The following is a 144179-nucleotide window of genomic DNA, read 5'->3' on the forward strand; positions in this document are numbered from 1 at the left end:
TCACAAGTTCATTGGCACAAGCCAAGGTCGTCTCAGCGTCAGCCCAAATACTGGCCCCCACCTTCTCTTTACCCTTCTCGCACGTCTTATGCTTCTTATGACAAGGAGCTATCTCCTTAACTGATAGGGCTGAAGAAGCAACCAGACCCTCATCCAAGGCAGGGGTGGAGGAACCCTTTTCTATCACTTCTTTTTCCTTTTCTTTCTCAACAACCCTCAACCTACTCTAGCTAATGCTGGAGAGCGGTTTGTTTTTCTTTGCCTTGATCCGGGCGTAAAACTCCTGATTAAACTTAGTTATCATTTCTGAAAAAAGAAAAGAGAAACAACAATGAAGTTAAGAAGAGAGGAGAAAAAGATAAAAAGAAGGGAAAGGATAGATGATCTATTTTCATCCTATAACTTACTTTTTTCTTTGCAGTGAATGGCACGAAGGACGTAATGGAAAGGCTCTGGTCCCAAGTAGTGACGAGCTAAGGTTTGGGGATCCACTAGATCGTCAAAGTCGTCGATAATGCTCGCGTACTCAACAGCCGCACGAACATGCTCTTTAAACCTGCTCTTCAACTCTGGACGATCTTTGACTGTGAAATAGGAGCAAAAGCACACAAGGTCAGAATGGATGATTCAAATAAAAAGACAAACCAAAGAAAAAAAAATGCAAGGTAAACGCATCAAGTTGAGGGGTCTCCCACCGATGTAGCAGCCTAGGGACATCCCCCCAAAAGTCATCAGAGAAGGTCTCCCAACCGTCACCTGACACAAAGAAGTACCTAGACTTCCAGTAACGGAAGGACGAAGGCAGATCGACGATGAGTCGAGACCTTCTATTCCAAGGCACGAGCTCATAATAACCAAATTCCTTGGACTCTTTTAGATGGTAGAGATGGACAAACTCGTTTAATGTGATCATATCACTGTCAGCTATGATCGTCCAGATTACCATATAACTTATGACGATTCTCCACAAATTCGGCATAAGTTGTCCTGGGGCTATGTTTAGATAATGAAGAAGCTTCATTATGAACGGATGGACGGGGAACCTAAGGCCACACAGGAAGGGAGCCTCATAGAAACAAACCTCCCCAAGGGCAAAAGCACAGAATTTCTCGCCTTTCCTAGGAAGACGAACCCTAGTCTCCTCAGGGAATTGAAACCTATCCTTGAATCTAAGGAAGGTATCCTCCCTCAGGGAACACTCTTCCTAAAGGGCGTGAAAGGACTGGGGTGAAGCAGAGACAGAAAGACGGGAAGACAAAGGCATGGAAACGGCTATGTCCGTCTCAACCCCACCCGTACCAGCATTAGAAGACAGGTTGGCCTTTAAGCCACTAGATCTAACTTCAGAACTCATTTTTTTCCTCTTTACAACCTCTCGCATCGAGTCAAACCAACCCAAGGACTGACATAACAATGGGTATAGATCACCCAATGCTAGACTTAAACTACTATCACCTAAGGCAAAATCCCCAATATGTGGGTAATGACAACTAGAACAACATATAAGCACACCCAAACGAGCGAAAAAGAAGGCAATTGAGGGGGAAGTGCGCCTAATATCAATATAGTCCATAAAAAAGGAAACAAAAAAAGCAAAGTTCAAAAAGGGAACCAAGCACAGAAAAAGGAAGCAAATAAAACTTCAAAAGGAAAGAACAAGAAAGGCAAAGGGATGTACCTGAAAAAGAGAGTGAAACTGAAGAATCAAGGGGATAAGCACAAAAATTGCAGTAGTAAAGCACAGAGGAAGCTAATGGATTCGGAGCAATGAACACAAAAGACTAAAATTTCGAAAAAGTAAGCACAGAGAAGAAGCATAAGGGGTTTAAAAAGGAAGCGCCTCAAAAAATGTGAGAAAGTTGAAAAGTTTCACCGGAATTGAGAACCCCTCAACCAATCCCGGCGTGTGTGGCGTGACATGTGGCCACGAAACACGCCACGCTGCCATTAGGTAATAACTGCAGAAAGGGAAACCCCAAGCTCCATAACCGCCAAAAAAGGGGGGGGGGGGGGCATCATATTCCCATGGCCGTCTCCAAATTGAATGACCTCGAAATAGGGGGTAGCTGATGGACGACCAGAAGAGGAACCAACAAACGAAGGAATCGTTCTACTTCGTCATTACCCGAATCCATTGGATGAAGGAAGGGCCGTCAGCTCATAAATGATAGCAATACGTTACGAGGACACAATAAGTTTCTTTACTGCTGGGGAGACAACGATCCTCTCATTAACACCTCAAGGAAGTGTTACAGATGCCACATTTAGACCCCTATTAAGAGCACCCCCAAGGGCTAGGAAAAGGAAGCAGGTATATATACAATCTCAAGATCTAAAAAGGTACACAATTCTATGACAAAAAACTCTGATATTTTGATATAGAAACTCTCCTCCCTCTCTCAATTATCTGACTTAACCATCGGAGGCTCTGTGACAAACACCACACCAGCGTTCCCTCTTTCCACTTGTTCTTGCAGGGCTTCCAGACGGTCTTAGTCAACAATCCTGCTGGACGATCTCGGCATCATCAAGAGCTGTTTCCCAAACACCCCCCCCCCCCCCCCCCCCACACAAAGAACAGACTACAACTAGCTCATGGATTATACTTGATACTCCTTGAGAACAAAATAGTAGAAACAAACTCTCATTCGAAGAAGGAACAAAACTTCTACAGCCTAGGCGAAGTAGGAGACCCTACATTCCTTGTGACTGAAAGACTCGTACATATGTAAGTTGATATGCTAATTTAAGTTTATAAACTAAATTATGATATAATCAAACCACGCCAAAAATTCAATTTATTAAGTGGGGATAATACATGTTATAAAACTATATTGACATTGCAAATTTAATAAATAACGATAATAATTAGAATGAGCCTCCTCATTCAATGCTTTGTAGAATGCTATTTAAAATTTTGAATTTAGTGATAACTGATAACAAATTGTGTCTAAGTATTAGAAGCACTATTTCACAATTCCAGCTTTGATGAAAAAAAAAAAAAAAATTAATATTGGCTGCACCTGGCGCTCCCATGTTTATCAAAATCAAGCTATTAATCATTAAGTCATCATTAATTAATTTTTTATTAAAAATAAATGTATAATGAGACTAATTTTGGCAAAACATAAAAAGTAATGTTACAATCACAAATTATTTTACAATATTTTTACAAAATATTGATGTGATCAATTTCTTATTGGTTTTCATCTAAGCCCATTATGAACATCATTTTTTCATTTACCAATCACATTAGCAGTTTGTAAAAAAATTTATAAAATTTTTTTGTATGTCTAGCATTACTCAACATAAAATGAACACATAAATCCTATTCCTATTATTATTATTATTATTATTATAAGCAAGACTTAGGTACAATACTTAGATTCTGTTACTTAGATTCCCCTCTTAAGATTCTGCTATGTGGAATTTTTCTCATGAGATAGAAGTTTATTTTTGAGTTAAGTAGTCACATGGCTGAATCCTAAGCCCATTATGAACATCATTTTTTCATTTACCAATCACATCAGCAGTTTGTAAAAAAATTTATAAAATTTTTTTGTATGTCTAGCATTACTCAACATAAAATGAACACATAAATCCTATTCCTATTATTATTATTATTATTATTATGAGTAAGACTTAGGTACAATACTTAGATTCTGTTACTTATGTTCCCCTCTTAAGATTCTGCTATGTTGAATTTTTTTCATGAGATAGAAATTTATTTTTGAGTTAAATAGTCAAATGGTTGAATCCTAAATGAGGAACTTAAAGAACAGCACCTAAGATGTTGTACCTAAGTTTTGTTCTATTATTATTATTATTATTATTATTATTATTATTATTATTATTATACATTGCACTTTTTCTTATATCAATAAAACTATCTTCTTATCATAAAAAATAAAAATAAAAATAAAACTACTTTCTTTATTAAAAAAGCAAAACAAAACAAAAAAGACACATCACTATAATAATACCAATATGCTTGCAACTAGCTGGCATCAAGTGTTCCTCTAAAAAAATTATTATTAAAAAAAAAAAATTGGCATAAGTTGTTGTGATTGGACTCAACCCCTCACATACTTAGATACAGTACTTAGATAATGTTACTTAGGCTCCCCTCTTAAGATTCTGCTATGTGAAATTTTTCTCATGAGATAGAAGTCTATTTTTGAGTTAAGTAGTCACATGGCTGAATCCTAATAGAGAAACCTAAGGAACAGCACCTAAGATGCTGTACTTAAGTTTTGTCCTATTATTATTATACATTGCACTTTTTCTTATATCAATAAAATAAACTTCTTCTCATAAAAAATAAAAATAAAAATAAAACTACTTTCTTTATTAAAAAAGCAAAACAAAACAAAAAAGACACATCACTATAATAATGCCAATATGCTTGCAACTAGCTGGCATCAAGTGTTCCTCTAAAAAAAATTATTTAAAAAAAAAAAAAAAAAAAAAAAAACTGGCATAAGTTGTTATGATTGGACTCGAATCCCTCACATACTAGTATAGTACTTGTAACTAAAGTGATCATAGTTACTTGGTATAAGGCAAGTAGATTGAAAATTTTAATTATACTAAGTAGAAATTGTTTTTGTCAAGAACTTTGTAACTCAATCAGTACTTCGAAATTTTTTTAACAAGATGATTAGGGTTCAATCCCTCCTTCCCCATTAAACTCCAACTTAACTTCTTAAATTGAATTTATTTTCATAATCCTATTAAATAACAATTAACTACGTAATCCATAAAATTGTTAAATTTGGTTATACTACATAGAATTTAGTCTTAAATGATTTGATTTTTTAATAGGGAGCCTCAAGCAAAATTTCGTAATAATTGATGTTGTTTGGTCAAGAAGAAAGCAAATCTTGCTTTATTTAGTAGTTCTCCCTCAATAAAATTCCAACCCCCCCTCACCACCTCTTTTTTGATGGGTAGATGGTAAGGAAGGGGGGAGGAGTGAAGCCACAAACACAATGGTAGAGCAAAAAAAATTTCAAGTAGAACCAATCTAACTATATTAATAATTTTTAAATCCATGAAATAACACTTATGTATATAAAAAAAAAATTACATTTAGTTGGTTTTATATTATTCAAAACCAATATTTTTTCTTTCATTTTTCCATCATCTCTTAAAAGTTACCATGACTTTTGAGCAGAGTTTGTGGTGTGTCTTTGTGTTAGAACCCATTTTTCTCTTTCTTATACGTGTGTGCGTGTGTTTGTTTCTCAAAATATATATATATATATATATATATTTTTTTTCTTTCATTAAACATATATTTTTTGAAAAGTATCAATTAAAAATTTTAAATCAAGGGTTTTCTCTTAAATAAATTGATGATTACAAATTAGATCACAACAATGATTTTTGTAAATATAAAATATGTACACATCAATTGATTTATAATAAATAAATAATAAATGTCACTTTTATAATAATGACACAAACTAAATAGATTTTTTTTTTTATTTTTATGGATGAAAATCTATGACGTGTCCCTAAATTTTAACATGAATATTATAAAATCTTTTCTTCTGGTGAAAAAAGAAATCATGCATATCTCCCTAACTCTCTAATGCTCTGTTTGTTTCGATGGAAAATCTTGTGTGAAGACAGTTTTCCGTATTTTCTAGTATTTGGTAGTATTAAAAAAAAGAGTCAAAGTAAAACTATTTTTAGTCAATATAAAAAAGTATGGTTTATTTTTAAAGATTGTTTTCCAATAAATTTTTTTTTGAAAAACAACTCTATACCACATGATTTTTTTTTTGGTTTAGAGAGTTTCAACATATGATGTTTGCTTTTAATAATAGTTCTTTATTATCAGGTCAAGAAACCAATCAGTTTTTGGTGTAGGCAGGGATTGAATCCCATATCTCTTATTCAACAATCAGAAACGTTACCAATTGAACTAAATGAAACCTACCACAAGAAGCAAAATAAGAGAGATTAGAAGATTATTTTTCAACTTATTTAAGGTTTCTACCAAACATAGGAAAATGAAATAGTTTTATAGAAAATGCTGTTTGGAAAATGACTCATTTACTAAATAGATTTACTTTTTTTAAAAAAATGAATATATGCTTTAAATTCTCCTAAAGTTGAAGAGTAATATATGGTAAAAATGTGGATATTAAAAGAAAAAAAGAAGAAGCTAACCTATCATAATTTACAATTTGAATTTTTTTTTAATGGCCCATGTGTTAGGAGTAGGCTAATTTGGAAATGTTATGAAATTTTGTTGTGTCCCTAGAAGAGAGAGAGAGATATGAAGGTTTGTATAATTTAATTTATTTATTTATAGAATGAAAAGGGCATTGTATAAAACTTTGACATATATTTTTTTGTTCTTAATAAATAAAGGGGGAGGGGGAGAATATCCCTTCAAATCACCAATGCAAAAAAATGCATTGGTGATTTTACACTGCATTTGAAAATGGATAAAAAAAAGAAAGAAAGGAAAGTTAGAGGGGAAAATTAGGTCTCTATCGTTTGGTCATAGGAGAGGAGAAATAAGAAGGAAAATAATACAACCTGGTGCACATTTTAATTTCCACCCAAGTTGGGCAGAAATGGAAACATGCAGACGCAAAGTTTGACATACAATGATTATAAAATTACATATTTTGCCCATCAATTTTCATTCCACTTTCCATTTTATCACGGTAAAAAGAAAAAAGAAAAAAAGAAGAATATTTTTCATTCCACTTTCCTTTCGCTTGCAAACCAAACAATGGAAAGAGAAATAATTTTTCTCCTTTTCTTTTCTTCTTCCCTTCCTATTTCCAACTACATATAATAAAAGAATATTTTATTTTCCTATACTCTTTTCTTTTCCTTTTTTGTCCCTCAGTTTCCACCAAACAAGTGGGTTCTAGACTTCCAGTTAACTTAATTGGTAAATTGGTAAAGTCTTGAATAAGAAATTTGAAATTCAGTCCCCACTTACATCAAAAATTGATTGATGTCTTGTTTTGATGATCATCATAAGCAGACGTAAGGAAAAAAATAAATAAATAAAAAATTCAACCAAACAAACTATTAAAGATTGCCATGACAAATTGCCAAATCCAGTAAGTTTGACAGAATTAATAATAGGTAAGGAAGTATGTGCTGCGAAGGAATATTCCCAGTATTGTTTATTCGAAAGCAATCAGCCAGTAAAAACTAATTGAGGCACATGCTTCGTTCTTTTTTTTTTTTTTTTTTTTTGCTAAACTATGCTTTGTTCTTATTTCTACATGTGATTGAATCCCCAGCCATATAGGCTTCTTTTTTGAACCACAAGCCAAGGTATGGCATGTCCTAGAGTTCAGTGTAACTTGTCTTAGAGTTCAGTGCATTTCTATGATATTTTCGAATGCTTCTTTCTTACGTCAACAAAATATGCATTATAATAACTAGTAAAAGTAGGAAACTAGTGAGTAGTTATACTAGTATACAACTGGAGTGAGATATTTCTAATTTTCTAGTAACTTTGGAGTGACGGCAAAATCTGAGAAAGTGCATTTTTGCTTAACGTAGTGAATTAGAATGTATTGTATGATTAAAAGAAAAACGAGGAATAGGGGAATAGCTAGGGATCAACAACCATATATATATAAATTGTAACTTGCAAGGCTCTCCTATATCTTAATGCATGTTAGTCCAAATGCCAGTTTGTACTTATCAAATCATTGTTTGCATGATAAATTATCCACAAATAATAATAATAATCATGGTTTTGCATGATAAATTGAGTTGTGCATGGTACTCTTGGAAAAGGACTTGAAATCTCATGAAACTAATTGCAAACAATAATTACCCCCAACAAAAAAAAAAAGAAAAGAAAAAAAAACTAATAAACCATTAATTAATTGTGACTAGCTTGTAACCTCATGTATATGCATAAATATATTTAAAGATAGACAATAAGATACATAATATAATTCCTATATATTTAATTTAAATACTATTGATAGTCACTTTTATATTTTGTTAACTCTTTAAAAAAATTTGTAAGGATATTATTATGTATAAAATGTAAATTGTCCATGTTATTATATATATTTTTTAATTATGGTGAAGCACTTTTTTTTTATGATTTATTTTTTCTAGACTCTTTGATTTTTGCACCTTTTTTTTGGAGAAAAAGGTAAGCGAAATTTCATTAAAGAAACAAACTACAAAAAAACATGATTTTTGCACTTAATAACTCACTTGAGTGAATATTTATGATGTGGTTCTACATTTTATTCTAAAATTAAGAAATAAAATTCTTTAAGAATAAATAATTTAGGACACATGACACAAAATTGGAATTCTAATTTGAAATTTTAATTTGAGTTTCTCTCAACTTCACGTATTATTATTATTATTATTATTATTATTATTATTATTATTATTATTATTATTATTATTATATGGAGGGAGAGAGAGAGAGAGGGAGAGAGAGACAGATTGGTGATAACCCCACCTATGTCAATGTGGCCATATTTATGATGAGAAGGTACCACTTCTCCTCTTAAAACAAGAGGTTTAAAATTCAACTTGTGGGCAAATACTAGAAGGTTTAGCTACCTAATTTGCATCTCTCACTAGAATTTTGATAATAGAAAACAACAAGGTTGAAGCTGACTATAAATATTAGTCGGTGATTAATTTTCATTTATTAAACAATTCAAGCTCATTCATTATGTGTGTGTATATATATTGCCTATTCTTAGGCACAAATAGTCAAAGGCACCTATGGTCACCTTTATTTATGGGGGATAAGTGATGGGTAGGGTCACTTTCTCTTCTATTTTATTGATGGGTAGGTTAGGTTCCTAATGAATCCGCAAGATCTGTTAAGAGATCGGCAATCGCTTTTACACTCTCAAAAAGAAAATATTGATGTGTCCCTCAATGAAAATAAAGGCAATTTTGGGGACCCGTTCTCTCTGACAAGGTTTCAGTTTCACACGGAGGTACTGATCCGAGGCTTTTATTAATAATAATAAAAAAAATAAAAACAAATACTTAATTTTATATCTTATTATATATGAATTTTGAGAAATTTAACATTGAAAAAATTTCTTATATTCTTCTTATTTGTAAATTTAAAAAAAGATAAAAAATCAATAACTATGTCATCGATTAAATGTTTAAATTTCAAGTTTTTGTAGTATAAAATTATGAATAAAAAATAAGTTTATGAATCGAATAATAAATAATATCTAATTAGCACAAAATTTGACATGTATATTAATAATATAAAGATTGTGCAATCCTACAATTAGATTTTCAAAGTATGAAGTTATGGCAATTTTTTTTTTATATCGAAAGTTGTAGTAAAATGAGACATTTTTCAAAAAAATGTTTTTTATAAAATTATCTCATTTTTCTATGTTTGGTAACAACTTTAATGAGTTGAAAAACAATTTCCTAACTTCCCTTATTTAGTTTCAAAAAAAAAAAAAAAAAAACCAATCTCTAAAAACTAGCCTTATCACATGTGCTCTGTGCATGCGATAAGACACTTTTTTATTTTTTATTTTGGGTTTAGTGTCATAATGTTTAAATGTGAGATAGAAGTAGTGTTCAAATTCTTTTTTTTCCTAATTAGTTTATATATATATATATATATATATATTGAAGATAGAGGTAAAGTAAAGTGGAATAATATTTAAAAGTGAGATAGAAATAGTGTCTTAATTTTTAAGATTTTTCTCTATGTGAGAGTTAATAAAAATTTGAAATTTTGAATTTTAAAAAAAAAAGTGAAAATTCATATTGGCGGAGAGAGAGGAAAAAGAGGCTAAAATTTAGGAACTTCTTAAAAAAAATAATAAATTACCTTTTTAACCGGTTTGTGTTTTTAAATTTAAAACTATTTAACTAAAAGATAAGGATATTTTAGAGAGTTTAAGAATTTGTGTGAGAATATTTTAATACACAAAATGATGAAATCCAAATAAGAAATCTTGTTATTAATAGTATAGAAGACAAATCATATTTTTTATGTTGAACAAAAGTAATTTTCCTTTAACTTATTTTATCTGATGCTATCAATTACTGAAAAATGCAAAAATTAATTAGAGGTAACTACAGCCAAACTTTGTATATATAAAAAAAGATTAAATTAAATTAAATGTCCTTATCCCATTAGCCACAACGTTTCGTTTCATGTATGGCTAGCACCTAAAATCATAGCAAAAGGGCTCTCTCTTTCTAGTTTACGCGTTTGGGTACAATTTGGTTGGATTTTTTTAGCCTCTCTCTCCAATCTCTTTCCACCTTCCCACCTTCTAGAATAAAGTTGACCAACTCCTTATTCATATTCATAAACCTCTATTCAAACTATAATAAAACGTAATATTACAACATCTTAGGACCATCTGGCTTGCTACAGTTACAGCAGATTAGCAATTAAATTATTTACGTAACTCCAAAAGAAAGCACTGTGCGTAGCCGTAGTCCCCTTGTTATAAAAAATAAAAATAAAAAATGATTATTGGGATTCGGGAATTTGAAAGAGCCTCAAGCCATTTTATAATTCAAAGATCACACTTTTCTTTGATTGCGATAACATAATTCATAAAAAAATGAAGAGAGAGAAGAAGCTTAAAATTATAGTGTCGGTCCAGAGAATTATACACCAACTTGTTACATATACTCTTTAGTACTCCTTTTATAGTAAATATTTTTCTTAAAGAACTTTATTAGGAAGCATGATCTACTGTTCTACATGTAAAACTATCTGTATATGGGTAATGTAAAAAACAATCATTATAGAACGGAGCTTAAAGGCAAACATCATGAAATAGATACTATAGAGTGGATACAAAAAGTAATGGTTAAATTAACAAATGTTCTTAGGGTAATTATTAATAAATAATTTTAGAAAAGTTTTTACACTATTTTTATAGAAAATATAAAAAGTTACCCAAAAAATTAATTACTTTTTTTTTCTTTTTCTATAATAAGGTTTTAAAAATATATCATAAACCAGTATCTTTAGGATATTCATTAACTTTTTTCCAAAAAGTAATTACTATGGAACATATCTCATAAGTTGAAATTCTATTGTATTTATAGATTAAAAAAAAAAAAAAAACTCTTTTTAAGAGGTATTATCTATCTATAAAAATATTAATACACCCATTTATTTATTTTCGCTCTGTTTGTTTCATTGGAAAACCTTCTATAAGGATAGTTTTCCACATTTTCTAGTGTTTGGTAGCATAAAAAAATATTAGTCAACGGAAAATTATCCTTAGTCAATGGAAAACTTTTATAAAAATAAGGCTTATTTTTTATAGGTTGTTTTCCAAAAAAAAAAAAAATTGGAAAACAATCTCTCTCTCATACATATATAACTCCTATAAATATTATCTTCTTCTGATTTAGAAAAAAAAAAAAAAAAATCGCTCATTTAGCGTTTCTCACAATAAACTCTCTCACTTCTTCTCCTCCTTTTATTTTTTCTCTTTTCTTACACCCTCACTATTGCCCCCTCTGACCTCTTCTCTTCCCATAGATTTCTCTCTCTATCTGCCTCTCTTCTCTTTTTTCTCCCTATTTCTTCTCCCCTCTATAACACCGTTATTTAATAAGGTTTTTTTTTTTTTTTTTTTCCTCCTCACAGATTGGTCAACGATTCTATATCAATTTTTGGTATATTTATCAAACTATTTGTACTGGATTAGTTTACCAGTAAAACTATTTGGCCTATGTGCCATTTTGAACTATTTAAAATGGAACTTAAGGTTATAATGATTATTTTGAATTATTTTGAATTATGATTTAAATATATATATATATATATATATATATTGTACGTTACTGTTCATATACATGAGCAAGATGAGTATTTGAGATCATGAAAATTGGATAGCTAATTTTGATTGTATCTGTTGTCAAAATTTTAATTTGAAAACCAAATTCATTCTTGGTTTGTTTATTTATTTACTTATATTGATTACATTAGGTGGGTTTACACAATACACATATTATACATGTTTTAAATTATACAAGAAATGTTATAAAAACTGTGGATACCAAACAACAGAAAACATTTTCAGCCCATTTTCAAGATTGTTACCAAACACCGAAAAATGAGATAATTTTCCAGAAAATGCTCTCTGAAAAATGAATCATTTTCCAGAAAATGTTAATACCAAAACAAACAGAGCGTTCAATTTGTTTTCACCATTCTCTTCAAAAAAAAAATCACCATAAACAAAAAAAGAAAATGAAATAGGATATATATATATATATATATATATATATATATATATACTGCGAGGTTAATTATCAGTTTTTAATTTGTAATAGGAAAATTTGAGTGACACACCCTAAATTACGTCCAAATCCACAACAAGCTTATATGTCAATTTGTTATTGGTGCACGAAATCCACTTCTTCATTGTCTGTGTTTGGTCAAATAAAAATTGATTTTCGGAAAATATTTTTCACATTTATGGGTGTTTGGGGCGACAAAAAAATTTTGGTTAACGAAAATTGATTTCCAGGAATAATAAAGGCACTGATAACATAAAAAGATAAAAATAGTTAGTTTTAATTATGTCCTATTTAACATTCATTCAAACATGAATATAAAATGTTTAAAAAGAAAATAAGTAAAAATTTTTGTTCTTTAAAAAAGAAGCATATCCTCATCAACAACAGGTCTATATACACAATAATTTTTACTATTGTTTTTCATAACTATTAAGGTAGTTGGATAGAATGTTTTATACTTCCATAAATAATAATAATAATAATAATAATAATAATAATTGGGAGCTGAGACAAGAAACCCTCCCACATTAAAAGGCACTTTTGAGGGTACACACATGTATCTTAGGCTCAAGCTTATAAGGCACATGTGGAAGGTGTCTCTCTCCGATGTGGGATTGAGTAAAATCGTGAGGCATAGTCAAAGCAGACAATACCTGCTAATTAGGGGTTGAGACGAGAAACCCTCCCACATTAAAAGGTGCTTTTGAGGGCAGTGCTCATTAAGAGTATTGTCCGCTTTGGGGTGGGGTGGGATTGGCTTGGCCATGTCCCGAACCCGACACCCCCACGGTTTTGTTACCCCTGTGTAGGGCACGCCTCTACCACTACTACACTCGTTTCTTTGTTAGTTAGAATTTGATCCGAAGGGCAATACTCTAAACGCACTCCTTGCGGGATATGATACTTGGCCCTAAAACCCTCCATACCGGCCGGAGAATCTACTAGGAACTTACCTATCCAGGTGATCGGAAATGACATAGGGAAAGGTTTATAAAAGAAAGAAGGCCAAGGAAGAAGGTCGAGAGAAAAAAAAAATGAGGAAATGAAAACTTACGAGAATACGTATACTAAATCTCTCAAACTTTCAAAAAGATTCACAAGGAATCCTTACGAAAAACGGCTATGAAACTCAGGAGCTTAGAGTATTTTGTGAGAGACAGAACATTGTAGCAATCTAAACTATCATAGTATCCAACGGTGATAAATATATTATCATTTAGCCTCCTCAGACCGAAAGTCTATGGACATCAATGTGTTTAATCGTCGTTTAGCCCAATACTAACCGTTGTCCAATTCGCTAGAACCTAGTTCTTCTTTGATCCATTTTCTACAAATTCATTGTTTTGGGCTCGTTAGACCAAAATCCCATACCTCTTGGACTTGGGCCCCAAATCGTGACCCTACAATTATTATTAATTATAGTTTAAATAGAGTCCCATATAACATTCATTCGAACATGGATATAAAATCTTCAAAAAGAAAATAAGTAAAAAGTTTTTTTTTGTTTTTTTTTTGTTTGGTTTAAAGAAGCATATCCTCATCAACAACAGGTCTATATACACAATAATTTTCACTATTGTTTTTCATAACTATTAAGGTAGCTGGATAGAATGTTTTATACTTCCATAAATAATAATTGTTATTAATAATGATAATAATAATTATAGTTTTAATTAAGTCCCATATAACATTCATTCAAACATGGATATAAAATCTTTAAAATGAAAATAAGTAAAAAGTTTTTTTTTTTTTTTTTTTGGTTTAAAGAAGCATATCCTCATCAAACAACAGGTCTATATACACAATAATTTTCACTATTGTTTTTCATAACTATTGAACAAAGACGATAAAATTTTTTCCTCTAACTTAATTTAAATTGATATATGTGGAATTCTTTCTCTATCAAACGATCATGGCCCTGAGAGTACGAGATGGTAATATCGATGTGTACTAAAGCTGGATAAAGATGTGCCAGTTTTCATCTTGTAATTATTATGCTGTTTAATAAAAATCTTTTTTTCCTGATAAAAAAGGTAGAGATGTTGCCATGTGGATGAGATAGTGACGACATCATCCATCAGAATGCCTCGGGTTCCTCCAATTCCCAAAATCAGGAAACAAACACAAAACCGTTTTACAACTAGTGGAATTAGTTTATCTTATCACCATTAAATTCAGCACTAATTTAATTTTTGCTTGGACAGATCCAAACGAATAGCATGAGCTGGCGTTGGAGCCCCTTTGAATTGTAAAAGGGGAATGTAAAACAAAATTAGCAAAAATTTTAAACTAGATATAGTATTAATTTACTATTTAGTAAACTTATCAAAATGTAAAAAGAAAAAGAAAAAAAAAAAAAAAAAAGCGTGAGCGAGGTATTTGAGTTCAAACCAAAGAGCCACATTTCAGAGAAAGAACGAAAGAAACTCTCTCTCTCTCTCTCTCTATCTCTGGAGACTCTCTCTCTCTCACTAAAACTCCATTCTCTATTTTCGGTTTCTCATTGCTGCAAGCATCCAGCCCTAAGATCCAGGCCTCGAATTCTCCACATTGGCGTGTTTGATTCGCTGATCTCGCTCTCGATCCGTTGATTTCTGCACCGACATTTCCTCCGCCGTTGGATCTGAATCTTCTGCTTCGGTTTTTCACGTAAGTTTTTTAATCTGATTGATCTTCAATTCTTATTTAATCTCTGGTTTTTTTTTTTTGAATTTGGTTTTAGTGAAATTGAGATAGAATAATTGTCGGTCATTGATGATTTGATTTAATTAATTTTGAAATTTATTACTGTTAATTAGATAGGAGTCACAATTAGCGGTTAAAGTAGTGTGTGATCGGAACAATGACGGCCGAGACGGATGTACACGGCGAGGTCACGGTGTCTGAGGTTGAGGAAAAGCGTAGCTATCAGGATCTGCACAAAGACAATAATGGAGTTATTATTAATGGGAATGGGAATGGGAATGAGAAGAATTGTAATAAGGAAGATGCAGACGGCTCTTACGTGTTCGTAACCGGAGCCGACGCGGTTTCGGGCGATCACGTTGAGCCGTCGGATCTTGGCGGTGAGGTCATTGTTGAGAATGTCGGTTTGGAGAATAGTGAGACTGCGGGCGGTGGAGTTGGTGGTGAATTGAAGCCTGAGAGCAACGGTGGTGGTGTTTCGGAAAAGGTTGAGAATGTGACGGAGGATGTTGGGGAATCCGAGCCAAGTGGCGAGGCTGAGGCAGAGGCGGAGATTAATGAGAGAACGGAGGTTAAGGTTGAGGAGTCTTCTGAGGATGTAGGAGGGGCCGAGGAGGAGGTAGAGGCGGAGATTGATGAGAGAATTGAGGTAAAGGTTGAGGAGTCTTCTGAGGAAGTAAGAGATGCTGAGACAGAGGCGAAGGCGGAGATTGATGAGAGAATTGAGGTTAAGGTTGAGGAGTATTCTGAGGATGTAAGAGGGGCTGAGGCAGAGGCGGAGATTGATGAGAGAATTGAGGTAAAGGTTGAGGAGTCTTCTGAGGATGTAAGAGGGATTGAAGATTCTCAAGTTATGGTTTCCATTTCGGAGGCTGTTGATTGTGAATGTGAATCCACGCAGGTTGATGATGGGAAGGCAGTGGATGGGGAGGATAATAATTTAGAGTTGACTGGGGAAGTTGAAATAATTGAGGAATCTCAGGTTTCAGTTAATAATTCTGCTGAATCTGAGCCGGCGATTGAGCTTGATGACGGAGTGAAGAATGTTGTGGAGGAAAGAGAGTATGATTTGGTGACAGATGGTAAAGAAAATGAGGAATCTAAGAATATGGCGAGGTTGAATGGTCAAACTGATTTGGATCCGGAGAAAGAAAGACCAGAATTGACGGATGACGTTCCTGTGGAAGGTGCACTAGAGGGTCCTGGGGTAGAGTTGGAGCAGAAGCAGAGAACTGTTGTGACTGATACAGAGTTAGAAACAGAGATTGGTAATGGTCCTGTTCCTGTTGATGATGGGGACGGTTTGCCTGCCAATCATACTGCAGATGAACCTACAGAAACCATTGATGCTGAACAAAACGGGTCTTCTGAGAATTGCGAAATCTTGTCCTTCCCAATTGTTTGTGGGGATGATGATGTTAAGGAGATTCCTGTTGAAGCAGACACGGAGGAACATGAAGTGGATTCAGAGCAGAATTCAGAAAAAGCTTCATGTCAATTAGCCAATAAGCTGTTAGAACCAGAAGTTGTCAATGGCCCTGTCCCTGATGAAAGCGGAGATTGCTTGGCCATTGAGCATGATCAAGATAGCATTTCAGAGAACTTAGTTAATAATGATATGGTTGGTGCTACTCAAAACACACCAGAACAAAATGGGTCTTCTAAAGAAGTGGAATGCTTGCCCTCCCCTGTTGTGTTTGGGAAGGTCCCTGTTGAAAATGGTGAAAGCTTCCCTACTGCTCCTGATAATGATACAGCAGTAGAAGTGGATGCTGAGAATGAGGCTTCTCCAATTACTGAAAAGATTCCAACTTGTGTTGCTGAAGATGATATGCCAGAGGCTGAAGTTGGAAACTTAGATGCAAACAGAAGCATAAGCCCTGATGATACTGAGCTAGAAATCAACACTGAGACTAGCCCTGATGAAATTATTAAAGCTGAGAATGGCCCTGATTCTTGTTCAGCTGATAATACAAAGTTAGAAATCGACACTGAGACTAGCCCTGATGAAACTGTTAAGGCTGAGAATGGCCCTGATTCTTGTCCAGCTGATGATACAAAATCAGAAATCAAGGCTGAGACTAGCACCGATGAAACTGTTAAAGCTGAGAATGGCCCTGATTCTTGTCCAGCTGATGATACAAAGTTAGAAATCAACACCAAGGTTAGCCCCGATGAAACTATTAAAGCTGAGAATGGCTCTGATGCTTGTCCAGCTGATGATACAAAATCAGAAATCAAGGTTGAGACTAGCACTGATGATACTATTAAAGCTGAGAATGGCCCTAATTCTTGTCCAGCTGATGATACAAAATCAGAAATCAACATTGAGACTATCCCTGATGAAACTATTAAAGCTGAGAATGGCCCTGATTATAGCATTTTAAGTTCCCATGATAATAATGTAAGGTCTGAAACTGAGACTGGTTCTGTTGTCATTGATTCTGAAGAAAAAATATCTGACCAACCAAGTGATGACACGAAGATAGAATCTGGAGTTTCAGAAATGGTCGTTGCTTGTGCTGATGACCAGCATCATTCAATTTCTGCTACAGTTGTGGAATCCAATATAAATGGTTTGGTTGAAAATGAAAGTGGCTTTTCTACTAGTCTAGGTGCTGATGAGAAATCAGAGTCCGAAGTTGAAAATACATCCACGCTAACTAACAGGGATATGCCTTGCGATGATGGTCTTGGATCTGAGTCCAAGGTTCTGGATGGCTCAGCTACTGTGAGTGAAACTGCACTAAACTGTGTGCCAGATGTTGTACATGCTGAAGATGGAGATGATCGGTTGACTAGTACAGATAGTGGTGACAAACCAGCAACTCAAGGAGCTGAGGGTATGTCTGGGATTCATGGTGATGAAACCTCAATAACTTCACCAGAAGGTCCCACTGTTGATGCTTTGGAAGGACTGAATACTGAGGTGGTCAAAAGGCCATTCTATTATTTAATCAGGGTCCCTAGATATGATGACGAAAATTTAAAAGAACAGGTCAAACGTGCTCAATTACAAGTTGAAGAGAAGACTCGAAGTCGGGATGCTATTCGAGCTGAAATCCAAATGAAAAGGGTGAGGAAAGTTATTGCTTCACAATATTTATGAGAGTAAGATTTTTGTTTCTGTTATATGATTGTTGCAATGCTGCTATTATGATTAGGTCACTTGGAAGGAGCATGGTGAAAATTTTGATGCTGCCATGGCAGAGGAGAGAACTGCACGAGAGTTGCTTAGGTCCAAACGCCAGGAGATGGATTCTGTTCAGTCTATGATTAACAAAGTGAAGAATGCAATCTCTGTTGAGGATATTGGTGGCAGGGTATGCATTCAGTTATCTTTTTCCACAAATAGCTTAATGAGGAATTTTTCTGATCCATTTGAGTTGGTTTCATTTTATGCAACTATGCTTATCTTTTTCAATTTATGGCTGGTAAGCAGATACGAAACATGGAACATGCAATGCAACATGAAACCCTAGATCTGAAGGAAGAAAAGAAGTATCTTCATGAAATGAGGCAATTGAAACAGCTTCGTGAACAGCTCTCATCTAATATGGGTAGGCAGGACGATGTTCAGCAGGCTTTAGATCAGAAAGACCAAATTGAAGAACGCATGAAGGTAGTGTTTTCTGGTTGTTATCATTATCTTTTAATATCTATGCAACTAGCAGGTGACATGAGCTATGCACATTTTAAATTTTTTTATACTTATCGTTTTGTTCGTTATTTATAAGCAAGTTCTGTAATTATCAATTAGCTAACTTCTTTCATAGTGATTGGCATTCGATAGCTTATCTGATTTATCAGCATTTACAGGTTCTGAGGAAGGAACTGGATGTACTAAGAGAAAATGTTCTAAAAGCTGAAGCTGTCACTAAAGCTGCAAAAAAGAAATTTAATGATGAAAGTGATAAGATTAGTGAATTACAAGCTCAGTTTAAAGCTGCAGATGACATTCGCCAAGAAGCATACGCACATTTACAGAGCATAAAGAAACAAGCGTATGAGAAGGTGTGTTGTTTTGATATTTGTGTAGGATTACTGCTATTTGATGGCCGAGTAATAAGTGCAATATTCCTATATGAAGTTTCCTTTAGGGTATATCTAGCTGGATTTTGACAACATATAAAGTATTTCTATTTGGTACCAAAGATATCAGACCACAGAGTAGAAAGTTCTGCAAATGCATGGCGGAATCCATGCCCTGCAATACTATCAATTAAATTTGACTTAATCTAAAAGAAATCTTCAATTAGTTTTAATTATAGTTGATTGCCAAGAACCTTGTGGTTTAGTGGTACTGCTTTGACTGCCCATGGGCCATGGGGGAGAACCTGGGTTCGAATTTCCCTTCCCCCTCTTATTGTAAGGAAATGCTCTGTCTCACTCTCTTCCTTGTTTTCTAACGCACACACGCACGCACAGTTAAGGTTCTCAAGCAAGTGCTCAATGGTGAAAACTTTCCTTTGTTTAGTGTTGTCCTTTCTGCACCTTTTTAATGAATTTATCAAATAAATAGAAAATAAAATAAAACTATGGTAGGATGATATACATTAAATGTTGTTAATAATTATTAGATTGATAGAACAGAATATTGGAATGGATTTACTTGTAGGAACTCCAAATTGTGCAGACTGCAGTTTTTGACTAGAAGAACAGATAGGAAATTTTTTTTACAATCAAAGTCATTAAGATTTAATAATTATGTAACAAGATGACGCATGAAGTGTTTTTCACCTAAAATATGTTGCACTGGTAATGTGTCAATGTAGTTGTTTATAGTCCTGAAGAGGTGTGGACCTTTTATTCGCACTTTTAGAGTAATGTTTATCCCATTATGTGCCAACTGTGCTAATTGATTTAATTAGCAAAACTAATCAATAGTTTGCACCACTTTGTTTGAGTAGTTTTCTATTTATTTATTATTTTTGTGTTTTTTTGTTCTCTCTTAAAAAAAAATAATAATAATTAAAAAAAATAAATATTAGTAAAACCAATTGTAATAAACTTAGTGTGTGTTTACCACTGGGAGGGATCTATCTAATGTTAATAAAAAAAAAGAGAGAGCATTATTATCTTTTAGCACTTAACCAATTTTGCAGATTCAATTGTTCAAAAAATAATTTGTGCAAATTTCAGGAACTGAGAGATTGACCTTATAGTTATTCCTTAAATCTGCAGAACAAATACTTCTATAGTTACAGGGATGATAATAATTTAGCTGCTAACTTAGTGACAAAGGGAGAAAAGGAGGAATTGCAACGACTATGTGTTAACCAGGTGAGCTCATATAGTCCTTTTGTTGCTCTCATCTAGCAAAAATGCTTTAGTTTAACACTTACAGATCAACTTTATAGGTGGAGAAAATTATGGAACTATGGAACAAAAACGATGAGTTCCGTAAAGAATACATCAGGTGCAACACTAGGAGTACATTGAGGAGACTGAGGACTCTGGATGGCCGTTCACTCGGTCCCAATGAGGAGCCACCTCTAATTCCCACCGTAGCTTATGAAAGGGTGACCAAGGATAACTCAAGGGTGACCAAGGATAACTCTGTGTCCCTGTTGTCAGCTGTGGAACAAGAAAAACCTGTTAAACAAGAAAAACAAGTTGTACAAGTGGAAACTGAAAAGGTAAAGGAGAAATCCATCGTGAAAACTGCTGAACAAAAGAATCAGACAACTAAATCTAAAATGCCTGTGAAACCTGATCTTTTGGGGAATGGCTTAGCAACTGTTTCTGGCAGAGATGAGATTGAAGAGGCAAAAGAAGAAGAGAGTAAGCTAACAAAGGAGGAAGAGGAGTTGGCCAGAAAGGCGGAGGAATTGAGAAGGGAAAAGGAAGCAGCCAAGTTGAAGGAGCAACGTAAGTTGGAGGAGAAGAACAAGGCCAAGGAGGCCTTGGAGAGGAAAAAGCGAAATGCGGAAAAGGCCCAAGCCAGGGCTATGTTAAGAGCACAGAAGGAAGCTGAACAGAAAGAGAAGGTAAATTCTACTGACGTTCCCAATTCCATGACTTCAATTGGCATTTTAGCATGCCGGAACTATACGTGCATTATGCATATGCCTCTCTTAGGGTTGCATCCTTATTTGTGCTCTTTCAATAAAATACTTTTTCATTAAAAAAAATGGTGTTATGCCTCTCTTCTTTGCCTTTCTGTATCACTCACCATTGCATGTGGTTTATGCAGGAAAGGGAGAAAAAAGCAAGGAAGAAGGAAAAAAAGAAGGCATCTGGAGAAGAGGCTACTGATGGTGCCGTTGAACTAGAAATTGCTCAAAGCTTAGAAACTCCAACTGAAACTACCAAGGAGTCTGAAACTAGAGAAAAGCCCATGACAGTAACAAAGAGGTCTCAAAAACCCTTGCAATTTACTAAGCCGGCCAAGGCAAAATCTATTCCTCCACCTCTTCGCAACCGCGGTAAGAGGAGGATGCAGACATGGATGTGGGTCCTTGTTGCTGCTATGGTTGTTTTTGCCTTGTTTTTGGTGGGGAACAGCAGCTTCTCGTTTAATTTTGGTCTTCAAAGGTTTGGTTTTTGAATACGTATCAATACATCTTATTATTAACTAGGTATCCTATAGAGATTTGGTGAGATATTCCCGTAGATATATATGCAATTCTTTTTGTTCTTCCCAGGATTTGTTTTCCTCTAGTTCTGTTCAGTTACTATAAGAGGTTTTTTTCCTACTCACACCCCATTATAGATTTGATTTCTTATTAATTGCTTATATGAAGAACAGAAACTTTTCAAAGTGTTGCTTCGACTAGTATAATAATAAAGATGGTGATTTAGCATTGTTTGCATCTCTCTCTCTCTCTCTCATATTGCAATTGTAAATGCAGTCTTTTTGCGAGCACTGCAGGAGTAAGATGTGCTTGCTAATCTATTGTGGTAGAATATTCCAAATGATAGATTCCTGCCAATCTTCTGGTGGTTGCCCTTTGGCCCACACTATGAAAGCAAAAAATCCGAACCATTTTCTTGGATAAAAAATGGAATCGCTTTATCATCACTCAAAATGTCGTTTGCCTTTGCTTTTTTATTCATTTTTCCTTTTTTACGGGGAAATTTTTGGCTAAAACCTAGTTTAATATATATAAAGTGTAGATTCCAAATTTCCAATTAGTATAGGACCTTGTTGAATAAGGGATCTAGATTACACCAAAAATCAGTTGGTGTATTGGCCCCAATAGTGTGAAGGAAGAGAAATAAATGCACTGTGTTAAATAAAATTCTTTTGAACAATTTGGAATGTGCAAGCAAATTTTTGGTTTCTTTCTGTCTTTCATTAGGGGATTGGGCCTTCAAATGACATATTGAGGCAAATGACAATGACAATAATTTTATTCAATCATAATCCCTCTCGTTAACTATCGTTTAATTTTTATTTATTTTATAATAAAAAATCTCTCTTGTTAATACAACAGATGCTTACAATCCTATCAAAAAAAAAATTACACAGATGCTTACAAGGATAGGAATCCAACAATATATTGATAACTATACATACTTTATAAGATATAAATCCCGTACGATAATATCTCCATTCAAAAACAAAGATAATTAAGATAATTCCCAAGAGATAATATCTTCCCTATCCAATAAAAAAAAGAGGTAATACCTTCATCTTAAACAAAGATATTCCTAATCATAACTCCATTAACAGGTAAAGTATCTTGCTCTAGAGCAAGAGATTTGAGATTCAAATTCATTTACACTATAAATTAATTAGTGTATTAACCTGATGATAAGAGCAATCATTAATTCATTATGGAAGGGACGCTATAAATTAATATTCTTTATAAAATATATATATATATATATATATATTTCACTTCCTCCCCCTAATAACTCTCGTCTTTAAGAAAGAAGGAATTCAAGTAGCTGCTTTAGGATAATTTTGAATGGATCATATTATTGTGCAACCAGCTTAGCATTCCTCCTTAGAGCAACAGAAGCTTGCCTGTAAGGTTGAAACTTGGGAAAAACTCATTCTCCCACATCAAATTCATGCTTTCTGTGCTTCCCATCTAGATACTTTTGTCATGCAATCTTGAGTGTGCTCAATGTGTTCCCTAAGTTCCCGCAAATTTTGATCTCGTTGTGTAAGCTCTTGCCCTACTGCTTCAACCCAAATTGTGCTGGGAAGATAATCCCACAATAATAGTCGCTCTCTATTGTAAACCACCTCAAATGGTGTGGTTTTGATTGTAGAGTGCCAACTAGTGTTGTAACAAAATTCCGCCCATGAAATTTATTTGATCCATTCTTTGGGGTTCCTATAAATCACCTTAAGTCCTCGTTTGTTAGGGGGTGATAGGCAATGCTAAAGTTAAAACTTGCTCCATTAAGCCTGCATAGTTCATTCCAAAAATTGCTTGTAACCTAAGATCACGACCACGAACTAGAGTTTTTGGAAAGCCATGGAGTTTGAAAATGTTGTCAGAAAAATCCTAAAGTTACCTTAACCGCTGTTGAAGGATGTTTAAATGGAACAAAAATAGCTTATTTAAGTACCCACTTCACCCCTTGTAACTTCATTTCTTCCCCTAGTCAATGACACTTACGATCAACATGTCAAAATTCCATAATATGGGCCATAGCATACATAGTCAATGTGAACCTAATACCGGATCACAACCCTCCAAGGTTCCAACCCAAGTATGTAAAAGTCTATTGAAAAAAAAAAGGTGTCATTCAAGTGTAATGGGCTTGCCGACAGTTGCGATCCAAAAATTTATTAAATCTTATCAAATAAAATGGTCAGATTAACGAATACATCCAATGCAATCGAACTACTTTTTATAGATAGTCGAGCTACTTTTAGTCAAAAAATTCATATTTTAATTAACTTTTGTTACTTTTAAATGCAGGTGGGATCCAATTGATGCTTTCTTAATAAATGGCTAAGAGAAACTAGTAACAAAAGCCAAGCCCGTTAATGTTTGCTTCTTGTGCACAAATTTCATCAATTACCTTTCCTTCCTTTTGCACAATTTCATCAATTAATTATTGTGCTTATGAAATTCTAGGTGCATTGACTTATTCATAAAGGCTTGTATTTTTTGTTTTTATTTACATATTTCCCTTATATCGTTTGGAGCATCGATTGTCATATTTCATGTACTTTTTGTTTTTATTTTCTTGTTCTTGTTTAGGATTAGATCCTATCTCATTAAAATCTCAAAATCTCTCCAATTTTTTATTTAAGAAATAGATCTAAACTATGTGACCTTTAAAAATCAAATAAATGTCACTTGTCACGTATTGAACAATTAAACAAGAAAGAGCCAAGTCCAGCCAAAAAAACAAGAGAAATTGTCATCACTAAATGATCTTTTTTACATCTCATCTGAAATAACCGAGTTTAAAATTCATCTTTAAAAAGGCAACCATCTTAGTTTCATTGATTCAATGATGAGGAAATTTGTACTTGTTGAAAACCTAGATACAATGAACCAATCTCACCATCCGACTTGGAACATTGTCTATTTGTCCACCTTATCCCTCACGGCATATTCAAGAGAAATTAAAGTAGTCCAAGACTCCAAGTAAAGCTAATTTAATACAACTACTATACAAATTGGACTCCGTACTATCAGAAAATAGTCTGGTCATGCATGTGTAGCTCCAAGTCAAGATATACAACTATATAAATTATACTACGTACTATCAGAAAATAGTCTGAAAGCTCCATTATTACGTTCTAAACAAAACCACTCATTGACCTGCCTTAAAATGTTGCTTCACATTTTCCATATTTGCAGCTTGAATGCTTGATTTTTATACTCAATTTTGGGGCAATAATTTACCTGGCTATCATTTAAAAAGATTTGCCGTTCGTATAGACATGGATTTCTAAACTTTTTAAGAGTATGATACGAGATTAACGTGAGCAGAAATAGCATAAAACATTTGTGTTTTAGGACTTTAAAGGTAGAGAAGTTCACATTTTTTGAATGCTTCATCCATATAAACATTCATTGAAAAAGCAAATATGAAAATGGGAGAATCAATGGGCACAGAGAATAATAATACTCGACAGTTGACATGCACACTCGATCTTACATAAGCACTGTAGGAATTTGAGGACAGCCAGCCAGCAGGGTTCAGGTGCGTGAAGAAGAAGCACACGTAGTGGATGACTCACGTTCCTGCCTTTATTGAAAGATCATCTCTATGAATCATGAAAACAGTGGAAAAAGGATTCATCCCGTGCCCATAGCCCATAGCTACTCGTGCATTTTAGGAGGACCAAAGGGACATTCAAATAAACATTGTCCCCCCACCCTTCTTTTTGTTTGGTCCATTGCCTATGTTTCCCCCACTAGACCTTAACAATACCAGGCTTGACTTTTAAGTTTTAACCTGTGTTTCTTTTTGTTGTGGTCGTTTCTCCTACTTTCTGTGTAATATGGGTTTTGTTATTTTTTCCCCTTTTTACCAAATAAATTTTACTTATATGGGGAATGAGATTGATTCAAACCTGGTATGGAGACTATTTCATGGTCGAGATTTAAGTTCTTTACAAATTTAAAGGTGAGCCCATTACCATATCAATTAAAATCATATAAAATTACTTAATAAAATGAGATTTTAAAAAACGTAGAATAATATATATCACTCGATTCATGAGAAGGTATATCTCACCATGAAATAGACCCTCTATTCTAAGGCAAATAGTGAAATCTTTCATAACTCTTTTGATTTGTCAATTTGATTTAAAGTTAGTTAGAATTAGCTTGTTTTGCTTTGAAAATGGATGAAAATACACTCTACCCCATCATGCATTGTTACTGTTCATGGAATTACACAAATGTGTTGTATGTGACATAACTTAGAAACCTTATAACATCTTACCGCTATCGGAGTGTGGCTTGGTAGTAAGAGTTTTTGTATTGTTTTACATGATGCTTAGTAGGAGTTGAGCAGTTCGAGTAGTGATGTTTCAATGAATGTGTTATGCCATGATGATAGCTCCATCAAAACTCCAATAGTACACGTGATATTATCAATTACCATTACGTGGCGTGGGATCGATGAGTCTATATCAAAGACTCCCCTTTTTATTCATTAAAAAAAAAAAAAAAAAAAAAAAAAAAAAAAAAAAAAAAAAACCTTAAACACTTGATTAGATGCTCGTCAAGGCAAATAGTGAAATCTTTCATAACTCTTTTGATTTGTCAATCTGATTTAAAGTTAGTTTGGATTAGCTTGTTTTGCTTTGAAAATAGGTGAACATACACTTTATCCCATCATGCATTGTTACTGTTGATGGAATTACACAAATGTGTTGTGTGTGACATAATTTAGAAACCTTAAAACATCTTACCGTCACCGGAGTGTGGCTTGGTAGTAAGAGTCTTTTGTATTGTTTTACATGATGCTTAGTAGGAGTTAAGCAATTCGAGTAGTGATGTTTCAATGAATGTGTTATGCCATGATGATAGCTCCATCAAAACTCCAATAGTATACGTGATATTATCCATTACCGTTACGTGGCGTGGGATCGATGAGTCTATATTGAAGACCCCATTTTTTATTCATTAAAATAAAAATAAAAATAAAAAACCTTAAACACTTGATTAGATGCTCTTCAAGACAAACTCAACCCACCCCCCCCCCCTCCACCTCCACCTCCCAAATTATTTATTTAAAAATAAGTACAACCACATCCAATTAATTCTAATATCCATCTATAAATCCAATCAAAATTGGGAGTTTATTAAAATGTTATTAAGTGTAGTAAGATTAATTAAATTTTAAGTGAAAAGATGGTGTGACCATCTCTTATTTGATGATGTAAAATATAAGTATTATACATCATCCTTGCCAAATTCGGACTCTAATTACATAGGTAAAGTATATTTTCTCCACCCAAAAAAAAAAAAAAAAAAAAAAGGAAGAAAGGGTTCAGCATGGTAGAGGAGGAAACTTGCAAACTGCAATATCCAGGAAAGTTCCGAGGCCCGTCGTGACACTGAGGATTCACATGCTAGACAAGTGAGGCAGGTACGATGTAAATGTGACAAATCTGTTTTGAATCTAAATTGGTCTCCGTAGAATGATCTTAACCGTTAAATTTAATTCATGTATCTTCTTCCGTACGTGGGCTGCACATGGTGATGGTAGGTTTGGGTTTTGGCCCACTTGGACCATCAAAACTTCCCACTTGGATGAGGCATCTTTCAGTGCCTAAATCCATCAAGAAAGAAAGTGATGATCAACTGTTTCCCAAAAAAAATTTATGCCCATTCTCAAGTGGATGGCCTTCGCATCCCATAAAATGTGATCATGTTGGAGCGATTTATTTTATTTCTTGTGAGGAAAAAGACATGGGAAGTTTTGTTTAGAGTAATCGTCTCTATCAACCTGAATTACAAAAAAGAGACTGTGGTCTATCCATACAAAAAATTTGGGACATTTTTCATATGTCTAACCAAATTATCACATATTTAGCCAGATTATGATCATATTAGTGCGTTATTTGTATGTATTATTTTCTCATTAATGTATTATTCTTAGGAATATTGTAATCTTAACATATGGTTTTAAATAATTTAGAGATTTTTTGTTGATTGGTTATCAATGTTCCAAGAGTTTACATCCTCTTATATGAAAAAACTTATGTTATTTTCCTTACGTCTAGTTTGTTAGATTCTACTTAAGAAAATTATCAAATTAATATTAAAATATAGCAACATATAATTTCAATTGTGAATGTATGAAGTTTATAAAAATAAACTGTGTAACAAGTTTTATTTGAATGGTTAAATTAATCCTTAATATATAATTTTTTATTAATTTAGTCACTCATCAATGAATCAATCTCGTCTTTTCGTTCAAAATTGTTAACAAATGCAATCGTTTGAACATTTTTTTATTAAAAAAATTAACACTCATAAATAATAAGATTTATTAAATGGCGCATCTAATGAATATTTTCTTTATAAAAAATTGTTTAAACATCATCATTTGCTTGCAAATTTGGACAAAATGATCAGTTTGACTTATTTTACAAAGTGAAACATGAAAAAGATTAAACATTATAGATTAATTTTACAATTGAAGTAAATTAAGGGACTAAATTGAATTCTAACCTAGTATTAAACCATTCATAATAGTTAATAGAAATTGATTAAATTATACATAAACATCAAAGCATCATTTTTGAATGAATTTTCATATATTTGATTTATACAATGAAACTTTTGAAGTAGTAAATTCCAATAATTAGTTTATATACTGGCATTAATGGTAAACATCTTTCGGTTCTTTCCATGGAAACCAGCCACCCCAATGCTACTGAGCCGCTTCGACTACCAAGCAATAGTTTTTATTTTTCAACGATTTATTGAGGGTAGTGCGATGTAAAAATTTATTCTTATGTGGCTTTGACCCTAAATATAATCTAAAAAACAAAAATATATTGTTTTGGTCCTAAATACAATCTAAAGAAAATGAAAAATACATTACTTTGAATCCTAGTTACAATCTAGAGAAAAAAAAAAAAACAAAATTACATCAATAAGGAATTGGTTTACAAACCACAATCTATATTTAATAATGAAGTGGGACGTCAAGATAGTATATTCTAGTAGTAAAATTGTAAAAATGAGGATAAGGTATCAAACCTCCCTCAATAACTCAAGATAGAATGACATACATCCATGGTAAGTTAAAATAAAGTAATACATGTCTAGCAGTAAAACATGAACAAGATACAATAACTCCAACGATCAATACAATTCTCCATCCAAAAGTAAAAGATTAATGAGTGATATATTTATAGGCTTTTGTTAATGGGCGTCTTACTTTAAGTTCTTAAGGACATTTGAAAGAGGTTCTGCCTACATGAGAGAGAGAGAGAGAGAGAGAGAGAGAGAGAGAAAACCTTGTTTGCATCATAAAATTTTATCTTAACAGTTGTACTTTGACACCTTATAGCAAGACCTATAAACTTAATAAAAAATGCTAAAATTACGATATATGTATTTTTACTATATATATTTGGTAGGAAGGATAGAAAAATATAAGAATAAAGAGGCAATTAGAACCATTCCCCTCGTTGTCAAAAGTAGAAGGATGGAACAGTGATAGTAATCTTGACATTTTGTCTCTCTCAATTTTTCTATATATTTTGGAGAGAAATAGGCTTGTGGGTTAGAAGAGAAAAACTTTCCCAACCCCATTTTTTTTCCACTCTATTTTCCCTCCTACCAAACAAAAGAATATAGTGTTTTTTGTCCTATTTTCCTTCCTCCAATTTCTATCATTCCTAATATACCTCCAATCAAACACAAATAAACACCAAGTACTGACAGAGAGATGAGACAATTGAGAGTGCTTAAAGAATATTACCAGATTTAAATAAGTTAAAATAACAAAAATTTAAAAATAGTGATACTTTGAACCCGTTTGATAAGAAATTTCTAATAATATTATTGTTTTGTGAAAATACGTGTGAGTGAAAAAATATATAAAAATACATGTAATATTGTTTAAGCAACAATCTTAAACACCCCCTTGTTATCCTCACATACAGCTCTGGGAGTTTTTGGGGTAGGCCGTAGGGAGGGATCTTCAATTTCTTAAAAATTGACACTATTGACAATTCACTACTTACATAACAATTTGATAATATACTATTGATTTTTATATAAACTCATAATTAATACTATTTTATTATCTACCATTTATATATTAAACTTATGAAATGATTCATTCTTTTTTTTTTGAGAAACAGAAATGATTCATTCTAAAAAACATTATAAGATCTTTTCAAAAAAAAAAAATTTATAAGATGATAATATCATTCAATTGTGGGTATATATTGGCACTTTATTAAATAATATTAAAATAAATAAATAAGGGACCCGTGAGAGGCGAAGTTTGTTAATTGGGCCTCGAAAAAAAAATTAAAAAAAGGAAAGATAATTAGGTACGGAATGGGTGCAACCTATAATTTGATGGGACTGATCACTGTTCACTGCTCACTGCTACTTATTTACGGAGTACGTGCACTTTGTACGGCTCCCATCCTAAAAATAAATTTAAAAAAAAAAAAAAAAAAAAAAAAGGTTAGAAGCTCGTTTTTCAGTGAACCAAACCCTTACAGCTGGCGCTATGCTGTCCTTCGTGTCCCGAGCTTTCTTATTGGCACGCGTGTTCTTTTCTTAAATGCCAGGTAGATCTTACTGTAATTTATACCCTATCCTATCCCACTTTTTCCATAATTATTATAACCTGTATAGCCCTAGTAGGATTACCAAACGCACTCAAAAACTCTGCAAAAACATTTTTAACATGATTCTAACATGTGAATGGCCACAAGCTAGCTTTTTTTTTTTTTGGGTGTGTTTACAACAAGAGGGTAGGTTCCAAATTTCCAATCAAAGTTTTATTTCATGAGATGATTGAACATTCTTAATTATTTTTCTATTTGGCAGCAAGCTTTTAGTTTTCATCCGTTTGTTGCTTAAACTTACTTTTTATCTCATTTTTTACCAATTAAACAAAACAAAATTAGGTTTTATTTTTATCACTCCCATTATCGGAAAAATTGAATAATTTTCCCTCACCATATCACTAACCTCTTGATTACTATTTGTAAAGGGCCAAACTCATTAAGGGTCCATAAGGAAGGACCCAAATCCATGAATGGGCAAGTTTTGGACCTCATAAAACAAAGGAAAGAAAAAGCCTAGCCCAGCCCAGCCCTCAAAGGTCAAAAAAATCACTGGGAAGCCCAAGGGAGAACTAGGCTAGGATACCTAAGGATTTCCAGGAGCTTGGGATCCTCGAGACGGCAACAAATCCAAGTTGGGATTAAGACAATTCGAGGGGGCATGCCAAGAAACACAAGGAACTAGAATAGATAAGTCACTATCAACCATCTAATGATGCAGAAAGGAGGTTAGAAGGCTTAAGAACCAACAACCCATAAGTAAATGGCTTGGAACCTCGGGGAACCTAGGAGGAAGAACCATAAGGGAATGTGGCTGGGGATCTTTCAGTTTGGCAGGAAGGAATTAGCTCACCTGGGAAAAATAACAAAAGGAAAATAAGCCAAAAGGTGAGTCTGAAAATGTGGAATCTAGAAGCTTTGGAAGAAAAAAAGACCAAAAGCCAGCCCTCTAGGACACCCCAAAACGAGAAGGTCAGCAAGGGTCTTTTGAAGAGGAAATCTCAAAAGAAGGAAATAATGAAGAATGAGGAAGAAACCAGCCACCAATGTTGCTGACACAACATTGGTTCTGATACCCAGAAAAGCAAATAGAGGGTTTCAATGGTACCTCAGAAACCCTAGGATAACACTTTAAAAGGGGAAGCAACCAACAGTGGAAGGCATTTAGCAACAGTGAATTTGAGCAAAAATCCTTGAGAAAACTTTGTTAGAATTCAAAAAGATAGAAAAAAATGAGGGAAATACCGTTCGGTATCCTCAAACAGCCACTAGAAAACACACTTGGATTTAAAGGGATTCAAACTTTGCAAGTTTCAGAGGTCTGAAGAGCCATCTAAGTCTGTGATCTTTGAACCTATTTAGACCTTGTAACACGTCATAGTGAGCATAGTGTATAACATAATCAAGAAAATAGTGAAGTATTTTACATTATTTTAAGGATCCCTAACGTTTTATTTTATGTTACTTCTTTATCATTTCGTTCCTTTGTTGTTCTCTGCTGTTCAATGCATATATTTCTTGTATGTTAGCATGTATGTGTTGTAGGATTCGTGTTCTGTGCATCACGTGGTTCGAAATCAACCTAATTTAGTTGCAGTGAACTAAGCCCAGTCCCTTCAAACGATAAGTATTGTGCCTAGGATCCTCGTTTCTACTTGGACCTGTGTGCTAAAAAAAAACCCCACACAGAAGTGTTAAGCAAAAATAATTTTACTTGCCAAAATTCAGTTTATCGCTTAAATTTACTTCTTATTGAATATTTTTTTTAAAGTTAAAATTTTCCTACTTACCTCACCTTTAGCAAATCACTCCTACTATCGGAAAAATTGAACAATTTTCCCAAGCTAAAGAAAAAAAATTCACTAACCTCGTAATGATTCTTGATTGCTATTTGTAAATATGGAGTATTAACTATTAAGAGAAAATAAATTTACTTGCCAAAATTTAGTTTCTTGCTTAAATTAACTTTTTATCTCACTTTTCATTGAATGTATATAAATACATTATTTTTTAAGTTAATTTTTTCGTTTTTATTTCACCTCTAGCAAATCACTTCCATTATTGAAAAATTTTAATAATTTTCCCTCACAAAATCACAAACCTTTGTTTCTCAAAAAAAAAAAAAAAAAAAAAAAAGATCACAAATCTCGCAATGATTCTTGATTAGGATTTGTAAATACAAAGTATTAAGATCAAATAAATTTACTTCCCAAAATTGGCATGATGTTTAAGCCCTTTAAAGGGTGACACCATTTTAGTGATTATAATATAATAACAATAAAATAGTCATTAAAATACAATAACAATAAACTCTGATAATAATGAAAGCTACCATCCCAACTTAGGTCCAAAGGTTTTTTTTGTGTGTGTGTGTGTGCGCGCGCGCACGCGCGCGTGTGTGTGTGTGAGAGAGAGAGAAAGAGTCTCAACTTATGGTGTCTACTCCTGATAGTAGCTCTTTATCATTAGACTGAGACACCAATTGGTTTTTGGTGTAGGCGAGGAATGAATCTTAGATCTCTTATTCAACCATCAGAGACTTTATCAGTTGAGCTAAATAGAACTCACAGGTCCAAAGGTATTTTAATATTACTGTACATTGATGAAGTTTGGGGGTATTTACAATTTGTATTACTAATTTACCATCGGGTTAAAATGAAATAATAGAAATTGTTTTGATTAAAAGGTAAAATGTGTGGATAAAAACCGCATAACAAAGGATTGAAAAAATTCCAAAAATTTTGGATTAAGAATCCTGAATGACATGTTTAGAGATTATGATTAATTTCTCATACCATACTCTGTATCATCTAACTCGCTTACTTGATGCTTCTCACGATAGGTGAGTATTTTTTCTCTATAGGGAGAGACTTTTCTTCTCACATCCTGGGTGAGGATTAGTTAATTCTCAGTGTTTGCCTTCAATTTTTTTAAGAGTTTCAATAAGGTCTACTTTAGAGTTTTTCCTATTCACATGATGGATTCGGATTTTATGGACAAGTTGCAAAGTATAACTTTGATGGAGGATGAGGGAAAAGTCATTAAGGTTGGGGTTTCACAGAGGGAAAGGATGCTAGAAGAGTGTTCACTCAGTTTGTTGGGGAGGTTTCTCACAACACGAGTTTTAAATCAGAGTGTAGCCAAGAGTATGCTACGATCTGTGTGGAGGATGGGCTCAGATTTACGCATTGTTGATGTGGGGGATGATCTTTTTCAATTCAAGTTTACAATGGAGAGTCAGTTGAAATGGGTGCTAGCAAATGGTCCGTGGAGTTTTGAGGACCACCTTTTGGTATTACAAAGATGGGAGCGAGGTATGACAGCAACTTCGGTTAGATTCTCTTCAATGCCGATGTGGGTTCAGGAGTGGGGTTTACCTTTTGATCTGTTAGTGGAAGAGGTGGGCAGGGATATTGGCAGTGGTTTGGGAGTAGTACTGGAAGTTGATTTGAAGGCATTTTCGTCTGACCAAGCTCGCTTTATCAGAGTAAGGGTGGAGTTGCCATTGGATAAACCATTACGTCGAGGAGGAGTTGTCGTAAGTATTGAAGGAGATAAGGTTTGCATTGGCTTCAAGTATGAACTTTTAGTTGGGCTTTGCTATCAATGTGGTCGGATTGATCATGAGGTAAAGAAGTGCTATGTTCCAAGAGACCAAAAACAGGGGTGTCTTCCTTATGGGGAGTGGTTGAAGGTGGGGTATCGTAGAAATCATGGGAATGAAAACAAAGCAAGACGTAGTCCGGGACGGCGAAGCGATGATGCTTAAGCTGAACAAGGTGATTGGGTTTCGTCACAATGGAGGGTTAATGAGCAGGGTGTTCCAAAAATTGGAATTGAAAGTAATTGGTAGTCTTCAGTGCAATCGAACAGTCTACCTGAGGATGGTATTGTTGATGGTGCTCTATCAAAGGGTGTTGGAACAGTTGAGAAGGATTCAATCGTGATTGTGAAGAATCACGTTCCTGTTTTTGAGGAGCTGATTTCGAAGATTGAGCGTGCCTTCCAAACCGATTCAGATTTTTCATTCTCAAAAGCGAGTCCATCTGTCAGCGTACCAGATTCTAGCGCAATTTCCTCGGACTTGATTGAGGTGGTGGTCATGGATGAGGATACTATCACCTTAAATCGTGGCTTAATGGGAAAACAAGTTAAGCAAAAATTGGGTTTTGAGGGATTGGAAAGAGGTTTTAAAGTTGGATATGGTAATGTGCATGGAAACAGGAATAATAGTAAGGTCCAACCCAAAAAAAGTGGTAATCAAGATAAACGTGGGAGTCAATCTTTGCATAGCCCAAAAAAAGTGGAGTTTGTTAAGGAGTCAACAAATGGAAACCCTATCAAGTCTTCTGTTGTAGATGTGGAACATGAGCACAAAAGGAAGCAAACAGGAAAAATTGATTAGGGAGGGTATGGAGGTTAAGGGAGAAAAGAAACAAAAAATTGTGGAAAATGAGCAAGGTGTTGGGTGAACAATGGGTTTGATGGAGGTTGCAGGGCAATCATGCTGAGCATGAAGGCAATCCTTAGAAAAAAAAAAAAAACAAAAAACAAAAAAAAAAAAAAAACACAAAAAAAAAAATCATCATTTTGATGTCCATGAATATCAAAAAGGTGTCGTTTGGCAGTTTTCAGATTTTTTGGACATCCAAGTGAAGATTCGCTTTTCTTTTAGTAGTTAGATTTTGAATTTTTGTCTCGTTTTTCTTTTGTTTTCTTTTTCTTTCTTTGTTAATGATGTAATCGTGCTTCACTAGTGTTTGCAAGTGATGCAAAAGAAAAATTAGGGGTCATATGTCCCCCGTTCTTTTTCCCATTGTATGTTTTGCTTCTCATTAATAAAGATCATCGTTTCTACTCAAAAAAATAAATAAATAAATAAATCGCTTACTTTTTTTTTTTTTTTTTTTTTGAAAAAATAAATCGCTTACTTGATGGATCAATAAATGACTTATTTATAGGCAAAGGTTCAAATGACGTGGAGAATTACAATCAATTATTGTAACATGTGCCGCCAGATCTAAAAGGCATGTAATTACATGATCAAACATTAGTAAACATCTTCACACGCAATATCGTATTTAAGGTACAAATCATGGTATGGATTGATTCATACCTTACCTTAATCTCTCAAATACATTTAATAAAAAAAAAAAAAAAATCACTCAAATGCAAAGTCTTCATGAACATTCCCCAAGTATGGATTTGTGTCTTCTAGCATTTTTATTCATGTTTAAGATCATGTTGACACTTTAAGTCATGTAAGGGAATAATATATGAGGTGCTTATGCTGAAGAGAATAATAGGGATAGCATTTTAGAATAACGAAATAAAAAATGTTATCATATTATTACCCTGAAATGAATTAGTTTAAAATGGTGGGTATTATAACTCCATAGTTAAAATCTAATCAAATTTTCCATCCAATTATAATTATCTTCGCACAAACACAATGTTAGTGAATAGTGAAGAGAATTGAAGCTAGAGCCTAAAAAGGCTAGAACCTCATAGTGAGTTGTACTAATAAATTGGATCATTAACCATCAAACTTAGACTAGATGTGCTTTTAAGATGAGCTGAATTTTTTAATTTATCTTCACTTTTAACTTATTTTTGCTATTATTTATAGGTTTTATTACACTTTTTTATACTATTTATGAGTTTCACTATATTATTCAACTTATTTTTTAAAATTTTTTCTACACTTGCAACAAAAGGTTTTCAATTTTAGTTAAATAAACTGTTTCAAACAAACACCAAAGCTATATATATATATATATACAAAAATTAGACAATATTTTTCACATCTATTGAGTTGGAAAGTTTTTACATGTAAATTAACCATTGATATCACTTTTTTTTTCTTATCACGAAAAATCTATCAGAATAGCAAAGTCTGAAATTTAACTCTGGGCAATAAGATTGAAGGTGAGGTTTAGATTCATTTTAGATGTGACTTTTTTTTTTTTTTTCAAAAATTAAAGTAAAAGGTAAAAGAATAGGGGTGATTATTAAAACTTTGGAAGTACAACATGCGTTTACCCAAAAAAAAAAGAAAAGAAGTACAATATGCTAAAAGAAAAAAAAGAAAAAAGAAAAGTATACAATCCTGCTGGGTCAGAATTGGAACGTACATTAATGCACAGTAAATGGGTTGGCAGAAACCCATATTATAGCATCTGACCAAATGCATAGTACGAATACAGCTGGTTTCCCACACGTCACTGTATTCGTCCGGAGTCCGGACGATAAGTTTTCGCCGTCCCATTTTTAGTGCAGAATCATTCATTCGCACGTGACCACAGTGGATAGCCATTCCTCACTTTCACTAAAGCGTACGTAACACTGGATATTTTATCACGGTTAGGTTAACGTGTTCTCTTAGGTACATATTAATTATCTATTTTGAAAAAGAATTTATGGAGAGATGAAAAAATTTAAATTTTTTCATAAATTTTTTTAAAATAATTTATTAATATATGCTTTAAAGGCACATGTTAATAAATTATTTTTTATCATTTTATATTTGGATATTATTTTTAGATGTAAGTACCACAATATTTTACACAATTTTTATTACAATTAGTTAAGTGACAAATTGTAATTGGTGAAGAAAAAATAATGAATTGATGTAAATAAATATTTACCAGTCACAATTTATTGCGTGAAAAGTTATGGCAAAAATTGCTTGAAATGTTGTGGTACTAGTATTGTTATTTTTTTTATTATAGTAAAATTTGAATGGTTAAAGTCAAAATATTAATAAATTTTTGGACAAAATTTGATTACAATATTTGTTGAAGCTAAACAATAAAAAAAATGTTAGGTATTTACTTACTAAATCACACATAAATTATTTATTAATTAATTAATTAATTATATATAATTATTTTAAATAAGTGACTGTGATACATGTATAGTCAAATCCTGTCATTAGCTAGTGTAGGTAGAGCTTGAACCTAAAATTTTTAAAACGGACGAATTTGTAGAAATAATTGACATCGCTGAATCTCAGATCAACAAGTGTGTGCGCTGCCTTGCGGATTATTTAGGCTAAGTGAAAGCTTATAATTTTGGTGAAAGGCAATTCATCAAATCAAATGTGAATGGAAAACCTGAAAACGTTGTGTAAAAGTCAGAAATTGGGCGGCATTTACGTGACGCGGAGGACTCGCATAACTAAGTTAACCAACGCGGTTTCTACTTTTTGAGTTAATTTCGCCCAGATGTAATTGCAAGTACTATGTAAGTGTAACAGTGACATGGACCAAACTTTAATTGTCTGTCTGTCTGTCTCTCTCTCTCTCTCTCTCTCTCACATTCATACCCTCTTCTCCGGATTTACCAATCTGCCCCTTACTTTCGTCTTGGCTCAGATTCTGTGCTTCTACTAGTTTCGTTGATATTCATTTCATTTTCACACGTTTTGTTGACTCTTTGTGTTTGATTAAACATGAATGTCTGCTATGTAGACCATTAAACAGTCAAAACTCAAAAACATTATCAAACTCAAAAGCACTATGTAGAATGAAAAATCAGGCCGAAGAAAAAAACGCACCGACATATATTTAGATTTTGTTTGGTAGGGTATTTTGAGTAACAGTTTTTATGTAGACTATGAATATCTGCTATGTAGACCATTAAACAATCAAAACTCAAAAGCATTATGTAGAATGAAAAATTAGGCCGACGAAAAAAATGCACCGTACATGTTAACATCAAACATATATTTAGGTTCTGTTTGATAGGCTATTTTGAGTAACAGTTTTTATGTAGACCATGAATGTCTGCTGTGTAAACCATTAAATAGTTAAAACTCAAAAGTATTATGTAAAATGAAAAATTAGGCTGACGAAAAAAACGCACCGTACGTGTCAACATCAAACATATATTTTGGTCCTGTTTGTTTGGTAGAGTATTTTGAGTAACAGTTTTTAGTATTTAAATAATATTATACGTATTTTTACATATTTTTTTACCCACACATATTTTTAAAAAATAAAAATAACATTACTATAACAACATTACTAAACGACCCTTTACGCTTGTTTGGTACGTGTGTTTAAACAACAGTTTTCAGTTTTTTTGAAAGAGAAATGATGTGTCCACACATTTTTACAACAAATCTTAAGTGATAAGTTGTTACTTGTTGTTATTGTTGGGTTAAAAACGTAATCTCAGTGTTAAATTCAAATTTGAACAAATAACAACTAAACCATCTATGATTTGTTGTAAAAATGTTGTGGACGTAACATTTCTCTTTTTGAAAATATGTGTGGATGAAAAAGTATGTAGAAATACATGTAATGTTATTTAAAAATTAAAAATATATGTTTAAATACGTATACAAAACAAGCCCTTAGTTTCCACTTTTGTTAAAGTTTGAATTAATTTTGAGCCGATCTTTATTAGAAACCAAAAAATATTTTATTTTTTATTTTTATTTTTTTTAAAAAAACTGAGCCCCAGAATAAAATAACATAGAAAGAGGAATGGCTAAGACCGTTGGTTAATCATAAGATTGGTGTGCGGCTGTGACCAACAGATTGAAAATGATATATGAAGGAAGAATTGGTACGATGATGACAATTTAGTAATTTCAAGTCACACTTAAATAAATAGTATCAATCATGAAAAGTCACCTTAACTGATACCGATTCAATGCGTATAGTGTATAATTATTTAATAATCTGGCTTTAAAAGTATAAGTAACTTCACATCACGTAATTAAAAAAAAAAAACAAAAACAAAACTTCACATTATTATTGTCCAAGAAAACTCTAATTATAATGGTTACGCAAAACGAATTAATTGTAGTTGTCCACATATCATACTGAGAAGAACAGCATCGAATTTAATTTAAAAAAACAAAAATAATTTCATACAAGGCAAGCCATTTGTGTCCTCCTATAGGATTATACTCCCAATTCACTGAAAATAAATAAAAATAACGTATTTTATGAATTTCATTTTGCATTGGAAACTATTCTAGGAGAAGTTCGAATCTGTTCTGTTTAGATATTGACCGGTCTTGGTTTGACATGGTTTATACATTACTAGTTTTCAGATGAGTTAGTATCTGTTTGGATACAACGCAGTACGTCTGCATTTCACACCTTTCATTGAGAAGCGCATTTTATTTCAATGGGTCTCGTGTACTATTTACGGGATCTACAAACCTTTTTTTTCAATAAAAATTTCATTAAAAATGGGTCCCACGGCACTATTCACATATTTAAAAATTATTTTATTACAGTATTTTTAGTTTTCAGTTTTCAATTTTCAATTTTCAGCAGTATGCAAACGGACTCTTAATATCTCCACTAGCTAAACCCCTTCTTATTACCCTACCTTTTGGCTCGTACTTTGTTTGTACACAATCAATGGAGGCTTTTCCCACATATGTTGCAATGTCTTTAATAGTATGCTAATATTTCGCCTTTCCCTTAATAAGTTATTAAATTTGGTGCTTTTGATCCCTAGTATTTTATTTGTTTGTTTGTTTGTTTTTTTTTTTTTTTTTAATTCATAAAAATGGTTGGTGTAACGCTCATTTATACATTTTAATATATTGTACGAGGTTCAAATAAATTCTACCTAAGAAAAATAAGTGTTTAAAGTTTTGCTTTTATATTTTTGGTTCAACATTGAAATTATTAAAACCTGGCCCTTCTGCTAAAGACACGTTTTCATAGTTTAGGGAATACAGCAAGGTATCAAATCCCTTACGCACGTTAAGAAAAGATACTACTAGGTGTTTTTTTGGGGCCCTGATATGATATGATATGAGGTTAGATCAATTTTGAAACAGCTAAGATTTAAGAAACATCCAGTTAGCTTTGACATGCCAAACTGACATCTTCATAAATTGAGTAATGTTAGGTAACCTGGGTGCGTTAGCCAAGTGGTTGTGCTTGTTCTAGATTCGATTGGGTGGGCTCTCCAGTTCGAGTTCGGGTACCTGCATTTTGAAAAAATTATTTGGGCCAGCGATTTACCTCACTATGGCCCACTTATCACGAACAGTAATTAATTTCTGGTTGAAAATTTTGAAGATATATAATAGAAAAAAAAAATTATGTTAGATAGGTTTCAAAAATGAGAGAGTATTATTGAGTTTCTGGTCTATTCATGAAAAAATAATTGATGCCATGCAAGCACTTTTATTATAAGCTACGTAAATGGTAAAAAATAGAATCATTTTTAAGTTTATCTACGAGAAAGATCCCGAAATTTTTGGTTGGTGAATGGGTGAGGTGTTTGGTTTTTTTTGGGATTGTCTCCAAACCAAGCTAGTCCCATTTGTGACCTCTGACACAGTAGTTATTTTTGTTTTGATAGAACATTACAAGTACATCAATTAAAGCTCCTATAAAATCTTACAGTTATTGTTTTGGTAAATTAAAAGCACAAATTTATTTTTGCCCGTTCATTAATTGTGAAGTTTTCCTCGATAAATAAATCAGAGGTTTAATTATTCTATGAGAAGTATGTGGAATAAACTTTTTTTTTTTTGTTGATAAAACGTGAAAATGACTTTTAGGCCATAGTAATTTTTTTAAGATGATAAGTTGTACTAGTTAGTGGGTAAAAAAGTGTATTAATAATGAGTGTATAATAATGATTCTAGATTGATTATGACTTGAATATATATAAAAAAAAAAAATGCACAAACAGCAAATCTATGAATTTCTATATTAATGCAAATAAAATTTAATAAACAAGTAAAAGGTCTCTATCTGCTTGAACTTGGGAGCCATTTGATATAATGTAAATATCTATTTACACATCATTATTGCTTAAAAAAAAGAGAGAATGATTTTAAAAATAAATTCCTATTACTGTAACTTGCGTATGTTTGATGCATTTATAATGTGATAAAAAAATTGAGACTTTAAAATGTAAGTGACAGGAGAAATATGGACAACCTCTCTCGGTTGAGAAAGCTCAAATCTTGAATACGTGAGCCATATTCATGGCCAAAAGTACGCCACTTCCAGGAATTGTTCATACACAAGTTATGAGAAAAATATTCACATACTGTCAAACACTCAATTTTATGAAATACGACCTTTGTGAGTGTTAACTCAAGCATTAAAGTAGTTTTGGCCAATACTTCATTGGTGTCAACTTCGAAATCTTTTGTAATCTTTCATGTATCTCTTCCACAACCCCAATAGACCATTAATCCTAGACATCATCAATTACTAGAGATAAAAAAGAAGATAGGGTATCTACTTAGATATATTTGAGAGATAATTTTTTTTTCTTCAATTTGACTATTTACTTGGTATTTTTTTACTTTATCTCTTAAATAGTTGTCAAAATACTTTTATCCTTAATTTATGCTTTTGAAAAAAATTCAAATAACATACATTTTAAAAATATCAAAAAATGAATATTAAAAAAAATCCTATTCCTATTATACCTTTAGGAGACAAATAAGTTCATTAAGATAAAACATTTTTTTTGGGGGACCTCACCTATTAATTTCTTAGGCTGGGTTGTAATTTCAACAATATTATAAACATAAAAAAATTTATATTTTTTAAAACAAAATTTGAGATTATAAATGGTAATTAATGTAATATTACTTTCAAATGCGAATCTTGTACACTAACCACAACAAGAAAAGCAGGTTACAAAATTTGTTGTGCGTCTTCAAGACTCATTATCAGTTTAAGATATACTTATAAACCAACTTATTACTTATGTTTCTTATTATTTGAAAGTTTCACATAAGTCACTTATTTATTTTATTTAACTTTAACCTAATATCTATAATATTTTTAGTAAAGAGTTAAATAAACTGTTCTCAAACGAATACTTATTATAGTATTTTCTCACTCGTCATGTATGATAAACGTTGTTTTAAAAATTGGATTAAACCGTTTGGTTCAACCAAAAATCAAACTAGTAAAAATTGGAAAAATTAGAAAAAAAACATATCAAAATTAGGAAAAATTAGTAACGGTAAACATACTTATAATTTATAAGTTTAAATTCTAACCTATTTTTAACCGAATTTTTCTATTTTTATTTTATCATATCTTTAAAAAAAAAAAAAAAAAAAAAGTTGACTTACTCTTTGGAATACGTGAGTCGGATGGGAAGCGATAAGGGTTGTAAAATATTAAAATATTGGCCGAAACAAAGGTTTGGTTTACTTTTTCTACTCATATTCCAATAGAGTATACGGACTACTACGGACGGTTGTGTAAATGTTGCGTTGTGTGTGAACGTCAAAACCTTTTTCGTTTTTAACGCCTTCTTTAATTCTTTTTATTTTTTTTCTCAAATATTTTTAAAAAGTAAAAGTTGATTTAGTAAAGGTGTTAGATTCTTCGTCTGAATTGTGCGGCCCCTACTAAAACCCCAATCTTTCATTAATTTACGGTTTCTGCCAACACCGAAAGAAAAAGAAAGAGTTTGTTAGAAGGCAAGGACAGGAAAAAAAAGTTGAAACGCAAAAGTAAAACATTATAGTTGCGGAAGAGATTGTTTGTGTTTGGGTGTGACTCTCTCTGTGTTTTAGTTTCTACTAGATCGGTTTTTTTTTTTTGTTTCTTTTCTCTTGTTCTGCTAAAAAATCTGTGATGGTTTTTGAGTGGGCTTTTGAGCACAGCTCTTACAGTCTTAGATTTCAGATTCGAAGATTACTTGTTTTAGTTACAATTTGAAAAGACAAAAAAAGAATACAAAACATAGATCTGGGTTCGGTTAATACATAGGAAAAGTTTGGGTTTTTTGTTTTTGGTTATGATGATGAATTTCAAGATTCCTTCTTTTTCTCGCTAAGGGCGTGTGGCTGAAGCTTACAATTCTGTGAAGGTAAGCAGTTGTGAATTTCGATTATTTAGCTATTTATTCTCGTTACATGTGTATAATACTGTACTGTAGGTAGGACTTAGAATCTTTATGTGACCGTGTTAATAGCCGTGAAATTATGTCCTAGATTGGGTTTTTATTCTTATTTTTGTATTCTTAACTCTTAAAGCTCTGGTCTTTGTTATCTCCGTTTGTGTTTGTCATAATTATTTTTCAGTTTTTTTGTTTGAGGTTGAATTTGTTTTAGCAAGAACACATGTATGGATAAATTTCTTGACTTTTATTTTAATTTTAATTTTCTTTTCTTTTGTAACATATAGGTAGCTCTGTGGAGGGTTGCGTTTAGAGTTTAGAGAGAGAGAGAGAGAGAGAGAGAGAGAGAGAGAGAGATGGAGGAGGCAGGTGCACAGGTTGCTCCGCCCCTTTTCATACACCACCACCAGACACTGGCGAGTCGGTATTCCATGGCGAAGAAGCGTGATCTGCCTAATTATCAAGCACAACAACGATTCACACAACCACCAACTGGGCTTCAAAACACTAGGGATAACTGGAATCCTAAGGTTTGGGATTGGGATAGTGTCGGATTCGTTGCGAAACCAGTTGATGCCGAGGAGTTATTGCGGTTGGGAACTCCTGCTGTTGCTGCTCAAATGGAGCAGAAAAGGAAAGAGGAGTCTATGGCGTTGACTGTGGATGAAGAAGAGGATGAGCGGCTTCGGTTGAACTTGAATCTTTGGGGTGGCTCGAATTCTGTGGAGGAGCCTGGGCAGGATGCGGCTGGGCCGGTCCCTGCGTCTAGGCCGAGCAAAAGGGTCCGGCCTGGATCTCCCGGTGCCGGTGGCGGTGGCGGAGGAGGGAACTATCCCATGTGTCAGGTGGATAACTGTAAGGAGGATCTGTCAAGTGCGAAAGACTATCACCGCCGCCATAAGGTGTGTGAGGTTCACAGCAAAGCTACTAGAGCCCTTGTTGCCAATCAGATGCAGAGGTTCTGCCAGCAGTGTAGCAGGTTGGACAAGGACAAGCTCCCCTTTTTGGATTTTTAGGTTGTTTATGGTAATGACTTATGAGTGGTTTTAAAATTGTTGTGCTGCTGTGTTTAGTCTCTTTGTTGCTTGGCGTTTTTTGCAGGTTTCATCCCCTTTCTGAGTTTGATGAGGGCAAGAGGAGTTGTAGGCGTAGACTTGCTGGGCATAATCGACGAAGAAGGAAAACCCAACCGGAGGATGTTACCTCACGCTTGTTACTCCCTGGAAATCGTGATAATGGAACTAATGCAAATTTGGATATCGTTAACTTGTTGACTGCTATAGCTCGTGTGCAAGGTAAATGACACTGGTTAAGTTGATGTATGGCTTTCTCTTGAGTCTTAATATTATGCTCATTTTATGTAATTTTGAATTATAGGGAAAAATCAGGACAACAATATCAATTGCTCTTCTGTACCAGATAAAGACCAGCTCATTCAGATTCTTGGTAAGATAAATTCGCTACCTTTGCCGGTGGACCTTGCTGCAAAGTTGCCCAATTTAGGAAGTTTGAATAGGAAAGTTCCTGATCATAATTCATTGGAACATCAAAGCAAATTGAATGGGAACCCATCTTCTCCATCAACAATGGACTTGCTTACTGGTCTATCAACTACTCTAGCAACATCTGCTCCTGATGCTCTTAGAATGCTATCTCAAAAGAGCAGCCAGAGCAGTGACAGCGAGAAAACTAAGATGACTAGCCGTGACCAGGCTACTGGTTCCAACTTGCAAAAGAGACCTCTTGAGTTCCCATCGGTTGGAGGGGCAAGAAGTTGTAGCAGTTACCAGTCTCCTATGGAAGATTCAGATGGTCAGGTTCAAGAAATGCCAGTAAATTTACCTTTACAGCTATTCAGCTCCTCACCCGAGAATGATAGCCCACCAAAACTGGCATCTTCTAGGAAGTATTTCTCATCTGACAGCAGTAATCCAATTGAAGAGAGGTCTCCTTCGTATTCTCCTCCTGCTGTTCCAAAGCTATTCCCAATGCAGCACAAAAAGGAAACTATGAAGCCTGAGAAAATGTTAATTAGTGGAGGGGTTAATGCGAATGTTGTAGCTAGCAGAGCTCGTGATTGTAATAGGCCTTTTGATCTTTTTAGAGGATCAAATACGGGAGGTGAAGCTGGTTCATTTCAAAGTTTTCCCTATCAAGCTGGGTATACTTCTTCTGGATCTGATCATTCACCTTCTAGTCTGAATTCTGATACACAGGTAGCTTGACACTGCATGCTTTTTTTTTTTGGGCTTTATAAGTACTTGGTTGCTGCTCCTTTCTTTTCTTTTTAGGATGTCTGAAATTTAGTTTACCAAATGTCTTATGGGTATGGAATGATTGTATGGTTCCTCCTGCAGGATCGTACTGGTCGAATACTTTTTAAACTATTTGATAAGGATCCAAGTCATTTCCCAGGGTCGCTGCGGACACAGGTGAGGAGTTTATGGTTTATTTTTACGCATGTTCTTGTTGTTATTTCGATTGGCATGGAGACTTGATAATGTTTTTGGTGACTGTTAATAATGTAATTGTTTTTCTTTTTTAGATATTCAATTGGCTTTCTAACAGTCCATCAGAAATGGAGAGCTACATAAGACCTGGTTGTGTGGTTCTATCAATTTATGTGTCTATGTCATCCGTTTCCTGGGAACAAGTGAGTGAACTGTTGTAATGCCAGTTAGAAAATTTATGTATACACTTTGCTGACCACTTGCAGGGTGTATGTGTTCTTTGCAGCTTGAACAAAACCTTCTTGAGCGTGTCAATGCTCTTGTTCAATCTTCAGACTCTGATTTTTGGAGAAGTGGGAGGTTTATAGTTCATGCAGGGAGCCAATTAGCATCACATAAAGATGGTGAGTGCTAATGGTGGTGGTGGATAATTTTTTTTTAAAAATTTTTTTTTAAAAGGTTATGGACTCTGTGCTTTTTGATAAATGTATTCCTCTGAATTCTCAAGTTGGGATTTTATACAATATATTTGAATTATGAAACGATGTTATACCCTCCAGATGAACATAGATGAAAAAATTGGTTCCATTTTGATGGTTCATAAATAAAATAGATATTTGGATAATTTCCCTGTGATTGTTGACACCTTGATATTTATATTGTTCTGCAGGAAAGATACGTTTATGCAAATCCTGGAGAACATGGAGTTCCCCGGAGTTGATTTTGGTGTCCCCTTTGGCAGTTGTGGGTGGGCAAGAAACTTCTCTTCTATTAAAGGGGAGAAATTTGTCTAATCATGGCACCAAGTAAGTAAAATGTGCTTCTTGTGTGAAGATATGTCTGTTAATTTGTGTCTGTTTTTAAAAACAATAGTTTATAAATTGTGCAGGATTCATTGCACTTATATGGGTGGCTACACATCAAAGGAAATTATGGGATCAACCTATCAAGACACTGCATGTGATGAGATAAACTTGGTTGATTTTAAAATTGACAATGCATCTCCTGGTGTTGTTGGTCGCTGTTTCATTGAGGTAATACTCTTAAAAAATTCTTCCGTTTATGTTAGTTTTCCATTCAGAACTCTGAATAGAATCCTTGAAAAATCTACATCCTACATAACCTATACCAATATTATGAACAGGTAGAAAATGGTTTCAAGGGCAACTGTTTTCCTGTGATAATAGCTGATTCTATCATATGTAAAGAATTGAGGCTCCTCGAATCTGAGTTTGATTTGGAGACAAGAGATTGTGATCTCATTTTAGAAGACAATACTAATGATTTTGGGCGGCCAAGATCACGGGAGGAGATTCTGCACTTCTTGAATGAACTTGGATGGCTTTTCCAAAGGAAAGGGAACTCTTCTATGCTTGGGGGTCCTGATTATTCACTTAGCCGGCACAAATTTTTACTTACATTCTCTGTTGAAAGGGACTGTTGTGCTTTGGTGAAAACACTGCTAGACATGCTGGTTGAAAGAAACTTGGATGGGGATGAGCTGTCAAAGGAATCATTGGAGACACTATCTGAGATTCAGCTCTTGAACCGGGCAGTTAAAAGGAGGTGCAGGAAGATGGTTGATGTGCTCATCCATTATTTTATTATTAGCAGTAATGATGCCTCCAAGAAATATATTTTTCCCCCAAATTATACAGGACCTGGTGGTGTTACACCTCTACATCTGGCTGCTTGTACATCAGGTTCGGATGAGATGATAGATGCTTTGACAAGTGATCCATTGGAGGTATTCTACTACTTACTACCAGTACTTTTGTAATTTAGATGGCTTGTCTTGATCACTGAACATTAAAAGAAAAGCAAAGCTGCTGAGATATATGGGTTTGCATTTTTTCTTTTGGATTCTTATTTATCCTTTTTGCTTTTCCTTACTCTTGTAGATTGGATTGAGCTGCTGGAATTCTCTTCTGGATGCAACTGGGCAGTCGCCATATGCTTATGCTATGATGAGGAGTAATCACTCTTACAACAAGCTGGTGGCTCGTAAACTTGCTGACAGAAAGAATAGTCAAGTTTCAGTGACAATCAGTAATGAGATAGAGCAACCACAGTTGACAATGGAGCAGCAGCATAAGATTTCCCAATTCAAACAAGGGTCCAGATCTTGTGCTAGGTGTGCTGTAAAGGCAACAAAGTACGACATGAGGATTGCAGGTTCACAAGGACTGCTTCAGCGTCCCTTCATTCACTCAATGCTTGCCATAGCTGCTGTTTGCGTATGTGTCTGTGTGTTTTTCCGAGGCGCGCCAGACATTGGCTTAGTTGCTCCGTTCAAGTGGGAGAATTTAGAATATGGTACACAGTAGTGTTAACAGGAAATGAATATTGGATAAAGAAGAAAACAAGCAAGTAACAACTCAGGGTCAGACAAAAGTGCAAGTTGATTCAGATATCTAATGCAGATTACTTATTGAAAATGGGACCTAGGAGTTGAACAGGAGCTGCATGGCTGAACTGAGAAACAAGGACATTAAAGCAGGTTCAGGTATGGCATGATCCAGATGCTGCATATTTCTTCCTAACAAAATTAAGAGCTGGGATATCATAGACTCTGAACCCTTTTTTTCAGTCGAGTTGTGCTGGAAAATAGGTGATATTTCTTTTGACTTTGAAATTTATAAATCTTCAACTCTTAAGACGCTGTAGACTGTGACATTCCTTAGGAGAGCGAAAGCAAGGAGAAGGATGGAAAGTTTCATTGATGACAAGCTGTTGGATTGAGATGGAGGGAAATAGAGAAGTTGAGAAGATGTAAGCATGTATAGTGTCATTAGAGGTTTAATTTGGTTAATTTATGTGGTTTTTCCCCCCTTTTTTGTTTCTTATATAAGTCACGGCATCATAATTCTAGGTTTTACTATGTAAATTTGTCACTAAAAAAAGTTGATCGTTTGGGTCAATCTCATTAGTGACAATATCACATGATTTAATAGTGAAATATTTGTTCAATTATATTTAAAATAAGAGGCATTTGGTCTATACTTGCCCACTTGCTTTGGGGACTTGGACTTCTCTAAGTTGTATTCTTTTCCATTGAAAAGTGAAGAAACTTCATAGTAAGTCCTGATGATTTCCCGGTCTATAGCTTACTAATTCAGCAATTTAAAGCAGTAAGAAGGTCCTGGTTCTCTTGATGTATTTGGACTTTTGGAGTACATATATCTTAGTGCCTCACGTGGAAATTGAAGACAATGCTTGGTTAGCCGGACTAGAAGATATGCTCATCTCTTTTTCTTTTTACCCTTTTGACTATTAGCTCCATATTAGAACATGGTTAGTGAACTACTTTATTCTAAAACGTATTATCAGCTTTTCTAAAGCATTAACCTCTGGCATTATGAACTTGTTTACCAAATATTACCGACTGTTAGAACTTAGAAGGTATTTTTTATGCAGTCCACGCTCAAAGTTTTACTCATTGATCGTACGTGGGCGCCATTGGTTGCATCATGTATTTTTGTCAATTCAATAGTTGGGGGATAAGGGGAATTGAACCTTGAATGTTTTTATTGGAAACACTAAGAGATGTCAGCCAATTGAATTACAAAGACTCTTGATAGTTGTATCATGTTTAATTGATTACTATTACTAGTTAGTTTGGTTAGTGTACTCTATTAGACTTTCTATTAATACTTGGACTTTTCTGCACCCTATCAAAACTCTATCTTCAAGGATTTGAAAAGGCAATTTTGTCGCAATGAAATAAGAAGATAGAGGAAGATCTCTTTATGCTTCCGATCTCTCAAATCATATTGGCATTTCTGCAATTAACAATTCTATTAGAATCACTCCAAAATAAACAAACGTCACTCTTTTCTGCCCATTGGCTCGTTAATTTGAATGTTTTGACTTGTTTGGAAATATTCTGGGTCTGAATAATGATTTTTTTATTTATAAAAATAAATAAATAAAGTCATGTAGATCATTAGACTTTCTGTTAATCATATAAAAAAAATTAGTGAAGTCTCTAATCAGATTTAAGCAATGGGGTTGGGCTTTGATTTCTATTTCTTAAGTAACGTGACTGTCTGCTATATTTTAATTTAAGCAATTATGGCACGGGCTATTTCTTCGTGTGATCTGTCATGATTCTTGTCTGCTATTGATATATGTTGGGGGTCCAAGCTTGGTTCATTAGTCATTACAATATTGGCTCCCCTTGGTCGGCACCATATTCTAGCAGTTGAAATAATAATAGGCCTTAATAAATGAAGTTATCAGTGTCAAAACTTTAGGACACTAGAAATACAAGTATACAAAACATATGTGTACAGCCATTTAGCAACAAACAGTGAACATGAGGGTATAAGATAACTACAAGCACTAGGCCTGGATAACAACATACTGGTTCCAAACATATCATTGCAAGTAATTCTGCTAGACATACAAAAATTCACATATCTCACAAATTCACTTCACTGGTATATACTTGTTAGGAATTTAGCCTAATTCCTAGAATCTATGAGAAGCAAAAAATAGAAAAGAACACGCAAAGAATCACATGACACAAGATTTATATAGTTCGACAATATGCCTATATTCACGGAGTTGCAACAATTTTCATTATGTTAGAGAGAATAATATATGGGCGGTAATACAATAAAATGATATATCAAATAACCCTAATTTTGAAGCGACATATATATCCCAAACAACTAGTCCATGGCTTCACAAAAAATCCCATTTAAAACCGTAACTCTTAGTCAAGTTGAGTCACAAATTGGATCGAACACAAAACCAGACTTTATATAGCCAACGATACCAAAACACAAAAGATACATAGTTTTGGTGAAAAAATTGATGACAATTTCAGTGTCACCAGACTTTTTCCATTGCAACGGCAATGGACCATTGCTTCGTGAGGGGTTTCTCATAACTGTTGCAATGAGTCAAGAGCAAGCTTTGATCACTTTAACTAGCCCATCACGCTTGGACAAGTTCATTCCTTCTCTAATAATATTATAATAAAAGCAAATTTGCATCTCTTGGATGTGATAAACGTGCCTTCATGTGTGATCCTACTGGTCGGATCTTTCATATTGGGTAAATCCATGCAGCTATATGCGGCCTATGCCTTCCTTGCCGATCAAGACTCGTTCAAATTCATTGCATCAGATCCCAAGAATTTTAATTACAATGACAGACTGAGATTCAGGAACAAAACCAGTTCGCCGGTTATATTGTGAAAATAGAATAGAACATTTGAGTTCTTTACTGTGAAAGCATCTCTATTTTTACTTTTATGCATTGTTGGGGTATATGTACAAGAAAGAGTTGACAGAGGTGTCTTGATTATGTCTTGAATCAAGGTTAATTGATATGCTTTGATTTAAATCATATATATATATATATATATTTCGACTGAAAAGATAGAAATTTAAATCATAATTGAAGACTGATTATATGCACAATAAATACAAATAATTTACATTAAATACAATACATATGTTGAATGACATTGAAACTCAATAAACTAGATGAGCTTAAAGAATGACATGGAACTAAAAGACTACAATGTTTTTAGTGATGTTCATCCAACTTCAATGGCAATGCAAAGCCTAATGGAAAAGATGGATTTCATTGTGATATCAGTTACAACTATTATTAAATGATTAAATTCACAATTTTTTAATAGCTTAAGTTTTTAGAAGAATAAGTAATTTAAACATATCTATTACAAAAATAATATATGAATATGACAAACTAAACGAAAATTCATCACAACAAGGGAATATATGCATATAGATTTCAACAGAAGAAATTTTATTCATTTGAAGTACAACTATTGAGTCAGTGCAAAACACACGAGGCCAAGGGATCTACAATTTGACATTTACAAAAATGTGTGATGTTGTTGGAAGTGACACAACAAACCATCTCATTGGGAAGAAGAATTGTTTTACTTGCTACGTGTAATCACAGGAAGTCCAGAGTACATGGTACAAAATTAGGAAGATGCAATGGCAATAATAAATAGATGAAAAAGTCAGATTTATTACTCAAAATCCAAAGTGGAAATTCAGATTTATTACTCTATATAGATGGATTTGAAATTCAGATTTATTTATTACATTCATATACAGCAAATCCAAATGGTCAGAAATCCAAAGTTTTTTATATGAGATTATTTGTCAAAATCCTGAAGGTAGACAAGATATACAAAATGCGTGTATTTAAAATTAAGCTAGGTTATTTTATTAGAGATAGTACAAGTTCAACTCTTACTACTATTTCTCTCGTGCTAATTAAGTACTCAGCTATACAGAATCGTTTATAGCTTCAATGACACTGTTAATTTATCTCTTTCTCTAATCTTGCTTAAACCGATTTTTTCACAACATAGAGGATGTACAACTTCTTAAAGATTTGAGATCCCCATTAATGATTAATTTACTTGAGAAGGTCAACAAGTGATATTAAACAAGGTATACAATTACGTGTAATTAAAATCAAGCTAGGTTAATTGACTAGGGATAGTACTGTTTCTCTATTACTAATTAAGTGCTTAGCTATCTCTGATATGCAAGTACAAAATTGTTTATTGCTTCAATGACTGTGTTAATTTATCTCTTCTTTAATCTCGCTCAAACCAAATTTTCACAACACTGGAGGATGTACAACTTATTAAAGATGTGAGATCCCCATTAATGATTAATCCACTTGAGAATGCCAACATGTGGTATTAAACAAGGACCCAACTTGCTGAGCTAATTTTTCAAGCAAGTTTGATAATTTGGGATGAAGCACCAATGGATCATATAAATGCATTTGAAGCAGTAAACGGGATATTCAAAGACATGCTTATCTTTAATGATCAAAGCTATGCACACAAACCATTTGGAGGAAAACAAGAGTCTAATTTGGAGGGAGAACATTATCAAAGCACCAGTTAACAAATCATATTTGAGGAATAGTTGCAAAGCTTTTCTTCTCACTCAATTGAGTTCAAAAAATAGAACTCAAACACTTCTACAGTTCTACGTAAGTCTTCAAAAAATGGGTCTTAGAAATGGGACTATGGGAGACTGAAAACTTGAGACTGTTTCGAGAGAAAGAGAGTTACTGGATTAAGGCTAATATTTTTCCCATTTCTGGAGCAAGATATTAGTTTTGCCATGAAATTAGCAATGGTATTTGATGACTAAAAAGTTCATTAAAAACAATGGAGTGAAGTGATTAGGTATCAAAGAAATTGTTTTTTCATAATCGATGAGATGACATGTTATGATTGGTGCACAATAAAAATTTGTTAGGATAGATCTATATATGTGAGAGTAATATTGCAACATGCATAACTTACAACCTTACCAAGTTTTGAGAAAAATTATGTCTCAAGCATTGTTTTTTATAATAACACCATTGTTGCCAACTGAACCACTAATCCTACATATATTATTTGAGATGTACTGCATGTGTATTCAACTCAACCGGACATTTTGAATTGGTTTTTTGTGGGTTGTGTTGGGTTCTAAATTTTTTATTTTATTTTATTTTTGTTTTGTATTATTATTAAATTTTTTTTTTAAAGCTTGGGTTGGGTTTAAATTAGCACAACTTTCATCCTTGGTAAACCAACCAACTTAATCCACACGCTATTAATAATTTAAGAAATGTATGTTGTGGGGCCCGGCCCAAAATAATGGGCTAATTAAACTACGGGCCCGTCCGAGAAGAATCCTGTCCGAGGAGAAGTCATGGCCCAAACATTATTTAAGCCCAATTGCGGTAAAGGAAACCTGTCCGAGGAGTAACTCCTCCTCAGACATTACGAAGTCCGGATCAAGAGCTCGCCCCAACCATTGCAGTTCATCCTCCAAGCATATAAAAAAGAATAAAACCCAAAATATCTCGTGGAAAGCTGCCACCACCACATTAAATGTGTCACAACCACTCTCTTGGCCGCATTAATGAGGAAAAGACCCCTGAATAGTGCTACTTTGGCCACTGCAACTCACAAGGTAGTGATAAGGGTGTCTGATAGGACAGGTGCTCAAGTGGGGGCTTAGATGATCAACAAGTGTAAGGTTCAGATAAGAATGAAAGACCTATATAATGTAGTGGAGTCCCTCAGAGAGGGGGACGAAAAAATGTATTATCTGTACCCAGAAAATAGAATCTTTTGTGAGATATCCATTCTTGTGTTTTTGTTTCTGCAATGACGTTGTCCATGCATCAGACCGACTAAGTTCACTGAGGCTAAGTTCTTTGACCCATCCTCTACAAAGATTTATTGTGTGTTGCGCTTTGGGCCAAGGCCTGATTAGTAGGATTTGGACCAGGAAAATCGTGCAACTACATATGTATTTTGAATTTGTTAGATTGATTTATATTAGATTTTGAGGATTTGTTTAAATTTGTTAGTTTAATATATTTTGGTATTTTGAGATTTAATTTTGGAAGTATAGAATATTAGGTCTATTTGTGTAAATCCTAATTTTTTTTATTGAATAGTTAGTTTAAAATAGTTTGCTCCCGGGTACAAGCATAAATCTCTTAGTCCATTAGGAGTGAATGCACCTAAATTTCCTGTCAACTAGTACGGTGGGTGGGGTCACATGAGTTGCTCGTAGGTTTTAGTTACTGATTAAAGACGGGTTTAAAGGGATCTTTTTAGAAAGATTTCTTATGTTATCCAAAAAAAAAAAAAAAAAAAAAAAACTCAATTTTTATTAAGGCTTTGACAAAATGGCTCAACCTAACAACCCAATTTGATCCCTATAAGTTGGGTTGCATTAGTTTTTATATTTTCCGTGGATTGAGTTGGATTAAAGATTTCTCAACATGAAAATGTTGGATTGGGTTGAAAAAAAATCTCAAACCCAATTCAATTCAATCCATTCACACCCCTGTATATCATCACTAGGATCCAATCTTCTATATCTTTGAGAAAGCATTTTGTTTCTAAAGGCATCTTATTTTTAATGATTTTAGCTTTTGAAGTAGGTTTTCTTCAAAAATAAAAAATAAAATATTTAGAGTGGTAGCTAGGTCCCACTGTTTTTAAGTTTCTTAGATGCATGCTAGCACAATTAAATTGGATTAGTACCTAAGCATTTTTTCCGACCACCGTTGCATTATACACTGATTGATACTCTGAGAAATGCTAATTTCTTGTTTAATTATTAGCTTTTTTGATAAACTGTTAAATTATTAGCTTTTTTTTTTTTTTTTTTGAGAAAAATTAAATTATTAGCTTTGGTTCATCGAAATGGAGGCAGAACTTTTATGTAGAAGAAACATAAACTATCGGTTCTATCCTGTCTTGTCACGCCCTCACAATCCACATTCAGGATTAATGGTACGTATTTGCGGCTGAACTTAATTAATTAACCAAGTGCCACCTTTAATTAAACCTACTAATCTTTGCGCTACCACTCTTCAGTTTTGGAACTCGAAAAAAAAAAAGGGAGAAAAATATTTCTTAGCAAAATATCACCATGCACATTTGGAAAACATAATATTTCTGGTATAACAAATTTAAAAAAAAAAAGGGTGCTAAAATCTATCATTTTCAACTTAAAAATAAAGAAATCATATTCTCCCCTGGTGAAGGAGAGAGAAAACATATATACTTATGTTTTAGGATATTTTAATTTCCTTGGGTATAAACTTTATAGTCTTTAGTATACTGGAGCTTATAAAATTTGCATCTTCTTGAATTGAGGGTTCTCCAACAAAACCACAAAGTTGTTCTTTTATCATTTTTTGAAAATTCTCTTAGAATTTCATCATGTCCAAGAAAATTACTTAGCAAAGGAATTTTTTGTGCTTTGCTTTCTTCTGATTATTCCGACTGCTTTAGCCAAGGTATCTCCTTGAAGTGTAACTGCAACATAATGAAGAAATTTTGCTTTTGTTCAGCTAGTTTTATAATTAGTTATTATAATTGATATAAAGATTGAGCCTAGTCATTAATAGCTTTTATATTTGATCTTTAAAGGGTAACTCAGTACACATAACATTCATAATTTCACACCTAAAATTCATATATCAAAAGTGAGATGTGTACAATAGATAAATAATAACTAAATAATAACGACTAACAAGTACGAAAGAATTATTGTAAAAAATAAAACACATGGGAAAATTAATATGATTATGTAAGGTGGGTCTGATCAGTGGGGTCACACAACCGAGCCTTGGCCATGAAGCTGACGAGAGGTGGGTTTTGCTTTTAATTATGCATGCATAATCCAATTATAAGGAATGGATTAAATAAGGTAAGCAAGAATTTAAAGAACATTTTTTCACTGTCAGGGCCTAGCTTTTCTGTTCGAAATATGAAAGTTCTGCAAGCACATACAATTAATTAAAATAGTTTTCTTGAATACATTTGCTGACTGCAAAGCGCACACAATTTTAACACACTTCAAATTAGTTTAGCAGTTAACCCTTAATAACAAATTAAGAAACCGCTATATACAAGCTGCATAGTATAAACGATACCAAGCACACTGATCCATCTTAGATACAAAAACTTAATTATAATACAGTTTATAACTTCATATAGGTAACTTTACTCAGTTCTTCTGGTAGTGCCACTAGTGCCATCAGTGCCCTTTCCTTTGATAATATCTTGAGCAAAGGCTTGTCCAACACCTTCGCCAAGACCTTCAATTATTCCTCCAATGAACTCTACGAAAACTTGAGACGCAAGTCGAGCCGCAGTCCCTAGCATGCTTGGCTTTTCGACTCCCTTGATGCCATTGTCATGGAGCCCATTAATCATATCTTTAGCACAAACGGCGTGGAGATGGTAATCACAAACAGTGCAATGGTATACTCGGCCCGACCTCTTCCTCTGGCACTCACCACACACAAAACCAAGGTCGCCATTTGATGCAGGTAAAAGCCTAAGGGTATGTACATGGCCCGGGGTGTTAAAGGTCGTGGATAGCATAGCGCAGGAAGGGTGCATCTGGAAACTACAGGCATTGCATCTGAAAGCAAACCCTTTGATAGGCTTACTACAGATATCACACTTCGATTTTGAACTTCCACCTTTCACTAAAATGAAAAATATTAAGCAGAAAATTAACATAGTTAGCATTAAAATCAATCTGGTATGGCCAAATTTTATAGCTATAGTTATCAAGAGTCTTGTAGTTCAATTGGTCATTATTTTAAAAAAATATTTAAATACAAATCATTTGTTTCCTTTTAATTTTTTTTTATACTTACCTGGTTTAGAATAGAAAGAAAGTTGGTGGTGGGAGTGGAAAGGGTGGCCCTTGAGAGCATCAGGAGCCCTGGCACAAAACTCATGGAGCTGAAATTCACATTGTTGGCAAGTGAACCTCATGCCTGCACCAAACTCCTTGCAGCCCGAACAGGTGAAGAGGTCAGGCAGGTCAATTCGCGACAGAGGATGCTGTGGGTGACTGAAATGAAGTATCTCTTGCCCAAAGATTAGTTGAGGGGAGGTGGGGAATTCAATGAGAGGAGACTTTGTTGGGTAATATGTTGCGGCTTGAGGAGGGTTTTGGAAACCCATTGAAGTTGTCTTCTTCAAGGTTCTGTTGTTCATCATCATGGTTTTGTTTTGTTTGGTTTGGTTTAACCCTCCTACTCTAGACCTCCTTAGCTCGTTTGGTGCTGCTTTGAAAAAACGATATGGTTCTTATCGGTTTATATAAGCTATAAAAGTTCACTAGTTTAGGACTGTGGAAAGCAGCTGCCATGAAGCCACCTTGAATAAATTGTGTCCGCTAATATGACTGCAATTAGTGTTCATTAGTGTTAAGCATCAAACTGCAATTAGTGTTCATTAGTGTTAAGCATCAAGGATACTACCGATTTCATGACTTACCAAGTTGATAAGTTGTGATTTGGGTAACATCACTTTCACTAAAACATGTTATAAATTAAATTTATTTGTCTTACTCTTTGTATTTTACTTTATGTTTATAGTTCAATTGCAATCTATCCCATGTTTTTTTTTTTCCCTTATAAAGTAACTAAAATTAAAAAAAAAAAAAGTCCAAACACAGTATATTGCAACAGTGGAGTATAAATTGGAATACAAGTAGTAAGACAGGATTTTATTTGGCTACCACTTACACAAATTTTAATATGTACTAATTCTAGTAAGTTGTATCAAGTATCATGTCCCTATATATATTAAAATGGCATTAATTGTGCTATTGTACCATTGAAAATAGGGAGGAAAACATATCTAAAAGGAGGGTGGGCGGAGTTCTCTAAATCTATGTACATAGCTAAAAAGAGGGAATGAACCATGTGTTTCATACGAAATAGACCTATTTTTCTTTTTTCTTTTATTAGGGCTGCAATTAGATAATTTATGTTCGAAAGTAGTGTTTTTTTTTTTTTTTTTTTTTTTTTTTTCTTCCTTTTACGCTGACGGCTGTTGTGAAGAACCTTTGAATTTTACTTGACTTCTCACTATTTAAGAGTACATATAATTAGAATGATAGGAGAGACAAAATGTTTTACCATCTTTTTTACAACTATTGATCAATGTGGCAAGTGACCCACTATGACACTACTTTTATTTAGCACCAATTACAAACATGTCATCATAGTCATAAAATTTTTTATATTTCTAAACTTATTGTTATTATTCATATTAGAAAATTTTGTTAATATATTTCACCCAAAAATATGTTTTTATCATTTAGAATATATCCATAAGCAATTCTCATCATGGGTATAGAACACTATAGACTAAATTGTAAATTGCCCCCTTTAAGTATAGAGTTATTTCTTATTGTCCCTTAAAATTTAAAATTTTGAATTTTAGACCTTGATGTTAAATAACTTTGATTTGAAATAGAGTCATTCTATACCTACATACATAAAGATTAATAGAAATGTATATATATATATATATATAGATTATATGGATTAATAGAAATGTGTTGATATAGTTTAATTATGACTCAAAACGATTATATGTTTTGAGCTTAAGTTCATAAAATAAATAAATAAAAATGTTTTGAGCTTATGTGGCAACAGTCACCTCAACAATATACATGGATGGAAGGACTAAAATCAAAGCACTATATTAATATGACACATACTTTGAGGGTGTCATTTACAATTTAATCAAAATGATGACAATATTAAAAGAAAAGAAAAAAAAGCTGATTTTTAATAAATTGAGTCCATGTTTCTCCCAAAGCCAGCATGAGAATATAAATGGGGCCCAAAAAAACAGTGTTGATTCCTGATAGGGTCGATATTTCCAGGTTTTCTTTTAGCTTTCATTGGCAAATGGCATGTGAATTCATCAAATACACTAATATATTTCTTCACTTTTCCATCTCAAACTACTGTAACCCGAATCCGTAATCTCCAAGACAGTTTCAATCAGGAATGGATTCAGGATTTCAAGCCAGAAAGGTCGGAGATAAGCGAAAAAAAAAAAAAAAAAAAAAAATTCAAATACACATCCATATAATATTAAGAAACTTTCAAAGACAAATACACAAAAATTATTGTTTCTTAATATATTAAGATGCAATCATTTACCAACAAAAATAAAAGACAAGACACTATTATTTCTTTATACATATATCACTATTGTTTTTTTACATTTATTTTTTAAAGATTTACATAGGCTGGGTTGATAATTCATAATTTTGGAGGGCCCAAGTTACAAAGTAAGGGAGGCCAAGTCTTTTTTTATTATTTTATTTTACTGAAAATTAAACTACTAAAAAAAATTTTGGGCCCGGGGGGCCCTGGTTCCAAATTCGATTTTTAAAGCGAAATCATTGAAAATATTGCAGCATTTTTTGTTTACCTTTATGTAAATTGAATTCAGCCAGATTCATGGAAGATTGAGATGTCCACTCATATATCCGTGTCTTAAATTTCTATGTTGTGAGTTGTAAGGCATTTTATGACAATTTTTTAATAGGATGCCTTTCTGAATCATTTTGACTAATAGTCACTGATGCCCAATTATTGGTTCAAGTTTTACAAGTGATTCCCCATCTTCAGTACTTCCTTTTTATATCCTATGGACACCAAGAAATACACAAACGAAACTACAAAGAAAAAGAAAGATATTCGTTGATACATCTTTACGACATTGAAAGTATTTTAAATTTGAAAAAAAAAAAAAGTATTTTAAATTTGCAAAACGAGTCGAGCTACAGACACTCTCACTAGAATTCAATCCACTCAGGCCCACCACTGGACTCATTAGTCCAGATGATACCTCCCCATCAACAAGCGCATCGAGGTATGGGATGGTATATTTAGTAACCATCTAAAAAGTATGGACACTTCATTTGAAGTATCATATTCAAGTTGGATACATGATATGTCTAAGATACTTTTATATATGTATCTCAATTGTGCATTAAAAAAAAAAAGAAAAAAAAAAGGCAAAAACACATTTAAAAAAAAAAAATTCTTTTTAGATTTAATATTGAACACTTATGTAGTTATCTTTTAATTACTCTTTTAGATTTATTATTTGGTTTGTATTCTAATTTATAAATAGCATATATTAGTTATGAATTCACTTTAATATCTTTTATTGCTCTTAAATTATTGATATATGTTTAACATTATATGATAAAAAATGCTTGACATTATATAAATATATATAATTAATTAATTAATATAAGTATATCACATACTTTTGTGCTAATTTTTCAAACATTTACGTATTGTTGTATGTTATACCCATATCTGTGTCCGGTCTTGTAATGAACTATATACTTCTAAAATAGTTCCAAAAAAAAAAAAAAAAAAAAAAAATCCACTTATGCCCACCACAACACAAAATCAAGAGAGTGGGAAATATTCGATGAATTTCAGTGTACTAACAGTTGTTTTTGATCGCCATCATCTTATAGTTTAGAGCAGTACTCACAGGGTGACTTTTGTGTACTTAAAAGTTAAAACTTACAAGTTCCCCGAAACCCCAAACCCCAAAAGCCAAAAAGAGAATAAGAATTGAAAAGATAATAATGGTGTCCCAATGAATTGTTGCATTTCTTTTCCATGATCCTGTTGAATTTACGTTGATATGTTTTGCAATTTTCAAAGGCTTATGAAAAGGGAAAATGACTCATGCTCATCTGTCATCTGACACCTCTCCTTTCTCTCTCACTATGATTCTTTGGCCACTATAGACTACAGTTCCAAGTCATTTTCAACTACATTGTGATATTGTTGTCCTTTTTTTTTTTTTTTTTTTGGGATATTAAGGTGATGTTTGGATGAAGAGAGTTTTAAGTGATATCATCCTGTTTTCATAACTCATGATCCAAAACTGGTGGGGTCCACCGAAGAGCACTTGTTTGGACTCCATGACTCATGATTCGTGACTCAGTTTTTATCACTCAATTATCTGATTTTTGAGTTATGAGTTATGGAAACTGAAAACACATTTTAGCTGTTTTCAGTTTCTATAACTCATAACCCAATGACATTTTTGTAATTAAACACACATGGAGGGACCCACAACCGCACCTTTTGACCTTTGACTCTTTTTTTTATTCCTTTCTTTTCTTGGGTTCGATCTTCTTCTTCTTCCTCTTTTTTTACTGGTTCGGTCTTCAATTCTTCCTTCTTCATTTTTTTTTTTTTTTTTTTTTTTTTTCATCTTCTTTCACTAGGTTCGGGTTTTTGGGTTTCTTCTTCTTCTTCTTCTTCTTCTTCTTCATTTATTTATTTATTTATTTTTTTCACTGGACTCGATGAGTTTGGGTACTGGGGGTTGAAGGGGAAAAAAAGAAAGAAAGTAAAAGCTGCACAAGGTACAGGTATGGGGCCCACAAATAGTTGAAAAATATTGAGTGATGACAAGTGAGTGATGGTGCCAAACGGGGTGGGGTGTTTTAAGTGATGAGTGATGAGTGATAAGTGATGAAAATTGAGTGATGAGTGATGGGTGATGAAAAATGAGTGATGAGTGACCATTTTTTAAAACCAAACAAGGCCTAATACTCTTTGACTTTGTTAAGCAAGCAAGGGATATTATCAATCTTATATCTTGATTCTTAATACAGAATTTTACTGTGACAGACAAATGGGGAGAATTTTTTTTTTCTAGATGAAACCCTGTCTCTCCCAACAATATCAAGGCAATTTCCCATGGATTTTGTGTGTTTATTTTACATAAATACCAATTAATTGACTTGTTTAGCAACCAAAAATAGAGATCTAAACTACTATTAAAGATGATTGTGATAATTATGGAAGCAGTCTATGGAGATTTTTGAGGATATCCAAAACTGGTACCAGAATCAACTATGGAGAATGGGTTATTATAAGCTGGCAAAATGACAATACACTCTGGGTCATATATTCCTAATTAATGTCTTCAAGCAATAAGATCAACATGCTGCTGTGTTGGCATTTACAGCTTCATTCGCCCAATACTTTCTTTAATCAGGGTTTGGGCCGAAGACACGAAAACAATAGCTGCATTTGACAAGACAAGACGCCACAAAATGGGTATCCTAGATAGAGTTATGTGATAGTTTAGACTGTTTCTTTTGGGACCCTGTTAAGTAAAGTCAGGCTAATCTTAGCCCAACTCTTCTAATAGGGCTGATGCCCTTTTGTATAGATTAAGCTAAGCCCATCGAAAATAGTATTCATGAATAGTATTTCCATGGGATTCTCTATAGGTTTATAATATTTTTTTTGAAGTGACCTATAGGTTTATAAATTAAATTACCAAGTACAAGGGAAAAACAAAAAAACTACCTAGCCAATTTGGTTCTAAGTCTGTGTTTGGTTCCCGTAAAATATTTTCTGGAAAATAAATATTTTCCGGAAATGCTATTTTCCGGAAAGGAAAATATTTTCAAGTGTTTGGTTGCATTATGAAAATTGTTGTAGAAAATATTTTCATGTGTTTGGTTCTATTCTGAAAATGCTATTTTCCTACAAATTTTTCACATTTTCTCAGCATCCAAACAAATTTTATTACAGAAAATTTCAAAATCATAGCCAAATCCCAATCCACAGAACAAATCACAACCAAATCCCAACACCACACACCACCGAAACTCCAATTCAACCCACGGCAGCAAACTCCGGCAATCAAAAGCCACAACCACCAAAACACCACCACCACACCACCACAACAACAAAAAAAATCAAAATCACACAGAAATCAAAATCACACACAGAGAGAGATTGGTGGGTTGAAGATCGGTGGGTCGAAGGCGAAATTGCGGGGAGGCGAGATCGAGCGGCGCGGTGTGATCAGTGCGGTGCTGCGATCGAGGAGATCGGTGTGATCTGGTGCGTGCGATCGTCGGACTGGAGCTCGCGAGATCGAGCGACGCGGTGTGATCGGCGCGGTGTTGCGATCGACGAGACCGGTGTGATCTGGTGCGTGCGATCGTCGGACTAGAGCTTGGGGTTCGCCGGCGACGTCGAAGGCGTGATCTGGGCTCCCTCTTCTTCCTCTCGCTCTCTCTCTCTCGGTCCGGAAACCATTTGAAGTGAAAATAGGAACGGAAATGAATTTCCGTGGTCAAAGCGTATTTTTTATGGTCAAATGAAATTGATTTCTGGAAAATTCTATTTTCCGGACTAACCAAACACCCGCATTTACTGAAATGCATTTCCGGAAGTGATTTTCACCAAAACAAACGCAGCCTAAATTACAAATTGTATCCTCAAATTTTGGGGTATTTTGATTTGACCCCTAAGTTTAAAATTTTGAATTTTGACCTCAAACGTTATGTATCATTTTGAAACAACCTTTTCCATCCATAAGAGCATCTCCAGCAGCTTCAGCAAATTTTTGTACTGTTTGGAGAATGAACAGTGACATTTAGTTTTTACATACCCACTTTTTCAAATACACTTTCAACAGACTCTCTATCCCATTCTCTATCTCATTTAAATATTATTTCTTCATTCATTCTTTATCATCATTTATTCTTCCTATATTTATTCCCAATAATTATATTTTTTAATGAAAAGTTTTATATTTACAACATTTTTCGTAATACTTTCACAACAAAATTTATGTGGAAAGTTGTTACTAGTTCTAATTTGAACTCACCACTGAATTTTTTTTTTCTCGCCAATATTAACTAATAACAATTTGTTATTTAAAATTTATTGTGAAAATATTCTGAAAATATTGTGGTAGAATTTCTCAATTAGGATTTTTTATTCTTTCATTTCATTCTCCTCCACAAACGTGTCCTCTATCCCCTTTCTTTTATTTATTTTTCTCCTCCAGAACCTTCAAGCAACATCATTTGCTCTTCTCATCAGAGAAAAGAGAGAGACAGAGACAGAGAGAGAGGAGAAAGACTGGGAGATCGGCGTTCACCATGCCGTAGGAGATCAAGGTTCACCATGCCGTCGGAGATCAGCGTTCACCATGCACTACCACGTCCGCCGTCCCACCGACGCTCGTCCTCCTCCCCACCACCAGGCTGGGTCAGATCGGCTTGTTCTTTTTTTTTTTTTTTTTTTTTTTTTTTTTTTTTTTCAACTTTATTTTATAAGAATTGGAATTTGTTTTGTGTTTGGATTATGTGAGAAACGGGGTTAGATCGGCTTGTTCTTTTTTTTTTTTTTTTTTTCATATTTGCTTGTTCTGATTCAACTTTATTTTAAGAATTGGATTTTGTTTTGTGTTTTGTGTTTGGATTATGTGAGAAATGGAGAGAATGAGAGAAAAAGAAAAAAATTTCGGAGGAGAGAGAAAGAATTGATATAATAATAGCTGGTATAATTTTTTAATCCAAGAAATTCAATTGCTAATGTACGTAACCCATCATACCTGATGGGCTATTGTTCATGAGCCAAAAAAAAATCCAGGTTTACCGAATTTGTTGGAGCATGAACAGTGCACAGATCCTCCAAATTTTAGCTAATATACCCGGATACATACATTGCTGGAGATGCTCTAAGCCTATTACATGTACTAGTTGGTTATTAAATCATACCATGTCAATTAATTACACCATTTCAATTTTTTTATACCATTAATTTTTTTTTAGTTACGCCATTTCAATTAAATAGCCTAAAAAGCCATAAAAATTTAAATAAATATCGAAAATCTAAAAATTACATAAACTAATTTTTTATTTTCTTTTCAACATTTTCTAGGTATGGAGATAACCGTAGTTGATTATTTACTCCCAAAATAATTACCACAATTCCATTACATTACATACAATGAAATTAATCAACCAAAACTGTTCGTCTGTTCCAAAGTATTAGAATACAAAAATAGGAATCAAAATCTCATACGTAAGAACTAAATCAAAATTTAAATAAAATAATTAATTAAAGAAGATAAGAAAAGAAAAGAATTAAATTTAGAAAAGCCTCCACCGATCAATCTAAATAAATTATCTCTTTACACAACCTTTGTGAGTCCAGTCGAACCCATGGCTTCCCTTTCCCACTTTTAGTGTAGTAAACCTAATCTAACCCTAAACGTCAAACACATATTTATAACATATTAATGAATAACGATTTAATCGGCGCTTCAAAATGATAGGATGACATTCTTCAAAAGGAAAAGGACAACGAAAGCATGATTTACCTAACATCAGATGAAATGAAAAACAAACAAACCTAAAATCTATTTATTGCACATGATCTACATTTGAATGCAAATCAAATAAATATTATATGATATAAAGATTAAATAAGATATTTGAAGACTCAAATGCACATTTGAGTGAACGACCTCCAACAGGTTCTTTGATAATTCAAATTTATAGAAGAAAGAAGCACAAATCTCAATCATTTTAAGAGATTATCATCAAAGCTCTTTGTAGCGACGATGAATCATTCTCCTCCTATGGTCACCTTATCGCCGAGGCAAAACTTTCAACGGCTTCCTTTCATTCTTTTTGTTTTTCACATATTCATAGATATGGTAATTCAGTTGCTCATAAACTTGCTAGATATGCTAGATATGTTAGCGGTCTTATAGTGTGGATGGAGGATGTTCCACCACACATTACGTGTTGTTCTTCTTCTAAAAAAATAAAAAATAAAATAAATAAATCACCAAAGAATAAGCAACTTACTTGCATTTAGCTGGTTTGATTGATACAATAGGAATCCATGGGCATTCTCACTTGAAAACCAAAATTACCCTCTGCGCTGCTCCTAATTACTCTGTTAAGTCTATCCCTAAAATTATCTACAACAATTCTAAAGGAAAGAAAAAAACAAAAATGAAAGACAAAAAAAAAAGAAAAAGAAAAAGAAGGATAACATTCCTTGACATTAAATCCTCCAATACCCTCCAATTTTTATTTAGGTATAAGACATATAATATTTAAAAATTAAATAAATGTCACGTATTGCACGTTCATTTACAAATGAGAGGAAATTGGATGCAATCATTTTCAAAAAAAAAAAAAAAAAAACTATCAAACATGCAAGTGGAATACTGTTTTGTAACTTACATATCTTTGATTTGTAAGATAAGCAAGATACGCATTGTTTTTCACAACTTGTTGAGATAATATGTTACACATGTTGTGCCATTATAATTCTTTTTCTTCTAGGAAGATAGTAGGAAGAGGGGAGGCGGGATTCGAACTATATACAAAACATATCATTATTTCCTTGTGCTATGGCTTGAAACCCTTGTGCCAGGTCTTTTTGAAGCAACAACGTGTAACTTTGGCTGCGATTCTTTAGAGACCAAGAAGGAAGTTGAGTCCAGGCTTGGACAAGGGTAGCTACTTCTAGGAAGAGAGGAAAATATTGTAGAGAAATGATATGTCTATAATATTTTTACAACAAATCTTAAGTGGCAGGTTGTTACTAATTGTTATTATTGGGTTAAAAAAGTAATTTCAGTGGTAAATTCAAATTTGAACCAATAACAACTGTGGGGGCCGGTCAGTCACTAAAGTTATTAAAGTCAAGTTAATTGGGCCTGTGGCCCATCCGAGGAGGCAAACCTGCCCGAGGAGGCCCATATCAGATTGAAGGGGTAACCAAATGAAGGGAAGAGTGAATATCACGAAAGGTGAGTTCAGTATTTGTCCGAGGACAAAACCCTTCTCGGCAATATGAGTCCGAGGACGATCAGGACGCCATCTGGTTACAAACATACCTCGGAGCTACGTCACCACTTAAGGTGGGATAAGGGATCAAAGGTGAGAGAGAGAGAAGGCAAACAAATATCTATGGTAACAGCTGCCTCCGCATTAATTGCCTCTCAACCAACTCTCTGGCCGCATTAATGTGGAAGTGATGCTTGAACAGTGATGAAGCAGCCTTACAGCTGCTAGAAGGAGGTTCCAGAAGGTGTTAGATGGGACAGAAAAAGATCCCCTGAACCCAACCTACACGTGTGTGGTGAAGATGGAATAAAGAGGGCGGTATATAACATGAAAGAAGAGCATGCAGAAAGAGAGATCGGAACATAGAGAGAAACAAAGAGAAGACTCAGGAAGAAAACTTAGAAAGAAAAGAATTGTATTTGTTTCAAAGAAAAACCGATTGTTATAGTGGCTCTGATCCATCTATAAACGTAAGGTTGAATCTTTTTACTTTTACAGAGGTTAATCTAGTTCTTGAATACCCACGCTCTACAAATTATATTGTTTGGGCCTTTTAACGTACGAATCCAAGGCTGGTTTTGGGATCGTTACAAATTGAGTCCTTACAATTGGCGCCGTCTGTGGGAAGAGCTTGTATTAACTTAAAAGACTTACGGTGCAACGTTTATGATGGAGGAAGCAGGTCCACATCATTACGCAGCGGGACCACATCAGGAGGATGCCAACCCGCACTAGGCAGAGTCAAGGGGCTCCCAGCATGGTGATCCCCATAGGAGTCCCGAACGGAGAGAAGGCCGTGAGGGGAGTGTACGCACAACTCATACCACTAAAAGTCACCCTCGTGGGAAGAATCACGTCTCCCTCGCAAAGCATGACGGGAATCTGCAACGTGAGATTGCCGATTTGAAGAGAGACTTGTGTCATGCCCGGCGGGAACGCTCCCCACCTTGCTCCGAACCATCATCCGAAGAGTCGGATGGAGCTAGTTATAGGCAGAGATCAAGAACTCCGCCAAGCGAGACTTTCTCCTATGAGGAGGAGCACGGCCATCGACGTAGGCACAGAAGTCCGCCTAGCAGGGGCTTGGGTAACAATGCCATGAACAAAGCCTTGAGCCAAATTTCCAAATCACCCTTTACGAGGAATATAGACGATGCAATTCTTCCTCGGCGATTCCATTAGCCTACGTTCTCCCTATATGATGGCCGGTCGGGCCCAGTAGAACATGTAAGCTACTTTAGCTAGAAAATGGCTATCTACTCCAAGGACGAGGCTTTGATGTGCAAGGCTTTTCCATCAAGTTTGGGTCCGGTGGTGATGAGATGGTTCAACGGCTTAGGGGCCAATTCTATTGAATCTTTCAAAAAACTGACCTGGGCTTTTGGTGCTCTTTTTATTACATGCAGCAGGGTTCCTCGGCCTTTGGGATCTTTGTTGACTATGTCTATGCGAGAGGGCGAGACTCTCAAGACTTATTCTGATAGGTACTGGGAAATGTTTAATGAAATAGAAGGAAAGAACGATGATGTGGCCATAACCATTTTCAAAGCTGGCCTCCCAGCCGATCACGATTTAAGGAAATCCCTGACGGGTAAACCTGTTACCAGTGTACACCAATTGATGGACAGGATAGATAAGTACAGAAGGGTAGAGGAGGATCAACTTCAGGGAAAAGGGAAGGCCAAGGTAATCCCTCAGGAGAGGGGGGATTTCAGTTCGGACCATTATAACAGTGACCGACCCCGGAAGGACTTTGTCGGGCAGTCGGGTTCTGCGGACACACAGGTGGTTAATGCAATATTTCGAGAGCCAGTGCAGCAGGTTTTGGAGAAGATAAAGAATGAACCCTTTTTCAAATGGCCGAACAAGATGGCGGGAGAGCCTAGGAAACGCAACCCGAACTTATATTGCCACTATCATCAAGATCATGGGCACACGACAGAAAATTGCAGGAATTTATGGAACCACTTGGAACAGTTGGTTCGAGAAGGGAAATTAAAGTAACTCTTGCATCACTCTAGCGGTAGGGCAAGTCAAGCAGGTTCAGAGATGCGTGGGGATGCTTCTTCAAGACTTCCTCTGGGTACGATTAACGTTATTTTTGCGGCCCCAAGAAGGACTGGATCTTGCCCCTCCAGGGTACTGTCGGTGTTCCGACCCTCGGCCGAGGAGCATTCCTAAGCATCGAAGAGAGCCAGGGTGGATGTCCCCCTGATTCTGGGCTTTTCGTACGAGGACATGGTTGGAACCATACAGCCCCATGATGATGCTTTGGTGGTCACGCTGAGAATTGGTGGGTACGATGTCAGAAGGGTGATGGTAGATCAAGGTAGCGCTGTGGATATAATGTATCCAGACTTGTATAAGGGGCTAGGTCTGAAGCCAGAGGATTTAACAACCTACAACTCCCCTCTAGTAAGTTTTGAGGGAAGGATGGTCGTTCCCAAAGGATTGATCAGACTACCTGTGCAAACAGGTACGGATGTGGTGGAGGTGGACTTTATTGTCGTAGACGTTTTCTCTCCATACATGGCTATTATGGGCAAACCTTGGCTTCATACCCTTAAAGCGGTTTCGTCTACTTTGCATCAGAAAGTGAAGTATCCATTCGGAGGTCAAGTGTTGGAAATAGTAGGGAGTCAGGCGCCTGCTCGACAATGCCTAGTAGCGGCTATACAGCATCGGCCAGAGGCAGAAACCTCGGCCACGGCCGATAATGGATTATAGCAATTAAAGCCCCCAGCACTACGCTTGGATGTACCAGCCGATGAGGTAGAGTGTGAAGATTTGGAGAGGGTAACTGTCGCTGGTGATCCGGAAAAATTCTTCCAGGTTGGGGCTAAGTTGCCTTTGCAAGAGAAGGAGAGGTTGCTGAAATTCCTCCGAGCAAATGTAGACGTGTTTGCATGGAACCCATATGAAGCCCCAGGTGTGGACCCAAATTTCATTTGTCATCGACTCAATGTGAATCCCGCCGTTATTCCCAGGAGATAGCCTCCTCGGCGACCATCGAAGGAGCACGCCGAGGCTGTTAGGAGTGAAGTGGCCAAGCTCAAACAGGCTGGGGCTATCAAGGAAATTTTTTATCCTCAATGGTTGGCCAATACGGTGGTGGTAAAAAAGAAGACTGAAAAGTGGCGAGTGTGCGTGGACTTCACGGACCTCAATAAGGCTTGCCCCAAAGATCCATTTCCCATGCCGAAGATAGACCAGTTGGTGGATGCAACCGTGGGTCATCTTGGGATGAGTTTCTTGGATGCCTTCCAAGGATATCACCAAATACCGCTGGCTGTGGACGATCAGGAAAAGACTGCTTTTGTCACCCCAATTGGGAACTACCATTACAAGGTGATGCCCTTCAGTTTGAAAAACATCGGATCCACCTACCAACGCATGATGACGAAAATGTTTGAACCACAACTTGGTAGAAGTATTGAAGTTTATATCGATGACATGGTTGTGAAGAGTAAAGTGGTGTCCAAGCATGTGGAAGATCTCACGAGTATCTTTGGGATACTGAGAAAACACAAGTTACGCTTGAATGCTTCAAAGTGCTCCTTCGGTGTGGGTTCCGGGAAGTTCTTGGGGTACATGGTGACCCATAGAGGAATTGAAGTGAACTCAGATCAGATTAAGACCATTAACGATTTACAAGCACCTCGGAATCCAAAAGAAGTGCAGAAATTGACGGGAATGACTGCTGCTTTGAACCGGTTCATCTCCAGGTTAGCCGAGAGGTGTCGTCCTTTTTTCCGTCTATTGCATAAATGGCGAGGATTTGAATGGATCGAGGAGTGTGCTGTGGCATTCCAACAATTGAAAGAATACTTGTCCAGGCCGCTTATCATGTCTAGTCCTGAGGTGGACGAGGTATTGTTTGCTTATCTGGCGGTTGCCCCTCATGCAGTTAGTTTCGTCTTGATACAAGAAGACAGTGGTGTCCAAAGGCCAGTTTACTATTTAAGCAAATCCTTCCATGAGGCCGAGGTGAGATACTTGTCATTAGAAAAGGCCATCTTGGCGGTGGTCCATGCAACACGCAAACTTCCGCATTACTTTCAGGCCCATACTGTGGTTATCTTGACCTAGCTACCTCTCAAGTCCATACTAAGAAGTACAGACTACACCGGAAGAATTGCTAAGTGGGGCACGATTCTAGGTGCCTTCGATATCAAGTACATGCCTCGCACCTCTGTAAAAGGCCAAGTCCTTGCCGATCTGGTGGCCGAGTTCGCCGAGTGCCCAGAAGAAGTTAATATAAAGCAAGACAACATGGATGAAAAATCGGTTGGCCTAATATCCACACAAGGCGGATCCTCTTGGAGGGTGTACGTGGATGGGGCAGCAAACCAACGGGGAGCAGGATTGGGATTAGTATTGATATCCCCCGAAGAGGTCATCATTGAGAAGTCATTGAGGTTAGGGTTCTCGGTTACTAACAACGAAGCGGAATACGAAGCTTTGTTGATGGGAATGAGTATGGTCCAAAAAATGGGCGGAAAGGTAGTGGAATTATTCTCGGACTCGAGATCGGTAGTCGGCCAGGTGAGAGGAGAACTGGAGGCCCAGGATCTAAGGATGCAGGGGTATCTGAGCCAGGTTAGGCGTATGCAAACGAAGTTCGAGTCTTTCGACTTATCACATATTCCCCAAGGTGAAAATACTCACGCCGACTCCTTGGCAACCCTTGCCACCTCTTCAGTACGGAATTTTCCTCGGTTGATCATCGTTGAAGACTTGCGTACCCCTACCTCACCAGAAAAGGACGTTTGCCAAGTCTATCAAACTAGTCTAGCGCCGAGCTGGATGGATCCCATATTGAAATTCCTTGAAAGATACATATTGCCCGAAGAGAAAGTACAAGCTGAGAAAATACGGAGGAAAGCTCCTCGGTACTGGTTATTTGAGGATAAAAATTTATACAAACGGTCCTTCTCTGGGCCATACCTGCTCTGTGTGCCTCCTGAGACGTCAGAATCAATCCTAGAAGAATTGCATGAAGGCATTTGTGGAAGTCATACAGGGGGAAGGTCTCTATCACTTCGAGCCATCACACAAGGATATTGGTGGCCAAATATGCAGAAGGAAGCGCAGGAGTATGTTAGGAAATGTGATCAGTGCCAAAGGTTCGCTCCAAATATCTACCAACTAGGAGGAATTCTTAACCCTCTCTCCAGCCCTTGGCCTTTTGCTCAATGGGGGCTGGACATTATCGGCCCTTTTCCTAAAGCCCTAGGAAACAAAAAGTATCTGCTGGTCGGCACAGATTACTTCACTAAATGGGTCGAAGCTGAGCCCTTTGTGAACATCAGAGACGTAGATGTTAAGAAGTTTATTTGGAGGAATATTGTCACGCGATTTGGAACTCCACGCACTCTTGTCTCGGATAATGGACTTCAATTTGATAGCAATGCCTTTAGGCAATACTGTTTGGACCTGGGTATAAGAAACAGATATTCCACTCCGGCTTATCCTCAAGGGAATGGGCAGGCTAAAGCTGTTAACAAAGTAATAGTCAATGGGCTTAAGAAGAGGCTAGATGACGCAAAAGGAAAATGGGTGGAAGAATTGCCACATGTTCTCTGGACATATCGAACAACACCCCGACGTTCAACGGGGAAAACTCCATTTTCCATGACCTATGGGGCCGAGGCCGTCATCCCCTTGGAAATTGGATTCCCAACGTTAAGGACCAGTACATTTTCTTTGGACAATAACGATGCGATGCTGGAGAAAAGTTTGGACCTGATCGAAGAGCGATGGGAGAGCGCGATAGTTCAACTAGCTTACTACCAGCATAAACTCAAGCAAGGTTATGATAGTAATGTGAAGCTGAGGCCGTTAGTCTTAGGAGATCTGGTGCTGAGAAAAGTTCTGGGAACCACCAAGAATCCAAATTGGGGAAAATTGGGGCCTAATTGGGAAGGGCCTTATCGGATCACTTCTGTGGCCAGAATAGGAGCCTATTATCTAGAGGACCTAGATGAAAAAGCTGTACTTCATCCTTGGAATGTAAATAATCTCAAGAGGTATTATTATTAATAAAAGTAGTTCAATTCGAGTTTTTCTTTTAATTTACGTTAACCATACATCCTGTGTTCCTACATCCTATGATGTGTATTGAAATGTTAAACAGAAATTAAGTTATGTCAGGTTATCGGATCACAAACTTAATGGAAATTAACGTCCTATGATGTGTATTGAAATGTTAAACAGAAACTAAGTTATGTCAGGTCCTCGGATTACAAACTTAGTGGAAATTAACGTCCTATGATATGTATTGAAGTGTTAAACAGAAATTAAGTTATGTCAGGTCCTCGGATCACAAACTTAGTGGAAATTAACGTCCTATGATATGTATTGAAGTGTTAAACAGAAACTAAGTTGTGTCAGATCCTCAGACCACAAACTTAATGGAAATTAACACCCTCTGATGTGTATTGAAGTGTTAAACAGAAACTAAGTTGTGTCAGGTCCTCAGACCACAAACTTGGTGGAAATTAACACCCTATGATGTGTATTGAAGTGTTGAACAGTAACTAAGTTGTGGCAGGTCCTCGAATCACAAACTTAGGCTGTGTTTGAATTGGCTGAAAACCATTTCCGGAAATCATTTTCCGTAAAACCCACGCGTTTGGCAGCTAAGGAAAATAGAATTTCCGGAAAATAATTTCCGTTTGACCAAAATTTGCCTCATTTGACCCGGAAATCATTTTACAGAATCATTTTACCTTCAAACATTTTCCTCACACGCGCAAAAGAGAGAGAGAGCCACAGAAAGAAAGAACTCAGCGAACAAAAGAGAGAGCGAGCCAGAGAAAGAACGATCAACGCCGATCACAAAGCGAACCAAACGCCGATCAGCGAACCAAACGGCTATCAGCGAGCATCCCAAACGCCGATCAGCGCCGAAGCAAACGCCGATTTCGTCACGAAGCAAACGCCGATCCACCACTGCGAAGCAAACGCCGATTTCGTCCCATTCCGGTCATGTCGAGCTCACCTCACCGCCGATCCTTCACGGTAGTCCGATCACTGAGCTTTAGGAAGACCCACGATGACTTTTCCTTCCACCTTTGACCGATTCGAGCTCCGATCCATACATCACCTCACCGCCGATGCACTGTCACCGAACCCCCACCTCCGTAAAACACACAAGTCCGATCCACATGCACATCGGATCCGATTTGCATTTTATATATATATATATATATATATATATATATTTTTTTTTTTAATTATCTATTTTTTATTTAAACTGTGTTCATGGATGTTTAAGGGGATCAATGTGTAGAACTTGGTATTGTGATTTTGCTGTGATGGAACCACTGTTCTGTGTAGAATTTTGCTGTGATGTTGAAGAATAATGTTGGGAAATGTTGGTGTTGTGAACTTGATAATGTTGGTGCTGTAAAAGGAAGTCATTTTTCGTAAAATGTTTGTATGAACCAAACATCGAAATTGATTTTCCGTAAAACGAATTCTGACGCAGCCAAACACTTTGAATACATTTTTCTTTCCGGAAAATAGCATTTCCGAAAAATGAAATATTTTCCGGAAATGCTTTTACGCGAACCAAACGCAGCCTTAGTGGAAATTGACGCCCTATAACATCTATTGAAGTATTAAAGAGGAATCTATGAACGTCATTTAATGTACAATCGAAGTACTGAAGGCACAATTTTATTCAGTTTTCGAACTTTTATAAAAAGCTTCAATGGATTGGAAAGAATACGTGCGTATCTAAAACGTCTCCCTAAGACCCCGTTGTATTAATGCTTATCATTTATTTTTAATTGCCAATTGACGATGTTCATAAGTAGAATTGCCCCATGCAAACAAAGGATAGTTGAAATGAACCCATCCAAATTACAGTAACACAGTGAACAAGTACAAAAATAACATAAAGCAGCAAGAGCGGTAAGAAAATAAACATGAGAGTCCTTACTAAATTTCTAATTAGACTACAAAACAATTCCTACTTTTTCAATTTGAATTGGATCTTCGGGGCCTGGCTGGCAGATTTGTCTGCCTCCGAGGTAGTGATTTCCTCTTTATCCTTAGTAACACCCCCAGTTGGTAAGACTGTGGAAGCCAAATCCTGTTGAAAACTTTGGGAGGCCGTCTCTGCCTCCGAAGTAGTTGCAGTCTTGTCCGAGGAAGCTCCTGGAGGGGCAATACCCCCTTTAGCTGATTCTGGCTGGCCAGGGGGAGGAAAAATGTGAGGCAAAACCTCCTCATTGGGATTAACGATTGAAGGAGGAGCTTCAGCTTGATGGGGTAGAAGAGCTGAGGGACGGATCGCCTCAGGATAGAATACGTTCTCTGGCTTCCGTAACTCAGATGAAGCCTCCACCCCAGCACGGTTAAGGGCCTCATCCCAAGTTTTTGCGCAGTAGATACGGCACACCACCGGAACCTCGGCTCTCAAAGCCTCCTCAGTCTCAGCTATACCAACCTCATAGCCTTTCTGCTCAGCTTCATTCATTGCCCGTTCGGCCTCTGTTTTTGCTTTCTCGGCTTCCTCCCTGGACTTTTCAGCTCGCTCCCTTAGCTTTTGGGTTTCCTCCGAGTGCTTCTTAAGAACTAGGACTTGTTCCTGAGCCTTCTTCAGTTCGGCATTCGCCTCACGCAAGTGGTTCCCTTGGTCCTCGGCCTGCTTTTGATAGCCTTCTAGGGCCGACTTGGCGCTCTTGCGAGCTTACTCCTCAGCAAGTAACTTTTTCTTCACATCGGCCAAGTCCTGCTCAAATTTGGACAAGGTCTGCGCAGCTGTTACCCATCTCCTCCTTTCATCATCTAGCTGATCAGAGCAGATATTGAGCATCTCATCTAGCTTGAAAGTATTTTGGATAATTTGTAGGAAAGAGGTTATTACTATAGTCAGTGAAAAGTATATATTGGTGAGTAATGATCGTAAAAGGAAAGAAGAAAAGAGTTAGTTTCTTACCATGCCCAAGTATCTTTTATTGTCGAGGATGAGTTCATTCTTCCTCATATTCTTTATTTCGGTCATATCTTTTGGGAGCAATAAGGCCTCCTTTATGGCCGAGGCTATGTGACACCCTATGCCGCCGTTGAAGTCCCTTATAGATGCATCCTCTCGCAGTGGCTCCCCGCCGTGCATAGGTGCTGGCAACCATGCTTGTGGCTCAGAAAGTTGGGAATCAGACCTTTCCTGACCCCGCGGAGCTTGGTGCCTGGTTTTTTGCTACTTTGCAGCTCGTTGGGCATCCTCCTCGCGAGTAGGACGAGACTTGCCAACGTCTGCCACCTTCTTGCCGTTCTGTTCCTTGCGCCTTTTTAACTCGGTAGCATCAGGACGGGCTAGCTGAGGAGGTTGGCGAGAAGGCTGGCGAGGAGCAGAAGGAGGAGACCTAGTGGAAAGAGATGGAGCCTGGGGTTGTGTTGGTCTGGCCGGCGCACTCTTCTCGGGCTGACCTTCCATCAACTCCAACAAACTTCTTTGGGGCTTCCTTTGTATCCCCATCTCGTCAAGACCTTCTCCGGAGTGTATGGATTGATCAAAAATCCCAAATTCGTCCGAAGGGTCAGAGACTTCTACAACTTCTTCCTCTCTCCCTTCTACTTCCTCTTCTCTGAGGGTAGGCTGGGATGAAGAAGCTCGTGCCGAGACGTTGGCCACAAAAAGAGGCTCGGTATGGGATGTGTATTAGGGAAGTGGAATACCTTCTGGAACAACGAACCCTTTGTAGGCAACGCTGATACGGAGAAGCCGAGGATCGCGGGCTCTAATCACGCACTTCGGCGCTTGGAAAGCGGACGATAGAGGGGTATAGCCGAGGATTAAATGTGCTGCACGAAGTTGGCCGTCGGCTTCATTCACGTATATCTCGGCTTTCAATACCCTGTCCAGGCTCACTTTATTGACTAACTTATTGTTGGGCTTTGTGTAACGTCTATCTGCAAAACCATTGAATTGCATCGAAGCGTTGTTAAAGATAGGGATACCAAAGCAAAAACACAAAATATATGCTTAAACCAAACGTTATGAGTCTATGACTACACTCCCACCTGGTACTCCTTCCACCATGGGGCATTGCAGACCATTGTGCCATTCCCCAGAGAAGATAAGAAAATCCTCCTTGAGATTCTTGTTCGAAGTGGGAAGGCACTGAATCAGCCTTACCTCGGGATATCTCGACCTGAGGTAATACCCCTGCCTGGCCAATTGATGGAGATTGTACACCCAGTTCACGTCATGGTGGGTCAGTTTTAGGTCCATTCTCTCGTTTAGAGCATCTGTACTTCCCAGGACCCTAAACATATTTGGGGCGCACTGGGTGGGGGATAACCTAAAGAAACTAAGGTAGCTTCTAGTAATACTACCCATGGGGATGGTCATCTCACCTTCTATGAAAGCAATCATGGGAATAACCACTTCCCCTGTTTGTCTAGCGTCGATCCATTCCCCTTGGGCGGCATACCTCATACCCACCGTAGAGGGGATCCTATATTTAGAGCGGAAATTTCTGATACCTTCCTCGGACTCAACTAGACATCGAAATGGACTCTTCTTTTTCCCCATTTTTCTAAAGGATTTAGTAAAAAAAAAAGTAACGAGTTTAAAAGAAAAGTGGTAAAGATTTTTAGAAGACTTACAGGTTTGAAAGAGGGACCTCGGACAAGATGTAGTTGTTTGTAGACGCCAGGGAAATGACGAAAAGGGAGAAGGGCAGGTTCAGTGTATGAGCTCTGGAACTGTGTGGTCACCGAAGGTAAGAAAGAGAATTGATTTGAGAACGCCTTTGTAGTTGTGTAGAAATTGTGAGCGGTAAAATTCCCGCTCGCTAAAAGAGATAGGCCCTCTACTGTTCGATTTACATCTCATCATCGAACGTGGGAGACAAGGGCGTTGCCAAAATTTAATGCTGCCAAGATCGGGATGCTGAAATGTCAGAAGCATGCCCCAAAATATGAGTGGATATGGGCTTATGACGTCAAAATCCATCTTTTCTCCCTAGGAGTCGAAAAGCAAGATTTTGAGGGGCTATTGTAAGGGCCGGTCAGTCACTAAAGTTATTAAAGTCAAGTTAATTGGGCCTGTGGCCCATCCGAGGAGGCAAACCTGCTCGAGGAGGCCCATATCAGATTGAAGGGGTAACCAAACGAAGGGAAAAGTGAATATCACGAAAGGTGAGTTCAATATTCGTTCGAGGACAAAACCCTTCTCAGCAATATGAGTCCGAGGACGATCAGGACGCCATCTGGTTACAAATATACCTCGGAGCTACATCACCACTCAAGGTGGGATAAGGGACCAAAGGTGAGAGAGAGAGAAGGCAAACAAATATCTATGGTAACAGCTGCCTCCGCATTAATTGCCTCTAAACTAACTCTCTGGCCGCATTAATGTGGAAGTGATGCCTGAACAGTGATGAAGCAGCCTTACAGCTGCTAGAAGGAGGTTCCAGAAGGTGTTAAATGGGACAGAAAGAGATCCCCTGAACCCAACCTACACGTGTGTGGTGAAGATGGAATAAAGAGGGCGGTATATAACATGAAAGAAGAGCATGCAGAAAGAGAGATCGGAACATAGAGAGAGAAACAAAGAGAAGACTCAGGAAGAAAACTTAGAAAGAAAAGAATTGTATTTGTTTCAAAGAAAAACCGATTGTTATAACGGCTCTGATCCATCTATAAACGTGAGATTGAATCTTTTTACTTTTACAGAGGTTAATCTAGTTCTTGAACACCCACGCTCTACAAATTATATTGTTTGGGTCTTTTAACGTACGAATCCAATGCTGGTTTTGGGATCGTTACAAATTGAGTCCTTACAACAACTAATTACTTATAATTTGTTGTGAAAATGTTTCAAAAATATTGTGGACATATTACTTCTCAAATATTGTAAGGTCATAGTCCATATTACAAGGCAGGCTTGGAATGGGTGAATGTCATAAAGAATATCAAGGCTTTGGCTTTTACTAGGAGGATTGAATTTTGTTTTGGATAAAACTTAGGTATAATAATAACAAGGTGGTATATTTTGATTCTTTAATTAAATTCAACTATATGATTGTACTTATTAAATATATTGACCAATATATTACACAGTTCAATTATCATTTAGGGAAATATAATACCTTTGTTTGATTTCTAGATGAGTAATGTTGTGTACATAAATAATTTGACAATTATTTTCACACTTGTTGAGTTGGCAAGTTTTAATTGATTTTTATCTGAATTCACCATTAATAGTACTTTTTTACTTATTACTAGCAACAATCTTCCAATTATTTGTGTCCGTAAACTTTCTCTTTCTAGATCAATCCAATGAGGTGTAGCTCTCAGGCTCTCAGACGTGGTCCTGGGGGTCACAATGGTCTGTAAGTGTGTGCGTTTTCCCGAAAGTAAAGAAGGCTTGCCCCCCTTAAGTACTGCTAGCTGTTTCTTATATATATCTGTATTTTTTTTCAAGAAAATGGTAAAGAGTGAAGATGTATGTCTTATCTACCGACAATTCTAGAATAAAAAGAATGCGAAGACCAGGCCACCAAGCCGACACAAACGAAACAATTATTGAAAGCTGAGAGAACTTCACTCAAAACGTGGTTTCAGAGCAACTACTGCGAACCTGTATAATACAATACCGAATGGGAATGGCAGCGAGGAAGGCAAAGAGCCTAGGGATAGAAATTAGAATATGCATGCATGATTCCATGCTGACCCACACACCCACAGGCCACATCACAGTTTTTATTTTAATTTTGATTCATATATTACACATGTATTTTGTTTTCAACCAATAGTCAGCGTCTAGACAGCTACATCTATGGGTTTAAGTGAAAAATTAACCAGCGGTAATGATATTTTTTGTGATGTCACGTATCTATGGTTTATAATCCATCTTTTTCTCAGTCGCAATTTACCTACCTCTAAAATACAAAAAAAACAAAAGATAAAGACAACCCTATATAATTTTGTCCCCTAATCAAAACAAATACAAAAAATAAACACACAGAGGGTTTTTATTTATTTATTTTTCTATAAATCATCACACTTGCAATTGCAAACAAGACACAGTCCATGATTGAGTACATACAATGATACAAATCAACCCTGACCATTCCCATTTAATATTGATTTGTGCCTCCACTAATTGCCAAAAGAAAATGACAGACTGACATGGATATAAAAATAATGACAGCCTGATTTCTTTAATTCTCTCTAGAAACTAGAATTATGGCAGAATGTGGCCCGTTGATCTCCCCTGACAATCGGCTGTAACAACTAACAACCCACATTTCCCCAAAAAACTTAAAAAAAATATTAATAAACCATGCATGCCCCCTAATATAATAATGTGCAAAATCATGTTTTATCTTGTAACTTTCCTGTTTGATAAAATGGGTCAAGGTGTCATTTTAATAACATGATTCACTAATTAAGTGACATTAGTAATAAATATATAATTGATGTACGATTTCTATTAGTTTTTATAGCTTTTTTATATTAAAGATATTGTAATCCTCTAATATAAAATAATTCAATCTCTGTTTCTCAAAAAAAAAAAAAAAAAAAAAAAAAACTCAATCTCGACAGAGTTTATTTGGATTAACCCCTCGAAATTTTATTCGGCCGAATAACTCAATCTCATGAATCATCATGATGTTATGCGGCAATTCTGCTCTAGAATTAGAAGGTTCCGCCTTTAAAAATTAATTAGGTCATGATTTATATAAATAAAATGATGTATAATTGGTGAAAAGACGTTTAAAAATATTATGTTTGATAGTGCCTTGCCGTATAATTTTTCACCATGGCTTCCTTCAATTTTTTTTATTTACTAATGTGTCTTCCTTCAATAAGTTACCAAGCAAGGCATTAGTTAAAAAAAAAAAAAAAAAAAAAAGTAGTCAAGAATGAATGAATGGTTTTCTGAATTTTCACATATTCTTGTAATAATAATGTTTTTTCTTGATATGAAATTTAAAAAGGAGATGGGAGATTCGGCCCCTATATACATGTCCCACTATAGGGATGGAATGGACACAAGTTGCACTGGTGGCCATGGCCATTGACTTTTGATCCATTTTGAGAGTATATATTTGGCCTAATGTGGGGAAGGGAAGATTATTTCTTTACACATGGTTTAAACCTCTTCTTCTCTAGCTTCGGTTTTGTTTTTGGGTGGTTGGTGAGACTTGGGAGATTCTTAAAAACACTAACATGAAGTTCATGCAAATAAACCATGCGACCGACAAATTTTAATTGTGGAACACATGGTTTTTTTGGTTCAAGGCATATTCATCATTGTCTTTAGAGATTCTAGTTTTAAAAATGGACGGAGATCACTTGGGTTAAAAAAAAAAAATGCTTTGATACTGTTTTTGGAGACTATATTTTTAAGAAAGTTATGAATTTTAATTAGCTAATCAAAATGAATATGAGAAGTGTGATTTCATGATTTTTCAAGAGATTTAAAGGACTATTGTCAAGAGGATTGTAACTCTATTGATAAAGTCTTAGTGTTTTTGATATAGAAGTTTAGAATTCAAACCCCTCTTCCCTAAAGATAGAAATATATATATATATATATATATAGAAATATATATATATATAAAAGACTATTTATTTATTTATTTTCCCTATGTTAAGTAGGTAAAAGATTTAAATTCAAGTACCTCCCATGAAAAGAAAATGATAATTAGTGTCCATTTGTGTTTACCACAGTTTTTGTAGATTATTTGCATAAAGCTTATTAAAAGATATAATTTTTGGTAGTTTTTATGTTAAATATGTGACAAAAAAAACTAAAAACTTTATTAGAAAAAAAAAACTTATTGAAACAAAAAACGAAAATCTTAAAGCTATAAGTTTTGTATATCAAACAGATACTAAAATTACATGACTTGACAATTTCAAAAACTACTTTATTTAAGAAGGTTTGATCTGATCATTGATGGATTGTCTTTTTTTATAGTAATCACTAACCAAAAGAACAAAAATGTTTATAAGAAAAAATGGAAAAAGTTAATGAATGTTCTAAGATTGATTTATGAAATATTATTAGAAATGTTTTATGAGAAAAGAAAAAATAATTAACTTTTTAAATGACTTTTTAAATTTGTAATAAAAGATGTATTAAAACTTTTCTAAATAGTCTATTAACAAATAACTCAAGAGCACTTGTTAACAATATATATCCTAAAAATAAAAAATAAAAGGTATCACCAAATGAGCTATAAGCTCAGCCCCTCAGATGTAAATTCAATTACCGTTGGGGAAATTACTACTTTCAGTCAACGGGCTCTATAATCAAATCCCCACGAACCGAAATTCCCATCCATTTGATTGCCATTCCTTCTGCATCCTATTACCAACAAAGCCATCCAGCTTCAAGTAAACACAGCTTTCTTTAATAATACAAAATTCAATTATGTATTCCAACTTCCGAGTATCATAACCTTTGACTATTTGACTTATTATAGGTATCTTTGACCATTTATAGTAGTAGAGCAAAAAATTTAGTTATTTAGCACCATAAAAAGTTATTTTATCTATTTTACTTACTCACATGTTGCAGCAGTGGGTCTATTTTAGCTTTCAATACAATAAAATAATATAAACATCATAATAAAATAATATATTTACTACAATAAAATAATATGTCCACTACAATAAACAACTATCACAATCACCCACAATCACCCACAATCGCTAACTCTGCCACTACTATCGCTGCCATTGACTCTTCCCCCACTGTTGCCACCTCCACCACCGCCGCCACCGACTCTTCCATTGCCGCCGCCGCAGGTTCAAAAATCAACCATTTAACTAAACAACTCTTTAGAGAAACAACACCAACTAATTCCTTTTTTCTTTTATAATCATTTCATTTCCTTGCAAATTGCTCTATGTAATCAACAAGACCAACACTAATAATAATTAACAATAATAAAAATGAAATCTTTGTAACATTAAAGAAACTTTCTTCACAACCATTACACAGTAAATATCAAATACCCAAACTAAACAAAAATACATGTACCCCTTACTATATCAAACAAAAAAAATACCCAAACGAACTAGAATCATTAAACAAAAAAAATTAACATCAAGCATTTAGAATCATTAAACAAAAATACCCAAAGGAATTAGAATCATTAAACAAAAATTAACAAAAAAATTAACTCAAAAGGGAAAAAAAAAAAAAAAAAAACCCATTACACGAAGGGTCGTCGGTTGGGGTGGGAGGCGAAGGGGTCACCGGTTGGGGTGGGAGGCGAAAGGTCGCCGGATGGGTGAGAGGCAAAGGGTCGGTGCGAAGGGAGTGAAGGAAGGCAAACGGTTGGCGAAGGGAGGCGAGTTGAGGCAATGTCAAGCTCGATCGGCGGGCTGGGGTGAGGCAACCGTGAGGGAGAGAGTTTGAGAGAGTGAGCTTGAGAGAGTTTTGAGAGAAGGTGAGATAGAGGTGAGAGCTTGAGAGAGTGAGTTGAGAGTGACACAAAGAGGCACGGTGAGAATAAAAGAATAAAAAAAAAAACATATATTATTTTAATTCGGCTAAGAATAATTATTTTTTTATTTTTAGCTTTTAGCTTTTAGCTATAGTGCATAGCCATATATAGCTGTGCACTATAGCAGTGAAGGTAGAAATTTTACCTTTAGATTTACTATTGCAACTCTCTTTTTTGTGTTTTGGTGAAGCTAAAATTGCTACATAGCTATACTGCTGCAAGTGCTCTTACAAGTTCGATGCTTAAAGGTTTACTAATTTTAGTCCCTCTTTGCTCTTAGTCCTTGTTTGAGGGGAGAGAATGGAATGGAATGAAAATGAATAAAAAGAATAATTTTAGAATATTTTTACCTTCCCTTGTTTGGAAGTTTTAATGGAGAGGAATGGACTTTCCATTCCCTTGTTTGAGAGTTTAAATATATATATTTTGATAAATACTGTGCAAGTAACTTACTAGAAAGTCAAAAACGGGTTTAACTTATTTCCATTACTTTTTTAACTGGAATCTCCTTTTATTTTAATGAGAAACTGTTACATCATCCATTAACTAAATAAAAGGTAGAGATTAAAACTCATTACTACTTGTTGTTGTGTATTTAAAATAAAAGGACACCTCCAGTTAAAAAGTACTTGAGAGCATCTCCAATAGAGTATGTATAGCCAAAATATAGAGAATGAAACCAGAAAAAGGAGGAAAAGAGTGCTCCAACAGTCTCTCTAAAACTCAATTTTTTTTTTGCTCATGAACAGTAGCTCATCAAGTCTGATGGGCTATTGTAGATTAGCAACTGATTTTTTTTCATTAAAAAATTCCAACACTTAATATTTTATCACTTCTTTCTCTTTCTTCTTTGATTTGTTTTTGGGTCTTACACTCTCTCTCTTTGTTTCTTCTCACAAAACAATTCTTGCTCTCATAAAACTGATTTAATTTAAACAACAAATCTAAAATCAAAACAACAACAACAACAGATCAAAAACAGAAAAGAAAAAAAAATAGAACAACAATAAAAGATCAAGAAAAAAAAAAAAATAGAGACGTATGTGTGTGGTGGAGCAACAGCGGTGAGGAGGAGGAGTAGCGGTGGCGGTGTGGTGGAGCAAGGGCAATTTCTCATTTCTCTCCATGCGTGTCTATGTGTGTTTGAAGATAATGACACCAAAAGGCAAGCAAAATTATGTAAGACATATCACGGAGAAAGCTAGATTATGGTAGAAAAAGAAAAGAAAAAGAGTAGAAAATGAAAGAGCTGGAGAAAGAAATAGAGAGGGAGGTAAATAGAGAGGGAGGTTCTGGAATCAAGTGGAAAGTAGAGACAAAAAAGGGAGAGGATGAGATATATGGGTATACGTGTGTGGTGCAGAAAAAACAAGAGATCAAAAAAAGAAAAGAAAAAAAAAGAGGAAACATATGGATGGAAGAATGGAAATACCATCACAATATTTTTACAATATTTTCACAATAAATCTTAAGTAACATATTGTTATTAGCTAATATTGGTGAGTAAAAATATAATTTTAGTGTGGGTTCAAATTAGAATTAGTAACAACTTTTCATATAAGATTTTGTTATAATTCTTGTGAAAGTATTACGAAAAATGTTGTAAATATAACACTTTTCATTAAAAAATATAATTGTTGAGAATAAATATAGAAAGAATAAATGATGATAAAAAAGAATAAAGAATGAATGAAGAAATAATATTTAAATGAGATAGAGAATGAGATAGAGAATGAGATAGAGAATCTGTTGGAAAGTGTATTTAAAAAAGTAGGTAGTTAAAAGGTAAAAGTCATTGGTCATTCTTCAAACAGTACAAAAATTTGGAGAATTTGCTGGAGATGCTCTGAGATAAGCCAAACTTGTCAAAAGCTAGGGGATACCCAAATGCACACTTAATTTCTTTTCACTTGGAGCGAAGAAAAAAAAAATGTAAAATCATATCAAATGGAGGACATGATATAAATTTAACTTGCTTAAAAAAAAAACCCCATCATTTGGGTTGTTAACTTGTTATATTTATGCAAGATCTGAACTTGTTCTTAGTCAATTTCTTTCACTTGTTTAGAACATGAGTATGTATAGATATATGCATAGGCACCCATAATAATTATCCAAAGGCCAATAAATAATTCTAATAATTATAATGAATGTAAGAATGATATTTGAAAATTATGAAAATTCAATATCTCTTTCTCTCAATTTTTTTTAGATGAAATGTAATGATTCTAAACTTGCCTCTCTTTTTTTTGGTTAAAGAATAATGAAAACTCTAGATCAATCAAGATGGTTGAAAGTTTTGGTTGAATGCATTTAATCCCATGTTAATCTAGGCTTGAAATCCGTTATTCATGTTCCTTTTTTCTCATTTGAATTGTTTTATTTATACAAAATTTGAACTCATGCCTAGAACGTGAGTACGTATATCTATACGTATGCACCCATTGAAAAAATGTATATATTTTCGAGGCAAAATAAAGAATAATAATAGTTATAAAGAATGTATGAATGACATTTGAAAATTATGAAAATCCAATCTGTCTTTCTCCCTTAATTTTTAAAATGAAATATAATGATTCTAACTTAACCCCCTTTTTTTTGTTAAGAAATATTGAAAATACTATACCGATCAAGATCGTTGAGAGTTTTGGTCGAATGCATTTAATCCCATGTTAATTTATGTTTAGATTCTGTTTGTTCAGGTTCCTTTTTCCCCATTCGAGTTGATATATTTATGCAAGACTTTGAACTCATTCTTAGTCAATTTATTTCACTTCTTTATAACATGAGAATGTATAGATTTATGAGAAATGCTAACGAGTGTTCTTAGGACACTGGTTAAGAATTCAATTAAAAAAAGTTTTGATATCACTTTTATGGGAAATGAAAAAAGCTATCAAAACATTAATTATTTTTTTTCTTTTCCCATAAAAACTTTTTTTAATTGGATTCTTAACCAGTACCCTAAGGGTACTCGTTAACATGACCTTAGATTTATTCATAAACACCCATTTAATAAAAAATATATTTTCAGAGATCAAGTAAAGAATCATAATAATAGTAATAAAGAATGTATAAATGATATTTCAATATGAGAAACGCTAACGAGTGCTTTTAGGATATTCGTTAACAATCTATTTTAAAAAAGTTTTGACATCACTTTTATGATAAATAAAAAAAGCTGTCAAAACATTAATTGATTTTTTTTCTTTTCCTATAAAAACTTTATTTAACTGGATTGTTAACCAATACTTTAAGGACACAATGACCTCTCTTTTCTCTCAATTTTTTTTTATAGATAAAACATAATGATTGAAGACTTTCTCATATATTTTGTAAGGAGTAATGGACACCTAAACCAATGAATGAAGATAGTTGAATGTTTTCAATCCCCCACATTAATTCTGCGATTCATTGTGTTTGGATTCCATTGTTAATGTTCTTCACCAAAAATATTAGCTGGGTAGGGTCCCATGGTATGACAAATCATCACAAACGAAAAAGAAAGGTCCGAAACCGCAGAAACGGTTGAAAGTGTCAGTGTAGTAATTAAGACAAGATCCAAACCCGTTTAGGAATCCCATAACCCTCAAAATGACTGAAAAAAAAAGGAGTGGCCCCCTATAGAGGTAGATAGACGCATAGGTGTGTGTGGGTCTGAGTCCAGTAAAAATTTACCTTGCCACGGGTATATGTTACCTGTGTCTCACGCATTTTGACTCTCTTTTATTTTATAGACTAGCAATCATCGAAACTCACCCACCTATCCTATATTCATCATCACCATCACCACCACTGCTGAGACACAACACATCACAAAGCAACACAAGTCGCCGACCCCCACACACACACACACACACAAATGAGGAAAGAATCACCGCCGCCCTCAGTTCCCGGCGGCAAATTGTTCAGCTTCTTCGAAACCAAAACCTTAGTAGCCACATTACTTGCTCTGACACTAGTCATGCTCATGTGGAACCTCCCTCCTTACTACCAAAACCTCCTCTCCACCACTCGCGTTTCTTGCTCCGCCACCACCACCACCACCACCACCTTAACCGCCACCACACCCAACGTTTCCTTAACTAACTTTTCAACTACCCCAGTTGCTGAACAAAAGTACTCAACCTCAACTTCAACACCCAAGAGTAACGACCCCAATAAGCGAGTCTTCCAGACTTTTGGTAGTGCCGCTGCTCTCTTTGTCCTAATGGGTGCTTACCGCGGTGGGCCTCGGACTTTTGCGGTGGTGGGTTTAGCCTCCAAGCCCACTCACGTTTATGGTCACCCATGGTACAAATGCGAGTGGATCTCTAACAATGGGTCTTCCATTAGAGCTAAAGCTTATAAGATGCTTCCAGATTGGGGTTATGGCCATGTCTACACTGTTGTTGTTGTCAATTGTACTTTTCCAGACAATCCCAATTGGGACAACTTGGGTGGGAAGCTCACAATCAATGCGTACTACAACGAGTCTCCGAGGAGGTACGAGAAATTCACTGCCTTGGAAGAAGCACCGGGTTCTTACGACGAGTCCAAGTACCACCCACCTTATCAGTACGAGTATTTGTATTGTGGGTCATCTTTGTACGGGAGTTTAAGTGCTTCTAGGATCAGAGAATGGATGGCTTACCACGCTTGGTTTTTCGGACCCAAGTCCCATTTCGTGTTTCACGATGCGGATGGGATTTCACCTGAGGTTAGAGCCGCACTGGAGCCATGGGTGCGAGCTGGGAGAGCCACGGTTCAAGATATTAAGGGCCAGGCCGAGTTTGATGGGTATTACTATAACCAATTCATGGTGGTGAATGATTGTCTACATCGGTACCGACACTCTGCTAATTGGACTTTTTACTTTGATGTGGATGAGTATATCTATTTGCCTGACGGGAATACGCTAGAATCTGTGCTCAATGAGTTCTCAGATTATACTCAGTTCACTATTGAGCAGAATCCAATGTCTAGTGTGCTCTGCTTGAATGATTCCACTCGCGATTATTCTAGGTACTTTCTTCTATTCTTTTCTCCATGAATTGCACGAATTAAAATGCTTTAACAAAAATTTTAGCACTATTAGCATCTAAGATTCGTAATGCTATGAAAGTTACTAAACCAAATGTGCTTGTTTTGGGACATTTGTGTACCCTTTTGGGTAAAGAAATAGAAGCTTAGCTTTAGAATTTTTCCATCCAGCTAGGAAAGGTGTGTAAATTTGTCGAAGTGGAATATACAAATAGATCACACTGCTTTAATTTGCTACTATGTATATGCATTGGAATTACTTGGAACATTTATAGTTTGTTGGTACCTGTAAATTCTGTGCGCTTAAATTTGGACTCTTTTGATCAAAATTCAGTGAATGGGGATTTGAGAAGCTACTATTCAGAGACTCAATTACTGGGATTCGAAGGGATCGGAAATACGCAATTCAGGCTAAGAATGCGTACGCCACGGGTGTACACATGTCCGAGAATGTAATTGGGAAGACATTGCACAAGACCGAAACAAAGATCAGATATTATCACTACCACAACTCCATTTCGGTACAAGGTGAACCGTGCAGGGAATTTCTACCACCATCGGCGAAGAACAATGTGACATGGTACAACAAGATACCTTATGTTTACGATGATAATATGAAGAAACTTGCCGACACTATCAAGGAATTCGAGCGCAAAACCATTGGAAACGTTGTACAGCTCTAGCTATAGTTGTGGCTAGCTAGCGTAGCGGTGGTCGCAATGCAATGATTTTTTAAGCCCCAAAAAGATTGTGACCGTATTTCACCGACATGTACATGTGATGTGAGCTAGCAAAATTGCCAGTGCAGATTGTGATAGTGGGAAATTCCTCACGCATATATGGCGTGCATTATCATGATCATTGATTGATGGATTGATTCTTTGTTCATAAATTAGCTTCGGTTGCTCAATGTTTACTCCTCTTATTTCCTGGCCAGGGATTCATTTGGCATGATTGGTTAGAAACCAATGCAAAAGAAAAGGGAGAATGGACCAGCTAGCATAGCATTGCTTTCGTTTGTCTATAAAAAAAAAAGGTAAGAGTGAGTGAGTGTGAGTGATTAGAGTGTTTTTTATTTGTTCCTTGATCTCTTTTTTTATATAATAATTATTGATATTCTTGGAGAAATTTGTGTAAAGATGTTTAATTACTCCTTTTCTCTACTTTTAATGGGTTATTTTTCTTTTTAAACAAGAATGTTGCCATGTGATTCGTGGACAGTAATAATAAATTTTTTTTAGAAAGATGCTGTTGAATGAATGATTAAGTCGCTTTTCTTTATCTTTTTGATGATTTATTCCCCTAGAGGCTATTAAAGTGGTAGACGTTGATTACCCAAAAAAAAAAAAAAAAAAGAAGGCAAGGATTGAAAGACATGGCAGAGAGATTAACAAACTGGTAATGCATAAATAGACCTAAAGTAAACAGTATAATCTTTCTAGTTTCTTCACTGTCTGTTTGTTTTTTCTTTTGACCCCATGATTAAAGCGTAAAACACAATCTACATATAAAGCCCAACATGTGCAGATTACGAAGTTTCAGGTTCAGATATTGTTGCGTGGCAGAATATAAATAACAGAGTCAAGATTCCACCATCACATTGTTGCCATATATGGTATTTACTAATTATTATTATGAAAATGAAGTTTCTATAAAAGATCAACATCTAGTTTGAATTTGGTGCAATTCCAGATGTTTATGTATTAAAAAAAATGGTGCATTTCCAGATTATTATGATGCTTTGCTTGTACAAAAATTTAGGTGGAGGGCTCCAGATGGTACTTTTAGAATTATGAGAAACTTGTTATATGAACTAAATTGAAAGCATGAAGGAGATGGAGATGGTGGTGTGATAGTACCAGGGACGGAGTCAGGGCTTGAAGTTAGGGGGGCAGTTTTATTTTTAGTTATATGCAGTGGTTTCGGCTTTCAACTCTATTAGTTAGTTGGCAAAGGTTTTCTTTTATTATTATTATTTTTATGTGTGTGTAGAGTGTGGCTTTTGTTGGTAAGGACAAAATTATTTTGTTTAAAGTTTTTTAAAGGGCTAAGTTGTTTGTTTTTGGTAAAATTAGTTGATTAGTCTCAATTTTTTTTTTTTTTTTTTTAGCTTTGTTATTGCCTATTGGTAATTTTTGTTGTTGGGATAATATTTTGGGCTTGTATATTGTTTTTGTAGATTTTAGATCTATAAAGTTTTTTTATGGACTTTAAAAAGGAGGAAAATACTAGATCTACAAATTTTTTTACAAATTTTTGTTGTGATTAGTAGTTATTAGTAAGTAAAAAAATGATGTAAGCTGTGGACCCAGATGCAAATCAGTAAGAATTTGCTATTTCAATAGTATGTAAAAAAGTTTGTAGCTGTAGCTATAACTGTAGCATTTCTCTTATAATGATCAATAAGGGAAACAAAATGTAATTTTATTGAACGAAATTGCTAAAATTAGTTCCTAAATATATAGTTTTATAATTATATTTTAAAAATAAATAAAAAATTAGGTTCCATGAATGGCTCCGTCCATTTGTGGTACTGATAGTCGCTATGTTAGGAATAGAAAATTTACAGAAGGACCAGAGCGTGATCAATAATTCAACCAAAACAACAGTCAATAATTTGTCCTGTCCTTATAGGGATACTAAAAGCTCTATCGGTGGTCACTGACAGTGAAATACCAGTCACTTGTATGACTTTTGTAGCGCAATGGGTAACTTCTTCTTCATGTTTTCAACAGTTCAAGGTTCAAATCATCATTCATATTGTAACTGTCAAATTTATCCAAAAAAAAAAAAAAAAAAAAAATCAACTTGAAAGGACTGGAATTTGGAAGAAGCATGTGTATGTACCAATTATTTCTGGTTACAGTTCATTATGTAAATATGTACTTAAGGTAGAACTAACAATTTTTCCTTAAACTTACCAAATTTACCAACCCATAGAGTAAATAATAGTAGGTTCCAGTTAGCTCAACTGGTAAAGTCACTGATAGTTGAATAAGAGATCTGAAATTCATTCCCCGCTTACATCAAAAATTGATTGGTGTCTTGATCTGATGATTGAGCTATCATTAAGAGCGGACGCCATATATTGAAACTCTCTCAAAAAAAAAAGAAGTAAATAATAAAAATTGATGAAAACTCATTGGGTCGATTGCAGGCATGTTGCTACAAATTCACGTGTATGTATTTTTGTCTCCATGGTGGAGAAATGTAATATATAATTTAAGGTAGGACAAAGTTGAGTTATAAAATTGGTTTTTAACCTAAAATTACAACAATATTTAATATCGTTAACATTATTACATATTTTGAAAATTTAATCATTGGATTGCATGTTCTTTACACTCTTATAGTTTGTTTTAGATTGAGGGAGAGGGAGGGGGAGTGGAGTAGAATTGACCCAAAATTAGCATATTTTCAGCCAATTCTACTCTACTCCCCTCCACTCTTCCTCCCTCCCCTTCAATCCAAGCATGCCCTTAATATATATGCCAAACTTTGTGCCAATCTGATATTATTAGCTATATAATCTATAAGATTATATTTTATGCATAGTTTTAAACTACAAAAACTTACAATTTAAACAATTTATTGATGACATAGCTATTGATCTTTAATTTTCTAAAAAATTTACAAGCATGGAGAATATAAGAAAAAAATGTAATCCAATAGTAGATTTATCAAAATTCACCTCTAATAAAAAAATATTGACTAAGGTTGTAGTTTTAGGTTACAATCAAATTTTGTAGATAAATTTTGTCCTTAATTTTTTTGTTTTATATTTATTAATTATTTTAATATTTCATTTCACTAATATTTATGATCTTTTATTTTACATTTAAATTTTAATTAATCTATAAATAGAGGTTCAAAGGCTGAACTTGGTTGGGGGAAAAGGAATTCGATACCATTTAATTCAGGCCCAATAGCTGTGGAATCAGCTCATTTTCTTTTCAATTTCTGGTCTTAGTATCACTTTTATTTTACCGTCTGATAACACACAGGCTCCCTTATTGGGCTTTTGTTCTGTAGTCCCATTAAACAATTAAAGAGACCAGCCTGTCTCAATGGGTTGGTCCACTGACCAGTAAGCAGTAACCACTCTCGAAGGGGGGAAAAACCAAAAAAAAAAAAATGGTTTGGATTTTGGATGATAAGAGTGTGGAAGAGCCTATGGACCCATGAAGGGGTGAATTTAGAAGTATAAGCATACATGGTAATTAGAAAAATTTATGAACACAGTCAATTCCACATTCATTTCAAAAGTCAAAAATTAATAGATGCTCTAGGGGTATTGATTTAGAAACTATGTAATAAAGAAATGAGATAAATTAAAGAAAATGATATAAAAGTACTATTAAAACTGAAAAAATAACATAAAACTGCAAAAAAAAAAAAAAGTTGTCGGAAAAAGTAAAAAATGTTGTTAACGGGCACCGCAAGGTGTTCGTTAACAACATTTTTTACTTTTTTGATAGTTTTATATATTTTTCATAAAAGTTGTATTAAATTTTTCTTAGAATTGTAAATTAACAATTGCTTTAAGAACATAATTTAACATGATTGTATTTATAATTATTCCATATGACTGGTTGTGAGTGGTGAAAAAAAAATAGTGGGTTCACGTCGAAATACAAACAATCCTTCATAGTTTGCGGATAATTGTAAAAATGAGTATGAAATTATTATATCACCGATGGACTCTTTGTCCTTCCTTTAACAGAACTCTGTCTCTGATCTATTGAGAATCTGCTTAGTGGAGCACAGAGTATATCATTGGGCTGAAAAGGTGTATCAGTATATGATATTGGAAAATGTTTCATTTGGGAGGCTTGGATAAGCAACCAAGCATTCAAGCTTCATTCTGTATTTTTGCAGAGTGTACCACACCATCGGGGCGTAGTAAGAATTTTTAGTTTGGGACCGAATTACATATTCATATATACATTTACACAGCTACATTTTTACCCCCCTAACATTAAATTACCCTCTACTTTTTTTTCATTCAACATGTTTAGTCTAGATCAAGCATTGAAAAACAATTGGAAACTTAATAACAATAATAACAATAAAAGACTTAGTCCCAAATTGAAAATTAAATATAAAAATTGTGTGTGTGTGTGTCCAAGAGAAAATTGCTTTTTAAGTATTGTCACTCCCTAACATTACATATCCTCGATGTAGTTATTTTTCATTTGATGCTTTGTGACTAACTAATTAAGTATTGATCTTCCTCAAAAAAAAAAAAAAATTAAGTATTGACAAACAATTTGAAACTTAACAAAAACAACAAAAAACTTACTATCTGAACTCAACAAACAAAACTTACCAATTAAGAGAGGAAAAAACTAAAGATTTGAAAGTAACAACTATTTATGTTACAAGGTGGATAGTTTGTTGTTCTTAACAACTATTTTATGGAACCCAACAATTAGTTGTTCAATTCTTTTTTGCAGGGGCCAGCTCTTATTTTTTGGAGGGGCTAAATATTGATTTTAAGGTCTAATATTTTAAACAATTGCAAAATATACATACATTATGAAGTTTTTAAAAAAATTTGGGGGGGCCATTGCTAAGTGTAGCTCCACCCTTGCACATTATACAACGCACCACCACCATAAGGACCTTATAATTTCTCCACTTTTTGGTGCTTAGCTTTTTTAATTATTGTATATCCACGAATGAATTGGACTCCCTGCTCATTAATATCCAGTACAGTTATTAATTCAGGTTTTTTTTTTAAAATAATAATTAAAATCATAAAGTTTTTTTTTAGAAGAAAAAAAAACATAAGTTGTGATTAATGTAAAATCACTTTTATATGGTTAGTCCATGGTTGATATCATATTTATTAATTAAAGATTTCAATGTGCTATTTATCAATGACTTTTAAGGTTTTTTTTTTTTTTTTTTTTTTTTGAGATAACATAGAAAGAAGATAGGGAATTGTGAAGTGCTAGTGTTGTAAATCTTGTCTTTCCACTCCCTCCTTCCCCATTCCTTGTCTTCTGTCTATATTATTAAAAAAAAGAAAAAGAAAAAAAGATAAGTGGTCTAAAGTACTACATTGGTCAGTTAGTGTGTGAGTCTTCGGTTTATAAGTCTCGCTAGTACTTACAAAAGTTAGGCTATTTTGTAAGTGCTAATATTGTAAGTCTTGTTTTCTCAATGACTTTTAAGTTAATTGACACTTTTTTTTCCAAAAAATAATAATAATAATAATAATTAGCACTTTCTAGTCAATGAAGGTTTAGGTCAACTATTATCTTTTGTTTTTTTTCTAAATGTGATATTTAAGATTTAAATTCTCCATCCTTTCATTTGTACTGTATATATTATAAAAAATTGAAATTTTTTGATATTTCCAACGGAAATGTTGATGTTCGAATCAACCTCTTACATATCATCTTGTGAAAGAAAAAATGTTAAACAAATTGTGTCAATAGAGTTTTTCTACATATATTACTTCAGCAGGAGGAAAAGGAGACCCATACTGATGATGTGGTAATCGTCAGTCGAGTAGGTTCGTCCAGATGAATCAGCAACGTTATCCCTAAGCCTGCAATTGTCGTAAAGAGCCCTCCTTAGGTGGTCATCGGTGTGACACCTGCCATAGAGTCTCTAATGATAAAGTCAGCGTATAGAAGTTTTAAGAATAATATGAGAGCTCAGAGTATCAGGGCTACGACGTATTAGTATATCAGAAAGTGTGTACCTTATTTGGTTTTGAGGAATGTTTATATATGGTTCCATTGCTACTAGCTGTTGTGGCTTTAGTGCCATTTTTGTAATGCCTCTGGGCTTAGTAATGTAGGTTTTGATGGGCTTCTAACGGTTTGACATTTGGTTTTGTAACTGTTCGAGGTACTAAATACTCCATTTAATGGCTGGTGTTCCTTCATCCATGACGTGGCAAGGTAGACGAAGGTGTCTAATGGGTTTGTTTGGGCAAGAAGGTTCGTTAATCCTATCAGCTGCCCCCCCAGGTTCTGTGGTCATCCTTGCATGTCATGACGACCACCAGAAGGTGAAAGGTTCCTTGCTCAAATGTGACTCTTGGGGTTCTGTTCCGCGTTTAATGCGTAGTGGCGGCGCCGTACACATCGTGGCCACGCGGCACGTTCTAACTGGTGGAGTTAATGCCCCACTCATGTGTCTCTTGGGTTTCTCGCTGATTTTCAATTTTTTGTGCCTAGTTTTTAAACCTCATTTCTTTTCTCTTTCTTCTTCACTTACTCTTTTCTTTGCCATTGCTGCGATTTCCTGTGTTTTTCCTTTCTGGGGTTGCTTTTTTTGAGGTACGTCTTCTTCTCACCTCCTTTACTCTTCATAACATAGGTAATTTGTAAAGGTTTTTGATTTTTTCCTTTCCTGTTTTGGGTTTTTAGGACTTTGCCCTCTTTTTTCGTTTCTTGAGTTCCATGGTTGGTAGCTCTGAAGTTAGGATACTTTGCCCCTCTGTCTCATTTCTCTTTGCACGTTTGGGGGCTTCTCTAGGAGTTTCTCGCATCTTTTGCCCTTTAGTTGAGGGTTTTATGTTTGGGGGAAGTAGCTTAAGTGTAGTGTTGGCTGATCTGTTCCCCTTACTCCGTCAATCTGTTGATTGGTTTGAGGAATTAGTGGGTGATCGGAGAGTGATATTGGAAGTGAGATCCAGTGGGCTTGAGACGAGGTTGTCGTCTAGCGATGACCCTGTTGAGGTGGAGGAAGACACTGTGGCTTCTGGCCCAAAGGAGGTCAGAGCTTTTTCTGCCCTCAGGGAGGAGTGTGGCCTGGACGCTGAGACCCTTTCCAGGTTTAGGGATAGGCTTCAATTTCCCGATAGGGTTAGGATTCATCGTCCTCATAAAAAGGAACGAGCTTGCCACTTTTCACCCGGGGAGGTGTGCTTTTACGAAGCTACTTTCCAGTGTGGGCTTAGGTTTCTCGTCCACCCATTCATTATGGAGCTTTTAAGTTATTTCAACATTACTCTTGGGCAACTTATGCCAAACTCATGGACGATAGTGATCAGCTGTATGGAGATATGGCTGGCTACCACTAAAGGAGACATGATCAGGGTGGACGAGTTTACTTACCTATACCGTTTAAAGGAGTCCAAAGAGTATGGGTACTATGAGTTGGTGCCCTAGGTCAGGAAGGCTAGGATCGTCACTGATCTGCCCTCGTCCTTCGGATACTGGAAATCCCAGTTCTTCTTTATGTCTGGGGATGATTGGGAGACTCTTTCTGATGAAGTTTGGGGTGACGTCCCTAGGTTGCTCCGTCGATGGAGAATCTTGAGTCTAGGTGCGTCGTCTTTCTGCAAGTCCTCTTTCATTCTTTTCTCTTTTCCTTCATATATTATTATTATTATTTTGATCGTTGCTAACTTTCCTGTCTGTTGTGTTTGTGTAGTTAAGAAGCGTCCAAAGCTCAAGAGCAGGTACAGGGATCGCGTCGAGGTAGCTGTAGAGTACATAAAGACGATTAATGATTTTGACGACTTGGTTGACCCACGAACCTTGGCTCGTCATTGCCTTGGTCTAGAGCCTTCTGCCTACATTCTACGTGCTATAGAGATTAAAAAGAAGAGTAAGTGTCCATTTGCTTCGTTGCTTTTTTATTTATATATATATTTTAATTTTTATTAACTAAGCGTTTCTCCTCCGCAAAAATAATGAAAAAAATTTAACCAAGAGATGTACGCCATGATGAGGGTGAAGAAGAACGAGCCTCTTTCCAACCTCGGGAAGAGGGTAGTGCGTGTAGTGGAGAAAAGGACTCCCTTCACCCTGGCCACCTCTGTCCCGAAAGCGAAGAGGATCGCTTCCCTAACCACCTCAGTGGAGGAGATCACCCCCCGAACGAACAAGCCACGCTTGGCCGACTAAGGGAAAGAAAAGGCTAATTCAAGGTCGTCCAGTAACTGGGAAGATGCTGGGCTTGCAATGACGAGGGCACAGGACGCCTTCACCACCGAAGACCTCCAGGTCCTTTCTGGTGTGCCTTCCAACAAGATTGTAGGTTGTCACATCCATAAACTCGTCCAGGTAGTAAACTTGTACCATTTTCCTTTCCCTTTTTCTTCTTTTGCATGGTTCTGAGAGATGGATCCTCTTTTCAGGTTTTGGGGGAGACTATTCATATTACCTCGGAGTACCTGAGCCAGGAGGCAAAGGCCACATCCGTCGGGTCCAAGTTGTAGGGTCTGGAGGCAGAGAACTCAAAGCTGAGGAAAGACTTTATCTCGGCCATGGACGAGGCTAACACTGCCAAGGAGAAAGTGAGGGTCCTGTTTGACAACTTGAGGGCTGAGAGGCAGCTGACCTTAGAGAAGGACAAGCAACTCTAGGCCACAAAGGAGAGAGTAAAGACTGTTGCAGCCAAGTCTGTCGAGGCCTTTCAGTAGACTGACAAGTACCATACTGTGCTCTTCAATTGGTACTACAAAGGCTTTGAGCTCCTGAAACGGTACCTCGTCAAGCACCCCACTGGAGTAGACCTAGAGAGCTTGGACCCAGAGGTGGTGGACAAGGAGATGGCTAAGGATAAGGCTGCTCAGGCTGCTGCCACTGCTCTCGAAGGAGATGTTCTCGAGCCTATTGACGCTGGTGGTGAAAAGGCAAACGCTTGAACCTGTTTGTTAGAGATATTGATGTCTTTCTTTGGGCTTTTAATTTAGACACAATGTATTCATGCTTACCGTTTTATTTTTATGCCTTCGTTTGTTCGTTCTTCATTATGCATAGTATTTGCTTTTGCCAGTCAGTGATTTCCCTCAATCTAGGCGGGATTTTATCACTTAGCCAATTTTTGGGTGACTTACACCCATTTAGGGGATTTTGTCATTTGTCTCATTAGTAATTTACATCCGTCTAGGCAGAATCTTATTATCTAGCCAATTTTTGGGTGACTTACACCCATTTAAGGGATTTTGTCATTTGGCTTCGTCAGTAATTTACATCCGTCTAGGCAGAATCTTATTACTTAGCCAATTTTTAGGTGACTTACACCTATTTAAGGGATCTTGTCACTTGGCTTCGTCAGTAATTTACATCCGTCTAGGCAGAATCTTATTACTTAGTCAATTTTTAGGTGACTTACACCCATTTAAGGGATCTTGTCACCTGGCTTCGTTAGTAATTTACATCCGCCTAAGCGGAATCTTATTACTTAGCCTTTTTTTTTAAACATCTTAACTTGCATACAGTACATTGAAGTGTTAATTGAATAGTACTTTTTTTGCTTTGTTTCAAAACACAGATACAATCGTCCATTACATTTATTGATGGTACCTCTTCAAATGCTCAATATTCTATGGTCGTGGTAGTTTCTTCCAGTCCAATGTTTCTAGGTGATAGTTGCCTTGCCTGGAATAATGGGTGACCTTGTAGGGCCTTTCCCAGGTTGGGCCAAGCTTTCCTTAGGTCGGGTCCTTAGTACCAGGTGTGACTTTGCGCAAGACGAGGTCTCTTATGTTAAGTCGTCTGAGCTTCACTCTCTTGTTGTAGTACTCGGCCATCTTCTGCTGGTATCTCGTCATCTTATAGGATGATCCATCTTTGACTTCGTCCAAGCAGTCCAGGTTAATTCTCAGCTGATCGTTATTGTTGCCTTCATGGAAGACTTCTCGTCTCATGCTGTTGATTTCCACTTTGGCTGGGATTACTGCTTCGATGCTATAGGTGAGTCTGAAGGGGGTTTCTCCTGTTGGGGTTCTTACTATAGTCCTATATGCCCACAGGACATTGGGCAACTCCTTCGGCTAAGCGCCCTTTGCATCTTCCAACTGAGCCTTGATGACCTTAAGTAGTGTCCGATTCGTCACTTCCGTCTAACTGTTGGCTTGTGGGTGACCTGGGGATGAGAATTGGTTCTTAATCCCTAGCCCTGAGCAAAGGTCCCTGAAACTTTGACAGTTAAACTGCCACCCGTCGTCCGATATGATTGTCCGTGTTATCCCGAATCTACGAACTATGTTCTTCCACACGAAGTTTTGGATCTTTGCCTCTGTGATGGTTGATAGTGCTTCTGCTTCAACCCACTTTGTGAAATAGTCAATAGCGACCAGTAAAAATTTTACCTATCTCTTACTTTGGGGTAATGGACCGACAATGTCAATCCCTCATTGGGCAAATGGCCATGGAGAGGTTATTGGTGTCAGTTTCTCTGTTGGGATGCGTTGGACATTTCCAAACCTTTGGCATTTGTCACATCTTTTGATAAACTCTCTTGCGTCATTCTGCATAGTAGGCCAGAAGTAACCTATTCTGATAATCTTTCTTACCAGGGATCTCAGGCCTGCATGGTCTTTGTATGTTCCTTCATGGATTTCTTCCAGAATGTATTTGGCTTCACCCTCGTCGACACATTTCATGTAGGGCTTGGAGAAACCTCTTTTATATAGGGCGTCATTCAAGATTTTGAACTTGGCTGCCCTCTTCCTGACTTTCCTGGCCTTCTCGACGTCTTGTGAAAGCCGTCCATCCTGAAGGTAGAACAGGATTGGGGTCATCTAGCTGCTTTCGCTCTGGATTGCGAAGGTGAGGACCTCTTCAATGCTGTACTCGTTGGTCCTGCTTCTAACGACGCTTGCTTCGCTAGCTTGTCTACCCCCATATTTTGGCTTTTAGGGACCTGTGTGAATTCTACCCGATTAAACTCCTATGCCAAATACTTCGTTACCTTAGGTATTTTTTTGCATTCTCTCCTCCTTTGCTTCATACTCCCCCTTTATCTACCCCACAACCCGCTTTGAATCGCTCTAGAGGAGTAAGTTTTTAACTCCCAGTGCCTTTCCGACCCTTAATCCCGTAAGTATTCTTCCAGGTTGATGAACCATCAGTCTGGATCGTCCATCTTTCTGTTTCGTTGATGCCTCATCCTGGTCTAGGACTGTGAATTTGGCGATGAAGTATGCTAGTGCCTGTGCCTTAATAGCTATCCTAGGGTAGTACTCAATGTCGAATTGGCTAAGCTCGATTGCCCACTGAATCATCCTTCCTGTAGCCTCAGGCTTGTTCATGGACTTCTTTATGGGTTGGTCCGTCATCACTAGGATAGGATTCACCTGGAAGTAAGGGCACAGCTTTCGTGAAGCTACAATTAGGGCAAATGCAATCTTCTCAATCCGTGGGTACTTTGTTTTAGCTCCTTGGAGGGCTTGACTGATGTAGTAAACTAGGAGTTGCGTTCCATCTTCCTCCCAAATCAAGGCCGCGCTCATGGCTGTAGTTGACACCACTAAGTATAAGTACATGTCTTCTCCTTCTTTAGATGGGCTCAAGAGGGGTGGATTGCTCAGATATTGTTTGAGCTCTTGGAAGGTATTTTCACACTCTTCTATCCATGTGAAAGCTTGCTTCAGCATCTTGATGAAGGGTAGGCATTTGTTCATTGCTTTAGAGATGAACCTGTTGAGTATTGCTATCCTCCCTGTGAGCTTCTGGACTTCCTTCACGGTCTTAGGTGATGTCATCTCTAGTATGGCTCGCACCTTCTCTGGGACACCATTAACCCAAAGAACTTCCCTGACGCTACCCCAAAGGTGCACTTGCTGGGGTTCAACTTCATTTGATACTGCTTGAGAGTAGTGAACGTCTCTTGGAGGTCGTCCAGGTGAGCAGACTCTTCCTTACTCTTGATGAGCATGTCATCCGTGTACATTTCCATGTGCCTCCTGATCTGTTTGCTGAACATTTTGTTTACTAACCTTTGATAAGTTGCTCTTGTGTTTTTCAGCCCGAAAGGCATTGCCTTGTAGCAGTAGAGCCCTATAGAGCCCTTGGCTTGTGATGAAGGCAATTTTCTCCTGATCCTCTTCTGCTATTTTTATCTGGTTGTAAACCGAGAATGCGTCCATGAATGTCAAGAGTTTATGTCTTGCTGTGGAATCCATCAGTTAATCTATCCTTGGCAGGGGAAAGCTATCCTTTGGTAGGCCTTGTTTAGGTCCATGAAGTTTACGTACATCCTCCATTTTCCATTTTCCTTCTTTACCAAGACAACGTTGGCTAGCCAGTTCAGGTAATAGACCTCACGGATGAAGTCCACCACTAGCAGTTTGTTAACCTCGTCCATGATTGCCTGGTTTTGTTTTGGAATGAAGACTCGCCGTCTTTACTGGACGGGCTTTCTCTCTGGATCTACGTATAGCTTGTGTTGGATGATTTCTGTGGATATGCTTGGCATATCCTCGTGGCTCCATGCGAAGATATCCAGATTCTCCTCGAGGAATTGGACTAGTTTCTTCCTTATCTCTGGACTCAGGGTTGTCCCTACCCTTGTAGTCTTTGTTGGCTCTCCGTCTACTAGCTCCACAGTTTCCAGGACGTCCACCTTCTCTTCCTCTTTCTCCTCGATCATCCACGTATGGTTTTCCTTTATAACTAACACTGCTTGGTAGCATTCCTTAGCTTGAGGAATTGGACTAGTTTCTTCCTTATCTCTGGACTCAGGGTTGTCCCTACCCTTGTAGTCTTTGTTGGCTCTCCGTCTACTAGCTCCACAGTTTCCAGGACGTCCACCTTCTCTTCCTCTTTCTCCTCGATCATCCACGTATGGTTTTCCTTTATAACTAACACTGCTTGGTAGCATTCCTTAGCTAGCACCTGATCTCCTTTTACCTTGCCTACACCATTTTCTATTGGGAACTTTACCTTTAGGCAATAGGTGGACGTGGCTACTTTCCAATGATTGAGTATAGGCCTCCCAATGATCACGTTGTATGAAGAAGGACAGTCTACCACCAGGAAGTCTAGCTGACGAGTCAGTTGTCACGAGTAAGACCCCACTGTGACCATTAGTGTCACTATGCCTTTGGGATACACTTTGTCCCCACTGAAGCCGACGAGAGGGGACTCGAAGGGACGCAGTCTTCCTAGATCCAACTTCAACTATTGAAAAGCAGAGAGGTAGATGATGTCTGCAGAGCTACCATTGTCCACAAGGGTTCTCCCAGTGTTGAACCCCTCTATCATGAGCATTATAACCAGGGGGTCATCATGCGGCTGCTTCACTCCTCTAGCGTCTTCTTTCGAGAAAAGGATGTCCCTGTTCGTCTATCTTTGCTTCAGGGGTGATATCTTATAGATGCTGTTCACCTGCCTCTATTGTGATTTATTAAGGGATTTGAACAATCCTCCTGTGGATGGACCTCCTATGATCGTCTTTATCTTTCCTATCACACTATGTGGACGATAAGACGTGTTGTCCTCGTTCCTCGGAGAAGCTTCGTGCTTGTCCTTGTTATTATCTCTGGATCTACTAGTGTCTCCTTTCTTGACATATTTTTGCAACTTCCCTTTCCGGATGAGTTCTTCTATCTGCTCCTTCAGGTTTCTGCAATCTTTTGCGTAGTGGTCGTGATCCTTGTGGAAACGATAATATTTTTTCTTGTCACGCACATTGGGTGATGAGTGCAATGGCCTTGGCCATTTGAGGTAATGCTCATCTTTAATCTGCACTAAAATTTTTATCAATAGGCATAACTAAAGGAGTGAATTTTACCATTCGGGGGGTTTTATCATCTTTTCGTTTGTTCCCGTCAGTGTCCTAACGATCTGTCCGCTCCCTTTTTCGCCTTCTTTGGTAGTCTTCCTTTCTTTCCCTCTCATTAAGCTTCTCTACATCTTTTATTGCTGCTAGGGCATCCTCGGCGTTCATGTACTTCTGTACTTTCAGGAGCATCTTTGCCATCGTCTTATGGGGACTCTTTGCGAGTGAGACCATGAACTCCCTGGACTTCAAACCCACCTTAAAGGCTGTTAGCTGTACTTTGTCATCCGCTTCGTCCAATTTTAAAGTTTCTCGAGTGAAATGCTTTATGTATGACCTCAGGGTCTCTTTTTCTCCTTGTCTAATGGTGAATCGAAAAAAGATGGTCTGCCGACCTTTTCAGGCATTGTTCATTGACGAAGTGGCGTAAGAAGGAATTGCCCAACTGCTCAAAGTTGTCGATAGATGACGTTGGTAACTTCGTGAACCACTCCCTCACAGCTCCTTTGAGAGTGGTGGGGAAAGAACGACATAGTATCTCGTAAGGGGGCTGTTAACAACCCAGAGTTTTCTTGAAAGTATTGAGGTAATCCAAACGGTCTTTCAACCCGTCGAACGGCTTAAGCTGAGGTAGACGAAACTTTGACGGCATTGGGCATTCTGGGACCGTCGTTGTGAAGGGTGAATCCATCCTCCTGACCATCCTATCCAGGCTCTAGTATGTTTTTTCCTTAATTGTGCTCCTTAGCTCGTCCATCTCCTTTCTCATTTCCCTAAGAAGGTTCGAGCTCGGTCCTTTTAGAGTGGTGAGTCATCGGCGGTCACTCCTTCTTTGGCTATCTCCATCGTTATCCCGGTTGATCCCAGACCAATTCTCTTCTTGCTGCAGTTGTAGCCTCATCTCCTGGTTCTGTTTGGTAAGTTCCTCCACGCTGGCTATGAGTGTCTAGATTTGCAGGGCTAATGTTGTAGAGTCTTGGGGAGTGTTGGACTCCATTTGGACTTGTGAGTTGAATGGAACTACGTTCTCGAACCTAAGTACGAAAATGTCATCCCCACAGACGGCTCCAAACTGATGATGTGATAATCGTCAGTCGAGTAGGTTCGTTCAGATGAATCAACGACCTTGTCCCTAAGTCTGCAATTGTTGTAAAGAGCCCTCCTTAGGTGGTCACTGGTGTGACACCTGCCACAGAGTCTCCGATGATAAAGTCAGCGTATAGAAGTTTTAAGAATAATATGAGAGCTTAGAGTATCAGGGCTACGACGTATTAGTATATCAGAAAGTGTGTACCTTATTTAGTTTTGAGGAATGTTTATATATGGTTCCATTGCTTCTAGCCGTTATGGCTTTAGTGCCATTTTTGTAACGTCTCTAGGCTCAGTAATGTAGGTTTTGATGGGCTTCTAACGGTCTGACAGCTAATTTTGTAACTGTTTGAGGTACTAAATACTCCATTTAATGGCTGGTGTTCCTTCATCCATGACGTGGCAAGGTAGACGAAGGTGTCTGATGGGTTCGTCTGGGCAAGAAGGTTTGTTGGTCCTATCACATACCATTGTGATGGGTTGAAGTCATGCATTAAAAGTGGCTTGCAGGGCCCGCTATGCTGTGTGGACAAATGAACTTATTTTTGTGTTGGAGAAGCATATTCATTTGAATCCAGACTAAGATGCGAGCCCAACCTTGCAGGCTAAGTAGTGATTTGATTTGACAGATTTTGTGTGTTTCTGTTGGTTTTTCTATAATTAAAATCTAGGCCCGAAGTTGTTAGCATATTTTCAAATATGAAAATTGAAATACGAAGGTTTTATAGTTTAATTAGCATTTGTTAATGTTTCTAATTGAAATGTTTATGTTCCAAATTTTCTCTTCCAATTGTAACCATCAAACTTTAAAAAAAAAATTAAAGAAAAATAAATAAAAAAGAGAGGCAATCTAAGCCCAAGGGGCTAAAATTTTACATGATGGCTCTTCAAGTTCGACTTTTGCCTGGCCAAATGTAGCTAAATGGCATGTGACTCCCAACCTTGCAGGCTAAGTAGTGATTTGATTTGACAAATTTTGTGCATTTCTGATGGTTTTTCTATAATTAAAATCTAGGCCTGAAGTTATTAGCATATTTTCAAATATGAAAATTGAAATACGAAGGTTTTATAGTTTAATTAGCATTTCTTAATGTTTCTAATTGAAATGTTTATGTTCCAAATTTTCTCTTCCAATTGTAACCATCAAACTTTAAAAAAAAAATTAAAGAAAAATAAATAAAAAAGAGAGGCAATCTAAGCCCAAGGGGCTAAAATTTTACATGATGACTCTTCAAGTTCGACTTTTGCCTGGCCAAATGTAGCTAAATGGCATGTGACTCCCAACCTTGCAGGCTAAGTAGTGATTTGATTTGACAGATTTTGTGCATTTCTGTTGGTTTTTCTATAATTAAAATCTAGGCCCGAAGTTGTTAGCATATTTTTAAATATGAAAATTGAAATACGAAGGTTTTATAGTTTAATTAGCATTTTTTAATGTTTCTGATGGAAATGTTTATGTTCCAAATTTTCTCTTCCAATTGTAACCATCAAAATTTTAAACAAAATTAAAGAAAAATAAATAAAAAAGAGAGGCAATCTAAGCCCAAGGGGCTGAAATTTTACATGATGGCTCTTCAAGTTCGACTTTTCCCTGGCCAAATGTAGCTAAATGGCACGTGACTTTATGGATGGAATCCTGACTTTTTTTTTTTTTTTTGATAATGAGAAAACCTTTTCACACTGCTGATTTAGTTTGTGCGCATCTAAAAGTGTGGGTGGACACAATCGTTAGCTCATTAGAGAAAAAAATGAATGTGGTATCACCTAATTTAAAATTTCATTATACCAAATAGGAAATAATAAACTATGTTACAATATATTTTAACTTGAAATGGCCATCTCTCAAAAGTCGAAACAAATGGAAAATATTTTCTTTTCACTCTATATACAATGATGCTTGAGATTAGTGTTGCACTTCCAACTAGGACTTTATATCATGTGGATTTCTTATATGTCCAACCACTGAGCGGCACGATTTCAAGATCCAACACAGTCTTATTCTCATCTACAAGAAATGAGCCATTTAGTAAGTTCAAATTACTTAACTCAACTGGTAACGTCTCTGATGATTGAATAAGATATTTGTGGTTTAATTTTCGTCTACACCAAAAACCGATTGATATCTTGGTCTGATGATAAAGAGTTATTATTAAGAACGGACACCATAAATTGAAATTACCTCAAAAAAAAAAAAATTACCACACTTCATGATATGGGTTTCATGACCCATGAACTTTCACTAATCAAGTCGAACTTTATCTTTATGATCTGTGAATTAAACTACTTGACTTTATGATTCGCAAAAGCAAGTCCAGGACATCAAAACAAGATGATGGAAACCAATTTCTCAAGTCCATACCACATTTAAGTAAGAGAGCTAAACACAGCTCACTTAGGATCTGTTTGTGATTCGCTTATTTTGCTAAAACTAAAAACTTTTTATTGAAAGTACTGTCGATAAAGGTAAAAGTTAGCTAAAATAGTACAGTGAAACCCATGAATAGTATCAAAAAGTGCAGTGGGGTCCATAAATAGTAGTAAAAATAAACTGAATAGTAAAATAAGCTGACAAAATTAATTATGTCAAACGAACACTTAAAGCGACAATAATGTTGATAATTTCTCAAGTCAATGCTACTCTATTCAGCCACACATCAAGGCCAATTGTTGAATCAGGCTACGAAAAACTTACCAGTGAATGATAAAGCAAAGTCTACCACTGAATCATACAATAAAGCTTGTCATTGAAACATATAACTTAGCTGAATTCTGAATTAAAAGATTATCATTGAATCAAGAACTTACCACTAAATTAAGAGCTTATTATTGAACCATAGTGGTGACTATAGGTATTTTTTTAGGGTAGTTACTAAGAAACTTAAGTAATACAAAAATCTAATAAAGAGATAACTTGAATATATCGAATTCATAACAAAATGCAAATTTATGAAGCACTACAATTTCTTTTTACTAACAAAGAGGGGAAAAAAAACTAATAAGAAATAAAGTGGGACCTGGAATATTGAGATAAGAGTAATAAAGTGGGAAAGAGTCTGAAATGATAATAGAAAAAAGAAAAATGCAGAGAGAGAGAGAGAGAGAGAGAGAGAAATGTTATTTGCTACAACTGTGAACCGAGTCTTTAAGGAGAGCAAAATTGTTGCGACTGTAAAGTTAAAGAGAGCATAACTGTCGGCACTACCAAGGAAAACTTACAATCACAATATTTCTCTTGATATCGTTTTTTAAGGAAATATGAAATTAGAGATTATTTTTATGTAATAGGTTGAATGAGTTACAAATTTGAATAATTAAGGATTTCAAAAAAAAAATTGAATAGGTTTTTTTCAATAATTTATTAACTTCTTGTTATTTGTTCTAGTCTTGTTTTTGTTTGAGTTATTTTGGTTGTTATTTGAGCTAATTTTTATTGTTGTTATTTAAGCCTTTTTTTAAGGGGTTAAGAATTATGTTTTGGGGGCCAAAACTATTTTTTGAGTAATCTTATGTTTACAATATTTTTACAACAAATTTTATGCAACAAATTGTTATTGATGGATAAAAAAGTGATGTCAGTATATTGGGCCCAATTAAAATTAGTAATAGCTTATCTCATAGGATTTGTTATGAAATTATTATGAAAATATTGTGAATGTGGCATTACTTTTATTTTTGTTGAAAATCCAAATTCTTGTGATTCTCAAGTCAAGGTGTTCAACATTTTTATTAGGTATTCAAAAACTCAAAATAGATTAGTTTAGTATATAATTTTTTTTCTAGTAAGTGTATACCTTTTTGTTTTTGTTTTTGTAAGCCAATGTGACATAAACGTGGAGCCCCCGCTAAACCCTATCACTAAATTAGTTACCAACGTTTTTGCATAATCAGTGTCTTTCTTTTGATTTATCAAAAAGGGAAATGCTAACGAGTTCTCTTAGGGCACTAGTTAAAAATCCAGTTAAAGAAAATTTTTATGGGAAAAGAATAAAAACAATTAATGTTTTGATGTTAAAATTTTCCTAAAATAGATTCTTAACCAGTGCCCTAAGGGTACTCACTAGCATGACCCTATCAAAAAAGAAAAAAAAAAATTGTCTTTCTTTTGATTTTTATTGGAAGCCAAGCTATTAAAGTCTTGGAAGTAATCCAACCTACTTATACCACAATCAGTTTAAAAATACTTATGAAGCCAAGCTATTAAATACTTAAAAGTCTTGGAGGTAATCCAACCTACTTATACTACAATCAGTTTAAGAATACTTGCCAATATTTATTGGGTCAATTGCACTAATACCCCCTTGAGATTTTATGTCACTGCACTTGGACCCCACCCCCCCCCCCCCCTTTTTTTCTTAGGTCAATTTGGTACACTAACCTTGCCAATTTACCAAATAGACCTCTTCTGTCAAATGCTCCATCAATTTCAACCAAATAATGATCAAGTGGCTTTCGTGTAAGCCTCAAATTGTAGAAACAAGTCAATTTAAAAATATGGTTTAACCTGCCACTCATTTTAAAACTCTCTCTCTCTCTCTCTCTAAAACCTAACCCCCCTTCCTCTCTCCAAAAAATCACAAACCATTATAAAAAGAGCCAAATTTATGTTATAAGATCAATCAACAAGAAGACAAGTAAGCAAAAAGAGTCAGCCCATTTCTATGTTATTTGCCTCCCCTAAAAAACACTCCATTTCAATTTCTACGAATGGGACATAGAAGCAATGCACATCCTAGAGGTTTATTCTCTCCTAGTCAAGCTAATGTCTCTTAAGCTTTTGGTTAATAGGAGACTTACAAAGACTTGCTCCCATTAAGCTTCTCCAGAAAAGCCTTTTGTGGACGAGATTCTTTGCTTTACTGAATACTTAATGCAAATTGCATGTCAACTTGGTTAATTCAGGGACCACATGTTGATCAGCACTAGAGTATTGGGCCCTTTTCGCTCTCAAATTTAAATTCCACACGATTTTATAAATTTGTTTGAGGATAATTACGAGTTTGAAAGTCTTTTTAGCCACGTAATGGTTAGAATGTTTTCCAAGTAATTTTTAACTTTTCCTATTTTGTCTACGAGGGAATTTTAAAATCGTACTTAATTATCTTTTGAAAAAAATTATCTACTAACTGTAATTATATTCTTGTTTTAAAAACTTAAGTGAAATGATATGTCCACAACATTTTCACAACAATTTTTACAACAAATCTTAAGTGAGAGATTGTTATTGGTTATTATTGTTGTGGCAAAAAAGTAATCTTAGTGTTAGGTTCAAACTTGAACCAGTAACAACTAACCACCTATGATTTGTTGTGAAAATGTTGTAAAAATGTTGTGTACGTAACACATCTCAAAACTTAATTATCTCGCTTGTAACCTCATGCAAACACATGGAATACATTCACAAATAAACATAATTAAATACGTATAAATTTTTTACTAAGTTTATATAAATGTTTGTGTAGGGGCAGTTTTTGGGGCTCAGGCCCAACAGGCGGGCGATTCTGGCCCAAAAGTCCCTCAACAATGAATTTGTAGAGAGTAGGTTACAGAACTAGGTCTTTGACAGCGGGAACGTAGTTATGAACAAGCCATGCAACCAGTTGAACGTAGGGATATTCCTCCAAGCTTTTGGGATAACAGTTCGTAGGGCTGTATCTTCTGCTTTTTATCTCTAACTCCTTTCTCTTTTTCTATGTTTTTCTTCCTCCTGCCTGTGATCCCTTGGCCATGGGGATCTCCTTCTCTTATATAGCATCCTTCCTAAGATCACGACCCTACACTTGTTAATCATCTGGGCCTCTACTTGAGTGCCTGTCCCATAGGACATCCTCCCTCTTTTCTGTGAGTTGCACTGGCCAAGATAATTCTGTGCTCCTATCCTTTCCACATTAATGCGGCTGGAAAAGTAGCTCATTGGCATTTAATGCGGCAATCGTGGTTGCCCCCCTCCCTGAACGTCATGCACTATTCCTTCGTATTGGATGACTTTTCGCCATGTATAGGGTGCGAATCGGACACACACTTGGCGAGTCCGAGGAGGTACTCCTCCTCGGACGCCCCTAAGCAGGCCCGGCCCAACATGGTTGGGCTGGGATATCCTATGCCCATGCTTTTTCTTCTTGTCGTGGTTGGGCTTAGTACATGTACTATGGCCCAACGTCGACTGACGGATTTTACCCCACAATAGCCCCTCAAAGTTCCTGCCTTTTTTCTGGGTCCGAGGAGAAAAGGCGGGATTTTGATACTCACTAGACAGTTCGTGGTGAATCACTGCTTCACACGTGTAGGGGGGGAGCATGCCTTCACGTGCCTCATTAATGTTGAGGGCATTTAATGAGCCAGGGGAAAGTAACCGCAGCTTTCGAGGTTTTACACTCGTCCAATCCAACGGTTGAAGGCCGGATCTACGGTCCACAGCGTTTCACTCGCCTTAGACGTAAGTGCGTCTGTTCAACTTCTTCCGAGTATAATAGGTTTTGAGGGCGTTTGTCCCTCACTTTTGACGAGCATTCCAATATTCAGAACGTCTCAGAGCTTTCTCCTTCAGTCCGTTCTCACTTCCGCTGCCATTCTCTTGAAGACTCCTTCGAGCTTCTTACCCGTAAGTGCGCGCTTCTTCTCCGTTATTCTTCATTAATCATACTGCCTTCAAGTTGTTTTTAGGATTAGAGGGGATGGATAGGCTTGAGAAAATGGTAGATTCTCCGGCCGGTATGGCGGGCTTCAGGGCGAAGTATCGTATCCCACCGGAGGTAGGTTTAGAGTACTGTCATCTGGAGGACATTTTGTTCAAGCGGAGAACAGGGGAAGTCGCAATTCCAATGATAGCCTTCGTGGAAGGAGGAATGACTATTCCAATGGGGAGAATAACTAGGGATTACCTACGTGGTCATAGATTGGCCCCCCATCAATGCACCGCTAATCTGTTCCGGATCCTGGGGTGTGTCAAAACCCTGAACGATCAGATGAACCTCGGCCTCTCATGGCACGACGTGGTTCATCTTTATGAATGCCATAGGCTCGGCGACTCATACTATCTAAAGTCCAGGACTGACGAAGTGAGGTTGATATCCTGCCTTCCGAAGTCCAGCAAAGGCTTGAAGGACGACCATTTGATCGTCTCCGGACCATGGCATGACGGCCCTCACTGTCCGACTAGGGCGGGAACGCCAGGTGGGGTGTCGTAGAACTAGATTCCGTGTGGAGGACTTTAGTTTCAAGCTCCTCCCCCTCCTTTTTCTTTTATTTTAAACTTGTTGGCTTGGTTGCATGTCTCCTCGGACTAACATAAACCTTTTAACGGCCTTCGCAGACAAGGAGCGAACATCCCCTCGGCTGAGCTTGGTCAATATCCCGGCCCTAAATTACCTCCTGAGGTCCGAGATCTTCGTTAGCGAGGACGGACAACTATGGTCGGCTCCTTTGATTTTGGACTACACTCCACTCACTCGAGCCCAGGTGGAAGCCGGACAAGTTATAAGGGCTGGCAGTCCGAGGTTGGCACGCATTGACGTTTCCATACCAGGGTTTCTTGCTGCCACAGACTTGCCTCCTATTCAGTTACCTCCCCAACGTGCCTTTCCCCCAGTAGTTATCCCAGAGGAGGAGGCTGGCTCTTCACATTCATCCTTAGAGAATCAGATAGACCAGTTTCAATTTACTGAGGAAGGGGAGGCTTCGGTCAGAGTAGTAGAGCTCTCCGACTCTGACGCTGATTTAGACCGCGCCTCAGCGGCTCCTGGTACTGGTTTGGTCATCGCACAACCTAATATCAGCGAAGACACAGAAGAAGAAGAAGGAATGGATCTCCAGCCGAGGACTGGCCTCAGGGGTCTTCTATCTAACAAGTCCAAGGGGCAGACCTCCAAGGAAGTCTCGAAGGGGCAGACCGTCCCCAAAGCTCCCGCTCCTCCTCCCCCTCCCTCATCGGATGCGGCGCTGCAGCTTATGCCTAACTTAAGGTGAAAAAGGCCTGTAGAAGAGACGGAGGAGGGAGAGGTTGCCCGTGAGAAGGCCGGGCCTAAAAAGAAGGGCAAGGAAACGAAAGAGCCCCGAGAGAAAAGGACCAGGTCCACTGAGAGCCGAGATGAGGCGGCCATTCTGAGGGGACCACGAACGTGGTCTCCTCGGATCGAGTTAGATGGCGCTCCAATCCTCTGGGATGCGACCCTATGGGAATCCCAGCGAGAGCAGGCTTCGTTCTTGGCCGAGGCGCTGCAGCAGCCTCTTCTCTTGCCCCGTGACATGGAGGGTCTTAGGAAGACTCGTCAGCCAGAACTTTTCATGTCGCTGAAGAGGGACATGGCCATGGTAAGTGGAATCTTCTATCTTGTCTTTGTATTGAGTACCCTCTTATCGTCTTGTTTTGATATCGTCTTCATTTCCGTCCGAGCGCAGGTCACTCAACAAATTTATGTTGCTGAGGAGTGGGCCAAGAAGGCCCGTGAGGATATGCATAGGGAGGCTCAGTCCCGTTCTGCAGCTGAGAGGGCCGCTAGCGATCTCAAACGAGATTTTGATCGTCAGGGTAATGAACTAAAGGAGGTGAAGAAGGCCAATGCGAGTGCAGAGGCTGGCCTGAAAAATGCTGAAAAGCAAGCTGATGAGATGCGCAAGCAGCTCCGTCACTCTGAGGAAAGACTGGCAGCGGAGCAACAGGCGGTTTCGGAGCTTAAGGCTGAGCTTGCAAGGACCAAGGAGGAAGCTCGCTTATCCAGGGAGGTTGCCGAGAGGGCTGTGGCGGCTTCATATGAACGTGGAGTCCACGATACTGAGGAGAGACTGGCCGAGGAAGTTGCCACCGTCTGCAGGGAATACGTCACTTTGACCTGGGGCGTGGCCATGGATCGGGCAGCCGTCCTCGCAGATTCTGATCTCAGGAAAGCCGAGAACATCTTTATCCCTGCGGAGATACGTGAGATTCCTGGCGAGGTCGCCTCCACTGAGCCTCCTCCAACAGACTCCTCTGTTCCCGAGACTGGGGGCACGGAGCAAGCTACGCAGGGCCAGTCACCCGAGGACAGTCTTCCTATCAGCGAGATCCTTGTCCAGGCCCAGGAAATCGCCCCGGAGAACCCAGCAGCGGATGATCAGCCTGCCCCGACTCAGGGCTCTTAGGGACGTAGTATAGGAATTCGTTTGTTTTGCTTTTTGTGCCTCGTTTTGTTTGATCCTTGCTAATGTTTGTGAACCGAGTTACTTAGAACATTAAATGACAAAAGTTATTTCATTTCAGATATTGTTGCTTTATTCTATTTTGTTTTCATCATGAATGGATATTGGTTTTGCCATTTTACTGCTGAAAGTCAAGCAATAATGAATGAATACGTTAGAATGGCAATACTTTATAATTGGGCAAAAACGATTACGATGCTGACTTCTCCCAAGTCCGTGGCTAAGAATCCGCGCAGGACTTGGGCTCCCTTTAACGCTTATTGAGAATCGCACAACGGTTAATTTCCCCCAAGTCTGTGGTCCGAGGAGCCATGCAGGACTTGGGTTCTGTTTAACACTTATTGAGAACCGTGGCGTGGTTAATTTCCCCCAAGTCTGTGGTCCAAGGAGCCATGCAGGACTTGGGTTCTGTTTAACACTTATTGAGAATCTTTGCGTGGTTAATTTCCCCCAAGTCTGTGGTCCGAGGAGCCATGCAGGACTTGGGTTCTGTTTAACACTTATTGAGATTCGTTGCGTGGTTAATTTCCCCCAAGTCTGTGGTCCGAGGAGCCATGCAGGACTTGGGTTCTGTTTAACACTTATTGAGATTCGTTGCGTGGTTAATTTCCCCCAAGTCTGTGGTCCGAGGAGCCATGTAGGACTTAGGTTCTGTTTAACACTTATTGAGAATCATGGCGTGGTTAATTTCCCCCAAGTCTGTGGTCCGAGGAGCCATGCAGGACTTGGGTTCTGTTTAACACTTATTGAGATTCGTTGCGTGGTTAATTTCCCCCAAGTCTGTGGTCCGAGGAGCCATGCAGGACTTGGGTTCTGTTTAACACTTATTGAGAATCGTTGCTTGGTTAATTTCCCCCAAGTCTGTGGTCCGAGGAGCCATGCAGGACTTGGGTTCTGTTTAACACTTATCCCAAATAGTTGTACAGTAAAACGGTATCAAGTATAGTGTGTTTCATTAATAAAAGTACATTTTCAGGTTATTTACATTCCACGAACGTGGCACTACACGTTCGTCCAAGTCTTCCAAAAAGTACGCTCCAACGCCAGCCACTGATGTGATACGGTATGGGCCCTCCCAGTTTGGTCCAAGCTTTCCCCATGCAGGGTTCCTCGCGTTGCCCAGGACTTTGCTCAGCACTAGGTCCCCGGGCGTCAAGGGTCTCGACTTCACCTTGGCGTCATAGCCCTGCTTGAGCTTTTGTTGATACTGAGCTAGGTGCACCATCGCGCATTCCCTTCTCTCTTCGAGGAGGTCCAGGCTTTTTTCTAGAAGCCCGTTGTTAGCAATGGGGTTGAATGTAGTAGTCCTCTGGGAGGGAAAGTTTATCTCTAATGGGATGACGGCCTCGGCCCCGTAGGTCAACGAAAAGGGGGTTTCTCCCGTGGATCGGCGGGGCGTGGTGCGGTACGTCCACAAGACATGGGCGAGTTCTTCAACCCACCTCCCTTTCGCGTCGTCCAACCTCTTCTTCAGCCCATTCACTATGGTTTTGTTGATGGCCTCTGCTTGTCCGTTACTCTGCGGGTAGGCTGGTGTGGAGTATCGGTTGACAATCCCCAGTTCACTGCAATATTCCCTAAAGGCCTTGCTGTCAAATTGGAGGCCATTGTCCGAGATTAGGGTGTGTGGGGTACCGAACCTGGTGACGATATTTTTCCAAATAAACTTCTTGACATCAACATCCCTAATGTTTGCCAGCGCTTCAGCCTCGACCCATTTCGTGAAGTAATCGGTGCCAACGAGGAGAAACTTCTTGTTCCCGGCAGCTTTGGGGAACGGACCTAGTATGTCTAGGCCCCATTGTGCGAATGGCCAAGGGCTGGACAATAGGTTAAGTACCCCACCCAGCTGATGTATATTCGGAGCAAACCTTTGGCATTGGTCACACTTCTTCACATATTCCAGAGCCTCCTTATGCATGCTCGGCCACCAGTAACCCAGCGTCATGGCCCTGTGGGAGAGGGACCGGCCCCCCGTATGTCTTCTGCAAATCCCCTCGTGCAACTCCTCCAGAATGAGTTCCGTAGCCCCTGGGTGCACACACAGCAAGTATGGCCCTGAGAATGAACGTCTGTAAAGCTTAGAGTCCTCGGACAACCAGAATCGAGGAGCTCTCCTCCTGATTTTGTCAGCCTCGACTTTATCGTCCGGTAAGGTGTCGTACTTCAAGAACCGGACAAGAGGGTCCATCCAGCTTGGTCCCTCACCGACGTTGTGTACCCGAATACCGTTAGCCTCTTCTTCCGTTGGGCGGTAGAGGTCCTCGACCAAAATAACCCGCGGAAGGGGCTGAGCTGAGGAGGTGGCCAGTGTTGCTAGAGAATCGGCGTGGGTGTTCCCACTTCTGGGTATATGCGTTAAACGGAAGTCGTCGAAGTGGGCTTGTAGGCGTTTAGCTCGGGCAAGGTACCGTTGCATTCTTTCATCCTTCGCCTCCAATTCCCCGCTTACTTGCCCCACTATGAGTCTCGAATCCGAGAATATGCTCGCGCATTTCCCACCCAACTTTCGGATCATAGACATCCCCTCCAGCAGTGCCTCATACTCGGCTTCGTTATTCGTTGCCGGGAATCCCAGTCTCAACGACTTTTCCAAGGTTATACCTTCGGGAGAGATTAGAACGAGCCCCACCCCGGAGCCCCTTTGGTTTGCCGCACCATCGATGTATGCTCTCCACTTATCGTGTTCTTGCAGAGAAATCGTGCTGACCAATTTCCTATCGTCACTCGGTGATCCCGACACTTCCACCCCTTCCAAGGTAGGCTCCGCAAATTCAGCTACCAGATCGGCGAGGACTTGACCCTTTATGGCGGTGCGAGGCATGTATCTAATGTCGAAGGCGCTCAAGATGGTTCCCCATTTAGCTACTCTCCCCGTGTAGTCGGCGCTACGGAGGACTGATTTTAGTGGAAGTTGGGTTAGCACAACCACTGTATGTGCCTGAAAATAGTGGGGGAGCTTCTTTGTAGCTTGCACGACAGCCAATATTGCCTTTTCGAGGGGGAGGTATCGGGTCTCCGCCTCCTGTAGCGACTTGCTTACGTAATACACAGGCCGCTGCGTGCCGTTGTCCTCTCGGATTAGTACTAGGCTCACCGCATGAGCGGCGACTGCGATGTATGCATACAACACCTCATCGGCCTCGGGACTGGACATGATCGGTGGTCGGGCGAGGTATTCCTTGAGCTGTTGGAATGCTAAATCACACTCTTCAGTCCACTCGAAACCCTTCCACTTGTGCAATAGGAGGAAAAAAGGTCTGCATCTGTCCGCTGAGCGGGAGATGAAACGGTTTAAAGCTGCTATCATGCCGGTAAGCTTCTGGACATCTTTGGGATTTCGAGGAGGCTGCATACTATGAATGGCCCTTATTTGGTCAGGGTTAACCTCGATTCCCCGGTGGGTTACCATGTAGCTAAGGAATTTCCCTGATCCCACCCCAAATGAGCACTTGGATGCGTTCAGTCGCAGCTTGTACCTTCTCAGGATTTGAAACACTTCGTCGAGGTCTCTGATGTGGTCGGTCACCAATTTACTCTTTACTACCATATCGTCTATATACACCTCGATAGTTTTTCCCATCTGTTGCTCAAACATCCTAGTCATCATCCTTTGATAGGTCGACCCGGCATTCTTCAGGCCAAAAGGCATCACCTTGTAATGATAGTTGCCAACTGGGGTGACGAAAGCAGTTTTTTCCTGGTCTTCGATGGCCAAGGATATCTGATGGTAGCTCTGGAAAGCGTCCAAAAAACTCATTCGGGGATGCCCGACAGTTGCGTCTACCAGTCGGTCTATCCGCGGCATCGGGAAAGGATCCTTCGGGCAGGCCTTGTTTAAGTCCGTGAAGTCCACGCAGACCCGCCATTTCCCGCTCTTCTTCTTCACCACGACTGTGTTCGCCAACCATTCGGGGTAGAATACTTCCTTGATAGCCCTAGCTCTCTTCAATTTTGCGACTTCCTCTCTCACAGCGTCCGCATGCTCCTTTGACGGGCGCCGGGGAGGCTGCTTCTTTGGTGTAATAGCCGGATTAGCGTTAAGGTGATGGCGTATTAGGTCTGAGTCAACCCCGAGGGTTTCGTAAGGATCCCAGGCGAATACGTCCTCATTTCGTCGAAGAAAATTAATTAGCGCCGACTTCTCCTGTGCTGGTAATTCCGAGCCAATTTGGAAAAATCTCTCGGGGTCTGATCCGACGAGCACTTTCTCCAGCTCCTCACAGCTCACCTCCATGGCCGGTCCTTCATTACCCGTAGCTAGGACCGGGGTCCTTGATTGCTATAAGCTATTCCCGGCTGAAGTGGAGGGTCCGCTGCTTGATCGTCGAGAAATTGCCGATACCATGCATTGCCTGGCCATTCCTTGGTCCCCAACTATCTCTTTGATTCGACCCTCTGACGGATATTTCACTTTCTGGTGCAGGGTTGACGACACAGCCCCTAGTGCATGAAGCCATGGCCGTGCCACAATAGCTGTGTAGTGGGAGTATGCGTCCACCACGATGAAGTCCACTTCCACTACTTCTGAGTCTGTTTGCACAGGCAACCTAATCATGCCTTTCGGGATGACGACTTTTCCCTCAAAGCTAAGCAGGGGTGAATCGTATGGCGACAGGTCTTCCTGCTTCAAATTCAGCCCCTTATACAAGTCTGGGTACATCACCTCCACGGCGCTACCCTGATCAACTAACACCCTCTTCACGTCATAACCTCCTATTCTGAGCGTCACGACTAGGGCATCTTCATGGGGTTGAATAATTCCCTCCTTATCCTCCTCCGTGAACCCAATTAATGGCAGGGCCCTCTCTCTGGCTCTCTTGGATCCCCTTTCGCCTGGCTCTGTCGGGAACCTACCCACTGACATCACTCTGAACGGGCCGGAACTGGTTCTCCCAGGTGCGGCAAGAATGACATTTATCGTGCCTATGGGTGGCCTCAAGGTGCTTTGCCTGGTATCGACATTTGACTGCTCAGGGCGGTGCAACAGATGCCTTAGCTTTCCTTCTCGGACAAGTCGATCCAAATAGTTTTTCAGGTTCCTACATTCGTCAGTGACGTGACCAGGCTCTTGGTGATACGCACAGTATAGATTCTGATTGCGTTTTGAGGGGTCGCCTGCCATCCTATTCGGCCATTGAAAGAAGGGTTCGCGCTTTATCTTCTCCAGGATCTTATGCAATGGTTCTCGGAACACAGCGTGGACTACCTGAGCCCCTGTAGATCCAGATTGTTCCATATAATCTCTCCTCGGCTTATTACTGCTACTGAAGCGGTCCGACCTGAAGTCCCTCCTCTCCTGAGGGACAAACTTCGCCTTTCCCTTCCCAATCTGCTGGTCCTCTTCGACCCTTTTATACTTGTCTATCCTGTCCATGAGTTGTCGCACGCTGGTGACTGGTTTCCCAGTGAGAGACTTTCTCAAGCCATGCTCTGTCGGCAGGCCCCTTTTGAAGGTACTGATGGCGACGTCATCGTGGTTTCCTTCTACCTCGTTGTACGTCTCCCAATATCTGTTCGAGTAGGCCTTCAGCGTTTCTCCTTCTCGCATGGATAAGGATAAGAGGGAATCGAGGGGCCGAGGGACTCTAGTGCTGGTGATGAAGCGGGAACCAAAAGCCTGCGTCAGCTGTTTAAAGGAGTCTATGGAATTCGGTGGGAGGGCATCAAACCATCTCATGGCCAGGGGTCCCAGGCTGGATGGAAACACCTTACACATTAACGCCTCGTCCCTGGAGTGGACGGCCATCCTTTGGTTGAATTGGCTCACGTGCTCCACTAGGTCAGTTCGACCATTGTATAGGGTAAACGTTGGCTGATTAAACCGCCGAGGAAGCACCGCCCTCTCTATTCTACGGGTAAATGGCGACTGGGAGATTCGATCCAGGGCCTTGCTCATGGCGTCATTGACCAGGCCTTGGTAAGGTGGGCTTTTGCGACCGCGTTTGTGAGGCCGTTCTTCCTCATAGGAGAACGTCTCGCTCGGAGGGGTTCTCGTCCTTCGTCTGTATTCATCATCCTCACCACTGCTAGTATCCGAAATGGGCGAAGGATGTTTTTGCTGGGCTCGACGCAGCTTCTTCTTCAAATCATCAATCTCTTGCTGTAGAGCCTTCCGCTTGTTGTGCTGGTGGGACGCGTGATCTTTCCCTTTCGAGCGACTTCTACTTGTGTGAGAGGTGTTCACACTGCCCTCTCGTTGATTATCTTGGTCCTTCGCTCGTTCAAGGTTTACAAAGTTGTCCTGTCGTTGAGATTCTGCACGTCCGGTTTGGCGCGGACCTGATCCTTCCATCCCTTACTGTTTCACTTGTCGAGACACAAGTTCTTCCCACAGACGGCGCCAATTGTAGGGGCGGTTTTTGGGGCTCAGGCCCAACAGGCTGGCGATTCTGGCCCAAAAGTCCCTCAACAATGAATTTGTAGAGAATAGGTTACAGAACTAGGTCTTTGACAGCGGGAACGTAGTTATGAACAAGCCATGCAACCAGTTGGACGTAAGGATATTCCTCCAAGCTTTTGGGATAACAGTCCGTGGGGCTGTATCTTCTGCTTTTTATCTCTAACTCCTTTCTCTTTTTCTATGTTTTTCTTCCTCTTGCCTGCGATCCCTTGGCCATGGGGATCTCCTTCTCTTATATAGCATCCTTCCTAAGATCACGACCCTACACTTGTTAATCATCTGGGCCTCTACTTGAGTGCCTGTCCCATAGGACATCCTCCCTCTTTTTTGTGAGTTGCACTGGCCAAGATAATTCTGTGCTCCTGTCCTTTCCACATTAATGTGGCTGGAAAAGTAGCTCCTTGGCATTTAATGCGGCAATCGTGGTTGCCCCCCTCCCTGAACGTCATGCACTATTCCTTCGTATTGGATGACTTTTCGCCATGTATAGGGTGCGAATCGGACACACACTTGGCGAGTCCGAGGAGGTACTCCTCCTCGGACGCCCCTAAGCAGGCCCGGCCCAACATGGTTGGGCTGGGATATCCTATGCCCATGCCTTTTCTTCTTGTCGTGGTTGGGCTTAGTACATATACTATGGCCCAACGTCGACTGACGGATTTTACCCCCACAGTTTGTATATTTGAAAATATAAATAGCTATTCATAAAATTTTATTTAAAACAAATGTATAAAAAATTCATTTAAATTTTTATCTATTAAATTCTCAATTTTAGTTTGTCCAACCACTATTTGTATAATAATAATAATAATAATAATAATAATAAAATATATATTGATCTAAATTTGGTCTAGATGGGAACGAAACTTAAGCTAAAACCTAAGTCCAACATAAATATAAATTCCATTTTCATTATTATTATTATTTTAATTTTTTTCTCCAAACCTTTCTTTTTCATTTTTATTTAATTTTTGACTCTTTGGCTTTTGTACTAATAACTCACTTGGCACAAAATATATATGTGTGTGTGTGTGGACATGTGACACAAAACTAGACTCTAATTGAAACAAATGTAAACAAAAAATCATTAAAATTGTTATCTATTAAATTCTTAATTTTAGTTTGTCCAACCACCATTTTTATAATAATAATAAAACTATAAAAAAAAAATATTGATAGCAAATGTTATTACTTTTCTGTTATTTTTAGTGTATGTTGATCTAAATTTCATCTAGATGGAAACGAAACCTAAGTTCAACATAAATATAAATTCTATTTTCATTATTTATTTATTTATATTTTTAATTTTCTCTAAACTTTTTTCCCCTTGTCAAAATCAAATCAAATATTTCTCTTTCCTTTTTATTTTATTTTTTACTCTTCGGCTTTTACACTAATAACTCATTTTGTAAAAAATTAAAAAATTACATGGACATGTGACACAAAATTAGATTCTAATTGAAAATCTAATTGGAATTTTTTCTCAACTTTAGCTTTAAATAAATAAATAAATATATATATATATATATATATATATATATATATATATGTGGGGACCAGTTAATTAGGAAGTATTGTTAAAGTAATATTAATTGGGCCTCCAAGGATGTTAGACTATCCGAGGAGGCCCAAATAAGGTCATAAGGGGAATGAAATGGAGAGAGGAGTAGAGATAATGTGAGATAGGGCCCAATAACCGTCCGAGGACAAAAACCTTCTCGGCAACATGTGTCCGAGGTGAATCTGAGTGCCTTATCATCGCGAACTTACTTCGGGGTTACATCACAACTAAGGGTAGGACATTGGACCAGGGATAAGAATAAAAAGGTAGACAAATATCTTCAAAAGCTGCTACCTCTGCATTAATTGCCTCTCAACCAACTCTTTGACCGCATTAATGTGAAAGTGATGCCTGAACAGTGATCAAGCAGCCTTACAGCTACTGGTTGATGGATATAGGAAGTGTTGGATGGGACATGAAAGAATCCCCCGAATCTAACCTACACGTGTGTGGTAAGGATAACACCAAGATTACAGTATATAACATGGAAGAATGCACTAAGAGAAAGGATTGGAACTCTTGTACAATTTTTGTTTTGAAGAAAACCATATGAAACAAATAACTTAGTTTGTTCTGAAGATAAATTTGCTAATCTTATTTGTGTCAAACCGTCTTGAATCGTTAAATCTAATCGTTTTTCTTCTGAGATAAATCTAGTTTTTCTATCCACGCTCTACAAATTTATTGTTTGGACCGTTAGCGTTTGAACCCAATCCGGTTTTGGGACCAATCTAATTTCAGTCCTTACAATATATATATAAATATATATATATATATATAATTTAAGAATGATATATAATAAGATTTTGACATGTAATCAATTTTAATGAACCCAATTAAAGAATAATAAGAATAAATTGATCATAATCACATTGTTTAAATTCTAATTTACAAGAATACATATCAACCGTTAAAACTTGATACAGCTTGATCTTTTGATTGGATGGTTCAATTGTTGCATTCAACATGCCATTTTGATAGTTGCATTCAACACGCCATTTTGCCCTTGCATGGCTTGAAATTATGATTTTGTCCTTCAGTGATTAGCCAATAGTAAAATATGACATCTCAAAAAATTAGAGGATTTAAATAATGATTCTCTTAATAAAGGAGAATAGATTATATCACTTATCTAATTAAAAGACTTCTTATCTATTAAAGAAATATTGCAAGTATTTGTATTAATTGGGGCAAAATTTTGCTTATTTTAGCATAACAGTTTACTTTTTTTTATTTTACATACTTACTTTTCAAAACCCCTCATATCAGATTATCTATTTTACATTATATTTTATTAAAATATAATTTTTTTCTTGATTATTTTTTTAAAATAATTTTCTTTTTCTTCACATACTATAATCATCTTTCACTCTTTTCCTTTATCCTCGAGATACATAAAAAACTTAAATGCAAAATGAATAGTACCAGTGTAAATTTACACCGTTACTTGGAACACACCCCAAGTTTGAATTATCTACTAACTGTAATTGTATTTTTGCCATAAAAATTTAACTAACTAGCTTGTAACCTCATGCATATACATGAAATATATTTACAAATAAACATAATTAAATGTCTATGAATTTTTTTCTAGGTTTATATATAATATCTATAATATTTGTATATTTGAAAATATAAAATATCTATTCACAAAATAAAGATAAGTTTATTTGAAACAAATGTATAAAAAAATTCATTTAAATTTTTATCTATCAAATTTTCAATTCTAGTTTGTCCAACCGCTATTTGTATAATAATAATATTATAAAAGAATATATATATATATATATATATATATATATATATTGATGTGAATGTTATTAATTTTGGTCTTTGATGATGGAATAAGAGATCTGAGGTTCAATTCCCGCCTACACCAAAAATCGATTGGTGTCTTGATATGATAATAAAATTGGCAATCACTAGAAACGGACGCTATAGGTAAAAACTCTATCAAAAAATTATTATTAATTTTCTATTATTTTTTACAGTTTACATTGATCTAAATTTGGTCTAGATGGGGAAAAAAATTAAGTTAAAACCTAAGAAATCATTAAAATTTTTATCTATTAAATTCTTAATTTTAGTTTTTTCAACCACTATTTTTATAATAATAAAAATACTATATAAGAAAAAAATATTGATAGCGATTGTTATTAATATTTTTGTTATTTTTAGTTTATGTTGACCTAAATTTGGTCTAGAAGGAAACGAAACCTAATTCCAACATAACTATAAATTCTATTTTTATTATTTTTTTATATTTTTTTAATTTTCTCCAAACTTTTTTTTTCCTTCTCAAAATCAAACCTGATATTTCTTTTTCCTTTTTATTTTATTTTTGACTCTTTGGCTATTACACTAATACATTACTTTGCACAAATTTTTTTTTTTAAATTATATATATATATATATATATATATATATATATATGGAAATGTGACACTAAATTAGATTCTAATTGAAAATTTAGTTAAATTTTTTTCTCAGTTTTGAATTTAAAATAAATATAATATAATATAAGAATGATATACGATACAACTTTGACATGTAATCAATTTTAATGAATCCAATTAAAGAATAATAAGAATAAATTGATCATAATCACATTGTTTAAATCCTAATTTACAAGAATGGAAACCGTTAAAACTTGATGTAGCTTGATCTTTTGATGGGATGGTCTGATTTTTGCATTAAACACGCCATTTTGATCGTTGCATTCAAGACGCCATTTTGCCCTTGAATGGCTTGAAATTATGATTTAATCCTTGAGTGATTAGCTAATAGTAAAATATGGTGTCTATAAAAAATAGAGGTTTTGAATCATAATTCTTTTAATAAGGGAGAATAGATCATATCACTTATCTAATTGCAAGACTTCAAGAAAAATTGTAGACATTCGCATTAATTCATGCAAAATTTTGTCTATTTAAGCATAAGAGCTTACTTTTTCTATATATACTCACTTTTCAAAACACTTCACGTCAGATTTTCTATTTTACACTAAATTTTATTAGAATACAATTTTTCTTGAATTTTTAAAAACTTGTTTCTTTATCTTCACATACTATAATCATCATTCACTCTTTTCCTTTATCCAATCATTTGAGATACATAAAAATCTTTAAATGTAAAATGAATAGTGTCAGTGTAAATTTACACCGATACTATAATAAATTTGTAAATTTATACAATTATATACTAATTAATATGGATCATTTAAAAAAAAAAATATATATATATATATATATATATATGTACATTTTACACATTTTTATATTATATTATCAAGGGAAATGTTAACCAATGCTCTAAGGGCATTAATTTATAAGCTATTTTTAGAAACATTTTATTGCGTAAATGATAAAATAATAAATATTGTTGATAACTTTTTATATTTCCCATAAAAATAGTGTCAAAATTTTTTTATCCTGATTTATTAATAATTACTTTAAAGACATCTGTTAACCTGTCCTATTATTTATGTCCTTATGTGTGAGCCTATAATCTGTTTGAGGTGAGTTTATAGTTTAGAGCATTCTCATCAAAGGTGGGATAAATGCTAAAAGTTATTTTTAGCAACAAAACCACTAAAAAAGCCTCTATATCAATGGTGCTAAATTTTAAATTTTTTAACACCTTACTACAGTAAGATGTTATTTAACTCCCTACTATAGCAAGTTGCTACTCATTTTTTATTCCTCTTCTCTCTCTCCCCTCAAATCTCACTCTATGGTCTCTCTCAACAAGAATAGAAAAATGATAAATAAATAATATTTTAATGAAGTAAAAAAAATTAAAAAATTTAATAATTGTAAAATAATGTGTTAAATAATATAAAATTAATTTTTTAAATATTAAATGTTAAGGACCGTTTCGTAGAGGAGTTTGAATAACATTGTTTGGGTGTTTTTGGTATACCTGTGAGTAAAAAAATATATTAAAATTTGTGTAAAATTTTTTAAAATATGAAAATTTTTTTAAAACTCTAATGAGAATGCTCTCATAGTTTCCTAGATGCCTGTGAAGACCGACCTGTATTGGCGGTTAAGCATATATGATGAGTTCCGGGCTTTCTCGAAACAAATGAAATTCCTATTGACCTCATGACTTTGGGAGCAAGACGTCGGTAAATTTTGTACGGCTGCCCCTATACACACGTGGAGGTTTAGGTAGCGTTTACATCATCATATTTATTAATTATTTTATTAATCAAACGGTGGAGATAAAGAAAGGCCGACATACACTAGCGGCGGAACTCAATCATACGGTCCAGGGCACACGCCAATCTTATCACACAAATGTGAAAGCCGCATATTTAATCAGACGGGTAAAAAAGGAGTGAGAATCTAGTCATTGCTGTCTCCATTGAACCCAAAATATTTGGCTTTTTTATTTTATTTTATGATATTTGGCTTTGTTATAAAATGTGGGCCTGTTTCAATTTCCATTGCCTTTTATTACTACTAGTACTATTTTACAATTTTATTTTATTTTATTTAATATAGAATTATTATATTTATCGTCAGTGATGCTGTTTTTTGTGACCGCCATAGAAATTTTAATTAATTTATTTATTATATACACAGAATTATACTACTATTTAATTGTTTGTTTTTTGACCGCCTTATAAAATATTGTGCTATTGTAACCCTTTGGGTCTTTTTTTTCCTTCTCTTCCTTAGACTTCTAATTCTTCCCACGCAGCAATATCTAATCCCTTCCTCTGTTCTCTCTTTTTAGAAAGACACTTTTTTCTTTTACACTTCTAATCTTTGAAGGCGATTTCTTTTCAGCTCACTCAACCCCGTAAGGTTTTTTGTTTTGTTTTTTCAGTCTCTGATAATGAATTCGATTTTTGTTCTGGCTGGTTTTACAGCTTTCGTTTTTTGTTTGGCTAATATGGTATTTTTGTTTTTTTTTTTTTTTTTTTTTTTGTTTACAGATTCAATCTTGTAAAGTTTTGATTCGTTCCTGCGGAACTGGACAGGCTGTCTATTGATAATCAAGAACAAGAAAGTGTTGGGTTCGTGAAGGCCAATCATAAGCAAGTCATGGTATTTGTGCCAAACACAGTTAGTCCTGCTCACACTGAAAAAATCCTCTGTTTCTTTTTTATGATTTTGTTTGTGATTGTTTTTCTAATTGATGTTTATGTTGGATAATCAGGTGAGTCCGATAAGCAGAATGGGGAACAATGATTTGGGTCCTCCATGGCTTAAACCAATGCTGAGAGCAAGTTACTTCAACCCCTGCTCTATTCATGGAGATTCCAATAAAAGTGAATGCAATATGTTCTGTTTGGATTGTATGGGGACTGCTCTTTGTTCCTACTGTTTGATCAATCACAAAGATCACCGTGTTGTTCAGGTTTTTCTTTTTTTTTCATTTCTTCTTTTTCTTATTGTTATCTTTATGTATGAAACTAAAAATGTGATTTGTAAAATTTTGTTTGGTTGGTTGGTTTTGTAGATAAGGCGTTCCTCGTACCACAACGTGGTGAGAGTCAATGAAATTCAGAAGTACATAGACATATCATGTGTTCAGACATACATTATCAACAGTGCAAAGATTGTGTTTTTGAATGAGAGGCCACAGCCTAGGCCTGGAAAAGGGGTTACTAATACATGTGAGATTTGCTGTAGAAGTCTCCTTGATTCCTTCAGATTTTGCTCTTTGGGTTGCAAGGTTGGTGATTCATTCTCTCTTATCAATAATGTCCTTTTTTTAATTTCATATACCTTTATTTGACTTTGCTTCTTTGTTTTATGTAGCTTGGTCCTCTAGGAATTGTCGCAGCTAGATTAGTTTTTTAAATTTTATGATTCAAGAAAGAAGTTTCGATTTCTTGTTGATGTAATTTTGTGTAATTTGTCCTCCTCGTGAACTCTGATTTGGTGGGGAATTTCATGACTACTTTCAATAATGTTATTTTGTTTGCTTAGTTCGTCTTTTGCTCTCACCTACTCTCTGTTTCTTTGGTGGCACTAGTATGTTTTTGTTGAATGTTTGAGTTGACTAATGTGTCCCATGCTATTTTTGTCAGCTTGGGGCAATGAAGAGGGGAGTCCCAGACCTGACGTTTACACTGAGAATGAAGCACAATAGGGATTCATTTCATGGTGGTTCAGAATCTGATGAGTCATCTACTCCTAAGAAAATCCAGAGGACACTTATGTTCAACCGTTCGATGGTGGATAGCCCAGCAATTTCATCTGATGGACACTACAACTATGGCGGAGAGAGGTCTTATAGTTCTGGAGACGAAGCCCTTACCAACATTTCTCCAGGAACTCCACCAATTTTCAACCACCGCAATGCTAGGAGGAGAAAGGGTATACCTCACCGAGCACCATTTTGAGATTGCTCCCATCATAAAAGGAAAGTGATACTCTGTACATGGTCAATAATTAAAGTAATAAACTTTACAAGAATGAATCAATGTAACCAAAAAAAACACTAAATGTGGAAAAAGTTATTTAACCAAAAAAAAAAAAAAAAAAAAAAGATGTGGGAAAGGCTTGCAATATGTAATGTCCTGTGAATAGGTAAAGAAAATATAGGTGTGTTTTTTAGTTTTTACAGCTGAGATTTTATTTTATAAATTAGAGAAAATTTAGGATATTTATTGTTAGCCTTTACTTTGTACAGAGGATGACACATATGGGTCTTTTGGTTGTTGAAAATATATCAATAATGGAGTGGTATAATGCTAGCATATGTACAGAGAACATATTTTGTGCATATAGATAGTTTTGTTTGCAAAAAGTTTATATTCTTCCGTGTGTGTGATTCGTGGTTTATTCCATTTGCGTTTTGATGCATCTTCATGTTGGAGAATTTACTTGATTTGTGGGACTCTAATATATATTTTAAAGTACATTAAAGTAATAGCACGAGTGGCTTTTTAATGTGAGATTCGATCATGTGGCAATTTGAGTGAAGGTATGAGTATTTCAGGCATGAATTGTACTAATTTGGTAAATTAAATTTTTGTCAATGGTGCACCAATGTCGTAAAATGTGAGAGTTAATAATATATATCTTCATACATGTTCATATATAATGAATGAAATGATAATATAATGAATGTAATGATAATGGTCCAAGGCATAGTGCTGATTATGATTTCCATTTAAGTAGAAAATATTGTGCTATTTGGACCGGTTTGTGATTCATATTCTTGGTCATAAAGTGGACTACTTTTTGATTAAATGTTGGGTCATGGAGTATCTAGCCAGACAATTCAATTGTGTATAGTTCTTTAAACAGAGAAAGGTACCACCTTAGTCTAATTCCCTCGATGTGATAGCTTTTCTGATTTTTAATTTTTATATTGTTTTTCAAGATAAGAACCATTACTAGTGATTATCAACTTGGTAGTATGCCGTTTACTTTTCTTTGCACTAAAAAATGAGTTGATCTTGTTGTCAATTTAAAGTTCTTTTTGCTTATCAAAAAAAAAAAAAAAAAAAAATTTAAAGTTCTTTTAAGCTTTACCCCATAAAATGCTTCAAGTGGTGTGATTTTGATTTTTTTTTTTTTTAATTTTTTTTAAAAAGGTCGTTATATTAATAATTAATGAGTGATTCTTGATTGATATAATGTAGCTTTACGGTCATATAATGTGAAACTTTGCTGTCACGTAGAGTTTTGGTTTGATGTTTCATATTAGACTGAATATTTTTCCTTATTTTTGGTATTTGAAATTGGAGTGAAATTTCGCTATCCATTGTCAAGGTTTGTGCGGATAGATCATAGAAATGGTTACATCTAACTAAAATGAGAAAAAACAAGCGAGCCTAGACTAGACGAAGGAAGTATATATCATGTAAAGCTTGGGGGACACGTAAACCCCACAGTGGACGAGAACAAAGACAAGTACTCTAGATGCTCCACCATCTCTTTCTCTATCTCTATTAATTTATCTTTGAATATTAGGAGGAGAGTATAATAAATAACAATTAATAATAGATAAATAAACAAGTGGATTATTATGAGAGCCGTGAAGAATCTGAAAGGCTGCGTGTGACTCGATTCTCCTTCATCCTCTCCCATTTTTTTATTTTTTTGGGCTTAATTGTCCATTTATTTCCTACCTTTCCTTTTCTTATCTTTTTCTTCTAGTAAAGGATGATATTATGATAGTTTAATGAATTATTGGGGGCCAAATGCTAGAGACCTCTTCAAAAACATGGATGAGTATTGGGTGACGTTTCTGATGTAGAACTTAAAAAAACAAAATACAAAAAACAAATAAAATAAATAAAATCAAACTCAAACCAAAGCAGGTGTGGATGGAGGCTGATTTGTCTTCTTCTTTGGTGCTTGCATGAGTCAGTCTCCTCTGAGGTGCTGCCACGTGTGATTCATTTCCATTCTATGATGAACACGTTTCATTTAGGCCCCTACATCTTATATTCTGACAAAAAAGGGTTCCAATTTATCTCCTAGAAATTCGAGAACAGTAACTTACCATACTATCTGTGCCTATGTTTTTTCGATGAGATTTGGATTGGTGTAGTGGGACACGGTGGGTGGGTGGGTGTCACTGTGGATAATGGAGTCTTTATTCCTCTTTCTTCTCTATTTATTTTCTTTCAAATTGTTCCTTCCGTATACTAGTTTTTATTTTATGTGTCTTTTTAATAAGATAAAAACAAAAATTACTCCACCAAAAGAAAACTAATAAAATTAACTACTTTTATGGTTCAGAGTGTTGATAAGGCTTGCCTGTGGTGCTTGTTTGGCATCAGGCATGTCGTCATTTTTCTCTTTTTCATACCTATAGTTGTGTAACTTGTGTTGCATTGAATTTACATAAACACCCATTATTTATTGAATGATGATGATGATGATTATTGATTAGTGATACGTCCCTTTACCACTTTTTCTTTTTCGGCTATACAAATAGTCAAATTCTGTCGCATGTTTGTTTAGGCAAAATCTTGACACCACTCGGCTTCAAGATAAGCTTCCGGAAAATTGGGACAAACAGGAGTGGTAATAGAATTTTTACTGGGAAATGAAGTTGCACGTGTACCCTCAATGACTCGTGGAAATAGAATTTTATATATACGTCGAACTAAGTATCTATGACTTGTGTCGTGTTAACTGTTATGTTAGTTGAAGAGTCATTGACATGAGTACACTTGGATGGTTCAATCCAACTTTGAATTTGAAATATTAGGGCTTCTCTTATCGGGACCTTATCCTTTACTTGCGAAGCAGAAGGATACGAGAATAGAGGTTCTGCTTCCATTCTGTTCTTGAGAGGTAATGAGGACACATTCTTTTGAAATCTATGTACCTATTAACATACTTATTTCAAAAGATAAAAAAAAGGAACCTCAAACACATGGATGAAGCCCTTATGTACACCTTCCTTAGCTGTGATTGTGCTAGCATTTTCTTGGAATATGCTTATGATGAGCCTATAAAATATAAGCAGTGAATAAGCTGAGTTACACGTACTAATCTTGCAAATAGGTTTGGAGAAATTCCAAAATTCAGAAGCTCAGGAACAATACACTCTAGAATACACAGACTCTATTGCACCTGTTAGGCGTGAATTTGTCCCTGTCAAACCACAAACACCTAAAAAAATGTTTTATTTATTTATTTTATTATAAATATCGCTCAAATTTATCAAATTCAGGTTCCCCTTATAGAAACCAACTGAATCGAACTAGCTCGACCGTTCAGTGCAACGAATCTCTCCAAAGCCCGCTGCCACCAACAAATTCACTGCCCAAAACCCAATCAAGTTCTCAATATTAGGATCATTTTAGAAACTCCCTTTACCATTGGCTCACAAAATAATGTGGAAGCTCCCCCTCACACCTATGCACGTGGATCAATCTTAATTAGTCAGCCAAGGGCTCGGACAAGGTTGGCACAAGTTTGGGTTAATTAGTTACAAGTTAGTTTAAATGTAAATTGGGTTGGATTGAGTTATAGCTCAACTAGTAATACATTAATTACATGGATTAATTCGAGCATAAGTTATGATGAGAATAAAATTTACAAAGGTCGTCCCTAAAGAGTAATTATAAGATACTTTCGAAGCACGGAGAATTGTGTTCCCTCCTCTCACATTCATGGTGGTGTCTACTCATTAAATTCATGGTGAGACTTATCATGAATGTAAGAGGAGAGAGCACCATTTCACTATATTCCGAGATTATTTAAGATTTTTCCGCCCCTAAGGCCAATGATCATCCATAGCATTGAATGCACTTAACAAAAGAAAGTAACGTGTGGGCCCAACAAATGAATGACGGTTGAAGACAATAAATGTCTTATATTAATGAACATTTTACTTTAGGAATGAAGGAGAAGGCTATAAAATCCACACAATGGGAAAGAAAAAGTACGCACTCTGATATCTACACTCTAGCCATATTATTCTCTTTGATTGATCCTATTAAGTGAATTCTTTCACAATTCTAACTTGATCATCGAAGAGCCTTTGAACAACACCACATCGGTGTTCTCTCCCTTTTTCCATTTTCCAACTTTCCTTGTAATTTGATCGTTGAAAGAAGCCTTATCATCATCCATCAGATAAGTACAAATGATGATTTTTGCATCCTCCAGTTATATAAAAATATTTCCATGTAAGTTTAATGAAGTTATTGCCTTCGTGCAAGTTTATTTCTAGTCTTTTCTTTCTCTTGAAAGTAGAGATTACTTGAGGTATTCTCATCATTGGAGAAGGCAACACTTTTGAAGAAGTCAATCTATTCCCTACTCATCATACTCATGCAATCCTTCCTTTAAATCCATCATCAACTAAAACCCTAGCATTCTCTAAACACAAACCATCATCTTATCATCATTAAGAACCCTTAAAAACCATACATACATGAAATCCTATAGTTCTTAAGACCAAGTTCTAGTAACTCAACCATCAAGAAACTCTTCTTATCCTTTTTCTCTTCCCTCCTCTCCCCTTTTTATGCAACTAAGGTATAAAGTATTCCACAAGGTTCATATAAGTTGTCTAAAAATTCCCCTATCCTTTTTGTCTTATCTCCTCCCCCATTTGTGCAACTAAGGTAGAAAGTATTTTACAAGGTTGGTATGGAGTGGAATAGGGTCTTAACACAAAGGCACATCATGAAAACCACTCAAAAGTCAGTTTAAGGAATAGTGAGGTAAATTATACTACACACAACATACTTTTTTAAGTAATATAAGACAATTACCTTTTTTTTTTTTTTTGGGAAAACAAAAACACACATACAAAAAAGAGACAATGGATTCTAAAACTAAGTATTAGTTGAAACAATAAGATACCTAACTAAATAGAACTCTCCTATTCCTCTTTTTTTTTTTTCTTTTTTTTTCTTCTTTTTTTTTTTTTTTTTTCGCTAAGTAATACGAAAGAACTCTCCTACTATAAAACTCCTTGATTTGATACATTACCAAAAATCTAGCATTTCTTGTGGAAATGCCATTGGCAAAGTATTCCCACAAAAGAGTTTCTTGCTGGCTGTGGTTACATGGGAGATGTGACTTGTCAACTTTGCAATGGTAAGAGGGAAACAATCATTCATCTTCTTAGAGTTTGTCCTTATGCTAAGGCATTTTGGGAGAGCTCACGGGCTTCTAATTTTGTTCAAAACTTCTTCTCTTTGGATCTTCCTACTTGGTTTAAGATTAATGCTGACAACAAATCAATATGGCATGAGTTTCTCCCATGTAATATTTTCATTGCCTTTGTTGTTTGGAACCTTTGGACTCACAGGAACAAAGTGATTTTGAGAACAAACCTTTGAGGAGTAATCTAAAAATAGAAGTTCAAGTTGCTGCAAATGAATTCCTTTTTTGTGCTTCTAGCACATCCATGGCCAAGAGGAAGCAAATCCTTCAAGTCAGGTGGTCCAAACCTGAACCTGGATGGGTAAAGCTCAATAGTAGGGGTGTGCGCGGTTTGGTCGGTGCTGTATTTTTCCAAATTTATCACCAAACCGATAGGGATCGGTTTTCCCATAACGGAATATGATGCACACCGACAATGATCGATTTTCCGACCTACAACGGTGTGGTTTTTTGTGGTCAGTTTCATTGGTTTTATCGATTTGAAATATATAAAAAAAAATGTTTGTCGTTACTCAATCACAATTAGGTCCAACTATAAAAATAACATAATAATTTTTTTGACCAAATAAATGTTTTACAATGAATAAATCTTATCAGAAATATTATTTGTATTTTATATTATCAATATCTTAAGTTAAGTTAGTATTAGTGCCTTAGCAAGGAAAAAAAAGTCAGTACTAGTGCAAGCCAACTGTAAAGTGTAAATCATGTAAACTACAAAATTTTAGAGTATTCGCATCAGTTTGATCACAAATTAATTAGAAAATACCAAATTACCTATATATAAGAATAGAGCAATAATTCATACTTTAAAGTTGTATTAACCTAAATAAATAAAAATCATATATACACCACTGTAGGGACACGTTTTGCAGCCTAAACCCAAGATGTATGGGATCTTGGACCAGTGAACCCAGTATAATAAATTTGTAGAGAGTGGGTCAAAGAGCTAGGCTTTAGTGCATGGATAACAGTTAATATGGTGTTCATGACAATCAAGCAGAAATGAACTGAATTTATCAAAGAAGACTGGTCCTCGGCATGATCCGAGGAGCTTTTTCTAGTACATATTGAGCAGTAGTGGTTCCAGGAGTCCCCAGATTGCCTCCTACCTCCCATTTTATACTGGCATCCTTTCTCCACCCAACGTCCACGTGTAGATTTAGATTCATCATATTGATACTTGTCCCATCAGCCTCTCCCCAAAGTCGTTGGGAGTGGTTGTAAAGGCTGAAAAGCATGGCTCTGTTAGGTATAGAGCACTTAATGCAATAGTGGCAGCTTTCCCTTAGATATTTCCATTCTTTTCGTTGTCCTTTTCTGTTTTGATACTTATCCTATTCCATGGAATGACCCCGAATGTCAATCTTAGTAATAGGCCGTTCCTTTTGTCCTCGGCCACACCTGGCCGAAGAGGGGTTCTTCCTTGGATTAGGCCCTTGGCCCAACGTATATACTGGTATGGGCTCCCTGATCTATTACCCCCACAATAGCCCCTCAGGATTCTTCTTTTCTTCCCCGTGGGAGGAAAGGAGGATCTTGATGTGATGATAGTTATTTCGCGCCCATTTTACACTACGTCTGATTGTAAGATATTTTTTTAGTTTATCCAAGTCGCGTTCCTGCCGTTTCGGTACACGAGGCGTGCTTTCATCAAGGTCTTTTACGAGGTGACGCAAATCCAACGGTTGAAGACTGCTTGGGAAATTGAGCGAGATTTATCTCGCTTGTAATTCCTTCTTTGAGATTCGGGCGAATTAATTGCCACATGGGGGCGTTGTTTTTCCTTGTTTACAAATCCCTGAGTTCTACGGGAGTTTTAAGCTCTTAACTCTTCAGACGTTCCTAAGGGCCCTACCAAGGTGGTGATTGAGGTTTAGGGAATGAAGTGCCCAAGGATAAAGGTGAGGGTGAGGGAATCAAGCCTTCTTCAGAAGCCTTGGACGTCGCCAAGATTCAGGATGACACAGTTAAGGCAAGGGAAGCAGAGGCCAAAGACATTTCTTCCTTTCAACCAAGCAAGAAAGAAGTCTTTCTTCCTTAAGCCAAAACCCGGAGCAGGTGTAGATCGCATCAGATTTTTGGTGCGACAAAATTTAGGTTTCACCCGACGCCGTGTGTCACGTGTGCGCAGATGTGGAGACGGACTAAGGTTGATCAAGCAAACCAAGAAGAATGTGGGTAGGCAGGTGTTCTGTCTCCCAGCCTTGATAGCAGAACATCTCGTAGTTAGGAGAAGAGGGGCCCATTAAACGCTCCCGCTTCTTCTTCTTTCTCATCGCAGGTACCATCCATACTGGCTCGATTGCTGCTAGAACAAGGTTGTGGATCTGGCGCCTCCACTTCCTCTTCTTTCGCATCGCCAGTACCATCTATACTGGCTCGATTGCTGCTAGAACAAGATTGTGGATTTGGCGTCTCCGCTTCTTCTTCTTTCTCATCGCCGGTACCATCTATACTGGCTCGATTGCTACTAGAACAAGGTTGTGGATTTACTGTTCCTATGGACTGCTTTTTAGAGTTAGCTTTTGAAACAGGCTTGTCTAAGCCCTTTTGTATACGATGTACTTTCCCTTTATTTAATAAAAAGATAGACACATTTTACTCTACGAACCTTTCCTTTTTTGCAATAATTGTTTCATGAATGGGTGTGTTGGTATTTTTCTTTCAAATAGTACTTAGAATTGATGCTGTTGATGGTAATGAAAAGTTGTCACCTTGAGTTTATCAAAACTGACGGGCACCCGACCGTTAACTTTAAATAAGTTAACTATGTAGGATTAATCAGAAAGATAATCGTGTGCTCTATACTGCGAACAGTGTAACCATCAAAGAACGGGTAATTTAAAGTAAGCGGTCCGAGGGGACCACCGGGTACTAAGGTTCTTTCAATATTTACGATGATGTTATAGCGTTAACTTTCCTTAAGCGTCTGGTCCAAGGACTCAGGCATGCGCTAGGTTCTGTTTAAGCACTTTATAGAGGTGCCCTAGTGTTGATTTCCCCCAAGCATCTGGTCCGAGGACTCAGGCATGCGTTAGGTTCTGTTTAAGCACTTTAAAAGTTGTCACGGAGTGTTAACCTTCCCACATCATCTGGTCTGAGGACCGAGGCATGATTGAGTTCAGCTTAAACACTTAGAAAATGGCCAGTGCATGTTAATTTCCCTAAAACAGGAGGTCCGAGGACCCGACATAGCTAAGGTTCTGTTTAATCGCTTCAAAAGATGCTAGTGCGTGTTAATTTCCCCAAAATAGAAGGTCCGAGGACCCGACATAGCTAAGGTTCTGTTTTATGATGATGTTATAGCGTTAACTTTCCTTAAGCGTCTAGTCCGAGGACTCAGGCATACACTAGGTTCTATTTAAGCACTTTATACTGTTTAAGCACTTTATAGAGGTGCCCTAGTGTTGATTTCCCCTAAGCATCTGGTCCGAGGACTCAAGCATGCGTTAGGTTCTGTTTAAGCACTTTAAAAGTTGTCACGGAGTGTTAACCTTCCCACATCATCTGGTCCGAGGACCGAGGCATGATTGAGTTCAGCTTAAACACTTAGAAAGTGGCCAGTGCGTGTTAATTTCCCTAAAGCAGGAGGTCCGAGGACCCGACATAGCTAAGGTTCTGTTTAACCGCTTCAAAAGATGCTAGTGCGTGTTAATTTCCCCAAAGTAGGACGGCCGAGGACCCGACATGGTTAAGGTTCTGTTTAACCGCATCAAAAGATGCCAGTGCGTGTTAATTTCCCCAAAGCAGGAGGACCGAGGACCCGACATAGCTAAGGTTTTGTTTAACCGCTTCAAAAGATGCTAGTGCGTGTTAATTTCCCCAAAGTAAGAGGTCCGAGGACCTGACATAGCTAAGGTTCTGTTTAACCGCTTCAAAAGATGCCGGTGCATATTAATTTCCCCAAAGTAGGAGGTCCGAGGACTTGACATAGCTAAGGTTCTGTTTAACCGCTTCAAAAGATGCCAGTGTGTGTTAATTTCCCCAAAGCAGAAGGTCCGAGGACCCGACATAGCTAAGGTTTTGTTTAATCACTTTAAAAGATGCCAGTGTGTGTTAATTTCCCCAAAGCAGGAGGTTCGAGGACCCGACATAGCTAAGGTTCTGTTTAATCGCTTCAAAAGAAGCCAGTGCGTGTTAATTTCCCCAAAGCAAGAGGTTCGAGGACTCGACATAGCCAAGGTTCTATTTAACCGCTTCAAAAGATTAGAAGATACCAATATGTTCCTTCCAAAATAGAAGTTTTCGCAGGGAAATCATGCCAACCAATTTTCCATCCATGCTTTGATTCTCGGCTTCTTTCTCCAATGGGAATTCGGCGAACCGAGCTACTAGACCCGCGAGAACTAGCCTCGCGAGAACTAGCCCCTTGACAAGTGTACGGGGCATATACATGATGTCAGAAGCCCCCAGAGCTATGCCCCATTTAGCAATCCTCCTCGCGTAATCAGTACTTCAAAGTGTAGACCTGAGTGAGAGTTAAGTTACGACAACAACTGTGTGTTCTTGGAAATAATAGGGAAGCTTTTGTATAGCATGCACCACTGCCAAAATGGTCTTCTTGAGGGACTCTAATTGATAGGAGCTTGATCCTATCATGATTAACCGTTGCACTCACTAATACACAAGCTCTTCCCATATATGGTGCCAATTGTAGGGACACGTTTTGTAACCCAAGCCCAAGATGTATAAGATCTTGGACCAGTGAACCCAGTACAATAAATTTGTAGAGAGTGGGTCAAAGAGCTAGGCTTTATAGCATGGATAACAGTTAATATGGTGTTCATGACAATCAAGCAGAAATGGACTAAATTTATCAAAGAAGACTGGTCCTCGGCACGATTCGAGGAGCTTTTTCTAGTACATGCTGAGCAGTAGTGGTTCCGGGAGTCCCCAGATTACCTCCTACCCCCCATTTTATACTAGCTTCCTTCCTCCACCCAACGTCCACATGCAGATTTAGATTCATCGTGCTAATACTTGTCCTATCAGCCTCTCCCTAAAGTCGTTGGGAGTGGTTGTAAAAGCTAAAAAGCATGGCTCTGTTAGGTATAGAGTACTTAATGTAATAGTGGCAGCTTTTCCTTAGATATTTCCATTATTTTCGTTGTTCTTTTCCGTTTTGATACTTATCCTATTCCATGGAATGACCCGGAATGTCAATCTCAGTAATAGGCCGTTCCTTTTGTCCTCGGCCACACCTGGTCGAGGAGGGGTTCTTCCCATGGTCAAGGAGGGGTTCTTCCTTAGATTGGGCCCTTGACCCAACGTATATACTAGTATGGGCTCCCCAGTTTGTTACCCCCACAACCACCTTTAACTATTAGTTAAAAAGATTTTATTTTAATTTATAAAAAGAAAGAAAAATTTTATACCATGTGTTTTATTGTATATAATTCATATTCATTTAGGTATACTTAAGAAGGGAGGAGTATTCTTATTATCTTTTTCTTTTCTTTTTTTGTTAACTATGGACTTATTATCAAAAAAACGTGTCATGGTTTTCTGTTTTTATTTTTTCATATCAACGTAGCACTCTAAGAGTAACTGCATTAGCTTATGCAAACTTTTTGTCTATTTTGTACAAAAAAATACTTTTTCTATTTTACATACCCATTTTTACAAAACACCAATATTAGTTTATCTATTCTTCACATTTATTTAATAAAATATTCATTCTTTTACAATTTTTTATTATTTTCTCACTCACTACCTCTCTCTCACATACCCAACACTACCAAAAAAAAATACTAAAATATTAAATACACGAGTTAAAGTAATCGTGCATATATGCACGGTTATTGTAGCACTTGTGCATTTATGCACAATTTTATATCCACTGATGTGAGTTTTTTTTTTGCTCAAAATGTGTAAAATGGACTACTTTTTGTATTTTGCGAGATTTATATGAGCTGATGCAGTTGCTCTAAGTTTTATAAAATTAAATAAAAGAAAAATAAAAAAATGTTGGATAGCTTAGAAATCAAAACGTGGCATTTTCATTTAATACCCCACCTACCCCCATTTTCTTTTCATCTTATTTGTTTACCTCATTGTTTTCTACTTTTCTCTTCATCAATTTTTAAGTTTAACTTTGACTCTCTCTTCTACAAATACGGAAGATTGAAGCATCAATGGCAATGCTAATGTGTAATCTACCTAAAAAATATTACCTTTTGTGTTGGGGGGCATAAGTAGGATTTCTTTCTAGTAATTTACTAAGAATGTTTTTCTCTTTTTTCCCTTAATTTTATCTCTATATATGAATCAGTCAGTACGATTTATGGGTCGGTTTTAAAAATCAGCTCCAACTGTGCCACCGCACCGGCATCAGAAGGGTCATCAAGTTTCGTTCGCCAGCATCGGCTCCTTCGATCGGCCCAAAGTTTGGTACGGTTTGGGTGGTGAGGTTTGGTTTTGTCAGTGAGGTTCGGTCATTGCTCACCCCTACTTAATACAAATGGTTCCTGTATAGGCAATTTGGGGCTGGCTAGTGGTGAGGGTTTAATCTGAGACCATAATGGGAATTGGATTACAGGTTTCACCAGGTCCATAGGCCAAGCCTCTAGTGCAGATGCCGAGCTATAAGCATTGAGAGATGGACTTATGCTCTATGTTAATTTAAATTTATTGGCTGTTAAGATTGAATTTGATGCTATCATTATGCTTGGTTGGTTCTCTGGTAATCATAGTAGCAATTCACATAATTTCTCCCTCATTATGGATTGCAGGACTCACATCAGCCAAATTCCTCAAGTGAAGATGAAGCACTGCTACCGTGAATCCAACAAATGTGCAGATGTTCTAGCAAGGATGGGAGCCGGTTCAAGCCAAGATCTTTTGTTATTTGATAGTCTGCATATGGACCTTTCTATGTTATTGTTTTATGACTATGCTAGCATGTATTATAAGAGACCCCGGACTCTTTATGTAGACGTTTAGTTTCTTTAATGATTATTGTTTTCTACCAAAAGAAAAAAGAAACTCCTTGAAATTTTAAATATAATACTTAACCAGTGATACTATTTTATGCTTAAACCATTAAATATATATATATATAAAAATTAAAATAAACACTAAGTTGCTCACGTGATAACAATGGCATATTTATAGTAGGTATTTTCACATGAAACAATACTTTAAGCATGGACGGAGCTATATATTGGCCCTAATTTATTTTTTGAAAAATACTAGTATATTAATAGGTACTAATTTTGGAAATTTTTTTCAATAAAATCACACTTTGCCCTCCTTAACAATGCCATCAATTTTTTAAAGAGTAATATTATATCCACAAACTTTTTTACAACATTTTTACAAATTATTGAGATAGCAAATTCTTATTAGTTCACACACTTGTATCACTTTTTACTTACCAATTATCACTTACCACATTAGCAATCTGTAAAAAAATTGTAGTTTTAGCATTTTCCTCATTTTAAAGGCCATAAAAAAATTAACAAATTAAATCTAAAACAAAATATACAAGCCCAAAAAATTAATCCCAACAACAAAAATTACCAATAATAAAGCTAAAAAAAAAAAAAACCCTAAGCCCAATCAACCTATTTTACCCAAAACAAACAACTTGGCCCTTTAAAAAGTTTTAAACAAAAATCTTTAGTAGTAAAACAGTAAAGGCAAAGGCCAGAGTCGCCGCACACAACAAGTAGCAGCGCCGGCTATAATGACCCCACCCCAACTGTGTAGATATTGTCCACTTTGGGGCCCACACCTCTCACAATTTTGTTCTCCACAAAGCACATAGCCATAGTTATTAACCCGGACCGAATGTTGACTAGATCTATAAGTTGGGTCACTAGGTCACTGATTCAACCAGTGGGTCATTGGTCGAAACGTAGGGTCAAATAATTTTTTTTTAATTATATATATAATTAAATTTGAGAAATCATAAACTGAATATGTAATTATAAAAAAAAAAAAGAGGCATGTGCCTAAATTAAACTCGGCTGTTATTATAATTCAAAATCAATATTTTATAAACAATAGCATTAGAAATTCTATAAAATTCACAAGGAAAATAAACGAATGTCATAAGATTGCAACAAAGTCTTTGCTAAATAAAATCTTGTTACATGTTTTAAAATTATGTATATTAAATAAATAAAAAGGGAAATCTCAAACTCTTGTTTATATTGTCATAATATTACACATTTAAATAATAAAAGAGTCAATAAAGTGGACCTAATAATGTAATTTTATACCATTCACATGAGTTGCTTAAAACCCACTGGGTTATACTGGTTTTGACCAGGTCATGTACTGTTTTAATCCAATTGATCACCCGACCCGATCTATGTACTGGGTCACCGGGTCATTGGTCTGACCAGCCAGGCCAGGTCAGGTTTAATATCACTGCACATAGCAGTGGGGGAAAAGACTTCTACACATTAAAAGGAGGTCACTCCTTATAAGTACATCCCCATGTGCTTTCTTAAGCGATATGGGATTCCATAGATTGCAAAACCCTCCACCCCTTACTGGCACACCCTTTTGGGTCACTACAATCCACCCCTCTTACGGGTACACGTGTCCTCATTTGTGGGGCCCACACTTCTGATTAGGGCATGACTCCGATACCATTTGTAATAACCCCACCTCAACTATGTAGATATTGTTCACTTTGGGTCTCATACCTCTCACGGTTTTATTCTTCCCAAAGCACATAGCAATGGAGGAAAAGACCTCTACACATTAAAGGGAGATCACTCCTTATAAACACATCCTTATGTGCTTCCCTAAACGATGTGGGATTTTATAGATAGCAAGACTCTCCATCCCCCTTATAGGCACACCCTTTTGGGTCACTATACCATCCCCTAACTCCAAATCCTATCTCTATTTGTTGAACTCAAATTCTCCAATGGGTTATATGTTACACAAATAACGGTTTACATACCAAACAATGTTCCAAGGGTTAAATACTAAAAATTAAAGGAAGTTTCGTGCTATGAGGAAAAACCGCATAAGCTTTTTATGTGTTTTTCCCTCGATGTTTCCTGTCTCAGTGTTACTCATCATATATCTTTGGTCTAGCTCTTGCACCTGCCATATATAAATTCAATCTATGAGACCCTTTCATTCGTATATCTATTGTTTAAGAAATATTAATTATTATAGAAAAGTGAAAGTAGGCACAAAATCGGTTTCTACGTATGAGGGCCATCAGCAAATGCAACTGAAATGCATGAGAATGATCGATGATATGGTGTTACATACTTATTGTAATAAAAGCATATTTCTGATAAAACAAAAAACAAAAACAAAAAAAATACAAAGCGTATTTCTAGACTTACAAGTGTGAATCGAATGACCCCAGCAGCTCCAACTAAAAATACCTAAATCCTCCTACCAAATGAGAAAACTTCAATAAGAACTAACTGTCAATACCAAAGTCCCTACCAAATATAGAACGAGGAATAAGAAAAAGACGTATATGTTGTTTTCTTTTTGTGAGAATCGTATTGCTTTCATGTCCACTTCTCGCAAAAATTAACAATACAAATATGAAGAAAAAAAAAATGCTAGCAATCATCAAATTAATACTGGTTGGTAAAGTTGGTATATAATGGTAATGGTATCAAACAACTAAAAGAAAGGGGAAGAAAGAACAAACAATTGAAGCTGGTCTCAACAGTTGTATGGCATCGATTCTTTTCGAGTGTTAAAGCCGTAAAGGTTAAGATTCGACTCAAATGGACTCAGAAGAAGTTCCCTCAAAAATATATACATGCATATTGCTTAATAACATCTTCAAATCATGTCAGGATGAGAAAGTAATTGCCTAAGGCTATGTTTGGTTGGAGTGATTTTATGGAGGATGGAAAATAAATAAGAGAAAAGTAGAGAGAAAATGATGTTTTTGGTTGTTTAGTTAAGAATGGAAAAGATGAGAGATTTTGGTGGGGCCCACAAGTTTTCTCCTCCCCTTCCAAAACATAATCTTTTCAAATTTGAGAGAAAATGATAGTGAAAAGTGGACAAAAATATTTAGACAAAATTGCCCACATTTTCATTTTATTTCTTATTTTTTATTGGACATGAATTTTCCTTTTTAATAAACTTTGGGTGATTGCATTTTTTTTGGTTGGTTGTTTGCCTCTTTTTTTTTTTCAATTGAGCATTATTTTTAATAAGGACATGAATAAATTTATACAAACTTGATTTTTTATCCTCTCATTTCTCTTTTCAACCAAACAAAAAAAGTTTTCTATCCATCTATTTTTCCACAATTTCAACCAAACACAAATTAGGGAAATTAAAATCTTTTCTATTCTCCTACTTTTTCATCCTCCCAACCAAACCGACTCTAAATTTTAATATCTGTATCTTATGAAGAGGCTATAAAACTGCATGAATAGTGACTACTTGCCGTTTTGAGGTGTGAGTGCATGCTGTTTATGGAGTCTGAAAACCATTGTAAGAGTTAGTGGGCTAGGCCCATCCTAACATGAAAGGGGCCCTAGTTCATGGCTTTGTTCTTGGGCTACTATTTTTTTTTTTTTCTTCTGAATATTGCTAGCCATCACCCATATTAAATTGTGAAAGGTTTGACCTTGATCCAAACATTAAATTTGAATTTTATTTATTTATATATATATATATATATTTTTTGTTTTGGAGAATCAAATTGGACTAGGTATTATTTATCTTCTAAGAAAATCATAAACAACAATATTAAAAATGTCTGCAAACTTCATTCAAACTAATAAAGGAAAAGAAAGTCTAACTCTCTTATTTAAAACATGAGCTATAGGTCACCAAATACCTCATTGCCCATTGCCCAACCCAGTAGCCCGACAACCCACTGCGCTAATGGACGGCCTAGCCCGTTGTTGTTGAGGCCCATGGGTAGCCCATTAGCCCAGTGGGTCAGGTCGTGGGCTAATTTTTGTGTCCATGGGCATCCAATGGGCTAACTCATTAGCTCAACCAGTTGGCTCAACCCGATAACAAGATCATTTTTTTCAAAATAAACTTTTATTTTTACTACAGTATTTCCTTGTCTCCTAGCATGAGAGAATGAATGGTTCACTATCAATCTAGCAATAGACTTATCATATGGCTTAAATTAACTTAAACAAATTCATATAATGTGGATTATTTTACCCTCAGAAATGCTTGAACCAAAAATTCTGAATTGTGCAAAGTAGTTGTTGGACCACATTAACATCCACATCATACAAGAGAACTTAGTGCTTTTCTATTCAGTCGTTTGTCCAGATTAAGTGAAGGATGAACTTAGACAACACTCTGTCTTGAGGGCATGGAGAGAACTCTTTTACTGTAACTGCACCTAACTTCAAGCAGTACTCCTTCACTTTCCTGTATCATCTCCATCCTCAAGTTTGCTTCGCGACTTTTTGGGGTTGGTTCTTTTTCACTTCTATATTTAGAAAACTATTTTGGGTCTGCTCATGCTTCAGCAACTCATACGGGGGCCTAGTGAATAGTGATCTTTTTCAACAAATCTGAAAGAATACAAAGAAGAACAATGGTATACGAAAAACAGAGTGTAACAGAAAGAGAGAAGAGAGAGAATTGCTCAACTGAATTCTATTGTATTAGCATTAATGAATACAAAATATCTAAGCCTTTACACTATATATATACAGTAGCAGAGAAGGGAAAGTTAGTTTCAGACTAAATCAGGCATAGCTGCCTCTCTCACGTGCACACATGCTAAGCTTAAGTTATAAATACTCATAGGACTAAACGACACCGTTCTACTTATAACAATACTCAACACCTGGAACGACATCGTTTTATTTAGCCTTTCTCTGTGCCTTCTTTACACTTGGAACAGAACTTGCTTCATCTTCAATTTCCTCAATCTTG

At 36.4% G+C, this 144179-nt stretch overlaps 8 protein-coding genes across 13 annotated transcripts; 7 read left to right on the plus strand and 1 right to left on the minus strand.

Moving 5' to 3' along the window:
• The first annotated feature begins 14682 nt into the window (after positions 1-14682).
• On the plus strand, positions 14683-21785 carry LOC126712661 (uncharacterized). Of its 3 annotated transcripts, XM_050412086.1 has the most exons (9): positions 14683-14934; positions 15084-15619; positions 15770-18046; positions 18135-18293; positions 18413-18592; positions 18790-18984; positions 20155-20253; positions 20331-20960; positions 21167-21785. In XM_050412086.1, the coding sequence occupies exons 2-9, from the start codon at positions 15128-15130 to the stop codon at positions 21518-21520; spliced, it is 4386 nt and encodes a 1461-aa protein (XP_050268043.1). In that variant the 5' UTR covers positions 14683-14934; positions 15084-15127; the 3' UTR covers positions 21521-21785. The 3 variants fall into 3 exon arrangements, with proteins under 3 accessions (XP_050268043.1, XP_050268041.1, XP_050268042.1); XM_050412084.1 differs by having other exon boundaries at positions 15084-18046; XM_050412085.1 differs by having other exon boundaries at positions 15088-18046.
• Positions 21786-33146: 11361 nt separating this feature from the next.
• LOC126695565 (uncharacterized) lies at positions 33147-34574 on the plus strand. The gene is made up of 2 exons (XM_050392373.1): positions 33147-33906; positions 34030-34574. The coding sequence occupies exons 1-2, from the start codon at positions 33147-33149 to the stop codon at positions 34572-34574; spliced, it is 1305 nt and encodes a 434-aa protein (XP_050248330.1).
• Positions 34575-42395: 7821 nt separating this feature from the next.
• Positions 42396-48513, plus strand: LOC126712662 (squamosa promoter-binding-like protein 14). The gene is made up of 11 exons (XM_050412087.1): positions 42396-43000; positions 43318-44009; positions 44132-44325; positions 44408-45246; positions 45388-45462; positions 45576-45683; positions 45767-45884; positions 46151-46286; positions 46370-46514; positions 46625-47227; positions 47382-48513. The coding sequence occupies exons 2-11, from the start codon at positions 43387-43389 to the stop codon at positions 47805-47807; spliced, it is 3267 nt and encodes a 1088-aa protein (XP_050268044.1). The 5' UTR covers positions 42396-43000; positions 43318-43386; the 3' UTR covers positions 47808-48513.
• A 7275-nt stretch (positions 48514-55788) lies between these two features.
• Positions 55789-57115, minus strand: LOC126712664 (uncharacterized). The gene is made up of 2 exons (XM_050412088.1): positions 56683-57115; positions 55789-56508 (listed from the first exon to the last, which is right to left on the minus strand). The coding sequence occupies exons 1-2, from the start codon at positions 57032-57034 to the stop codon at positions 56018-56020; spliced, it is 843 nt and encodes a 280-aa protein (XP_050268045.1). The 5' UTR covers positions 57035-57115; the 3' UTR covers positions 55789-56017.
• A 10633-nt stretch (positions 57116-67748) lies between these two features.
• Positions 67749-68504, plus strand: LOC126695573 (uncharacterized). Its single transcript, XM_050392385.1, has one exon. The coding sequence runs from the start codon at positions 67749-67751 to the stop codon at positions 68502-68504; it is 756 nt and encodes a 251-aa protein (XP_050248342.1).
• Positions 68505-68738: 234 nt separating this feature from the next.
• On the plus strand, positions 68739-69227 carry LOC126695580 (uncharacterized). Its single transcript, XM_050392397.1, has one exon. It carries the CDS (start codon positions 68739-68741, stop codon positions 69225-69227), a length of 489 nt encoding a protein of 162 aa, XP_050248354.1.
• Positions 69228-86680: 17453 nt separating this feature from the next.
• On the plus strand, positions 86681-89247 carry LOC126712665 (galactan beta-1,4-galactosyltransferase GALS1). The gene is made up of 2 exons (XM_050412089.1): positions 86681-87991; positions 88344-89247. The coding sequence occupies exons 1-2, from the start codon at positions 86850-86852 to the stop codon at positions 88690-88692; spliced, it is 1491 nt and encodes a 496-aa protein (XP_050268046.1). The 5' UTR covers positions 86681-86849; the 3' UTR covers positions 88693-89247.
• A 36102-nt stretch (positions 89248-125349) lies between these two features.
• On the plus strand, positions 125350-127479 carry LOC126712666 (protein RGF1 INDUCIBLE TRANSCRIPTION FACTOR 1-like). Of its 4 annotated transcripts, none has more exons than XM_050412094.1 (5): positions 125350-125525; positions 125657-125768; positions 125881-126081; positions 126184-126399; positions 126758-127479. In XM_050412094.1, the coding sequence occupies exons 2-5, from the start codon at positions 125766-125768 to the stop codon at positions 127070-127072; spliced, it is 735 nt and encodes a 244-aa protein (XP_050268051.1). In that variant the 5' UTR covers positions 125350-125525; positions 125657-125765; the 3' UTR covers positions 127073-127479. The 4 variants fall into 4 exon arrangements, with proteins under 4 accessions (XP_050268051.1, XP_050268049.1, XP_050268047.1 ...); XM_050412092.1 differs by having other exon boundaries at positions 125351-125525; positions 125657-125786; XM_050412090.1 differs by having other exon boundaries at positions 125351-125520; positions 125657-125786.
• The last annotated feature ends 16700 nt before the right edge of the window (positions 127480-144179 follow it).

This window comes from Quercus robur, chromosome 2 (genome assembly GCF_932294415.1).
Source record: "Quercus robur chromosome 2, dhQueRobu3.1, whole genome shotgun sequence".
Lineage (NCBI taxonomy): Eukaryota > Viridiplantae > Streptophyta > Magnoliopsida > Fagales > Fagaceae > Quercus > Quercus robur.

What these genes read in the sequence shown, in the direction of transcription:
- LOC126712661 (XM_050412084.1), top strand. Translation starts at nt 15,128, where the DNA reads ATGACGGCCGAGACGGATGTACACGGCGAGGTCACGGTGTCTGAGGTT. An exon ending in TTGAGGATATTGGTGGCAGG is followed by an intron (nt 18,294 to 18,412) that starts GTATGCATTCAG and finishes GCTGGTAAGCAG; the next exon opens with ATACGAAACATGGAACATGC. An exon ending in AAGCTGAACAGAAAGAGAAG is followed by an intron (nt 20,961 to 21,166) that starts GTAAATTCTACT and finishes TGGTTTATGCAG; the next exon opens with GAAAGGGAGAAAAAAGCAAG.
- LOC126695565 (XM_050392373.1), top strand. Translation starts at nt 33,147, where the DNA reads ATGGATTCGGATTTTATGGACAAGTTGCAAAGTATAACTTTGATGGAG. An exon ending in GAATGAAAACAAAGCAAGAC is followed by an intron (nt 33,907 to 34,029) that starts GTAGTCCGGGAC and finishes GGTAGTCTTCAG; the next exon opens with TGCAATCGAACAGTCTACCT.
- LOC126712662 (XM_050412087.1), top strand. Translation starts at nt 43,387, where the DNA reads ATGGAGGAGGCAGGTGCACAGGTTGCTCCGCCCCTTTTCATACACCAC. An exon ending in CATCCGTTTCCTGGGAACAA is followed by an intron (nt 45,684 to 45,766) that starts GTGAGTGAACTG and finishes TGTTCTTTGCAG; the next exon opens with CTTGAACAAAACCTTCTTGA. An exon ending in TTGTCTAATCATGGCACCAA is followed by an intron (nt 46,287 to 46,369) that starts GTAAGTAAAATG and finishes TAAATTGTGCAG; the next exon opens with GATTCATTGCACTTATATGG.
- LOC126712664 (XM_050412088.1), bottom strand. Translation starts at nt 57,034, where the DNA reads ATGATGATGAACAACAGAACCTTGAAGAAGACAACTTCAATGGGTTTC. An exon ending in TTCTTTCTATTCTAAACCAG is followed by an intron (nt 56,509 to 56,682) that starts GTAAGTATAAAA and finishes TTTTCATTTTAG; the next exon opens with TGAAAGGTGGAAGTTCAAAA.
- LOC126695573 (XM_050392385.1), top strand. Translation starts at nt 67,749, where the DNA reads ATGGCTATCTACTCCAAGGACGAGGCTTTGATGTGCAAGGCTTTTCCA.
- LOC126695580 (XM_050392397.1), top strand. Translation starts at nt 68,739, where the DNA reads ATGGTTGGAACCATACAGCCCCATGATGATGCTTTGGTGGTCACGCTG.
- LOC126712665 (XM_050412089.1), top strand. Translation starts at nt 86,850, where the DNA reads ATGAGGAAAGAATCACCGCCGCCCTCAGTTCCCGGCGGCAAATTGTTC. An exon ending in TCCACTCGCGATTATTCTAG is followed by an intron (nt 87,992 to 88,343) that starts GTACTTTCTTCT and finishes ATCAAAATTCAG; the next exon opens with TGAATGGGGATTTGAGAAGC.
- LOC126712666 (XM_050412092.1), top strand. Translation starts at nt 125,766, where the DNA reads ATGGTATTTGTGCCAAACACA. An exon ending in TGGTATTTGTGCCAAACACA is followed by an intron (nt 125,787 to 125,880) that starts GTTAGTCCTGCT and finishes TTGGATAATCAG; the next exon opens with GTGAGTCCGATAAGCAGAAT. An exon ending in TTTGCTCTTTGGGTTGCAAG is followed by an intron (nt 126,400 to 126,757) that starts GTTGGTGATTCA and finishes TATTTTTGTCAG; the next exon opens with CTTGGGGCAATGAAGAGGGG.